Source organism: Tasmannia lanceolata, unplaced genomic scaffold (genome assembly GCF_043159265.1).
Source record: "Tasmannia lanceolata isolate RefF3 unplaced genomic scaffold, GAP_Taslan_0.1 ptg000013l, whole genome shotgun sequence".
Taxonomy (NCBI): domain Eukaryota; kingdom Viridiplantae; phylum Streptophyta; class Magnoliopsida; order Canellales; family Winteraceae; genus Tasmannia; species Tasmannia lanceolata.
The window spans coordinates 23879857-24024035 of NW_027518690.1; the positions used below are offsets into that span (position 1 = coordinate 23879857).

At 38.9% G+C, this 144179-nt stretch overlaps 2 protein-coding genes across 2 annotated transcripts; both read right to left on the reverse strand.

Annotated features, from left to right (window-relative positions):
- Positions 1-11480: 11480 nt before the first annotated feature.
- Positions 11481-14240, reverse strand: LOC143891091 (uncharacterized). Its single transcript, XM_077395739.1, has 6 exons — positions 14094-14240; positions 13471-13758; positions 13047-13318; positions 12682-12946; positions 12242-12330; positions 11481-12126 (listed from the first exon to the last, which is right to left on the reverse strand). Exons 1-6 carry the CDS (start codon positions 14238-14240, stop codon positions 11481-11483), a joined length of 1707 nt encoding a protein of 568 aa, XP_077251854.1.
- A 2983-nt stretch (positions 14241-17223) lies between these two features.
- LOC143889964 (diamine oxidase [copper-containing] 1, peroxisomal-like) lies at positions 17224-106609 on the reverse strand. The gene is made up of 12 exons (XM_077394400.1): positions 105917-106609; positions 92515-92624; positions 92034-92339; positions 76099-76211; positions 75656-75986; positions 75323-75538; positions 74985-75221; positions 60714-60899; positions 52255-52395; positions 37527-37795; positions 24095-24176; positions 17224-17542 (listed from the first exon to the last, which is right to left on the reverse strand). Exons 1-12 carry the CDS (start codon positions 106125-106127, stop codon positions 17423-17425), a joined length of 2322 nt encoding a protein of 773 aa, XP_077250515.1. The 5' UTR covers positions 106128-106609; the 3' UTR covers positions 17224-17422.
- Between the last annotated feature and the right edge of the window lie 37570 nt (positions 106610-144179).

A 144179-nucleotide genomic window follows, 5' to 3' on the forward strand; every position in this document is an offset into this window, starting at 1 on the left:
GATAGAATCATGATATTAGACTACCGTAAAACTTTTAAATGTGTTTATCAAGATTTGATGCCAATTAAAATTCACACAAAACTCATTTAAAATCAATGAATCAATTAAAAAGTAGATTAAATGATATCCTAAAATTATGTACTAATTTCAGTAGATATAAAATAGGTTATATAATTTACTGTCAAAATTTCAAGACCTAATAATTAATAGCCTTCCATAAAATTGATTTTGGAATAAAAATGGGATTTCGTTTCATAGGAATTAAAACCCGTTTTTTTTAAAGAAAATTGTGAAATCATATTAAACCTTTGTAAAATCTTTTGAAAATTTTTCACTAACCTTTTAATAGCGTAAACTACTGGTTTGTAGGAAAATGATTCGAAATTTTATTAATTTAATATAAAAAAGAATTATGACACATAAAACAAAGAAGCGATTAGAAAACGAATAAAAAAACCTTTTTTCGAAAAACAAATTTCATGAGAAATTCAATTTATTATTGAACATTAATTCAGGAGAGTTTCATGAATTTTTAAAACCTTTTAATATTTATTAAAAATGGCCGAAGTTTAAAATAATTTAAAACCGGATTAAAAAAACTCAAAAAATTTTGAAAGTTTTTTGGGTTATCTGGAAATCAAAAAGGTGGTTTGGAAATAAGATTTCACAAATTTTGGACATGGTTTGTTATACTTTTGGCTTCGTTTATCAAGAAATAACCCATTTCGGGGTTATTTTTTTTAAAATAGAGTGAAAATTAAAACGGCCAAACTGCCATTGGAAATTAAGTTTCTGGTAGTATTTTATTTTACAGAAATCCCTAAAAATATCAGTTTTTAAAGAAACCCACATTTTCAAAAACTTGCTTTGATAATCCGATTTAAATCAATATTGAATTAAAAACGAAAGAAAATCATTATTAAATGGAGGAAAATTAATTTTTTGGTGAAATTTTAGATTTTGAAAATTTATAGTCTATATTATAACATACTGGAATTTCAAGAAAAATTCATTGATTTGATCCATCAAAACTAAAACCCTAGGATGCTTTTCTACTTTTGATATTACAAAGATAAAGATCCTACCGTTGATCGCGCTCATTGTCTCTAGGGTGCGTAGATCCGAGGTATACGCTTTGCCGCACCCTTTTATATGATGAAGAAGACCCAAAGAACACCCCAAAGATCCTTGATGTGTGATTTGTTCAAGAAGAAAAGGGAATTGTCATCTCAAATATCATCCCCCATGTCCCATACCACTTCAACCCTACCCTTGCCAAAACTCACCACACAAACAGCCTAAACTCCATTAATTCAATTTCTTTCTAATTCTGGCATCCACGATAATCGGCATGCACGTAAAGGGGAAGGGCGCATCGGAAAGAGGACCGACATCAATCGTCACGGAAGAGGTAGGCCAGGTTCACTTCCATGAATTCATCATCCATCCGTGCCTGCAAGCAGACCGCATTCCATCGAAGCCCTGCGACCCAGACCCGCACCCAAAACCCATTGGGATCCAAACCGTGAATGGCACATGTTAGGGGTAAAATCAATATATCCAGTACCGACCCTCAAACCCCTTCTCCACCGCTCAACTAGATCAATACAACCCCCACAGCAACACTCAGTAACGAACATTGGTTGGACCTTCTTGATACTTCTCCCTTGACCGGCACCGAGCTACCAGGGAAATCAAACACAATCGTGGGGATCTCGCCCCCAAACGGCTAATCCGGACTGCCGTTAGACATAAGGCGCGGCTTTTAAGTTCAAAACATCCCGCCTAAATCACCATCCACGATCTCCGCTCGGAATCGCAGGAAATCATATCTCCACGATCTCATTCTCTGTACATCACGCTCCACCTAGGCTAAATCAAAGGCCTAACTGATATCTCCAAGATCACGAATCTCCTTCCCTATAAAAAGAGGCTACACAGTCAAGCAAAGGGCATTCCATTCTCCCTCTCCCTTTTTTGGGCTGGTAACTTGACTTAAACTATCTCCCATTCCACGTCCATCGTCTGTGATTGCCCATCTCTTGAGTGTCGAAGTGGCCGTCCGGAGCCACAACTCCGGGCCCACTGAAGCTTTCTCTATGAGCGCAGTATTACAGGTTCTGCGAAGCTAGTTCGTGCAGTCAGATTTTGGACGTCATCAGATTGGCGCCATCCATGGGACACGAAAGAAAAAATACTAAGCACGACACTTGCTTCGGAGAAATCGCAATAGGGGCAGGAGACGGACCCCTCTCTTGGATCCCCATCCGGAAAAGCACTGGGGACAAGAGATGAAACCCGCACGACAAATCTACGTCGTGATGGAGGAGGTTTTCGGCAACTCCTCTCTTACAACGAAACTATATGGCTACAAAGATTTCTCGTCGATCGCCCCGGCGAAAAAATCTCTTCCCCCAAGATGCCGGCCTTCTTCAAGATCGAGATGAAGGGAGAACATGAAAACCAAGTTCTATCTTTCCTTTTCTGGTTATATTTCTCATCGACGGTTTATAATAAACGATCAACAAAAAAGAAAAAGAAAAAGAGAGAGATCAACTCGCTGGGAATCCAGGATATGGTTTTGGTGGTGATTTTAGGCCATTCACGCCTTTCTGGGAAGAGGTCCGGCATTCTCGGATGAGATGTTGCGCCGCCGAAGCGACTCTGTATTCGAAAGCCACCCCATTATCCCCCATTGTCGCGAGGAAGAAGAGGAAGATGTGACTTGTTTTTTAAAACCCAATCCCTAATAATTGATATTGACAACCGTACAGAAGATAAAGAAAAAAAGAAGGGTGTTGGTGGCTCCTTTTTATTATAGAAAAGGAAAGTTGTTTGTCTGCTAATTAATGCATAGACTTTCACAGCTACCCAATTTACCAGCTGTCACTAACTTAGATTCTTTAAATAGAGAGAGAGAGAGATCTGTCCTGCAAAATAAGGATGATCTTTTACAGAGCACACGCCCCCACCATTTGGTTGTCTCCACTCTCTTTCTCATCTGCAAAAAGAGGACGGAACTCACCCTCCCCATCACTCACGATTTTTTTTATAACGGCGCCCTATGATTTTGTATACACCCGTCACCAAAGTAAGACTAGAGTCACAGAATCTCAAACCCGTGTCATATATATGAAGGGAAGTGAGATTTCTTATTTCAGTAAACAACCCACCTACTCCATCGTGATCGTGACAGCATTGTTTTAATAAATACACCCCGTCCTTTTCCTCTCTGCTTTTTAACGGTGGTAGCTCCCTGTACACTTAGCGCAAATGTTGATGATCACAACCGCTGATTTAATTCTCATGCTTATTGGGGAATTCACCCGATGATGATTGGCAAAAATGTCATGATAAAACTCAAAAAGAGCTCTATTAAGGCGATAAGTATAAATCAACGGACCAAACCACTCCTCGTGTTTATGCATGCTGAAGTGGGCCAAACCTCCCCAAATTAACACCCATGTTCCTCAGCTTTGCCCACACCTGCATACTTTTGCTTTTATAAGGGCACTCCATACCATTTCTGATTAGTTGTTGAGACCATATAGAAAATAATAACAGCCTTAAAAAGTTGATTGGAGAAATGCAAAATAAAGATTATCACAATTGATCACACCCTGATGGGGTGATCCAAGCCCTTGGATTAAGGGCATCTTAGTCAAAAAAGAAAAAGAAAAACTTGGAGTAATTGTTTATGGTTGTGTGGCTCCCTTGAGGCATCTAATACATTCAGGGGGCATGAGAAACAATGGTCGGTTCTATGCGAAGACCAATATGTTCAGAACTCAAAAGGATGAGGTCTAGTTGATGTTCGGGCATCCCATCTGGCCCTTGAATAAGCCGAGCATGTAGATGGCCCTCCAAAAGCACCTCCAAATATCATAGTTCCAAACGTTCGAAAAGAGCATCTCTACGAAGACACTCTCAGAGTCACTCTCCATGTCAGAGGCACAATTCTCCGGATTCCCCATGGATCAATATCCACAGGCATGCATATGATTGCACCAATCCCCACTGACATATTCTGCCAAGGACGGTCTAAAAAATAGCGCGGTCGAGCATACCGTTGACTTCAACCAGGGCATCGCCGGCATCTCTACAACTTCTTATTTCAACACTACCCTTGGGATTAGCGGTATTAGCGTTTGTGTTGAAGTCCTTCCTTCAAGACCGAGCTTCAAAGCTCTGCCAAGGAATAAGTTGAGAAGCTCTAGACCGACCCTCGCCAAGGATCTCCTTCGAGGCCGAGCTTCAAAGCTCCGCCAAGGAATAAGTTGAGAAGCTCTAGACCGACCCTCGCCAAGGATCTCGTTCAAGGACAGACTTCCCATACAAGATCCGACCGAGCCAATGTTCTCTCCGGAAATCGAGCTTCGCCGACAAGCTCTAGACCGACCCTCACCAAGGATCTCCTTCGAGGCCTACCTTCAAAGCTCCGCCAAGGAACAGGTTGAGAAGCTCTTTACCGACCATTGCCAAGGATCTCCTACAAGACCAAGCTTCAAAGCTCCGCCAAGGAACAAGTTGAGAAGCTCTAGACTGACCCTTGCTGAGGATCTCCTTCAAGACCGAGCTTCAAAGCCCAGCCAAGGACAAGTTGAAAAGCCCTAGACTGACCCTCACCAAGGTTATCCTTCAAGGACGAGCTTCCTTTACAAGACCCGACCGAGCCAATGTTCTCCCCTAAAACCGAGCTTCGCCGATATGATCCGACGGAGCTAAAGAAAATCCCTTCCGAGGATGAAGTTTCACCCGTCAAAAGCGGCAAAATTAGTCAGGACTGCGGTATCACTTTCCTTCTAATTTCATTAACTTTTCTTTCTGTAGGAAATTATTATTTACATAAACTCCCACTCTCATTCTAAAAGAAACAGTCTTCTTTTATTAAAAGCTCGGTGGATAGTTTGGATGTGAAGCTTAATCCATTTAAAGTGCGTTTCTGTATGAAAGATTTTTCAGCCCTCAGATCCATATTCTCCAAATGAGGGAAATGATATCTTTATCTATTAAGGAATGTTAAAAATCTACACTAATAAACTCCGCCGCCGAACAAAATAGCATTGGCCAATTATCTCCAACGGGTGGATCGACCACAAACCCAAGGGACGCCTTGAGGTAGACGGTCACCGACCCTCACCATCGCCGACCATCTCCAATATTTCTCCGGTTGGTGGATCGACCATACACCTAAGGGGTAAAAGGTCGCCGACCCCATCTCCAATGTTTCTCCGGGTATCTCCAAGGGCAGTTCAATCATAAACCCAAGCGGTAGAAGGTCACCGACCCCAGTTAACCTCTTAAGGTTGACGCCCATCGGATGAGCTCTTAGCATCTCCAGCAATTATTCCCCAACAACAATAAATCTCCAGGCCAACCAAGCTGTGAGCTGGCTTATCGTATAAGTCAAAGACTTAAAAGATGTGACCCATAAACTGATGCCCCAAGAGGCTCGGTAGAGCGTCCATCTACTTGAAAGATACGACCCATAAATCGATGCCCAAAGAGGCTCGATAGAGCGTCCATCTACTTGAAAGATACGACCCATAAACCGATGCCCAATATACGACCCAAAAACTGATGCCGCAAGAGGCTCGGTAGAAAGTTTATCTACTAGAAAGACATGACCAAAAAACTGATGCCCTAAGAGGCTCGGTAGAGAGTCTATCTACTTAAAAGATGTGACCCATAAACTGATGCCCAGAGAAGCTCGGTAGAGCGTCCATCTACTTGAAAGATACGACCCATAAACCGATGCCCCAAGAGGCTCGGTAGAGTGTCCTCGACCAACACGGGAGAGCGAAGCAAAATGGAAGACTCCGACAGAAAAAGGGAAATGATCCACCAAAAAAAGGAAACTTTATGCCGGAAAACCAATGAGGGTCTCGCCGGAATGAGAGAGGAAAAGAAAGATAGAAAATAGAAGAAAAAGAGAAATATGGGCACGCTTTTATAGGCCTTCGCGTGGGAAAACCCAAAAGTCGCGTCCCTCTGACGTTACACGCCACGTGACACTCCTTAACCCGCGCACGACTATTGGAGCATTAAATAAGCCGTTTCCTCATTATTATTTGAAGCGCCAACACTGCCGTTACCAAAGAGTCGCAACCGTTACACGTGTCTCTCCAAAGTACCCCTCATGATACGTCAACGAGCACTCAGAAAGCAAAGCTTCACCCGGTGCCGAGTATCGCTTGATGAAATTAATCATGCGATACACTCAAGCTGTGTGACATCCACGCCAAGGTCAAAATACACTCGGGAACGAATGTGTGCACTTGTGCCATGAATGTAACTCCAACTAAAACGATGCACCCCCGCATGGTGATGCATGAGTCGTAGCATTCAGCTCTGACTATTACTAAACAACATATTTATCATACATCTACAAGCGTCGGCCACACACCACCATCAGTATTGAATAATACTAGGAAACAATAGAAATGACAAATGTCCTTTCATTCACAAGTAAATGAACCTTTACAAAAGGAGGGCTTCTAGGCCAAATGCGAGAAAGAAAATACACTCAAGACCGTACTGAACTACAACTAACTACAAAAAGCAAAATGCGGCTGACAATTCACCATCTCAAACAAACGGCCTTCTACTGGGATGTTTAACCAGATGCTCGAGAAAGAGACTGTGGGGGTTCAACACCGGGGACTTCAATATCATACACCAGGTGAACCACCAAGTGCTACCAGACATTGGACCCCACCATCGCCACGACACCCACTTGGCACGATCTTCTTTGCCCCGGGAGGACGCTTCAAACTGACTGTGCCAAGGTCGTGGCCGATGGTGCAATCTTCGTCCGAATCTTCCTCCGGATCCTCTTCAGGGTCTTCCTCAGGACCCTCCTCCGGTTACTTCTTGTAACTTCACCTTTAGGGTCTCGTTCTCCATTTCCAACTTCTCGATTTTGGCCCTCAGCCGGAGAACCTCCGAGCCTTGCTGAAGAAGTTGATCCGCCACCCCGCATCCCCTCTCCATAGTATGCTTAAAAGACCACTTATAATTGGCAACGAAGCTGGGAACATCACGAGGAGCAAGGCAATCTCTGGGAGTGGGGGAACCCGAATGTTCTTGGGTTTCCACTTTCCGCTTCTTCTTACTCTGGGAGCCGCGATCCGCCCCCTCAGCTCCAGCCGATGGGGAAATCACCGCCACCGGAGTCACCACTTCCAGCGAACCAAGTCCTGCCGCCGGTGAGTTTCTTGCCCTTTGCGATCCCCTGGTTCTCCGAGACACCGGCTCCCCGACGAAAACCCAAGGCTCCTCTTCTCTATCCGATGGAGAATTCACTTCTGAGACATTTTCAACAAAGAAAAACTGAGAGAGAGAGAGAGAGAGAGAGAGAGAGAGAGAGAGAGAAAGGGAAAAGAAAGAAGATATGACGGATAGTTCTTTCCCTCACCCCCATTTTATAAGGATCGCTAGGAGAGAAAATCGAGCGGGATTTAATGTCAAGCCGATTTTTGAAATCTCTTCCGAAGCGGAAAAATAATAACTTGACCCGCTTTTCGAAAAAGCGCGCAAAAACATAGGCGGGATTCAAATGTTTCCGCCGTTTCTTGAAAACCCCTAAGAATAGAATAATGCGCCTATCAAACTACGTGTCACCTTGAATTCACCCACGGATTCCTGATAAAGACGGTTCAACTCCATCATTTTCAGAGAGTCGGCACCGGCTCACCGCTTGAGAATTTAACTACTTCCTTGACCCTTACAAAGGGACAAGAAAGTAGGTGGGCAGTATGTTAGGGGTAAAATCGGTATATCCAGTACCGACCCTCAAACCCCTTCTCCACCGCTCAACTGGATCAATACAACCCCCGCAACAACACTCAGTAATGAACATTGGTTCGACCTCCTTAATACTTCTCCCTTGACCGGCACCGAGCTACCAGGAAAATCACACACAACCGCGGGGATCTTGCCCCCAAACGGCTAATCCGGAAGGGCGTTAGACATAAGGCGCGGCTTTTAAATTCAAAACATCCCGCCTAAATCACCACCACGATCTCCGTTCGGAATCGTAGGAAATTATATCTCCACGATCTCATTCTCCATCCATCACGCTCCACGTAGGCTAAATCAAAGGCCTAATTGATATCTCCAAGATCACGAATCTCCTCCCCTATAAAAAGGGGCTACACACTTAAGCAAAGGGCATTCCATTCTCCCTCTCCTTTTTTTGGTCTGGTAACTTGACTTAAACTCTCTCCCATTCCCCATCCATCGTCTGTGATTGCCCATCTCTGACTTGAGTGTCAAAGTGGCCGTCCGGAGCCACAACTCCGATCCCACTGACGCTTTCTCTGTGAGCGCAAGATTACAGGTTCTGCAAAGCTAGTTTGTGCAGTCAGATTTTGGACGTCATCTGTGCACACATTCGTGCTACCCAACTCCTATGCACTGTGAGCATGTACCCAAAAATGAAACCCCTCGTGCATAGACACAAGTGCATTATCTGCAATGTGTATGAGTGATGTACGGCCAAGCGCATGCACCGTGTGCATTATATTCACCCACTTATATGCTGTTCATGAATGGTCTTAAATCTCATTTTGATATGCATATAGTGCATTATATTGACCTTCATGTCCTGTGCACATTAATAAGCTTGTGCATGTTCAACCCAACAGCACATGCACCCTCATCCCCATAGCATCCAGTTCAATCATACATCATACCATCCCATGGGCCATACCCCCCTCATGTATCCTTGACCATCAGATCACAATCCGATCGTATCTTCTCCCATCCAAGCACTCAACTCCCTCCCTCTCTGTCTCTCTCTCACACACACACACACATGACCTTATACCCTCTCTCATAATCCCACTCTCTCATAACCACTCTCGACCAACAGTAGTGCCCTCACCCCAATGCAATCACAAGCCTAACCGGAGTCAACCCAACTCAACCCCGATTAAACCCGCCCGGCTCAACCTGAGCCGTACCCAATCCAATCCGGTTCAGCCCGGGCCTTTCCCACCTAGCCACACCCCAAACCCGAGTTAACCTGACCCCAACTCTGTTCAGCCCAACCGAACTCGGACCTTCAACTCAGACCCACCCGGTCCAACTTGACTCAACCCGGTTCAACTTGAAACCGTATTGTAAGCCCAAGGGTTCCCATGGGTTCAATCATTTGCCTTACCTTCTTGTTTTGATGCTAGCAAACCCAAATTAATTAGCATTAATGGACTAATGTGTTGCTTTGAGGTGGTGTGCTCTATACAGGAATTTGACATGACATATCGCCATTACACAACTTATCACAACACATGGCTTGAGGATCAACATGCACAATGGACCAAAGAGCTTGCACCTACATTGGAGACATCATCATTGGAGGATGTTCAAGTCAAGAGCTCAAGTTAAAGATCCCACAAGTTGCCTAGCAAGTGCCAGTAGAAGGTTGGAGTTGAACAAGCATTGGTGACACCTCATGTACCAAAACATGATTTGAAGAATGGAGGAAGTCACATGACCTGAAGCAAGTTAAAGAGTTCACTCACAAGTCAAAGTTGTCCAAGAAAGTGCGGAGGAGCCAAGCAATCCAAGAGTTCACTCAAGGTTTATCTTTTTAAATTGTATCTGGAGTCCTCTTGTTTTATGTACTTGCACTTTCAAAGGTATTCAAAATGGTTTTCATAAACAAATTTAATATCTTTGAAAACTATCTACACTCCCCATAATATGTTAGAAAACCTTGGACAAAAAGCCCAAAGACCATGGCCCAAGACCTTGAATTTTTATAAGTTAAAAAGGATTCTCAAACAGGGCCGGTCGAACGGGGTTCCCTGGCTGACCGCGACAAGATGGCTGGAAATCCAGCACTTGTCGAAACATAGCGAGCCGGTCGACCGGGGCTTCCTGGGCGACCTCGGAAATGTTCGTGGAAATCCAGAAACACTCCATCATGGTCCGGTTGGTCGATCGCCATAGGGCCGGGCGACCACGGATAGGGAATTGGACAAAAATATATAAGTCCAGGTTGCTCTCGCAGGGTGACTGCCATGACCCGGTCGACCACGCCGGTTTGAAATTTGAAAATAAAAAGAGAGCGCCCAATAGGGCGGGCTACCGCGACACCTCGGTCGATCGCACCGGTATCAAAAAATAGCTGTTGGGGCTTGCTTAGTTTGACTTTTTCAACTCTGTTTTTTACGGTTTTGCCCCCAAATGGTCATATTTCCTCATGGGCTATTTAAACCCTATCCTAGACCAACTAATCAACCTTTTGGCAAATCATTTCAAATTTATTGAAGCCTAAACTTCAAATCTAAGGTTTTTAGTTTTCCTCTTCATGCTTTGATTTGTGAATCTACATTCAACAAGAGGATCTCCATAGGGCTTTTATTTGCATTATCTTTTGGAGAGATTGTGAGCTTCCATTATTGTAATCCGCCTATCAAGAGGCTTGAGAATTCTTCATTTTAGTTCTTTATTGTAAAGAGGGTTCTACGCTTCAACCCTATAGAAAAAGAAGCTTGATTGTAAAGAGGGTTCTACGCTTCAACCGTATAGAAGAAGAAGCTTAATTGTAGAGAGGGATTTTCACTTCGGCCTTAAGGAGAAGGTTGATTGTAGAGGGTCTCCAATTCGGCCCGTTAAGAAAGGAGAATCCAGGGCGAAGAGGGTTTGTCCCCTCAGAGGTGGAGAAGGCGTTTGTAACCGAGGGCTCATTGATCCGGCCCGTTAAGAGTGGAGGATCGCTTAGTGAAGCTTCAAGGAGGTCTTGAAGAGTGGACGTAGGGCTTAGTCCTGAACCACTATAAAATCATTGTGTACCTCCTATCGTCTCTTCCTCACTCTATCTCTCTCTCCCTTGGCGATTGGTAAATTCTAACCCTCTTGTGTGTTTATGTTTTAATTCAACAAGGGTTAGTAAATACATGATAGTAATATCCAAATCCTAACTCTATTATCTTAATACTTGAACAAGGGTTAGATCAAGAATCGCATAATTTGGTAATTGATTTGTAATACCTCATTTAATTAAGCCAACATTTTTAATTGACCAATTCACCCCCACCCCCCACCCCTCTCTTGAGTTCTCACACTTGCATTTCATTTGGTGTCAGAGCTAAGGCTCTTAAAGAGATTTTCAAATTTAAAATCTACAAGAGATAAGACCCGTGACAATCCAAATGAAATTTGAGAAAGGCCAATCCGCTCTAATTCCTCCAATCCATGACAACCACTTACCCAAAAGGGACTGATTCACCATTCTAACTCTTCTAATACCCAAACCACCTGCTTTAGACCTTCTTCCAACCCACTAACGAAATACCCTTTTTTTTCTCGGACCCCCCCCCCCCCCCCCCCGCACAAAGAAATCTCCGCTGAATCTGTTCAATTCTCTTCGAAATACTCACAGGGCATCTACATACCGACAATTGATAAATCAGAATGCTTGCTAATACGGCCTTAACCAAAGTAAGACGACCACCACGAGATACAAGGTTTCACTTCCAAGTATCCAATCTCCTCTCCACCCTCTTGACAATGGACACTGAGCTAGCAATATTTGGCCTCCCAAAGCCCAATGGTAACCCCAAATAAGATGAAGGAAGATGATCCAGCTTACAACCCATAATGCCCGCCAATCCAAGAGACAACTCATGATCCATATTTACACCATACAGTTTAGACTTATGGAAGTTCACACGTTGGCCAGAAATCAATTCGTACCAACGAATGATAGCTTTAAGATAGAGAACTGATTCGACCTCCGGCGAACAAAAGAGCGAAGTATCATCCGCAAACTGAAGATGAGTAACCTCCACTTCGCTTTGTCCAACAAAGAAACCTTGAATAAGCTTAGCGACACTCCCTTTTGCAATCAATCCATTAAGAGTTTCCGCAACCATAACAAAGAGAAATGGGGACAAGGGATCACCTTGCCTAAGCCCCCTCGATGATTTGAAATAACCAAAAGGAACGCCATTAATCAGGATTGAAAACCATGGAGAAGAAATACACTTCGCCATCCAGCCTCTCCACTTCCCCCCAAACCCCATTTGACCCATCACATCATCAAGATAATGCCACTCCACCCGATCATATGCTTTTTTCCATATCCAGTTTGCATACCACACCACTCCTTCCACACTTAGCATAATAGTCAATGGTCTCATTAGCTATAAGGGAACAATCAAGAATTTGCCTCTTACTAACAAAAGCCGATTTATAATCCGAGATAATGAAGGGCATCACCAATTCTAACCTCGAAGCCAGAATCTTTGCAAGAAGCTTGTAAAGGCACCCGACGAGGCTAATAGGGCGAAACTCTCCAATTGATGAGGCACCCTTAACCTTCAGAATAAGAATAAGTGCAATGAAAGTAGAACAAGTTCCACGATCAAGCTCCAAGCCATCGAAAAATTATTAGCATCCTCCATCAACAAACTATACAAAGCCATCGAAAAATTATTAGCATCCCCTTTCACATAATCCCAACAAGACTGAAGGAAAGCCATACAAAACCCATCCGAACCAGGAGCTTTATCACCCACCATAGAAGACAATCCCTGTTCTACCTCCTCCCTAAACGGCCTTTCAAGATTATTAGCATCCTCCATCAACAAACTATTGAAATTTACACCTTTCGGAATAATACAACCATCATATTCTCGAGGAATATAACTTTCTATAAAAATCAACAACCTCCTGCTTTATAGCCCCGTTCTCCTCACACCATACCCCATTGATATTCAAAGAATGAATCCAATTACCCCTCCTCCTTGCACTCGCAACGCTATGGAAAAAAGCTGTATTTTTATCACCCTCTTTAAGCCATCTGGATCTAGACTTTTGCCTCCAAGTGATTTCCTCATGCAAGATTAAACTATTAAGCTCCTCCTTACATTTGTTGACCTCTAACATCTCCTCATTTATTGCACTATTCACATTGATTTTGAGCTTCAACTCCCTGAGTTTTGCACGAAGCCACACCAATCTAGCTTCAGAAGCTTTAATATTCTCCACTTTCCATTCTTTTAATTTTTTCTTAACATATCTCAACTTAGTACCAATCCACATCCGACGAGCCTGATGCATAGCACTCACCCCACCAACCTCCCAGCTTTTCCATCATCATCGGGATCTTGAGCCAAGCAATCTCGAATCGGAAAGGAGAGGGTCCCCGTGATTCCATTTGAGGATCAAGAATTATAGGGCAATGATCCGAAATCGAATGCTCAATATCTATTTGTCTTGCACCTGGAAACAAATCCAACCACCTACGACAAAACAGAAACCTATCAATCCTGCTTTTACAACTACCACTTTCCCAAGTGAATTCCTGCCCCAGCAAGAAATAAGTCCACCAATTCCCAATCCGCAATGAATTTTGAAAATCTTTTCATATTGCTATTGGTCCTAGTGCAACCAACCCGTTCACAAACCCATTTAATCTCATTGAAATCTCCCCCTACACACGAAGGAAAATCCCACCTTCCCCTTACATAGTCCAGTTCTTCCCAAAACAACTTCTTCTCCCCCCTCAACACCGGCCCATAAACCCCAGAAAAAAGTCAATTTATCTTTCTTTTGTATATCACTCAATACGACAGAAACTGAAAAAACTCCCACCCAGAACTCCACCATTTCAAACTTGTTCCCATCCGGAGCTAGCAGAATGCCACCCGACGCACCCACCGCATCAAGAGAGCAAAAATCCCAACGCATAGGAACACCCGAACCTTTCAATATAGATCTGTCAATACAAGACACCTTGGTTTCCTGTATACATACCACATCCGACTTATATTTACTAAGTAATTTCTTAATATGAGTCTTCTTCTCCAAAGACCCCATCCCATTCACATTCCAGCTTGCAATCTTCATTATCTATGAGATCTTTTGGACTTCACCTTCGAGCTATTCTTCGCTCCACTCAATTTCAGAATCTTCCCCTCCACCCCTTTGGCCACCGGAGAATTAAATTTCATCTCAGATTTCAGCTTATGCAGCTCCCTAATCAGCTTCGTAGATGCCTCATAACAACGTATGTCGTTTGGATTCCTCAAGTTACACTCACGATCCTCCTTATGTCACAACATATTTTTCAAATCTACCTCTGTCCCAATGAAAGATAAACCGAAAATCTTACCCGTTGAAACAACCTGATTAATCAATATCTCCACAATCTCCGGGTCAACACTCCCTCCACCTGAACCACTATTTATGAAAGAAGCCATGTTCTTCGATACCCCATCCTCCATCGCAATCGCCACAACAGAGCAATATCCCCCCAAAGCTTCCACCAAATCCCTATCCTAACTCTCTATATCATCAGCCATGAATGGAACAATTTGAAGCGCTTCTGGCTCGCTATCAAGACCCTCATTAAGACCAGGTACCGAGCCCAAGCCTCCCTCTCCACCACCACTATCGCTAGGGCGGTCCAGCATTACAGGCTCCTCACAGCAATTCATATGACAACAATGAATGATGGAATCATTTCCAGAACCCACATGATTATACATGAGCTCAGCATTGATGGGACCCACAACACAGAATCGATCCACATCAGCATCATATACTTTTGCCATTGAGCATTGAGGGGGAAAACTTGCAACGATTTCCCTACACTCATTCTCTCCAGCCCTATCATGTAATCGAGGAGATTGAATAATCTCATCCGATACATCGTCTTCAAAATCAAGCCGCACAGGGGATACGCCAAGATCCGACGACTCATGATGAGACTCCTCTTCATCAACATAATCGCCTCCTTCAGTACCCAAAAATTCATCTATTCCGGAAACGAACTCCCTCTCCACAGAATCCCCATTTCCAAGGCTACAAGGGGGTAAAAAGAAATCATTATCGACAATATTTAATATTCCACTAGTGGGCTGAGAAACAGATGACCCACCAGGGCCCACAATAACCGGGTAGTCAATCCCATCACCAGAATGTTGCTCCAAAGAGTGCCTCACATTAGGCCCACTATCCAAGCGCAAATTATAACTCTTTAACCTCCTCGGTGTAAGAGCCGAAATGATGTCATAAAAATCATTAATAACCACAGGAGTCCCCACACTATGATCATTACATGCGTTATTCAAACCTCTGATACTTCTCCACCTTACGACAGGTGGCGAGACAGCATTTTGAATTTCAAAATCTCCACCAGACAGGAATTTTATCTTGCGCCGCGCCTAGCGCAAGATAACCCATCTCACTATCTTGCACCGATCTCACCGATTTACCGGAATCCGACGACCCATCGCCGGAATCAATGGAACCCTCACCATCTTCATCAGAAAAATAAGAATCATCCTTACTATTAACCTGAGAAGTATCCGTCGAATCCCCAGAGTCACAATCGCCGGCTACCTTCTCCGCACGGACCCATAGGATAAACCCATCAATAGCAGAGGGGATGACCATGGATGAACCAGCATCTCCGAAAGATGAAATCTGAACCAACGCCAACGTATATCCAGTTCCAGCCGAGCAAGATGGATCTAGGGCAATGACTCTTTCAATTTTACCACCTAACAATCTGAAATTTTCCTCACACCAAGCTTCGGGAGGAACTCCAGTGACTCGCCACCAATCCACAAGTCCATCCCTTGGAAACTTCACCACCCATGGAATCAGATCCACAAAAGGAGAATTAACAGCAGCTAACCAAGTTCTTTGAATATTGAGGAGATTTACTCCCATATGAGGAAAAACCATAACTTCCTCTGAATCCACTTTGTAAACTGAAAGAGGGCAAGCTGACTGAAAGAGGGCAAGCTGCACCACTTTTCCGACGAAGCCAACCTTCCTGGGCCCTTACATTTCCGGACCAACCGGCTCTGATTTTACCCCATAGACTAAGATCTGCGTTACCAATCTACTTTAGAGGAAGAGACACCAGATTAACAGATATTCCAGTGGATATCTTTAGCTCCTCAGATACCCCATTCAAAGGAATAGATACAGCACCACTCTCGCCTCTCCTCCCTACACCAGCCCTGCTTGATTCAACTGACGGGTTTGGAAAATTATAATCTAAATCCGACCAGATCTTCGCACAACAACCACACAACCCTCCATTTAAAGTTTTTAAACTTACATCGAATACATCTCCAATCCCCCAACCCATCCGCTAATCTCCGTTCCCTAAAGGTTCTTACTTTTGACCGTCTTTCAAGCATTAACATCTAACACGCCCTGCGAACGATTAGGATTGGTTTTCCATCTCTGTCCGCCATCTCCGTTCCTTCTCCCATCCGAGAGACCCCACCACCGCCAAGCAGAACCAGATTAGCATCAGTAACCACCCAAGGCGGAGCCATATGCTATCCTATCAGATTTTGCAACCGTACAAAATGGAACATCGTCACCAAGTCAGGTCCCAGAAAATTCCACCGAACAACAATACATTGACCTTGATCAAGAAGACCAGATTGAAGCCTTTAGTGATGAAGATGAGGAAATGGAGATAGATTTTGAAAGCTGGGAAAGAACGCCTGGGTATGACTCAGGCCCAGGATAAAATTTCTCATGTTCCACTGAATAGTATTTGGATAGGAAGAACAATGAGGATGTACTTGTAGCCTAACAAAGGTGTCTCATGGATTCGAACTGCTCCACAAACTTGATTATTAAAATGAATTTCATTACACAATCGGGATACACTGCCATATGAAAATTAGAGCGTGTCTGCAAACTAGGCAAAAAAATGCTTGCAGCCACGTTAATGCAGATGATATAGAGCAATGCCAAGTACAATTAAAATCAACCCAACTATATTTTCCAAGAAGATAGGTCTCAGCTGATTTTTATTACATTTAATCTGAAATTTAGCAGTAAAAGTAAACACAGAATGAGTTAACTCAGATTATTTTTTGAGTCAAAAAACAGTTTCTTGAACATTGATTACCAAAAAGTAATGCAACAAGAGCACATGCTGAGACTAATGGAGACAAAAAATAATTGGTAGAATTTGCACAGATATTGCATAATAAAAGCAATAGAAGGAACCCACTTTGGTGATTTATTAAAAGAATTGGACTTGGTTACCAAGTAGCCCCAAACCTTAGCAATTTCCATGCATTAGTGGCGTGGGGGCAGCTGCGAGAATGGGCAAAATGGGAGAGAATCGAGCGAGCAGGAGATTTCTCATGCTCTCTGCCCCTCCCCTCCTGCCATTTTCATTCAGTCATAAAATCCAACATGTAATCTGTCTATTTTCATTCAGAATCATAAAATCCAACTAGTAATCTGTCTATTTTCATTCAGAATTATAAAATCCAACATGTAATCTATCTATTTTCATCCAGAATTATAAAATCCAACTAGTAATCTGTCTATTTTCTTTCAGAATTATAAAATCCAACAAGTAATCTGCCTATTTCCATTCAGAATATAATCCAACAAGCGGGGAGAATCACATGGACTCACTTCAAAGCTTTGCAAGGAGACCACTCTGGATTGTCTTTGACAGCCCATTGTCCTTGAGCTCCGTCTCACAAACACTGGGTGGAACATCCACTGCCGGGGAGCAGTTGAAGAAACCATGTGGCTGCATAAAACCCCATCAGATAAATGAGAAAATTATTATGCATGCAAAATCACTGTCATTTCTATCTTGCTGAACGTGTACCAATATTTATTCAGGCAAATGTTGAACAGCCAGTATTTATTCAGGCAAAGATCAAACTTTTGTAGAATGACTACAGAGATAAATAGAAGTTCAGGGGAAAGTTTCTAAATTAAGAAAGAATTTCAGAACTGTGATTGATGACTTGTAGTAGAAGTAAGAGTTCCAACTTTGTTTTAGAAAATAAGGAGTACATTTTAATAATTTTATTGTTTTAGTAGTTGCAATTGTTGATCTTTAAGGTTAACTTAGTTGTTCTTGCCTGTTCCGATGTTCTGTTCTGAAAAATGATATAGAATATAAAAAAAATACAAAATGGAAATACTTAGACTGTTAATAGTGTCATAGAACGAAAACTTAGAGATCAAACATGAAAAGATGAACAAAAATGGTCATTCACAAAGCTCTGGGATTGCTCATAAGCATGAAATATGAAATGAAACACAATATTAATAATTCAAACCTTTTTGTTCTTTTTGAAATGGAAAAAGTAGGTGACATTTTATTCTTATTATTGTGTGTGGGCTGCTATAAGACTTCTGATAATTGAGATTGGATAATCAAAGCAATACACAATCTTCAGCTCGTGAAGTGTGTTCTGTTCTTGTTTAATTCAGTTCTCTCAGCAACTACATATCAGTGTTCTAAAAAGCGCTGGGCGGAGCTGGGCGGCTGACTGACCTCCCAGCGCCCAGGCGTTTTGAGGCGTTTTTCATTTTTTTTTAGATATTAATATATTTTCATAATATCTTGCATTTTTTTATATAAAATATAAATACTTGAAAACATAACAATCCAAACCATTTTATGCATAAGCACTAAACATTAAATAATAACAAAAAGTCAAAAACATAATAAGAAATTAAGCAAAAAGTACTTAATAATTTAAGTATTTAACAATACAACACAAATCCATGACCCAAAAAAGATTAAAATCCAAGCACTTCTTCAGTCTTCACCAATCATTGTCCTCCCCCTCCAAGACCAAGACTCTATCTTGATCTGAGTCTTCAAACCCGCCCGGACCAGGCCCACACTCAGCGCCCAGGCGCCGCATCATCACCTGGGCGGTCGCCTAATAACGCCCATGCGGTGAGACCGCTTTTTTAAATGCCCAGGGCTTGGGCGGTACGTTTTTTCTACGTCTAGCGCCTAGGCGGCCGCCCAGGCCGCCTTTTAGAACAGAGCTACGTATTCTACTTGATGGTGTCTTCATGTTTTGAACTTCCAGCAATCTGATTTTCTTTGGTGGATTTGAAGGGTTCCGATTCTATCAAGGTATAATTATAATCTAAAGAAAATTGAACGTGAACAAATCTTTCAGTGAAGAAACTGGATATGAAGTTCTGTAGATACGATGAATCTTTTTATTCTTTAGGAATCATTAGAACTTAGCTAGAACAGAAACCTTTTACACTTTATTATCATTTAAGCAGATCTCATGTGACAATGTGCAAATTGTTTCTTCATTCCATATGGAACCACATCGAACCCAGTTATCAAAAATGCAATGTACCATCAGATATGTAAATGCTACTTCTAAAACACTCATGGCATGTACCGGATCATGGATTAAGAGGCCATCCAAACTAGCACACAGATGCCCTAACCAGAACTAGATATATGTGGGGAAAATGTTTGTGAGCTAGAGCTCATATAAGCTTATATGAGCTAGAGCTCACAAACATAGGGGCCCACATTGTTTGGATGATGCAAGGCATTCATTTGATAGGCCCTCATATAGATAAGGTGTGCCCAAAAAACCAGCTTCATAGGATCATCCTAACCCTTCCACTAGTGGAGGTTTAAATGGACGGGTATAAACCTCCATAAATCTGCCCATTTTTTACCTCCACAAACGGAAGGGTTAGGCTGATCCTATGAAGCTGATTTTTTGGGCACACCCTATCTATATGAGGGCCTATCAAATGAATGTTTTCGATCATCCAAACAATGTGGGCTCCCTATGTTTGTGAGCTCTAGCTCATATACAAACATTTTCATATATGCATGTATGTTTTTAGCAAGTCCTAAAACACTCATGGCAGATTCTAGGCCATCCTATCCTATATATATATATATATATATATATAAAGCGGAATCCTCTAAGTTGTGGTGGTGCCACGTGTCAGCCCTCCTCGATCCCGCAATTTTAAAAAGTCTTAATCGCTTCTCTCTCTTTGTATTCCCTAATATAAGTATTATCAAACCGTTCCGTATTCCCTATTCCCCATTTTCTTTCTACTTAGGATTCTCAAAAACGATTTTAAAGTGGGTTTCCCGTCCCTATAAAATAGCTATTAATTTGGGTTTTGATTTATCAGTAGAGATAAAGATAGAATGGCCACCTCAGCCTTCCATTCCCTTTAAATCTATCTATAATATATAGATAATAGATGATTTTAATTTTTTAACAAATACGTTTTCTATTGCTGAGTTGCCAATGTGGACAAGGATTTTATTTTTCACGATATTCGTTTCTTATTTAAGGTCCCTCATTTATTGCTCCCGTTACAATGACTTCCTACATTTCTGAGATTTCCCAATATCAAAACGATTCTATTTATTGTCCTTTTAAATGGGTGGTAAGTAGAACATTTAGGCAAACAATCAACTAAAATGTCCTAATATCCAAGCTTTTTATGATATATCTAAGTATCCATCATTTATTCTCTCCTAAAATCTCTCAATATCCAGCATGGCACCATAAATCTCTCATACGATTAGTATAAATCTCCTATTGGTTTCGGATTTCCTGATTTCCTTTTCAAGCATGCATTTTCCTATTTATGCTTGACCGTTGGTTTGAATAGAAAAGTTACCCATATTCAGTCCTTCTCAAGATTGGCTAAATTCCCTTCTACATTTTTTTTTTGCTACAGAAAGCTACCAACGAAAAAATTGATAAGATCGGTTATCAAATGTATTGATGCATTGGCATTCGACAGATTGCCCCACCTTTCAATCCGAACGGTTGGTCCCACTACTACAATTTTATGCTTAAACGTTGATATTTTTTTGAATTGTAAAAGCGTTTCAAACGTTTCTATTTTGGATTTTATTACTCCTTTAATTTCGCAATTAAACATTTATTTTAGCTGCGGTGTTGCTACGTTGAACCCCCTCTCTCCCGTGTATTAGTCTCTCTCTCCGTATTAAAAACGTTTCAATTAAAATGGCTTTCCATATTCCACCCCTCAACTCACATTCCTATTTACCTTTCTACCACACAATAGATAAATACACTGTGCAAAAGACGTTTCAGCTTTAAAAAAAAAAAAAAAAACCGTCGCATAAGCCAATTAAATGTCTCCAATTACCGTATATTGCAGTTTTAGCAGGGCCTCATTCTCTCCAATGTCAAGCCAATCTATCTTTCCAACTTTGTTTCCTAATTTCTTGCTAATTCCCCAGTTCCTAAAAAACCTAGGACTCTGCCTTTTCACCAGGATTCGAGTTCCTAAATAAACAACGACTCTCTCTCTCTCAGCGCTTAACCTTGGACATATCAGATTGACTTTACCATCAAGGTAAGCGTTTTATTGTATTTTTTATTCTCCATTTAACGGTCTCATGTGTTGGCTTCTCTGTTGGGATTTTTGGGTTGTTGATTTATTGACGAATCATCACTAGGTGCTGTCAATTACCCTTTCTTTTCCACTTAATTGTTGTCCATATCAGATGCAATCAAGTTTAACGTCAAGGTAAGCACTTTCTTTTGCTTCTCCCCTACACTCCTTTGTAAAATTATTTGGTTATGTTATAACCCACATCCCAAATCAACCTCTTTCTGCATTGTCTCATATCCTTTTACATTAAGATTGCTTCTTTATGCTCTTTTATTGCATGCTCAGTTTTCCAACGAAAAATCTAACTCTTAAATATATATTACAGAATTGCTATAACACTGTTAAAATCAAACATGCAAATGGATTCTAGATTGAGAACTGTTTGTAGACATGCTTGATTAAGTGGAAGTTGAGAAACCACCAGACTATGGATTTAAAATGCCTCCTCACTATGGCTGCTATTGGGTGCACACTGGGTGTTCAGTTTTCTCTAAAGTTCTTTTAAGTTCTTTTGGTACTGAAATTTACGTGGTCTTTGGTTATTGGTTGAGTTGGAATTTTACGTTGCAAGAAGGGTGAAATGTTCAAGACTTTAACTCTTAATTAAAAGCAAACTTACTATTTTCTAGGATATTAAGATGGAGATAAAGAGGGACTCTTCGTAAAGAAAGATCACTCTCACGTTTTGATGCATTTGGACGGTTAGGATAAGGTCAAAAGATTAAGATGGAATGTTAGCAAATCTTAATTCTAATTTTGTTGTTAGGAAAGAAAATCTTGAGGTGGTAAGTCGATTGGATGACCATCCTAAAATTAGTAGATGCCCAGTTGGTTAGGATCTTTAGAATTTCTAACCCAATATCTCTTCTTAGGGGAAACAAGTTTAATTGGAACATGACTCATATTATTTATCCTATTATAGAGGACGACCATGTGGAATTTTAACGAAAGGTGCCACACGGCTTCAATTTGGCATTTTTTTAAAATCTGTGCCAAAGTGAGAATTCCAGTTTCAAAAGTCTTTCATAAAATTATCATACCGTATCTATGTGTAGCAAGATACCCTACTAATTCCATTCAAGTAACCTAATCGTCTACTATTAATTCTGTTCCAGTGAAACATGGGCCTATTAATTAGGTAATAAATTTTGACGATAAAGAGAAAATCTCTCTGAAATCTTTTTGAGAGGACAGCCCTATTAATTAGCTTTTGAAATTCCTATTAATTCAGTTAGTGTGAAAACTGATCCACTTAATTAGCTTTTTTCTAAAAATAAGCTATGTCGAATTTATCAAGATTTGGAAGAAAAAAGATGCATGTTGAACCTGCAATCAATTATCCCAACTGAACAAAGAATATGATGTATCTACTTTTGATCGAAAAGATATATAATGGTGACAACAAAGAGTGAAATCATTAAAATAAGGGATTATTTATATCATTTTCTCAGACATGTAGGTGGTATTTGTAGTTGTTTTGGCCATTTTCTATTATTTTTTTATTTCCTTAACCCAAAGTGTGCGTTTCAAATGAATCTTTTAGGTCATTCAAAGGTGAGGAGACTCACTATATGCCATAATGAGCGTAGTCATTGTATTACATATTTATCTCCATTTTACTTGATTTTTTTCCTGTATTATGGATATGCAATGATTGTGCTTTTCTTTAGTGAAAAAATGAGGTTAATATATCACTTCCTTACTAATAATAATCAAAGAAAGAGAAACATTATCATACATGGGAAATATTGTATGAACAAAATTATGAAGGCAAGTTTACCGAGAGAAAACAATGCAAATTCAATGGAAGCAGTTCAAATTGAAAAAAACAAACTAATCATACATACGTATTAATCAAAAGAATAAAAGAATGCAAAAACCAAACAATCATAAATCAGATTTTTACCCTATTAATATAAAAAAATAAGAAATACAAGACTTGGATATATTTTTATTGAATAAATATTGTTTTTCTTTGTTTTAAAAAATTAGACGAATTTGTCATATCTCCCACAAATTGAAAAAGAAAAAGAAATTATGCCGCCCCGTGCATCGCACAGGTCTGCAACTAGTTCCAAACTAGTACTGATGTCCAAACCACAACTACATATTTATTTGTTCCCTTCAGCAAGTTACAGCCCTGAAAATTTTCCTTGAATCAAGGAATATGTTATATTGGAAGTGCAACCAGGTATTCCAAAATGACAAAAACAGATTATAAATTAGGAAGAAAGCTCCAGTATACTGGGGTCAAAGAGATTAAATCATGATGTGTGAATTTGTAAGCCTCGAGTTCCGGTCCCTATAGATGTGAGAAATGCCTCTTAACTAGAAATTATTTCACAACAATCCACAGTAATAGAGAAGTGGAAAGACATATTGGAGCCTTTTATACTTTATCATTCACCAGGCCACGTATAATGCAAATGTTGAAATTGTCAGTTCATGAGATAGCAAGAATCATCCCATTTATAAGTTATGAAATGTATGAACGGTTGAGTTATAGCCAGCCCAGCAAAACTTAGGGTATATATCCTATTAGATATACAGGCATTGTATCATAAATCCTCACTCCAATAACACCTATGAAATTACTTTCAATATCTAGTCATTTACTAATTTCAAGCCAGGCAAGGCAAATAGACTGCATATGTTTGTGTTAATCTACTTTTATTATCTAATAACCTAGCAAAAAAATTAGAAAATTGCTGTAGTTGAGAAGCTAGGGTTAGAATAATAGGTGCTTCCTTTATACACCAAGTTGTTTACAACGGTAATACCAAATACCAAATGCCATAACAATATCCTGTCTGGAGCTTTAACTAGCAAATAATGTTTACATCCAACCATAATGCATTTAACAATCTAGATAAAATTTCAGACAAAATTGCAAAGAGATGAATACCATTAGAAGAAACCCAATGTGATCCACAGGCATCACGGGCCAGTCCTCCAGACGAGGAATATGAGTGACTCCAAACACATACCTAAAATAAAGCACCAAGTTAGCAATAGCAGGAACAGGACTCAGCTGCAAGAGCATCACAATGTAAACAGCAACCATGTCGATAAACGTAAAACATCAGAACTGCAGGCCATTTGTGTCCTACACCTTTACAATTATTTATCTCCAAAACTTTCATGTGACCATGCTGAATCCCAAAGATGATAAAATGGACAAATGGTGAAAATTTACACATACGAAGTCAATATTTCCATTATATGCAGATAATACCAATTGAAGAATACTGATCTTACTTTCAAGCACAGAGTATAGTTGCAAGCAAAGGAAAAATCCTCAGAGGCCATCATGGGAACGATAAAATATACTAAAATATCAAGCTACTGAATTAAATTCGTGCAAATATTAGTTCCCAAGAAGAAAAATCCACAATGCAAATATATCAATATATTTTGTTCAAATCTTTGACTATTTTTCTCTAACAGAATTTCGACAGAAATTTCCGAAATTTCGGGAAAATATTACATAATTATAAAAAATCAATATTTTAGGGCGAAATCCCTGAAATTTAGGGGTAAACGAAATTTCGGCCGAAATAAACTACCATTTCGGGTAAAATCAATTTCGGTGTCGTTCTCGACCGAAACCCAAAATTTCAGATTTTGGTCGAAATTTTCCTTCAATCTGGAGATTGGTAACAAAATATTTGTCACACAACTGTTATCACATTGTTTCACCTTTTGCTTGAGCCACAATAAATAAAGACGTGTGATAATATAAGAATTTTAATCCTGAGAGCCTTAATGAGATCCAAGGACTCCTGGTCTATGTTTTAACTGATCATTTGCAGGCTGCCAATTGGACAGTTACGATCATCCAACCAGGGACCATCTTTTAACAGTAGTGTCATACCATGGAACCCATGCTCATATTGGGTGAGTGAGTCCAACCACAGGTTCTCATGGGGGCTCCCCACTTACGGTTCGCAGAGTATCATTCCTCAGAAATAGAGATAAACATGGGTTGCCGAAGACAAACTCAAAAGGATGGGTTGCCATAGGAATGCCTATATGTACATACATGCATAATATACTAATGTTAATTACTTATTAATATGAAATTCCTAAGATATTCAGTTTGTTCTTTTTAGATGATGTGTGTTACATAGGAACTTTTGCACTTCAACAAATATAATTGCCTTGGTTGTTGGGTCTCTTTCACTCATTTTGAAAAAATGTTTCATGCTTCAAAAACATGACTTTAAATTTGGATATATAGCAATTGGCTACCATATAGTTATAGTATCTTGATCAAGGTTTTAACATATTTGTAAATGTTTTTTCACTCGGAAGTTAAAATGCTTTCATCCTTTTGCAATTCTGATGTGATCCAAGGAGGGGGAAATAGAAGATAGAGCAGAAAAGAGAAGAAGGGGAAGCGAAGAAAAGAAGAAGGGAATGGGAAGAGACTCAGAAGAAAGAAGAGAGAAGACAAGAAATTAGAGGGGAGAAATAGAAGAATAGGAGGAGGAAGAGGAGGAGAAGAAGAATAAGAGAAGAAGAGAATGGGAAGAAGAGGGAAAGGGGAGAATCTCTATTCTCAATTCATTAATTCATCAAAACTCTGAAATCCCTACCACATGAGGGCCTTATACTGGCAATTGAAATAACCTCAAAATAAAATAACATGGAAAATAAAATCCCTAAACGAAAAAAATGCTTTTTTTTTCTTTTTTCTTTCTCTTTTTTTTCTCCATTTTTTTCCTTTTCTTTTCTTCTTTTTCTTTCCTTTTCCTTTTTGTTCTCCTTTTATTTTGTTTTCTTTTTCCCTTTGTTTTGGTCCACTCACTTGACTGTCTCAATCACGTTAATCACTAAAATGTAAAACCAAAGGGGGGAGCCCAAAGGAGGAAGGGTGTGTGTGTGTGTATTGATATTACTTTAAAAGAAAGCAAGATGTAGGGGGTGCCCAAGGGAAGAATGGGGTTACCTTTAATCTGTGGGAAGGGGACTGATGTTTAGTGGGTAGGTGGTGGTCTGGGCTAAGAATTCAGTGGGAAAAGGATTGATGTTTTTAGGGTTTTGGTTTAGGCTTTAGGGTATGGGAAGAGGTCGGGGGAAGGAGATACAAGGGAGATAAAGAAAAGCAAGGAGAGAGAGAAAGAGCGGGGATCTTTGGATTTTTTGCTCTGATGTGATCCAGGGAGGGGGAAATGGAAGATATAGTAGAAAAGAGAAGAAGCGGGGGAAGGGAAGAAGAATAGAATTGGAAGAGATTAGAAGAAAGAAGAGAGAAGACAAGAACCTAGAGGGGAAATATAAGAATAAGAGAAGAAGAATAAGAGAAGAAGAGAAAGGGAAGAAGAAGAGGGATAGGGGAGAAACTTTATTCTCAGTTCATTAATTCATCAAAACTCTAAAATCCCTATTACATGAAGGCCTTATATAGGCAATCGAAATAACCTAAACATAAAATAACATGGAAAATAAAATCCCTAAAAACTAAAATATGAAAATAAGTCCTATAAATGACATGGAAATAAAAATCCTAAAAGTTCTAATAGGCAAATATGACTCTTATTGAACCTATAGACTGCATCAAATTATGTATGCATATGCATATTTTCTGTCTATAAGGATGCATATACAAGCGTGGATATAAGTGTGTATGTGATTATGGGGTGCACGTCTATCATTCTATCTCTAGATATAGATTTAGATAAAGGGAGAAACATTTTTCTCTAAAAAAAATCACCCTTGTATGGGGATTTCAAAATGTAGCAAGACCTTACGAAAGGTGAAAATAATAAAATAAATAGGTTGTTTTCTAAGACAAGATTAGTGGCACAAATAACTCCATTAGGACTTTCTTTGTCACCCAGTTACAAGCTCAAATCCATAGTAATGTTCTATGAGAACTAATTGAAAATTTAAAATACATTATGAAATGGAAACTAATGCTTCCTAAATGTTTTCATTTTAATTACCATTCAAGAAATTAGGTCTCTCCTTATCCAAAGAACTAGGTCTAACAAGTACACGCCATCCTAAGACAAGACCAAAAGGGATGACAACAGAATATTGTAGCTTTATACCTATTTGATGGAAAAACATAAGCGAAGAAAACTAGAAGAAATCCAAGTAAAGGGTTTCAATAGGAAAGCAATTAAATTCTAGAAATTTGAAAACAAACTAAAATTAAAAATTGACATAGGGGATAAGAGAAGATCCGACCTAATTGGACCAATGGAAGATCAAATGAGTGCTTACATTCAAGGTTTTAAATTTCGGACTGAAACCGGCATTTCAGTCCTTGTTTATATCTTATCGGTTTTTATATGACTCAGGAACTGATCCAACCATTTATCTATATCCACCTGTCAGATTCTTGAAATAAGCCTGTTCAAATTAGCAGGTGTAGTGAAATCAAAGTCAATGAGAAAACATAAATTGTAGATACAGTTGTTAGAGTAGGTGCCCTAAAACCCAGTATATTTCGCAAGTTAATCAATAAAAGTTTCTTTTTCATGACATTTATGGGTACTAAAAGTTAAATATGTGTGATATGTTACTTGTTATTGACACGTATTTGTCCTTAGGTAGCAAAGTAGGAAACCCATGCTCATAGATTTACAGATCCTAGGGAGCAAGGAGATATGGGATTCCGGTTCTTTGCAGACCTTAGTAGTTCCTAGTTGGGGTTGAGGTTTGACACCTCCTCCTGTACACAACTAGTATCTATCTTGCCTACATGCACGAGATGTGGAGTGACTTATCTCAATCACTGGGGTAGTGAACCCTAAGCAAGATAGAATGGTTACGACAATGAGATTGTGATCACATTAGAATAGCTTGTGGACAGGAGATAGTTGAGCTATTCTACCAAACAGGACTCTTTACATGTCCTTTGACCTGAGGGGTCATATTGGTCGGTTGGCGAGTCTCTCATTTTTTGTCTATCTAACCGTGGTTCTTATTGGAGTCACAAGAGGGTAGTACTAGAGTGTTGGACAAACCTTCAAGGCTAATAGTGATACTCGACATGGAATTTTCCGCCTATTTAATAGGATAACATCTACGGTTTTGGTCAGAGCAATAGTCATAGAAAAAACTTGGCCAGGTGGATTTAATAAAATGTTTATCAAAAAGGATTTCAAAAAATGCATTTGCGGCCCGACACTGCTTGACTGAATGGAATACCATGAGTGGCCCAGGAGATAGTTAATGTCCACTCCACGTAGGACACAACTCGGTAGATGTGGACTTGGAGAAAGGACTTGCACATTTGATGTGATTAGAGGTATGATGATTTGACGGTTATCTTCAGGGTTACGTCTCGATGGAGGCCACTGACTCAATGCGATTGTAGCATTATCTACGGAGCAATAATCGCAGTGGGGACCACTTGTGGGTTCTGCAGGATCTACCGTTAAATCTCTGCTACGATCTCACTCACTACTCGATTGACCTATTATAATCTATTAGATAGAGGTCCTGTATTTATTTGGTTGCTCGCACGAGCTAGTTTCGTAGCATTGGATGCATTGAAAGGATATACACAATGTATATAGCGTATATGCACTATGGGATACATTGGGAATACCAAAATGGTTAAGTATTAACCATCAGGGTATTTTGGGAATATCATAAATTATGTTGGAGCTTTAATCCTATTGGATAGAATTGGATTGCATTAATTTAATTAGGAATTAAATAAAGAATGCAAAGGAATTTAAATTGGATAAGTGGAACCCACATGGGACGAATTTGGATGGGACCCATGTCCACACGCCCCATGTGGTGTGTCATTATCAATTTAAAATTCAAATAATATTTTAAATTTTATTGCTTGATTTGTTTTGACAAATTAAAGCAACACATGCGGTGAAAATGGAAAGAAAGAGAGAGAAACAATTGACCAAAACAAAATTGGAAATAAGGAAACCACATGAGGCAACCTAAGGTTGCCTGGGCAGCAAGGCACGCCCCCCCTTGGGCGCCCCATGTGGGTTTCCTAAGTGGGGTGGCTAGTTTCCCAATTGGAGATTCCAATTTTGACTAGTTTCCTTAGTTTTTGGGATTTCTCTAGAAACTTTGGATTGTGCAAAAAGCAATTGAAAACTCTATACAAGACAAAGTGCTGGAGTTTTTTAGAGCTTTCCCATAATTCTATGTGCTGGAAATTGGTAGAGACACCCCAAAGTCTTTCTCTTGTTCTTCTCTTTCAATTCCATCATCTAGTTTTGTCTTTAGAAGGTTAAAGACAATCATCCAAGCAAGCTCTATTGATCTAAACAATTATTCTCATATTATAATCTGATTTAGATCAGATTATTAAGTGAACAAAGAGTTGTAGACAAGTTCCTTTGTGCAACAAAAGGAATCCATCGATTCAACTTGCGGTTTCGCGTCGATTAGATCACCGGGGGATTTTCGAGGAGTAGATCAAGCGGACGTGTTCTTCTCTACATCAACTAAAGGTATTTGATTTATATTTGTGTTCATTAAATCACCATAAAATCAATTAGTCCCTAGGAATCCTAGGTTAGAGCAAAAATTTTGTTCTACACGGTTTATTCTTCCGCTACGTGTAGCGATTTTGTTCGGGGTTTTTCAACCTTCCTAACAATAGTGCCTTCCGAAAAAAAACTGTAGATACAGTAGCTCTTGACATGGAGAAAGGGAGATGAGAGTCAAGGGCGAAACTTGCTAGAGAAGAAGATAGTAAGGTTGGAGTCACATCAACCCAAAACCCCTCACATCAAGGGGTTCCTAAGGCATTACCGTCTAAAATGATCAGGGCATCACATCCATGGTTGCAAACCAAGCATAATATTTTATTCAATTCATCATAATAAGAAAAGGGGGGTAAAAGGCCTTACATGTATAGAAGAACATTGAAGTATGACCAACTACAACTTTTGGCACCCCAAACTTACAAACTTATATCCAATTTCATCTTTTAGACCTTGAGATAAGTATGTTCATAGAGGTTGGATGCCATAGAATAAGTCACCGCAGTCAGTTAAAATCAAAGAGAAAACTTAAATTTTAGATATAGTAGATCTTCAGGTGGAAAACTGGAAATGGATGTCAAGGATGATACTAGAGAATAAAATAGATAGTAAGGTTGGAGTCACACACCATCCCAAACCCAAGGCCAAATAGGATGATCAAGGCATCACACAAGATCTATAGAACAAGGTTACCTGGAATGCGGTTCGTTCCGGTACACGGTACGGGAACGGGTACGGGGTACGATGGTAGCCCGGTACGCGGTACGATGAGTGTAGGTTAAGTCAGTTGGCTATTTTAGCTAGCGGGTCAATTTGGAGTGCAAATCTGGGTCGCTCTGGTACTCTATATACATAATTTCATATATTTTTACAAGAATATCATTCTATAGTCCATACTGCATACATTTAATAAACAAAACCAAAAACCTCGTGTATGCCATTCATCTATATTTAAAATGAAAATTCCAGTTCCAATCCAATCCAAAATATATAAAATTTTAAGATTTCCAAATATAACTAAATTAAGTAACAACATATATTGCATTCTCAATCTTAAATGAAAGCAAACAGAAAATAGCTACTTGGGTTTGAAATAAGAACATAAAAATATGAACAAACTAATAAACTATTGTGCAACTTTCTTTTCCTAGTCCACCGAAGTGTTCCTTCTATCTATGCATCTCTCACTTTCGTGCGGGTCGCCATTTTTTGTGATCCAGGTCGCAAACGACCCACCTTTCGGGTCAGCGACCCCGGATAGCGGGTCGGAGGGTGGGAGGGCGATCCCGGTAACTTCGCTATGGAAAGCATAACATGAAAAAAAGGGACCAAAGGCCTTACAAATATAGAACCTTTGACTAAGACCAACTACGTCACATGGTAGTCTACACTTCGACGCTTATTCACCTAAGACTTGGACTCTTATTCACTTAAGACCTGGACTCTTAATTCACCAAACATGTAAAATAAAAACTCAACTAAACTCCATAAAACAAGAGGACTCTAATAAGAAAACTTAATTTTTTTTGTAATATTTGATGGCCCCCCACTTTTATGAGGTCTTCGCTTAAGTGACAAGTCTTATTAAGACAAGAAAACTAAAGTACCGCTAAAGGTGAATGGACCATTATCGGACAATAAAGAAGCTACTTTGAAAGAAATAGTCGACTTTTATAGTCACCTTTTTTCATCAGAAGATGTTGAGCGGCCTATTCCTCTCGGTGTAGATTTTAAGAGCCTTGAAGAAGAAGAGAAAAAAGGCCTTGAGCTACCATTTTCTGAAGAGGAAATTGAAAGGGGGGTTTTTTCCTTGGGTAGAGACAGAGCTCTTGGGCAGATGGATTTTTCCTTGCTTTCTTCAGGAGTGCTGAGAGAATGTGAAGGAAGATATCATTCAGTTTTTCAATGAATTTTATGATGGTTTGGAGTTGGACCGTGGTACGGGTGCTACCTTCATTGCCTTGATTCCTAAGGTAAAAGGTGCATCATCAATTTCAGAATTACGTCCTATCAGTCTGGTGGGAAGCTTGTACAAGATTCAAGCAAATGTTCTAGCGGAAAGATTGAAGAAGGCCCTCCCCAATATAATTTCTGGCAGTCATAGCACATTTGTTAGCGACAGACAGATTCTAGATTGCTCTATGAAAGCTAACGAAGTTGTAGATTTTTATCATAAGACTGGTCGTAGTGGTTTTATCTGTAAATTGGACACAGATAAGGCCTATGATAGGGTGGAGTGGAAGTGTCTGGCCTACCTAATGAATAGGATTGGTTTTGACCCGAGATGGAGATCTTGGATCTTCAAATGCATATCGTCAGCTTGTTTCTCAATCCTCATCAATGGGTCCCCCAAAGGATTCTTCAAGTCCTCCCGAGGTTTAAGGCAAGGGGATCCCCTTCCCCCTTTTCTTTTCATTGTTGTATCTAAGACCTTGAGTAGATTCATGGAAAAAGGGAAGCTATGCGGCCTAGTTGAAGGCTTCAAGATTGGCGAAAATGGGATCGAAGTCTCTCAGCTTCAATTTACTGATGGTGCTCTTTTGTTTAGAGATGCTGCTGAATTGAAAGTTCTAAATTTGAAAGCGATTATGTGGTGTTATGAAGCAATTATTGGGCAGAGATCAAACTTCCAAATATCCAGAGCCTACGGAATTCATTTGGGGAGGAGGATCTTTAGGTGTTAGATGGCATTATGGGGTGCAAGGTGGATTCTCTACCTACTACTTATCTTGAACTCCCGCTTGGGGAAACAAACACTAAAAAATTGACTTGGGGAGATTGGAAAAGAGATTGGAAACCTGGAAGAGAAACTTAGTATATAGGGGAGGCAAAATTACTCTTATTAAAGCTGTGTTGTCCAATATTTCGATATACCACAGTCTTCAAATGTCCCATGAGAATAGTGCATAGAATTATTGAACAGATTCAAAGGCGCTTTTTGTGGGATCAAATGAAAAACGTGGTATCCCGTTGGTGAAGTGTGAGGAAGTTTGTAATCCCATCAAAGGTGAAGGCCTTGGAATAAGAAAGATTAAAGAGACCAATATCGCCCTCCTTGGGAAATGGTTGTGGAGATTTAGTAATGAAGGGCGTCATATCCAGGCTCAAGTTATGGAATGCAAATATGGTGCTGCGCCGGGGCATTGGGTAACAGAGGATAGTCTTCGTTGCCTTGGGGTTACAATATGGAGAGATATTATGCGATTTGTTCACAGATTTGATGCAGGCGTCAGATTCAGAGTCTACTCAGGGGATAAGATTCGTTCTTGGCTAGACAAATGGTGCTCAGATCGGAGATTAAAAGATATGTTCCTTGGGTTGTACGCTAGTGCTGATAAAAGAAGGGTTCGTTATAGACAACATAGAAAGAAGGAATGGGACTGTTATATGGAAACCTGAATTCAGAAGAAATTTCTTTGATTGGGAGCTTGAAACTATTGCTAGGTTTCTGGAATTGCTCAAAGATGGTTACATAAAACAAGACGGTGAAGACAAACACAGGTTGGAATACCTCTGGCGATCTCACAGTCAAGTCATTTTATCATCAACTGGTGGCTAACCCCTTATCCTCAATGGTTGCTAGTGTGGACATTCCCTGCTCCTCCAAGAGTGTGCACTTTTGGGTGGGCGGCTTCTCTTGAACGGATTCAACCGGTGGATTTTCTGCGTAAAAGGAATAGCCCTATTAGCATTCATTTTTCATTATGTATAGAAGCTGGGGAATCAGTGGATCATATCTTCTTATGTTGCAAGGTGGCGAGAGAGTTATGGAGTAAACTTCTTTGCAGATTGATACTCAATTCCTGCAAAGCTAATAGACCTATTACAAGGTTGGTTGACAGCTCCTCGGAAGAAAAGAGGAAAAGTATTAAGGAATGTTTAATTCCTAGCCATATTATGGGTAATTTGGAAAGAAAGAAACCCAAGGGTTTTTGATTGATCCTCTAAAAGCTCGATTTTCCTCTCCATTAAAGTCATTGCCTTGACGATATCATGGGTGTAATAACCCTTATGGATCTCCTCATAAGATTATATAAATCCAGACATAAAACTCAAACTCACAATCTCATAGATAAAAACTCACAAAGGAACAACATTTACATTCATCACATGGACTGTCCTGCAATTCCCAATTACCAATTACAAAAGAGTATGATCAGGGAGGGAAATAGAGAAGAGAATGGTGGAGAAAATGTGGGAAGAAGATGATGTTTGTCGGATCCAAGGGCGCACTGCACTTGGAATGGACGGTGGATGGAGGTAGAGGATGCTCACTACATCTTCACTCAATTGGCGGATGGATAGAGGAGTGCTCACTGCACCTTCACCATTTAGGAGATGCACTATCTCACAAGCATGGTCGGCTACACTAGCCAAGCTTCACTTCAATACAATGAGATAATAAGCAAACATAAGCCTTTCCTTACCTATCCAACCTACTTATAACCAATACAAAACATGGTGTCCATATCAAATCAATGCCTAAGCAAAAATGTCCAAGAGAGTGGCTTTTGCCCAATGCACACAGAAGGGGTGCCCCTATCATTTCAGTACCACTCTGAAACACTCCAAAGTGTCATATCATATCCTCTTTGAATGCTATATGGCCCTTGGCGCCATGCCCTATAGAGTGACTCCCACTCCATTTGCCTCATAAGTAGGCCACCTCCGCATGATCCGGCCCCATGAATGATGTCCAATCACACAAAAAACTGTCCCATACGGCCCATCCATTCGATCCACAAACACTAGATCAATGTTCCTAAAAGGGAACATTACAGTGGGTCAAAATTCTTCCGAACTTCAAATTTGTTTGTGCCTATGCCTTGTGGGAAGATTGGAAAGGAGTGTACAATAGTAAGGAAAAGAAGGACAAGACAGTGCAACAATGGACCCCTCCTCCCAGCGGCTATCTCAAACTAAACTTTGATGGATCTAGCTTGGGCAATCCTGGTGCAGTCGGAATTGGAGGAGTATTGAGAAATGATATAGGGGCGGTAATTTGGGCTTTCGCCGGTCCCATTGGTGAGGCGGATGCCTCGGAAGCAGAGGTACATGTATTTCACCAAGGATTAAAACTATTGGCTAGAGATGGTATAGAGACTGTGGTGGTAGAAGGCATAGTTGTCAAACTCTTATGAGTCGTACGAGTCAACTGTCGAGTCGAGTCGAGTTGCTGAGCTTTCGAGGCGAGTCCCCTCTGTTGAAGACTCATATGAGTCGTCGGTGACTTACGAGTCATTGCGAGTCGAGTCAAAAAAATAAGACTCTTACGAGTCAAGTTGAGTCGTTGGGCACAGGCTTTCTTGTTTTGATGGTTGAAAACTTGGAAATTGGAAATTAGAATTTAATTATTTTTTTTAAATGGTAGGCAATTGCATTAAACGCGATAAAAGACCAAAGAGGTCTATACAAATAAAGAGACAGAAAAAGAAAACAAGAAGAAGCCCCACTGCAAGCGTCGAGGAAGGAACTCAAATTGCTCAACTCTCCCCCTAAAGACACCATGTCTAACTAAACTATCAGCCAGACTATTAGCTGACTGCCTAACATGATGGAAAGAAATCGATGCATCCCCCACCCTGTCTTGTATCTCATTGAAGAAAGAGGTAATCTCCAAGGAAGGAATGAGAGCCACTAAGCTACCTTATCACATTAAGCGAGTCTCCTACTACTACCCTATTCAAATCTTTATTCTCAAGATACCTTATTCCTTGGTAGATAACACGCACTTCAGCTTCATTAGTGCAAGCGACTCCAATGGGACTCGCAGAAGCCCATTTCATAGCTCCAAATTCATCCCACAAGACTCCCCCAATTCCGTCGGGACCAGGATTTCCCATGCTAGACACGTTAAAGTTTAGCTTCAAAAAACAATGTGCGAGAGGCTCCAGGTCTTACAATCTTGGGTTCTTGGCTTGAACCACGACAAATTTCCTTCCAAGCATATCATAAATCATGGGCGGATATAAATCTAAAGCAAGGAAGGGTTTTCACCCATGATTAACTTCCAACCATAACTTAATTATTTTTGTGCATGCAAGTTACAAGCATATAGTTATTTATATTTTTGGCTTTAGTGCTTTATCTATGTGCTATTATGTTATATTTTTTACATGCTTCATCTTTCGATATATAATAATATTTTTTCAACTAAATTTCTGTTCTTGTCAAAAACTCTTACGAGTAACGAGTCGAGTAACGAGTTATAAAATTAAGAAATCGAGTCACGGGTTGACAACTATGTTAGTAACTTTCCAGGATTAGTAGTTTTCATTATTTCTTTCTTTTTGTAGAGGGTTTTTAGTTGGCAAGAGATATCGTGGATTTGGTAGGATTTAGTTTCTTGTTTTTATTTTCTTATTTTTCGTATAAATATGAGAGCTTGTACCTGTAAAAAGCAAATAAATGGAATATTGAATAAAAGTTACTATCTTATCTCTTCCTTCTTTCTTAGTGGATTCTAGGGTTCTTCTTCTCTCTTCTTTCCTAACAATTTTAGGATTCTTTTCTTCTCCCTAGTGGATTCTAGGGCCTATTTCAGATCGTACGCTCCGGCTGCGATTCTACGTTGGATCGGTTGTGTTAACTTACCAACTTCTCCAAAAGCTTAAGCTGTAAAAAGATGAAGCATGTGATCACTTGATTTCTAATCGAATCAAGTCCAACCTTCTGTCCACACATGCCGATTACCAAGCAAATGGAAGTATCTAATTCGATGGAAAGGATTCCAATTCGAGGTCGAAGCGAGTAGTTCATCTGTACATATCTATTCTACGTCGGGCCTAAATTTAAGCTTGTTCTCTTCATTTTCTCTAAACTCGAGGGTGAGATTCTTTCAAGTGGGAGGGACTAATGTAGGACATTAATGATAGATTAGTATCTTTCTTTCTTTTATTTCTACTAGAATTAGTAACTTTCTAGGATTAGTATTCTTCTTTATATCTTTCTTTTGGTAGGAGGTTTTTAGTTGGCAAGAGTTATATTGTTGATTTGATAGGATTTAGTTTCTTGTTTTTTTTTTCTTTTTTTCCCTATAAATATGAGAGCTTGTACGTGTAAAAAGCCAATAAATGGGTTATTGAATAAAAGTTTCTATCTCATCTCTTCCTTCTTTTTTAGTGGATTCTAGGGTACTTCTTCTCTCTTGTTTCCTAGTGGATTCTAGGGTGGTTCTTCTCTCTTCTTTCCTAGTGGATTCTAGGGTTCTTCTTCTCTCTTCTTTCCTAGTGGATTCTAGGATTCTTTTTCTTTCTCACTAGTGGATTCTAGGGCCTATTTCGGATCGTACGCTTCGGCTGCAATTCCACGTTTGATCCGCCGCTGCGTTAATGTGTGTGTTAGTGTGCGCGTGCACGCCATACAATGACAAGAATGCCTTCTTTAAAGTGGTGCGTCTAATAGTAATATTTTATGAAATCTTTCTTCGGTGAGCGATGAGAAAATTTAGTAAAGCAGCTGAGGTGATCATGCCCCTCTTACTATGGGTACCAAAATTGATCCATCATATCTATTCATATTACAAGAGAAGAAATGCATCCAAGAAAAAGATAATTCAAAGAAAACGAGGGCACTAAAAAAGCGGGAGATATGTCAAATATTGTACGATCTGCATAATAGAACACCTTAACCATGTTCAGGATCGTCCCTGCAACATATCAAACTTCATCTTTCCTAGGGCATGACTAGGAAGAAAGGAAGAAAATGCTATTGCTACACTTTTCAATATTTCTTTAAGATATATGCTCGCAAATGGAATCAGCATTGATTTTATAACATTCGAACAATTGCGAATCTCATGGAGCAATTAAGAAAAATTAATAGGTCAAAGCAATCAGTATAAAATGAGTCAGAACTGACCAAAGAACAATATCAGTTTCCTCAAGGGGGCGATTCTGCTTAACCCATGTTGCCAACCCCTCGTCGATACGTGGATTTTGATTAGGAAACTCCCCTCCAGGAAATTTTTCATCACGGTTATATGCTGTAACCCACAGATTGTGCTTCAAGAAAGCAGATCTTCTCAAAAATTTTGCCTCTGGACCAGCTAAAGGCAAGCAATTCGAACCAGGCACTAGCTTATAGCCTGTTAGCTGCCCAGTTCGATTGACGGTTCTCGTGTTCCTGATCTGAACATAAAAAATTTGAGTATATTTAATCAGCCATGGACATACCCCTTCAATTCCATACCAACTAAAAATGAACCATGACATTAAATGATTTAATGAAAAGAAAAGTGGTCAACTATAGAAATGAGAAAAAGACAAAACCATATACTTTAAATGAAGAATGCCAATAAAATTGCAGTTGATAAACTGACTAGAAATACCAATTGATTTTCCATATAACAAAATAACTTTAAAATATCCAAAAAAGGAAATTTGTCTAGGATGTGACAAGTGTCTTATGAGTTAACTTGAGTTGCTTTTCCTTCAAAACTACTACTGAATAATGCAAACATATCTATACGCTGACTTCACAGTTTGGGAAGATCTTAGGGTCTACTATTTAATTTAGGGAAATGATATTTACGCCCCTTTTGATCACCAGGGATACCCACTGACAGTCGACGTTGCAATCAAAGCCCTTGAATTTTTCTGACATCAAGTACATCAGGCCTCCTTTTGTCATTGATACACTGACACCGGGTGTGCCTGGTGATCAAAAGGGGCGTAAATATCACTTCCCTTAATTTATCTAGACAGACGTCAATATTAGATTCACTCTGTTAGCAGTTTGTACGAATCTACTTGGGCATATGCTAGCTGTTAAGCACTCGAATTATTGAACTACGAATTTTAGCTTGTACTTCCAAAAAGGAATAACATTTGTAAATTGCAAACTATGTATGGTTGACCATGATATTGGGCATTATACTGTCACAATAACTTGAATGATAGCACACCATAAAATTTTCAAATGACATGTGCTTCAATGTACTCTCTCTCTCTCTCTCTCTCTCTCTCTCTCTCTCTCTCTCTATATATATATATATATATATATATATATATATACACACACACACACACACACACACACACACACACACACTCACAGTAGCATCTTGGCTCATGCTATGCATGTAGGTACAATAATGGGCGGCAATCCATCAAAACATGAGGTGTAAAATAGTGGCGGCCCTCTATGAATGGGCTTGGGTGGAGATCGTGGGACCTACCCTATCATAACATGCTGTAAATGGTGGGCCACACCACATGCAATGACTAGAGGAGAGATAGTGAGCCACTGGGTTTGGGTAGAGATGGGGGGCCCTACCGTATCAAAACATGAGGTGTAAAATGGCAGGCTCCACCCATGCTATGCATTAGGGGAGTCAATGGATCCAGACGGTCCGATGGATCGTCCGAATCCGAACGTTAATGAACGGGATCTAAACATATGAATAGGATCCATGGGCATATTTCGGATCATCAAATCTGGGATCCGAAAAATTTTGGATTGTGTATGGGCACGCCACAGATGCCCATTGGATAGTCACGATCCGAAATGGTTTACAAAAATACCCTCCAAATTTTTGTTAATGCTAATTGTTCTATGAAGGGTATTTTGGTCAAAATCTCTCTTATCACTTAGGGGTTTTGTTCTTTATGCGTCATATTCTTTGATAATAGTTATACATTATATTTGTGTATGTAATTTTGATTAGTTTTATTGTTTACAAGCATTATTATACACATAGATTAAACATAGATAAATTTTTAATTTAGTTGAAGAAAATGCATAGACACACTAATAGTGGACTGCCATTCCATCTCTTTTTTTAAAAATTAATTGTTTGCTTAGCTTAGTGGGACATAATAGGACACTCTGATGGACGGTCCGAATTAAAATGGATCGTGATCATGATGTGGAAAGTAGGATCCGAAGAACAATCCGACTCTGACCCGACCGATAAGGAATTTGAATGGATCGTGACTGTGACATAGGTGGATCCGACCCGAAGTGGATCCGTTAACACCCGTACTATGCATGGACTTGGGTAGAGATAGTGGGCCCACCCATGGGGGTAAAATGGTGGGCCCCACAACATCCATGGGTTTGGGTAGAGATGGTGCGCCCCACCACATCAAAACATGAAATGTAAAATGGCGTGACCCACCCATGCTATGCATGAGTGTGAAATGATGAGCTAACCATATCAAAACATTCTTACAAACTGATGGGCCCCACAATGCCATGCATGAGGCATTAAACGTGTTGCCATGCATCTGTATATTCTTTATCTCTCTCTCTATCTGTGTGTGTGTGTGATTTGTGGACACGGACACGAGTGTCGGACACGGCAAACCCCCAAACTTTAGAAACGGGGACATGGCTAAAATAGAAAGTATATGTAATCATGATTTGTGGATATGGATTCGTTTCCAAATTCGGCATGGATACAAATTGTCTAAATGAGGTAAACACAATATTCAATCAAAAAACAGAATGTCACACTAGACACGGTACAATAACATGTCCACACAGCCACATTAAGTCTAACACTTCCAGCAATACAAGTAAAAGTGTCCAAAGGAGTGTGGACACGTGTGGACAGGCGTGTCATGTCGGACACGGCAGGACACGTGAGTCGGCAATAAATTCGAAGTGTCAGACAAATCATATATATATATATATATATATATATATATATATATATATATATATATATAGAGAGAGAGAGAGAGAGAGAGAGAGCAAACCCCGATCCCCAGTTAGAATTTTTTCCTTTTCGGATTTAAGTGTCCCTAATGCAGTACACGTGTACATGAGCCTGACACGAAACGTTATGGTTAATCGTGAGTAGGTAATAGCCCAAATGACGCTATGGTTATATGATCCTAATATTGTGACGAAAGGACATAGGAGGTAATGAATATGGACGATTGGTACAGTTTTGCTTCAACTGTTCATTTGCAGCCCATAGTAGTCTTACTAATTGGACACTGATAAAAAAATGGGCCCAACCAAATGAGCAGTTTGGATCATTAAGAAGTGTCAAGATATACTAGATTAGAGATTGAGATGGACAAGAAAAAGACATTTCTATCACAAGATACTTTTTTCATATATAATGTACAGAAGTTGCAATATGATGCATGGCCATATTTTTCCTCCAAAAATATGAGTTCACAGAACTATAAGTTGTTACTGATGCTATTGATGGGGAACACAGCATTGTTCTCCCATTGGATGATTTCAAGCTCCAATTTGTGGCTTTTAAATGGATGGTTAGAAAACAACAAAACAACAATCAACAATCATCAAGAAAACCTCCAAAAATCAAAGGGTTAGGATAACAAATGGGTAAACATTTGGTGCATGCTCCATCCATAGCAAGGCCTATTAAATAATTTGTTTGGATTTTTTAACGAGTGGGCCACACTTGTAATTCTGTCGGCTCATGTTTCCGAGGGAAAATATAGCCATCCATCATACAAAAACTCAATATATGCTTACATATTCTACAAAATATATTGTATAATATAACTTGATGTTAAAAATAATTTGAGTTCAAGAAAAAGCAAACTGATAATCTTTAGAGATCCTTAAGAGGGTGAGGAGTGAGGACAGCATTGGAATCAACAATGAAGAGGAGGTGATTGGAAGAGGAGAGGATTGGACTGACAATGGTGAGAGGAATGCAAGAGCAAAGCGAGAAGATTGAGGAGACAAACATTTTGTGTTGGTAAGGTGTAGATGATGAAAGAGAAATTTCTTTTTTATTTATTGTTCTCTTTCCTTTCTCCCTTTTCAAACCTAGTTTCTGTTAGACGGGTTTTTTTGAGGTAAGAGGACTGAAGAGACAGCAATTGACGAGTCGATACCAGGAGGCTGGTGAAGTGGATCATTTCTTGTGTGTGTGTGTGTGTGTGTGTGTGTGTGTGTGTATTTAAACAAAAAATACATATTTTTACTAACTAGGCACTGTGTAACACCTTACCCAGTCTAAAAAAATGTAGAGAGGGTGGAAAAACTAGTTTTGGAGTTGGAAATACACACATGTATATATGTGTGTGTGTGTGTGTGTGTGTGTATAACTGTGTGTGTATGGACACCCTCGGTTATTTCTATTGTACAAATGGGTTCATATAGAACATTTTTCGAGTTATTCTCCACCCATTCATTGATATTTCACAATTGGAACAGCAAATCGACACAAGAATGCATCGTAATTTGACAACAAATTTGTATTTTATAAACAAAAAATACATATTTTTACTAACTAGGCACTGTGTAACACCCATACTTATAAATTTCGTTTCGTTTCGTCCGAAATGGACGAAACATTTCGTTTTCGGAAACGAAATCTTCAAAATTTCGTTTCGTTCAAAATTTCGGTCACTTTCGGTCATTTCGTTCGAAATTGACCGAAATTTCGGATTTCGTCCGAAATTGACAAAATTTTGAATTTCGTCCGAAATTGGCTATAACGGTTAGTTTGACTATTTTTTGCAGAAATTACATCAATGCCCCTGTAACGGCTCTTTTGGGTTTTTGACCATTTTAGCCTCCAAATGTGACCGTTTATAGCTGTTGGGAAGGGTATTCTAGTCATTTTTACTTGCACAAACAATAAAAAACTCTATAAATAGCATTTCCCCTACCTTCTTCTCCTCCACCTTCACATAAGTGATTCTCCTTCTCTTTTCTACTTTCACTTACACTATCTATTCTAATAAATTTCATACAAGTCTACACTCTTCTTCAACTCAATCCAAGTCCATTTTGCAGCAAAGGGAAAGCCTACCTTCAACTTACAACTACAAGAACTATTTCCTAAGGCTTGCAAATTACAAGTTACACTACAAATTTCAAATGAAGGCTTACAAGTTACACTACAAATTTCAAGTGAGGGAAGGCTAATATTATCTTATTCTCTTCAAATCAAGTTCAACCTCAAGGTTCTCTTTATTTCTTTCCATTTCCTTTCTTTTATTTTTTACTTCATTTGTCCCCTTCTACTTCATTTTTTTGTAATTTGTTTCAATTTTCTTTCTTCTAATTCATTTTTCCCCTTCTTCAACTTCATTTCAGAATGAGTGAGTCGGGCTCGGGACCTTCTGCAGGAGCATCCTCTATTGGTTCGGCACCCGCTAAATCGGATGACCCGGCATGGGCTTACGGTACATTGGTTCCGGGTCAAAAAAATAAAATAACTTGCATATTCTGTGGCAAAGTCATATCGGATGGAGGTATAACCCGCTTGAAAGAACATTTAGCGGCTGTTCCTGGTAGAGTAGCATCATGCAAAAAAGTGACTGAAGATGTAAAATATCGAATGAAGCAACCTTTAGATGCAAAGAGAAAAGAAAGGGCTAGGATGAGCCTATCCAGAGCAGAGGTTGGAGGTTTTTATGGCACACCAGATGAAGAAGAAGAGCAGGATGAAGAAGACATTGGCACACAATTGCCTCAACGAAGAGGTAAGGAAGTTCTTGTAGAACCAAGTGCTACAAAAAGGAAGAAGAACGGAATCACACGAGGGATCAGGAATTTCTTTGCACCACGAACAACCCCTGGAGCCCAGCCAAGCATTAAAAGTGCTTTGGCTACCAAAGAAACAATGGATAGAGCAGACATGGTGGTTGGCATGCTTTGTTACGATGCCAATCTCCCTTTCAACGGTGCCAATTCACCTTTCTGGCAACCTATGTTTGATGCTGTGAATGCAGTGGGTTCGGGTTATAAGGCACCTACTTATCATGCTTTAAGGGGTTCCATTCTGAAGAATACAGTGGATGAGGTAAACAACTACTTGGAGGAGATTAAGATGTCATGGAGATACACTGGCTGTAGCATTATGGCAGATGGATGGACAGACACCAAACAACGTTCCCTAATCAACTTTTTGGTGTACTGCCCTAGAGGAGTCATATTCCTCAAATCCGTTGATGCATCTGGCATAGTGAAGAATGCCGACGAATTATACATTATCTTTGAAAAGATTGTCGAGGAGGTGAATCTGGAATATGTGGTGCAATTTGTAACTGACAGTGAGCCAAGTTACAAAGCTGCTGGGAAAAGACTAAAAGCCGCATTTAGTACATTCTTCTGGACTTCGTGCGCAGCTCATTGCTTAGATCTCATCTTGGAGCATCTGTGCAAACCGACTGTATTTTCTCACATAGCAACCACAATTGAGAGGGCTCGGACGATTACAAAGTTCATCTACAACCATGGAAGCCTCTTGAATTTGATGAGGAAGAAGTTCACAGGTGGGAAAGAGTTGTGCCGCCCTGCTGCAACCAGATTTGCTACAAATTTCATAGCATACAAAGTCTGGTGTTGAATCGGAAAGCACTTCAGCAGATGTTTGTGTCTGATGAGTATAGTACTAGTAGGTCTGTCCAACACCCACTGAGTGAAGGGGTAGTTAGTACTGTGTTGGATAAATCTTTTTGGGACCAATGCAAGTACATTCTAAACATCAGTGAGCCTTTAGTGAGAGTGTTGCGTTTGGTAGATCGGCAGGACATACCGGTGATGGGTTACCTATATGAGGCCATGGATAAGGCCAAAGAGAACATCAAGGAGAGATTGAAGAGAAAATCAGATTACATGCCCATCTAGAGGATCATCGACCAAATATGGGATACGCAACTCCACAGTCCCCTCCATGCAGCAGGATATTTTCTTAACCTTACTCTCTTTTTTACTCCTACCTTCTCTAGGCATAGTGAAGTTACCAGAGCCTTGTTGGCATGCATCACTCGACTGGTACCTGATGAAGCTACACAAGACCTCATCACCAATCAGATTGAGGATTATCGAGAGGCTAAAGGTATGTTTGGAATGAAGCTTGCAATCCGCAACCGAACGAAGTTGGGACCAGGTATATTTGAGTTGTTTGTTTAATTAAGTATAATTCATTTTAACTTTCAATTTCTCAACAAATAATGCTTTACTAATTATTACTTTACAGTTGCATGGTGGAATCAATTCGGAGGTGACGTGGAAGAAGTACAGACCTTTGCGATCAGAATCCTCAGTCAGACCTGCAGTGCGACTGGGTGTGAAAGGAATTGGAGCACCTTCGAACACATTCACTCTGCAAAGAGAAATAAGTTGGAGCACCAGAGATTAGATGACTTGGTGTTTGTCCATTACAATCTTAAGTTTCGAGAAAGGTATACAACGTAATATAATGTTTTCAACTCTCACATCATCACTTTAAGTTTTTAAGTTTAACCTTTGACATTAAACTTAATATTTTCCTTTTCAGGGACTTGTTGAGGAAATCATCTACCACTAGTGACCCTTTGAGCATAGACCATCTGGATGTCATGGTGGATTGGGCTGCAGAAGAAGATGTCATATTCACGCCGGAAGACATTGGGTGGAAAAATCTTGAAGCACCTACTGCTATGGTTGGGGCCGGGGACGACAACGACGACATTCTCATGCCTCTTGAAGAAGATGTCCCTACTGGTGGTCCAGGTGGTGATGACGGCGGCGACGAAGAAGACATTGAGTATGATCATCCGGGTTATGATGACTGAGAGTTGTTGCTACTACCTATTGTCTATGTTTCAATTTCATGTATCTCTTTTTTCTTATGTTTTTCTATGTTTCAGAATATCAGTTGGACTTGTGCAAGACTTTATGTGTTTAAGTAATGAATATGCCTTTTGAGACACATATTTTGGACTATTTATTAGTTTATCATCTTTCTCTATTGATTTTTTATTTTTTTGGATTTTTCTCATATTTTTTAATATATTTTTTGTGTGAACGAAAAGTTTCGACTGAAATCCCACCGAAATTTCGTTTCGGTGGCCAAAACGAAATGGCGACCGAAACGGAATTTACAACTATGGTAACACCTTACCTGGTCTTAAGAAAATGTAAAGGGTAGAAAACTAGTTTTGAAGTTGGAAATACACACATGTATGTATGTGTGTGTGTGAGGATATATGTTTCATACATATGTATATGTGTATATATATACACATATATATAATACATATATAATTATTTATATGTATATATATGGGTGTGCGCGTGTGTATACATATACACACATACATACATACCTACCTACCTATATATATATATATATAGAGAGAGAGAGAGGAAAAGGATTGTGCGCTCGAGGACCCAAACACATGGGTCCCACATTTTTTGTGCTCATCAAAACCATTCATTTGCTAGGCCCCATCATAGATAGGATGTGTACAAAAAATCAGGTCCATTGGATCATCCTAACCCCTCCAAAAGTGGAGGGCAAAAATGCGCAGATTTATGGCAAACGGTGTCTGTCCATTTTGACCTCCACAAATGGATGGGTTAGGATGATCCAATGGAGCTGATTTTTTTTACATACCAAATCTATGTAAGGGCCTTTCAAATGAATGCTTTGGATCAACCTAACAAAGTGGGCCCACATGAGTTTGGGGCCCTTGAGCGCACCTAAGCCTGGTGCGCTCAAGCACACAATCCTTTTCCTCATATATATATATATAAACTGTGTGTATTGGCAACCTCGGTTATATCTATTGTACAGACGGGGTTCATATAGAGCAGTTCTCAAGTTATTCTCTACGCATTCATTGATATTTCACAATTGGAACATCAGAATCAACTCAAGAATGCGTCATAATTTGACTACAAATTGTTATAAAAATAAATATATATTATTGTAATAGGATGAATTTCAGAAACAAAAAAAGTTCCATATTTTAAAGGGATAACCGGTGTTTAAAAATGTGGATGAGGGCCAAAATGCGGCCTAGAAAGATCCGTATCGACTTAAACAAACTTGGGAGAGTAAAAGGATTTTTTATTGACTCTGTACGGCAAAACACGAAACACGGTGGCAAAATGCGAAATGGGGCCAAGGGAAAGGGGAGTCGACGATGACACAGAGGAGTTTTAAAACTATGGGAATAATAATGAGTCATGCAGAAATTTGCAACTCGCAAGTGTCTTATATATATTATATATATATATATAAGTGATTGAACTCGGTTGAGTAGATAAGCTTATCTACTACACCGGGCAAAAAACAGGGGGGCTCACATCGTTTTGGTGATCCAAACCATTCATTTGAAAGGCCCTTACCTAGATAGGGTGCCCACAAAAATTCAGATCCATAGGATCATCCCAATGTTACCTGGAACGCGGTTCATTCCTGTGCATGGTACGGGAACGGGTACGGGATACGATGGTAGCCCGGTACGTGATACGATGAGGGTATGCTATGTTCGTTCGCAATTCGGGGTGGCGGGCCAGTTTGGAGCGCTAATTCGGACTCACACACACACATATATATATAATTTCATATATTTTTACAAAAATATTATTCCATAGTACACACTGCATACATTTAATACACAAAATATAGAAACCTCATGTATGCCATAGATATTTTTTTGTAAAGAAAGTTCCCGTTGGAATATATAAAAATCCTTCCATATTCCATACTACATCCATCTAATAAACCAAAAAAAAAAAAAAAAAAAAACTCATTTATGCCCTACATATTTTTTTTTCAAAAAGAAAGCTCTAGTTCTAATCCAACCCAAAATATATAAAATTTGTAGTTCTATCTCCATTTCTCCCTTAGTCTATATGCATTTCTCTCTTTCTCTCCTGCGGGTCGCTGCGGGTGGTTATTTTTGGCGATCCGGATCGCCAGCGAACCACGTATGGGATCGTGCAACCCTGAATCGCAGGTCAGAGGGTGGATGACGAAACTGGTAACTATGAATCATCCTAACCCCTCCAAAAGTGGAGGAAAAAATGGGCATATTTCTAGACAGTGTCTGTTCATTTTTTCCCCACTTTCCTTCCACATTTGGATGGGTTAGGATGAATCTGATTTTTTGTGGGCACCCTATCTAGGTAAGGGCCTTTCAAATGAATGGTTTGGATCCCCCAAATAATGTGGTCCCAGACCGTTTTTTGATTGGTCAAGTAGATAAGCTTATCTACTCATCCGAGTACAATAATCACTTTTCCGTATATATATATATATATATATATATATATATATATATATATATATATATATATATAAATATATATATATATATATATAGAGAGAGAGAGAGAAGAGTAGGTACTCCCTAGAGTAGATAACTTATCTACTCCCTAGCTTAAAATAACAGTTGGGGCCACATTGTTTGGGTGATCCAAAGCATTCATTTGATGGCCCCCCACATAGATAGGGTGTGCCCAAAAAATTAGCTCGATAGGATCATCCTAACCCTATGACTTGTGGAGGCAAAAATGGACCTATATAAACCTGCACACGAGCTCGATAGGATCATCCTAACCCTATGACTTGTGGAGGCAAAACTGGACGTGTATAAACCCTATGACGTGTATAAACCTCTATATATATATATATATATAGAGAGAGAGAGAGGTTGTTGTTCCTGTACAAGTGTGTAGGTAAGCTTACCTACACACGAGTGCAGAAACAGGGTGGGGGCCCACATTTTTGGGGGTCCAAAGCATTAACATGGATGGCCCTTCCATGGATAGGGTGTGGCCCAAAACTCAGGCCCATTGGATCATCCTAAGGCTGTCATTTGTGGTGGGGAAAATGTGCACAAACATGGACACACAGTGTCTGCCCATTTTTTCCCCACCTTTGATTGGGTTAAGACAATCCAATGGGGCTGATTTTTGGGCCACACCCTATCCATGGAAGGCACTTCCAAATGAATGGTTTTGATCCCCCCAAAAATGAGGGGCCCCACACTGCAGGAACAATTTTCTCTCTCTCTCTATATATATATATATAGAGAGAGAGAGAGGTTGTTGTTCCTGTACAAGTGTGTAGGTAAGCTTACCTGCACACGAGTGCAGAAACAGGGTGGGGGCCCACATTTTTGGGGGGCCAAAGCATTAACATGGATGGCCCTTCCATGGATAGGGTGTGGCCCAAAACTCAGCCCCATTGGATCATCCTAACACTGCCATTTGTGGTGGGGAAAATGGGCAGAAACATGGACACACAGTGTCTGCCCATTTTTTCCCCACCTTTGATTGGGTTAAGACGATCCAATGGGGCTGATTTTTGGGCCACACCCTATCCATGGAAGGCTCTTCCAAATGAATGGTTTTGATCCCCCCAAAAATGAGGGGCCCCACGCTGCAGGAACAATTTTCTCGCACACACACACACACACACACACACACACACACATATATATATATATATATATACACAAGTGTCTCTAGTCTCTAGTTGACTGACTAGAAACACTGTTTGTCAACAAACCTGCCCATTTGGATGGGTTAGGATGATCCTATGGACCTGATTTTTGGTACACACCCTATCTATGTAAGGGCATTTCAAATGAATGCTTCGGATCAGTCAAAAACTGTGGGCCCACATGAGTTTTTGACGCTCGAGCTCAGATAAGATATCTAGGCTCTAGCTCAGAAACAGTTTTTCCTCTATATGTGTGTGTGTGTGTGTGGGCTTACTATTCCTGCATTAGAGCACAGATAAGCTTATCTACGCTCGACTACAAAAAGAAGGTGGGCCCACATTTTTGGGGTGATCCAAAGCATTCATTTGGAAGGCCCTTACCTATAACAGGTGTCCACAAAAAATCAGATCCATAGGATCATCCTAACCCAAATGGGCAGGTTTGTGGACAAACAGTGTCTGTCAATTTTCCCCTCCACTTTTGGATGGGTTAGGATGATCCTATGGTTTTGGATGGAAAAATAGGCAGGTTTGTGGACAGACAGTGTCTGTCCATTTTTCCCTCCACCTTTGGATGAGTTAGGATGATCCTATTGAGGGGTGCAAGTTTGGCCCTGTGAGCCTTGACCCGCCCTGAGCCCGAACAGGGTCAGGGTTGGAAAATCTGACCCTGAGGGCGGGTTTGGGTGCATTTTTTTGGCCCTGACTCAGGGTCAGGTCGGGTGGGGTTCAGGGTTGATACTCCGGGCAGACCCGACCAGACCCCCTTTACACTTTACCCCGGCCCGCCCTGACAGACCCGACCCTGTTTACACTTTACCCGCGGCTCACCCATGAGCCTTTCTGTTTTTCATTTCTCCATCTATTGGGTTTTGGTTATGTATTTATCACCAAAAATCATATATCCATTAGAATAATAGATTGTGTGGAAGTATTTTGATTTTTGACAATAAAACAAACTGAAAACATGTAAAATTGCCCGGCTCGGTGCGACCCGACCCCCTTTACACTTTACCCCGGCCCGGCCCAATCAGGGCCAATCAGGGCGGGCAAGGGTTGGGCTGAACCCTGTAGGGCGGGCATTGGGTTGAGGATTTTCGGCCCTGGCTCAGGGTCAGGGCTAAGATAATGGCAGCTTTGCAAAACCCGACCCTATTGCAGCCCTAATCCTATGGATCTGATTTTTGGTACAAAACCTATCTAAGGAAGGGCCTTCCAAATGAATGCTTTAGATCAGCCCAAAGATGTGGGCCACATGATATTTTTGCACTCGAGCGCAGGAACACTTTACTGTGAGTGTGTGTGTGTGTGTGTCTATATATATACACTAGTGGACAACCCGTGCAATGCACAGCGTAAAAAATAAATAATTCACTACAATTTTGCCAATATAGGTAGGATATTGAGAAATAGAAACAATTTTGCTAAAATCATGGGATATAATGGAGATTTTCTCTCCAATAAATAGAAACAATTTTGCTAATATAAGTGGGATATTGAGTAATAGAAACAATGTTGCTAAAACGGTGGGATATGGTGGGATTTTTTCTACAATCCAAATATATCACCTTATAGAGAAAGTTTTACGTTTTTTGAGGAGAAGTGCCATGTGGCGCACCCACGTCGTCCAGGATTCTGTTTTACATATATATTATATGATATATATATATATATATATATATATGGATTTGCTAGGGTCCATCGCAAAAGGCATTTCCCAACTGGTCTGTCGCATGTCAGACCAGCCACCTCGTGAATGGAGACAACAAACATGCGACAAACCAGCCACGAAATGCCTTTTGTGATGGATGCTAGCAATCCCAATATATATATATATATATTAGACTTTATACAGTGGACAGCTTTGCATGCACTCGCACAATATATAAGCCTCCACGGATCAGAGGGTTAGGATCATCTTACGTAGAAGATTTTCTAGGCACGCCCTATCTATGTCAGGGTCTGAGAAAGGAATGGTTTAGATCACCAAATCAATGAGTGCCCGAGTGTATTTTTGGGCTGCGCGTGCATCAACAGCCGTCCACCATATAAATTCTCATATATTAATATATAAGTATATAATATGCAAATATCACCATATATAGGAAGGATTAAAAAACTGTACCTAGATTCCGGTGGCAGGATTTTGTTTCCTAGTATCTATAAGCTAGTATGGGTATACGACATGCTATTCATCAATCATGGAGTTGGACAGTGTTGTAGACCAACATGCAAGACAAAACAGACAAAGCAGGGTAGCTGTTAGTGGTCATGTGATGCCGTCTCCCGCATATTTATGACATGTTTCTGACTTTGACAATGCTAGTCTTTTAACAGGAACGAATCTGTGATTGTAGTGCTATGGAAATGACTCATACATGGCTAACATCAATGACATGTCACAGAAACAGGTATGTATATGGCATGGTCATGCATGGACGCAAAATGTTTGAGATTCATTTGTGCTTTTATTTACATATAATGAATAAAGTACCCAAAAAAAAGATAAATTACTTGCATCAAGTTATGCTGGATTTTAATTTAACGGGATAAAAGTAAATTCAACAAATGAAATGACGAAGGAAGCTACACATTAATGTAAACGAAGGAATCCTCATTGATACACAGGCACATACACATATCAATGAAATCTTATAAGTACGTTTGCAAAATTTTCATTTTCTAAGTGACATTACCATGTTTTGATAATGACACAAACTCAGCGTGTCTATTATTTTTTACACAAACTCACCTTTTCTATTATTATTTAACCAGCTGTAAAGAGCTATTACAATTCCCAAAAAGCTCTCAGCATCCAATTAAAAAGGAAAAGACATGTTGAGTTTACGTCATTATCAAAACATGGTTCTGCGAATATTAGTCGCCTAATCTAATGAAGTTTAATAATATTTTAACTTTTATGCTTTGTACCATATTATGTTTTGGAAATGCCAAGTCGTAATGCCACTCCCAGTATCCGTGTCAGTATTTATATCTAGATTGAGCACCATAGGTTTCAGATAGGTAAACTACTTGACCAGAAACCAGAAAATGTTGAAGTCACAATATTTTGAGCCTTTTTAGACCAAAAAGGTACTCAAAACTGATCATTATCGCATAGGTTTTGACTCCTATTAAGATCACATAGATAAAAATGTATGAATAATGTATAATTAAGCTAGAAGAAAGTGAAAAGATAATGTAAAATGTAACAATTGCTTCCAAAAGATGCAAAAACATGGACAATCTCTAATATGGAACATTTGTCTTCAAAGGGTTAAGAAGAGATCTCAGAATTTACGCAGTTATTGGATATATGATCTACAATTGTTAAAACAAGAACAAGATATAAGTATCCAAGGTAAACATAATGCCCTCTCTGAGTAAGAATAACTTCATTGACCAGGTAAGTATGCTCACAATCCAGTGTCGAGCGGATGAAGGATTACAGTCGCGCATTGCTTGCAATTCGGACCTGAGTAGTTTCTCTTCAGCATAGAATGCATTGTTATGAATATTATTAGCTCCTGGTTCTTCAACTTTAACATTCACCTCAACCACCTACACAAAAGAGGACCACAGGCATATCTATGATTATAATATTGACAACAGTGATAAAACAAATACCCATGACCAACCTCTGAGGTAAAATATGAGTTGAGAGACAGCATGTGTACTTGCTACTAATTGCACATGGAACTATCAATCGACCATAATAAAAAAATCAGTAAAGCAATCTAGACATGATGCATATAAGGATATGATAGTCTGTGTCCATGGTAAATCAATAGATATTATGAACAAAACATATATCTTATATTTAAATTTAAGAACAAAACATATATCGTATATTTAAATTTAACTTGCTTCAAGAAGATACATTAAGTACTGAAAAGGCATATGCAAGGCACACGCCGAGAGAACATAAAGGGGAGAAGGCCTTATGTAAGGTTGAGGTGACAAAGAAATGAAGCTTGCAGCCCATAGTGTATTGTGATTCGTGAGCCTCACTACAGGATGGTTTATGTCTAACATTAGACATTTGGCGCTGGCCAGAAGACAACTGGTACCAGTGTTTAAAAATGCGGATGCGGTGTGAAACAAGGCCGAAGAAAATCCTAGTCAACTCGGCACGACACGGTAGAGTACTTGTTTAGCGTGGCTGAGTACTCGATTGACGTGGTGATAATTCGGGAGAGTCAAAGAAGTTTTTACTGACTCTGTAGGACAAAATGAGGAACGAGGATGCGGCGCAATGCGGAATGAGGCCAAGGTAAAAGGGTGTTGATGCGGACGTCGGGGAGTTTTTAAACTATGAATGGTACTATGATAGTGCACTATAGACCGTGTTACATGGATTCTTCTTAACGGGCAAAGTACCCATGTTGGACACGTGTCAGATTCCAATACTTCAGAATTCGCTGTGATACTTCTTGAACTCTTTTATCTGTTTTTTCTAAATACTACTGCCAAAGCTTTACAATTAGCACATGTTTTGAGTTTTATCCATCCTAATAGTAAGTTTGTTATATGAAAAGAAAACAATATATTTACATAATCTATTAAAATTTTCAATATATTACTTGTTATAACCATATTATTATGTAAGCAAACTAAAATTTGAGAATTGATTTAAATATTTAGACAAATCCACTTAATCTTTTCGAGGATTGTTGAACCCAACAATCAGACTCATACTAATGCAACATAGGTACTATGTGGACTTCTCTCCCTCTAGCGTTTCATAAAAAAATCGACTCGTGTCTCTCTAATACGAGAACACAAGGAGAAAACCCGGAAAGACACCTTTCTCTCTCGTTTTCGTTCTCCCTGTGTCTCCTGTGATAGATTCATGCACACTGTGATACTAGAGTGTGTATTTAGTGGTTTTTGCCCCTATTGTGACATAATCCTGCCAATGGGAGAAGAAGACGGTTGACAATCAAGGATCAAAGCTCTGTAAACACTTTCCGCTGCATTCGTCATAAACAGTGAAAGGTACACTTTCACTTAGTGTATGTTTCAATTCATCATATCATCATATTTGTATTTTTTTCTTTCAGTAAAAATCTTTTCTTTTGTGTAAAATATTTTTGTTTTAAAGAAGCAAGACTGTAAAACGACAAAAAACACCAGTAGTCGATCGCCTAAGAAGGTAGGCAGCAGCCCTTGGTGGAGCCGTAGGAGAAGGGAGGAGATGGAGTCACCTTTGTGTGACATGCTTTCTTGCTTTTTATTGTGTGTCTTCACTAGGCATAGGATGAAGCATGTAAGAAGACAAAGGAGAAAGATTTTGACTCAGTTTGACTCAGCCCAACTCGCTGTTACAGGTCGGCTAAGTCGACACAATCATTGTCACGTTGAATCACTAATTTGACACAGTTTTGTCGATTTGAGTATCGTTTGCGGTGTTTCTGTCATTATTTTCGCGCTGTGACTGTTATTGCATGAAAAAGTTAATGTTATTTATAAGTGCTTTGAATTAATTAGATACTCATTTCTTGATCTCTTTGTGCTGTGGTTTGAGAAATATAAATAGTGGTTAATTTTTTTATTATCGAATGTTATTACAATCTTAGCGAAATGTTCCCTCGATATAATTAAAAAGATTATTATTTGATAATTTTGGAAGAGGAACAAAGATGTTAATGTGTGTGCAAGAAAACGCCACTTATGTTCTTTTCTAAGTCACAAATATCGTTCTCGGGAATTCCTCTACAAGGGAAAATCGCAGATTATATTATTACTTTTTTTTCAGGTTTTCAGGAAAAAATAATAAAAATTATTTAAAAATATAGAATTTAGGATGATTCAAACGACACATGCTAATAGTGACCATTGTTGTGTTGTGCCAGTGAGCAGCCATGCCCGTGGCTCCTTTTTTTATGGTTAAGCTGGGAATGAACCTCCAACCTCAATGTTGAAAACCAAAGCCTTAACCAATTGGACTAGAGGCTCAACCCTTTTTTCCAGGCTCCTTTGTTGTTTTCTTACCTGCCATGGTGGGGCGTGGCTGGGTTGGTGCCCCGGCCTATTGGGAGGTACAGATGCCGGCTTGCAAAGACCATGGCTGCAAGGTTATGGCCGGGCTTGTCTCATACATGCCCACCCACGCCCATCAGAAACAAACACTTGCTGTGTCTTAAAAAGTATGTCGCCAAAACACTTTTGCAAGGCCCGGACCGTTGGTTGCCCCGGCCATATGGTCGCAGAGCTCGTAGGGCGAACACACCTTGCATGGCCCGACATTTTTCCCCGCCCTTATGTGCATAGGGTTGCATAAGCAACACACGTTTGGTGGGAACACACCCCCCCCCCCCCCCCCCCACAAACAAAACAAAGTTTCCAATTGATGATCGGACTGCTCAAGACACTCGGATAGACGACCTGACACCTCGGATCAAAGATCAGACCGAAAGCATTGCCCAAGAGTTGCATCGAAAAGACGATCATCCCAAAGTTCCTAGGCGTTCCAAGCACCTCCATAATCAACATCTTATGTTGATTCCTACGTCATGATATGTTGATGGGGATTGTAGACGTCCGTTGCGGACTTATTGAAGGTGGGGCAGCACTCAGGGGCCCCACAGGGATATTTCGGGTATTTTTATTGTTGGTAGGGATATTTTGGGATTATTAGGGTTATTTTGGGCGTTTAGGTATTTTAGGGGCATTTTAGTCTTTTATGATTGTTAGTTTCCTATATATAGGCTAATTTGTGATTTTTGGTTTAGTTTTGATGATTAATTGAATTGATTATAGATTTTGAGTTTCCTTCTACCAATTTCATCTCTTCTTCTATTTCTACTTCTCTTCATCTTCTTCTTGTATACCTTTAGCCTACACCAGATTGGTTTCAGAGCGAAGGGCATACAAGTTTCCTGCAACATTGAGCCGTAGAAGATTCGTGGAGACACCCCTGGCCAGCCCATTGACCTTGTATCATTGCCCATGATGTTCGTCCATCTGAGTCAGCCGATTCCTTCGCCCGGAACATTCGTGACCTACATGCTGATACATGTCGTATGATTGATATGAGTAATAATGTACACTATAAAGTAGCGGATGATGTACATTGTAGGAACCTTGAATTTAATGAAGGGGACTATGTTATGGTCAAGGTTTTAGATTTCGACCGAAATGTGAAATTTCGGGTTTCGGTTGAGACTGAAACTGAAATTGCGCGAAATCGAAACGTTACAAAATTTCGATCAAAATTTTGTTTCCCCTGAAATTTTGGGCCGAAATTTAACGAATATCTCCAAAAATCTGATTTTAAATGATTATTTAATATTATCCCGAAATTTCAGCCGAAATTTTGGAAATTTCTTCGAAATTATATACCCTATAAAATAGGCATTAAGAAGATTTCGTCAGATTTCGCCGAAATTTCGGTTTCGGTGAGGACCAAAACGCATTCCGAAACTGAAATTTAAAACCTTGGTTATGCTTTGTATACGTCCTGGGCATTATCCACATCACTCTTTCATAAAGTTACATGCTCGAGCCATTGGACCTTTTCGTATCCTTCGTAAGTACGACCCTAATGCATATTTAATAGACTAACCTACTAATATGAATATTAGTCATGTCTTCATTGTAGAAGATCTTATCCCATAGATATCCAACGCTATCTTGTCAAGTGGCAACGCCGATCAGATTTAGATGCTACTTGGTTACAAAGGAGGAGCTTCGCCGTTTAGATCCCGACATCTTAAAACAGTACCACACTATTCACTCTCAAGAGGAGTTCTTTTCAGCAAGGGGAGTTGATAGGGATCATAGATGTCCGTTGCAGACTTATTCCAATCGGGGCTGCACTCAAGGGGCCTCATAGGGATATTTTTGGGTACTTTTATTGTTGGTAGTGATATTTTGGGAATTCTTTTGGGATTATTTGGGTTATTTTGGTCTTTTATGGATTTTAGTGAGATTTTAGTCTTTATGATTGTTAGTTGCCTATAGATAAGATTATATGAGCTTGAGTGCCCAAACACATGGGTCCCACATTTTTCGTGGTGATCCAAACCATTCATTTGCAAGGCCCCATCATAGATAGGGTGTGTACCAAAAATCAAGTCCATTGGATCACCCTAACCCCTCCAAAAGTGGAGAGCAAAAATGGGCAGATTTGTCAACAAATAGTGTCTGTCCATTTTCCCCTCCACTTTTGGATGGGATAGGATGATCCTATGGATCTGATTTTGGGTACACACCCTAGCTATGTAAAGTCCTCCAAATGAATGCTTTGGATCACCCAAAAAAATATGTGGGACCCATGTTTTTGTGGCACTGTAGCTCATATAAGCTATTTGAGCTCAAGCTGACAAACAGTTTTCCCTATATATATATATATATATATATATATATATATATATATATATATATATATATATATATACAGAGAGGGAGAGAGAGAGAGGAAATGGTTTGTGAGGAGCTACTCAAATAAGCTTATCTGAGCAGAGCTCACAAACATGCGTGTGTCTGTGTGTTGGGGGGCGGGGGGCGGGGGCGCATATTATTTGGATGATCCAAAGCATTCATTTGATAGGCCCTCATATAGATAGGGTGTCCCCAAAAAATCAGCTCCATGAGATCATCACAACGCTATAAAAATGGACATGTATAAACCCTCACAAATTTGTCCATATTTTGCCTCCACAGTTTGAAGGGTTGGGATGATCCGATGGAGCTGATTTTTTGGGCACACCCTATCTATATGAGGGCCTATCAAATGAATGCTTTGGATCATCCAAATAATGTGGCCCTCCTATGTTTGTGAGCTCTGCTCAGATAAGCTTATCTGAGTAGTTGCTCACAAACTATTTCCCCATATATTATATATATATATATATATATATATATATATATATGCTAATTTGTGACTTTCTGTTTAGTTTTAATGATTAATTGAATTGATTATATATTTTGAGTTCTCCTTATCCAAATTTCTTCACTTCACTTCTACTTCTCTTCTTCTTCTACTTTAGAGTACATCCAAGGTTTTAAATTTCTCTATCGATGTCGGTTTTGACCATCACCAAAACCGAAATATTTCAGTTTTGGTGAAAATTTCAGCCGAAATCATGTAAAAATATGATAAAAATTTCAGGTTTTGTAAAATTTTCACGAAAATATCTAAAATTTTGGTGGAAATTTCGAAAATTTCGGTGGACATTTTTAAAATTTCGGAAATTTTGTAAAAAGGGTAAAAACTAAATTCCAATCGAAATTTCGACGACGTTTAGGTGAAAATTAAAAATTCACCGAAATTTTGCAGAGATCTTGTAAAAAATGATCTCATGGAAATTTTGTTTCGGCCAAAATCTCGACCCGAACATATTGTTTTTGCCGAAATTTAAAACCTTGCCAATATCGCATGTAGGATACGTGCACGTGAAGGACTGTTGAATCAACAACCTCGTTCCAAGGGGACCATTAAGAGTCAACTGACTGTTTGCGTCAATAACTGCTGAAATTTCGCCGAGATCTTGTAAAAAATGTTCTCATAGAAATTTTGTTTAGGCCAATATATCGACCGAAACATATCGTTTTTGCCGAAATTTAAAACCTTGTCAACATCGCATGTAGGATACGTGCACGTGAAGGACTGTTGAATCAACAACCTAGTTCCAAGGGGACTGTTAAGAGTCAACTGACTGTTTGCGACAATAACTGCCGAAATTTCACCCAGAGCTTGCAAAAAATGATCTCATGGAAATTTTGTTTCCGCCAATATCTCGACCGAAATGAATCGTTTTGCTGAAATTTAAAACCTTGCCAACATCGCATGTAGGATACGTCCACGTAAAGGACTGTTGAATCAACAACCTAGTTCCAAGGGGACTGTTAAGAGTCAACCGACTGTTTGCGTCAATAACCCAATTCCAAGGGGCTTGCTAAGGTCAAGTGTTTCATGTTTCATTTTTTTTTTTTTTTTTTTGCATCCACAATTCATTTCCAAAGGGGACTGTTAAAAGTCTACAGTTCAGTTCTGAAAGAGACTATTAGCTGCCGATTTTTTATCTTTTCTTAACGGTGTTAGACCAGGAATCTATTGTTAATTCGATGCAATAGGATACTAATCCTATTAGAATTTACTGATTCAAGTCAGTCTGCATCAAGAATCTTTGCATTTTTTTTGTTTCGTTGTTTTGAATGTAATAGGAAACCTCTCCCATAAAACGAGGTAAGATTGAATGAAGGAAGCAACCTTCAGCTATTTTCATGATTATATGACTTGAGATTGCAAGTTCTGTTTATCATGGAATATAGCAGAACCAAACGTGTTTTGTAGTCTTGCCATAATCCTTCATTTTTCTGGATCTTGTCGTGTGCAAGAATATCAAGCAGCAGATCATGATCAGCTGCCCTCCAAAACAGTAATAAACCTCGCTTATGCTGCTCGATGTTACAGCAGCAAGGAGTTTCAACTAAATTGGTTCCACCTCTCGGGTTACCATCCACCGCTAATCACCTTGGCTTCATCACCTTCACCTCTCGACATTCACCATCGTTCATCACCTTGACATTTTGGTCCCGCTCTCATTCCTCACCTTCAGCTCACTGTTTTCACCATCGTTCTCAACCTTCACATCTTGGTTATCTCTATTGAACCCCCCCACAAACCTCGCAGCTCTCGATTAACTGCTACATTGCAATCACCCGAGACCCAACCCATTCCCTCCTATCTATCATAACTGAACCACACAAACCGACTGCTTAGTCACCAGCCACTTAGACCCGTCAGACCATCATTGCCTTCACTAAATTCAACCCCCCTTCAATTCCTAAACCAACCTTGTTTCAACAGCCACGCCCTCTCCACCACAACCCTTCGCTTTCACGACACCCACCACCTTCGACCTGCAGGCTTCCACTCATCACTCCAGTTCAACTGAACAAGGGAATTTCATCTTTCAGGCACCATGCACACTACTAAGTAGGTATAACCATATTAGACCAAAGGTTAGCAAGCCACATATAATAAGTGAAATATGACCTAGAAAAGAAAGATGCCTGCCTCTCCATAACAAGGCATTGGGCCTCAAATCTTTCACACTAACAGACCATGCGAGCAGACCAAGCCATTTATATCGAATGTCACTCATGCCCAATGATGCTTTTGACTTCCTCTATGTAAGATGTAAGAATATTATGCTACATTGCCTCAATGGTTATGGGTTTATATAGAATGAGTGTATCATCTAAATATTGTAAATGGGAAGTAAAAAGCCATCAGACAGGCTTGAAGACCTACATTAGTCACAGAACAGAAAGTATTAGCCAATTGCTTCCTGACAAGAGTAAAAAAGAAGGGAGCGATACGAACCCCCTACCTTACATGTGGGAAAGAATCCAATTTGGCCTCCAACAAACAACACAGAAGCAGGCCGTCGAATGGACCATAGAAACCATTTTCTTCTTGATTTTTGTTTGTGTCTTGATGCGGGCTTTGTAATCTTATATTCTTGTTTCACTTTTTATATAATTTTTTGAGTTCAAATTTCAAAAAAAAAGAAAAAAAAGGGATCGCAGTGCACGAGGCTCCCGCCACTGCGGCGTCTGGGGAGAGCTAGATGTATGCAGCCTCACCCCTACTTTGCAGAGAGGCTGTTTCAGTTCAAATTTCAAGATGATAAAAAATGAGCTTCTTAAAAAGCAATCTATGTGTTGTGGAAGGCAAAAACTAGAACTTCTATGATCCAAGATCTCATGCAGGATTGGACAATAAATTAAAAGTGAAACCAATGCAAAAATATGACATGAAAAGATATATCAGAGCATTTTATACATAAAAATGTCAAAATCTATTAATGAAACACAAATTATTCTAGTAAGGTAAGAAAATATCCTACAAATTTGTAGTAACATACCTGATTGAATGCTTCACCAGGCCTACAATCAACAGCCATATCCATACGAGCAACAAAGAAATGTTGATGAACTGGTGCATATAGACCTGGAGCTATAGTTGTGCCATATTTTCGGGATTCCCCGGGCTGCAATGCTCCTAAGCTGAGAATTCCTGTAAGTTTGACTTCGGCTTCAATTTTTCCATCCTGAAACCAAATTACACACGAATCATCATATAGTTAATGTAACATGCAGTCAGGGGCGGAGCCAGGAATTTGCCCCAAGGGGGGCACAAACAACTCATCAAATTTGTGCAGCTCAATTACAGTTTCCATGTAGAAGATGTCAAATATCTCATGTTTCAAGCTCATTTTTTACTAATGCTCCGTTTCTCTTGACATAAAATTGGTGCAAAAACAAATTTTACACCCATTTTTACACTAAAAATGAGCATAAATTTGTTTTACGTCCATTTTACGTTAAAAGAAACAGAGCCGTAAGAATGTTCCACCACACAATCACAACTTGCAAAACTGCTAAAGGACTTAAAATTCTACAAGACTTACAATCAGAATGAACCAAGCTTGACTGACCATAAAAACATTAGTTCTGCAAAATTGGATAGAATAAGAAGGTGTCACTATAAAAAAAACTAGGTGTGTTGAATTTAGCAAAAGTGGAGTGTTGCTATCAAAATCAGCACACCAATAATAAACCTTTTTACATTGGTGTTGCTATAAAAAAAGCATAGCTGTTTTTAAAGACCTTAAAAACCCACCTTTTTAAAACCATTGAGTAGCATAGTTTCAATTTTGACCGAATAACAAGGGTTTCTTCTTGGACAAGATTTCTAAAAAGATTACATACAGTAGTCATGCATATGTTTGGTACCAAAAATGCCCTTCTTAAAAGACCTTTGCCCCCTTCTAAAGTAATTGAAAAGTTACAGGGACCTTAGTTCCAAAAATGCCCTTCTTAAAAGACCTTTACCCAACTCAAGGAGGGCAGCTGCCCCCCTTACGCTACATGTAGCTCCGCCCCTGCATGCAGTGTCAACCAAGAAGGAACAGACCATGGTAGTAAGTATTTAAAGAAACAGCAAAAAAAATATATGCACAATTAGCTCAAATACAAGGAATGCAATTAGAACAGAATCATTTCGTACCCAAATACAACCTCAGGTTGTGAAGGGGCCCATCCGCCAAAGAGAAAGCACAAAGGAAGGGACCCACACCCATTAGGGCCTATGGGGTCCATCCACCAAAGAGCAAGCACAAAGGAAGGGACCCACACGCATTAGGGCCTTAAAGCCTATTATGCCCACTTAGCCATACTCCAATAAGTGGGGCCCAATCATGTCATTTAAGGTAATTTAGTTAGGACATTTATGTCATATAGTTCATGTCTTTAATTGCTTTAAAGGGATTACGTAGCACCGAGTCTTTTATTCTGGTAAATGGACGCAATAGGATTAGTTTAGTTTACAGATGAAAGAGTTATTTAGTCTCAATAAGATTAAAATATATATTTTAGGAGTCAGTTTATGAATGGGGAGGATTGTACACATTTGAAGGAGAAAAAAAGTTATGAATGAATATTTTGAGATCTTGCCCAAATAGTGAAGTAAATTTTCTTTTTCTTGAATGGTAGTCAAGTGGAATCTTAACATGCTTCTTTTAGGTGGATTCCTAAACACTAAGATGGATTTTTTTTGGGTACTTTTCTCCCTTTTATCTTTCTAATTTATCTCTACTTTGAGAACTTGCCCAAATAGTCAAGTGGACTCTAAACGTGCTTTTTTTAGGTGGATTTGTAAAACCATAAGATAGTTTTTTGGGCACTTTTCTCCCTTATCCTATCTCTCTAATTGGTCTTACTTAGGGTTCTTCCATAAACTAAAAATATTATTAAAAATTTCAGGTTGAACTCGGGTCGGGTTGCCCAAGCCCTAAACCCGAACTCAACCCAGGTTGAGAAAACCCAACCCAACCGGAACCCGAACCCGACTTGAACTCAACCCAACCCGAGTTTTTTCCGGGTTGAGCCCGCCGGGTTCGGGATGAACCCGCCCGAGCTGCACCCCTAGTCCATGGGCACAGTGGCAAGTTTCACCCCAAGTGAACCTATCTCATCTAGTAAGTCCAATACATACTTTATTTGTGAGAGGGAAAGGCCTTTGCTGGAATAGGCTACCTCAATCCCAAGAAAGGACGTCAGGCGACCCAGATCTTTGGTGGAAAACTCTTTCTACAAGAAAGCCTTAAATCTCAGTATGCCCACTAAGTCGAACTAATAAGAGGATCAATGATGACAGAAATAGAGAGACACACTCAAACACAACGACAGAAGAGAATAAACAATAGAAAGGTGAAGAATTACACGATAAGCCCGGCCATGATACTGCAGCTCCGATGAAGAGACATAGCAGAACGAAACATATGATCACTAGCAAGGAGGAAACATGCTTTCAAATTTCAGTTTCGGAATGCATTTCTTTCCTCACCGGAACTGAAATTTCAGCTGAAATTTCAATATTTCGGCCGAAATCCAACGAAACAATTAAAAGTATTATTTTATTTCATACCAAATTTCGGTCGAATTTTTGGGATAAAATTAAACATTTAAAAAATCGAGATTTTTGGGTACAAATCCTTAAATTTCGGAAATTTCAAAATTTCCACTGAAATTTTGAAATTTTGGCCGAAAAAAGTAACATTTCGGATATCCCCGATTTCGGTTTGGGGGTTGACCGAAATCCAAAATTTCGGTATGAAATTTTGGATTTCGGTTGAAAAAAAACCATGGGAGGATAATAGAGGCTAGGAGATGAAATCGAAGGCACAACACTTCACTCAGACATTTCAGCAAACATGTGACATGCACCTTTGATACCAAGATAAAGGGCTTGAAAAACAATTAATAGAGAAGGAAACAAGGAGAGAAAAAAGGGGATCAGAAGGGCCCAGACGGCATACCGCGACCCCGAAGAATATACATAGTGGAGGTAGACATAAGACAACGAGCCAAAGTTGGACTAGAGGCTACTCTAAGAATACTGGAGCCGCAGAGATGGAAAAAGAAAGTAAAGGAGAGTATTTAGCACATGATAGTAGAGACTGAAGTGAAGGAAAGGAGCACTAAGGTTTCTTGAAAATGGGTTTAGAGATGGAGAAGTAGATTAGGATTTGGGAAATAGAAAGGAGGTGGGGTGAGGTTCCTGGCAAGGTTGGGATAGGGTGTAGGCATCGGGTGGATGAAGAGGAGGTAGGATGAGGGTTTCCAAAGAGGTTTGGAAGAGGGTAGAGGGTCAGTTAGGTTTTCCGGCATTGTTGGATTAAGCTTTAGGTCATCTGGTGAGGGGAGGTAGGGATTTACGACGAGTGGCATGGGAGGAGGAAGGAGATGGAGACGAGATTGGGGGGTTGTCTGGCGGCGTGGGTGGAGAAAGGAGATGGAGATGAGAGGGTTGTTCGGCAACGTGGGATGAAGAAGATGGTGAAGGAGGCATGAATAAGAGGTGTAGACGTGGAGGGAATGGTGAGGAGAGGAAGAGTTAGGGTTCCTTCCAAAGGTCCCTAGGTCACCACAACCCTAGGGCTCTGAGGCCTGTCCAGTAATGTGGGATGAAGAATATGGTGAAGGAGGCGTGAATAAGAGTTGTAGACGTGGAGGCGTAGAGAGAATGGTGAGTGGAGGAAGAGTTAGGGTTCCTTCCCATGGTTCCTAGGGCACCACAACCCTAGGGTCTGATACCAAGTTAGACAGGAAAAAAGTACAAAGACTAAAGTGCCCTTAGGCACATGTACACCTTCTATCAACCCTAACCCCCGTCGCCCCATTTCCTTCTTCCATTCTCGTTGTTCCCTAACCTTTGCCCCCCCCCCCCCCCCCCCCGCCAAAGCCCTCCTCGCCCCTCCCAAAACAAAAAAAAACCCAACCCGACAAATTCTCCACCTCTCTCGGTATTCCCCAACCCCTCGCCCCACCTCTCTCGTTGTTCCCCACCCCTCACCCCACCCAAAGCCCTCTCTGGCCTCCTCCAACCACTCGTCCCACCCCAAAACCCAACCTGACAGACCCCACCTCCTCGCCCCACCCTAAAATCGAACCCAATCCAACACCACTTAGGCCCCTCGCAGCACCCTCACCCCACCTCCCAACCCTCCTCGCCTACGTCATAGCCCCTCCACCCCACCCGACAGCCACCACCCTTCCTCGTCTCCATCTCCTTCGTCGCCTCTTTCCTCCTCCACTAGATAACACCCCTTTCACCTCCATCTCCTACCTAATACCTAAATCCCTTTTCCAATCCTAATCCCTTTCATCTCTAATCCCTAACCCTCACATCTTCATTTCTTTTACCCTAATCCTACACCTTCATATAGTTTACAAAACCTTAATCCACCTCCTTGGTCTAAATCCTCTCCATCCTACCTTCATTCTTTGGTCCTGCGGCTCCGATTTCCTTTGCCTCGTATTACTATGTCCACTTGTCCTATGTTGATGATTCCTAGTCACAGCATGGTATCTGAACCCGTCTCTTGATTCTCTCTTGGCCATCTGCCGTTGTTGTGGTTATGAGTTTCAAATTATTTCTGTCCTCATGGATCCTCTTGTCAGCAAGACTCCTACTGTCAGCACGACTACTCCACCTTCGGCCCCCTTTTCTAGTTATTCCCCTTCTGTGGAGGCTTCTTTCCCATCGATGACTACAGTCAAACTCGACGGGAGCAATAATCTGAATTGGAGTATGGCAGCTAAGACCTACATCCTAGCTAAAGGTAAGACCCGCTTCTTTCCCATAGAGGCTTCTTTCCCCTCGTGTCGCTGGCACGATGTTATGCCTCAAGACATCCAAGGAAATCTAGGAGCGTGCAGTTGTTCTCTATTCTGGCGTTGATAACTTCACACGTCTTTGTGATACATATTCTGAGTGGATGCGCCTCCAGCGCGACGATACGCCTCTAACTACCTTCTACAATCAGTACGTTTCCCTTTGTCAGCAACTGACCGTATTTATGCCTTTCAGAGTTGATCTAACAATTCTTGCAAGGCGTCATCAGGAGCTCCGTGTTATTCGCTTTCTTGATGCCTTGGGCCCTGCTTTTCTTCCCCTTCGACAGCAGATTATTGGCTCTGGTTCCATTCCATCCCTCACGGAGGTCTACTCTCGTGGCCAACAGTGTATCGGAAGTGGTTTCTCTCATGACCCGTCTGTCGAGAGTTCTACGCTTGCCGCATATGTTGGTGGCGGCCGTTCTAGCCGAGGTGATGGTAACTTTGGCCGTGGTGGTGGCCATGATGCTAGAAGTGGTGGTAGCACCTGTGGGCGTGGGCGCCTTTATTGCACTCAATGTCATGTGGCGGGGCATACTGTGGATACTTGCTACGTCTTACATCCGGAGCTCCATCCACTCCGCTCTACTCACATCACATCTGCCAACCTTCATGTTGTCTCTCCATCCTCCTCCACTAGCCCAGTGGCCAATGATGACTCTCTTCTAGTCTCCAAGGCCGGCTATGATGAGGTTTTGCGCCAGTGTCAGAAAAGCCAGCCATAGAGCCAACCACTTGTTGCAACTCTTGCCCAGCAAGATCGTTCCCCTGCCTCTCTTCTTACTATGTCCAGCTCCTCTGGATTATTGATTTCGGGGCCTCGAACCACATGACAAGTAATTCTCGTTTAAGCCCTTTCATTCTGCCTGTCATACTGTTCCTCTCGTCGATGGGACCACTGCTCCCATTTTTGGTATTGGTGTTATTTCTCCACATTCAGGACTTACCTTGTTATTAGTTCTTTGTGTTCCCAAGTCTCCTAATTTACATTCTGTTAGCCAGAACACCAAAAGTCTTAACTGCCCTGCCTTTTTTTTCCTTATTGTGTCTTTTAGGATCTCTCGATTGGGCTGACGATTGGTTCCGACAGTGAGGTGGATGGTCACTATCTCCCTTCCATGAAGATTGATTATGCTGGTTGCCAGAAGTTCTAAGGTCGAAATCGCTTTAATCAATCTCGAGACATCTTCCTATCTCTCTCGCCTATATGGCGGAGTCATCGTGCTATTTTGCATAGTTCTGTGGATGCCTATTAGTGGTATGTCGCCTTGGCCGTCCCTCCATTCAGAGACTTCAATAGACGTCTATCGTTTCTGGCCCAGTTCAGTCATTTTAGTGCGAGTCCTGTGAACTTAGAAAGCAGCATCGTGCGTCATTTCCTTCACGGACCAGGTCAATTTTTTATTATAGATATTTTATCATTTTTGTGGATGATATCTCACGTATGACATGGTTATTTCCACTTAAAGACCGCTCTGAGGTATTTCATCCTTTTCGCACTTTCATGCTGAGATTACTTACCAATATAATTGCACTTTTGAATGTTTGCGTACAGATAATGCTAGTAAGTCCTTTTCTGCATCTAAGGGTTTTCATGATTTCTTATCTGCTCATGGCATAGTGCATCCGTCCCCCTGTGCATACAGCTCTCAACAAAATGGGGTAGCCGAGAGCAAATTGAGGTATTAACTTGATATGGACCCGCACTCTTCTCCTCCAAATGCTGGTCCTGAAGCCAATTAGGGAGATACCATCGTTTCTTATCTAATCGAATTCTCTCCTCGATTTTTTATGGTAAATCCCTCTTCTGGGTCCTACATCCTCAATGTAATCCATTTCCTCTCACTCCACGGGTCTTTGATTGTATTTGTTTTGTTCACAACCTCACCCCTGGTAGATAAATTAGACCCTAGGGCGAAGCGATGTATCTTTCTAGGGTACTTTCGTACCCAGAAAGGTTATCGATGTTACAGTCCTTGGTTACACAAGCTATTTGTTTCTGCCGATGTCACCTTCTTTGAGTATGTTGACCTACCTCGGACGTCCCTCTTCCTCTTCTTGTTCTACCTGACCCTGTTGAGTCGACTTCCACACCATTGCAGATGACTTCAGCCCCACCTCCAACTCCTACGAAGGTCTATCAGCGGCACCCGAGGCTAGATGTCCATTACCCTCCGCCCGAGGCATCATCTTCTCAGCCGGAGATACCATTCGTCCCTTTCAGGTACCTATTCTTCCCTCTCCTGATGTATTCTCCTATTGCTTTACATACTTGTTCCCATACCACTACTCATGCCATTTCTATTGTTGTGTCACATACAAGTGGAGAGCTTCTCTGGTTGTGCTCATCTGAGATTGGTTTCTCTTCCTCATCCCCAGCTCACCTAGATTGCGACAATAGTGCTGCTATCCACATTAATACGAACCTTGTTTTTCATGAGAACCAAACACATAGAGGTGGACTGTCACTTCATACGTCAGAGTATCCGAAAGGGTGAGATATGCACTACTTTCACTCGATCACCTAACCGATGTGTTTACTAAGTCATTGAGTAAAGCAAAGCTAAATGATATTTGTAACAACCTAGGAATGTATGATATATACATTCCAGCTTGAGGGTGATTGTTAAAGATATATATGGTCCTAACGGTAGTTTTGTCATTGTACGCACTTTATATATACTAGTGAGGGGTAGAGATCTCCAACCCACTCTTTTCTCTCATTCTCCTCTCTCTTCTCTTCTCTCAACAATATCTAAAGCCTTCTATTTGTTAATTCACTTTTATCTTATCAAATCTGTTGTTACAGATTTCTAATCTCAGATATCCTTCCTGATGAATTTTTATGTGATCCGACCATTGGATCGTTACTTTTAGTACATGCCTACGTGATTTTAACTTGATCGCTGGTTCAAGGACCTCAAGATTAAGAGTTTTTTTATACACTATCTTGAAATCGATAATTCCTGATGTTATTTTCTTGTTTCTAACACAAGTCTAATCCATGTTTCTTGACCATAATTTTTCTTTGATCTGTGATCATTTCCCCATGTTCTTATTTCTGCTGCAACGGGGATTTCAAAGCAGAGAAGTATTTCTGGTTTTCTACGCACAGAACTGGCAGTAACAGTTTCTGTTATTTCTTTAAATAGTAGGATTGGAGGAACCCAAAATTTTCTGCAGCATGAGATTTCTTTTCCAGAAACCTTGATCAAGAAAGAACATATGTTCTTAATAATCCCAGGCTCTAGGACTTTAAGTTCAGGGTTAAACATGTCCTCTGAGTTCTAAACTTCTCAGATCCTTCCCCTGTTGTTTACCTTAGTTCTTATCCACATTGCGGTTATTGATCTTTCTTCATGTAAATGAATCTTTTTTAATCTCTTATCCAAATTTCCCACACACACACACAGATATATATATATATATATATATATATATATATATATATATATATATATATATATATATATATATATGAGAAAAGGGTTGCTGCTAACGTTAGCAGCTAAGATAGCTGCTAATGAGTGCATAAAACAAGGTCGGGCCCACATGTTTTGGGTGATCTTAAGCATTCATCTCAAAGGCCCCATCATGGATAGGGTGTGCACCAAAAATCAGCTCCATTGGGTCATCTTAGCGTGTCCATTTGTGGGTGGGGAAATGGACAGATACTGTTTGTCCACAAATTTGATAGTTTTTTCACCCCACAAATGGAAGGGTTAGGATGATCCAATGGGAGCAGATTTTTGGTACACACCCCATCCATGATGGGGCCTTTGAGTTGAATGCTTAGGATCACCCAAAACATGTGGGCCCGACCTTATTTTATGCACTCGTTAGCAGCTATCTTAGCTGCTAACGTTAGCAGTTACCACTCTCTCTCTCTCTCTCTCTCTCTCTCTATATATATATATATATAGCAAAAGAGAAAAGGAGAGAATTATTTGAATTTCTCCCAAAATTCTATGAGAATCACACATCACTTTTTTTGACCTTTTTTAACAAAGGCACCCATTCAACCCACATAATTTCAATCCTACCCCCCTCCTTTATGCTTTTTTAATCATGGAAACCTCTATAGATTGGAGGGCTAGGATCAGCCTATGGAAATGATTTTACGGGCACAACCTATTGATGTTGTGTTCCATCACATGGACGGTTTGGATCAACCTATGATGTGGTCCGTTCAATTCTTTGTCGGCCCTAGGTATTAGGCTTTTGGCGCCAAGCATAAAATTTGGTTTTTGAAATCCATTTTGCCGCTATAGACTGAGTTTTGCCGCCTTTGAAAATTTAGTATTTTGAAGCAAGCTTATTTAGGAAAACGTAAAACCTGTAAATCGAAATTGGTTTTTTGAAACCAGTTTTGCCACCGATAGGAAATTGGGTTTTGCGGCAAACTAATTTAGGAAAAAATGTGAGAACCGCAAAAGGGCAGGAGTTAAAAAGAAGGTTTTCGGAGCTTGCAAGGAAGGGAGAGAGATGGAATACGAAAATGGCAAGGGGGGTGAGGGATTGTGGTTTAGAATGATGAAAAAATAGGAAGTTTCTTTTGTGGATATTTTTGACAAGGAGATGAAATAACAGAGAGGGGGTTTTAGGGACAGTAGTTCATACTTTTTAGGAGGAGAGCTCAATTTTGTGATGAGGACAATAAAACGGATGAGCTTTTGGTATTTTGTAATGGTGGAATAACCAAAGTTAAAAAGACTCTTCTGGATTATGTTCCAGATGAGACAATAGTAAAAGGGAAAACTCTAGGTTTCTTTCTTTCTTTCTTCCTTTTTTTTTTTTTTTTTTTGATTTGTACCGACCAAATGTTCTTTCCATGGCCACTGGTTGGCTTATCCTATTCCTTTTTTTCTTTCAAGCTTATATACAAGTTCTTTCAATGCACAAGCATCTAGTCTATTTACTCAGACTAGCTTACTTTGTTTCTTTTTCTTTTTCTTTGCTGGAAGTACGACTAAGCAACTTTGTGGAAATACTTGCAGGAAGCATTTGCTGTCATAAAATATGGTGGCCTTTCTCCTCCAGGAACCTTGCCATCTTTCAAAGAAATCAAGGAAATCATATGATTTAATGCTGTGCCATTCCCAGTCAACAGTCTTTCCAAAGAGGTGGATAGCAGATCTCTCTTTTCTTTTTAGTGTCAATTGAAAACATCTCTCCTTATTCCATCCTAATTCATTACAGTTCATTTACACCATGTTTTGATAGAGTGGGTTCCACCAACTCAACTCAAACCCATCCATGGCTCAGATGGGGCCCACCAATTTGCCTCATGTTGTGAGGGGTAGGTCTTATAGTCTCCGTCCAACCCATATATAGTGTGAGTCCCACCAGGTTACAACTAATATTTTGTGGGCAGGGGTCCCCATTATTTTACACCCCATGCATAGCATGCCCCAATGTACTAGTATATATGTATACATATATATATAGAGGTAAATATATATATATATATATATATATATATATATATATATATATATATATATTCATACTGGTTATCTTTCTTTTATCTCAGAAATTCCGTCTTTAAATTCCCTTCATCAGGTTCCCATGAGCTGCAATGCTTAAATGTTTCGGATCATTATACACAAATAAATATGAATATATATATATATATATATATATATATATACACACACACTAGTACATTGGCCCATGATATGCATGGGGTGTAAAATAATGAGGACCCCAGCCCACAAAATATTAGTTGTAACCTGGTGGGACTCACACTATATATGGGTTGGACGGAGACTATAAGACCTACCCCTCACAACATGAGACAAAATGGTGGGCCCCATCTGAGCCATGGATAGGTTTGAGTCGAGTTGGTGGAACCCACTCTATCAAAACATGGTGTAAATGAAATGTAATGAATTAGGATGGAATAAGGAGAGATGTCTTCAATTGACACTAAAAAGAAAAGCGAGATCTACTATCCACCTCTTTGGAGAGACTGTTGACTGGAATGGCACAGCATAAAAGTCCTCTGATTTCCTTGATTTCTTTGAAAGATGGCAAGGTTCCTGGAGGAGAAAGGCCACCACCTTTTATGACACAAATGCTTCCTGCAAGTATTTCCACAAAGTTGCTTAGTCGTACTTCCAGCAAAGAAAAAGAAAAAAAAACCCAAAGTAAGCTAGTCTGAGTAAATAGACCAAATGTTTGTGCATTGAAAGAACTTGTTTATAAGAATGAAAGAAAAAAAGGAATAAGATAAGCCAATCAGTGGCCATGGAAAGAACATTTGCTCCGTACAAATCAAAAAATAAAAAAAAAAACAAAGGAAGAAAGAATGAAAGAAACCGAGAGTTTTCCCTTTTACTTTTGTCTCATCCGGAACATAATCCAGAAGAGACTTTTTAACTTTGGTTATTCCACCATTACAAAATACCAAAAGCTCATCCGTTTTATTGTCCTCATCACAAAACTGAGCTCTCCTCCTAAAAAGTATGAACTACTGTCCCTAAAACCCCCTCTCTGTTATTTCATCTCCTTGTCAAAAATATTCACAAAAGAAACTTTCTATTTTTTCATCATTCTAAACCACAATCCCTCACCCCCCTTGCCATTTCTGTATGCCATCTCTTTCCCTTGCAAGCTCCCAAAACCTTCTTTTTAACTCCGGCCCTTTTGCGGTTCTCACATTTTTTCCTAAATTAGTTTGCCGCAAAACCCAATTTCCTATGGGTGGCAAAACTAATTTCAAAAAACCAATTTTGATTTACAGGTTTTACATTTTCCTAAATAAGCTCGCCTCAAAATATTAAATTTTCAAAGGCGGTAAAACTCAGTTTATAGCGGCAAAATGGATTTCAAAAACCAAATTTTGTGCTTGGCGCCAAAACCCAAATACCAAGGGCAAAACCTATTTTTAAGGGGAAAAACTTGTCCAAAAAAATTTTCTTCGAAAAGACGAATGACATTTTGGAATCATACAGACTTAGTGTGTGTGTGTGTGTGTGTCTAAATATATATATATATATATATATATATTGATGCATTCATGCAATATAAATATCATCAGCAAATCTCCAAGACCCCATGGAATATTCTTAACTTAAAAGATTTGATTAACACATTTGCCTTGGTTATATTAAGTTGATTATTAAAATAAGACAACAATGGAGGGTTACCTATTTGGTTTTTGCCTTTATTATATTAAATTGATTATTAAAATAAGACAACAATGGAGGGTTACCTATTTGGTTTCTCTCATTTTATTCAACTTTTAAAATATAAGATTCTTCCCAATTTGAGTTTGTACCATTTTTTATAACTAAAATAAAAGAAAGGAAGTCAACTGTATGAGATTAGGAAAATACACAATCGTACTAATTCGTTTTCTAATTTAATAAATATAAAGAAACTTTTAAAACATGCCTAATAAAAGACAAATCCCGCAATAAGCCCCTACCTTAACGATAAATGGGCCAAATAATCGAAAAACCCATCTAATGAGACCAAAATCAAGTCAAACGGACGGGATTTGATGTCTCAAAATCAAGCTATAAATAGAATGACGAAAATACACTACGAGCCGTCGATCTTCCCACTATCTTGATCTTGAAGGATCAAGGGAAAAATCGACACTCCAAAGAGATGGTTCAAATCTACACAAGTCTGATAGATGACTAAAAGGACCTAAACATTGATCCAACGGTTCAGAAGGCCCCAAACCAAGATCAAGACCGTCGATCTCCGATTAAGGAGATCTTTGCGATCAAAATCGTTGATTGGTTGATCTATGGTCAAATTTAACTATCAGCAAATACAATCGACCCTTGGTGGGGTCGGGCTTTACATGAAGTCGACAAAGGTTCATTCCATATAGGCATGAGCTTTCTCCGTATCCACTTAGCAAACCACCAAGACCTTCCTTTCTCTAAGAATCCAAGCATTCATTAGCAATGACAATACAATCCAAAATTTGTCTTCCCTCCACATAAGCACCTAGAAAAGGTGAGATATCGACCCAATAACCTTCCTTATCTCTCCACTAAAGCCAATGCGACTATCTTGTACAAGATATTCACCAAGCTACTAGGCCTAAAATTCTTAATTTCCTTCGCTCTTCCTTGTTAAAAATAAGAGTAAGAAAGGTGGTCTTAAGAGACTTGTTCAGCTTACCCCTTAAAAAGGCCACCTCTACCACTTTCATAAGATCCATCTTGATGCAATTCAACATATCATTGCAAAAAAAATCGTAGTGAAACCATCAGACCTAGAGGCATGGTTTTAAATTTCGGTAGAAATCCGAAATGTCGGATTTCGGTAGGGACCAGAACCAAATTTTGCCGAAATTTGGAATTTCGGCAGAAATTTCAGCCGAAATTTGGAATTTCGGCAGAAATTTCAGCCGAAATTTTGAAAAAATGTATTTTTTTTTTTTTTTTAAATAAAGATTACAAAATTTTGGCCGAAATTTAGGTAAATTAATTCAGCCGAAATTTTGAAAAAATGTATTTTTTTTTTTTAAATAAAGATTACAAAATTTTGGCCGAAATTTAGGTAAATTAATTAAATAATATTTTTTAACTATTACCAAATTTCAGATTTCGCCGAAATTTCGGATTTCGGTGGTGTCGGAAATCAGTACCGAAACCGAAATTTAAAACCTTGCCTAGAGGCCTTGCCACGGTCCATGAAAAGACTATCTATCTAATTTCATCCTCGTCAAATCTTTCTACTAAATGATTTATCTTCTCACTACTAAAGATCTGATTAAATGAAATACCTAACAGTTTAAGCCTCCAACCTCCCGCATTATGATAGAGCTTCTTGTAGAAATTGATGAAACTTTCCTCAATCACTATATTACCATCCATCAATTCCCCAATAATGGTGAGACAATTAATAGTGTTTATGCATTTTCCATTACTGATAGTGAATAATGGCGTTCCACATGATTTCCTCCAAAAGAGGAGCTGCTCACTCTCTTGACACAAGGCAGCTCACCTAAAATGGAAATTTGAGTCAATCTGCCCCAATATACCCTCGTTGACTACGACCTTGATCTTTTCATCAACTTCCTCTCTTCCCTGAATGGATCCTAAGGAAGAATTCTTCCAACTTTTTAATTTCCCTTTAACAAATTAGAGTTATTTAAAGAATTTGAAACCTCCCCAACCATCCACGTCGCTTCCTTCCACCATTCTGAGATGAGAGGAAGACTCGGGACTTCCAGCCAATGTTGTGAAATCTGAAGTGAGGCGTCTAAATCTTTTTGGAATTCTGCATTAGCAAAAGAATACTATTTTTCTTATAAAGTTGAGTTCCAGCTTTAACCACGAGTGGTAACACAGAAAGAATACATGAAAAATGTCATGCGGCCATGCCAACAAAAGCAGGAATTGAACAGACATGATATTCAGAGGCCAACAGTACATATAAATTCACCAAAGTACAAAAGTGGAAAGAGGGGCAAAGACTAAACTTACCTGATAAAAGTGCCAGAAGAATCCATACTCATAATTAGCCACAGTACATATAAAAGAAACCGTTAGACGCCGGGACCGCCGAACTTCTGCTAATCCCGTCCTCCAGTCCTGATGCTTCCATAGGATTCCATGATCCTCTTCATGCAAACAAACACAATTCTCAATTGTCTCGACACCGCCAGTGAAATTTGTAAAATGGGCATCAAAATATTTAATATAGCCTAAACAGTCGCACCCCTACACCGATAAAGCCATTTCAGCGAGAAATAATATTCGAAATCAAACCAAACCGAAACATAAGGCACAAACAGAAAGAACAAAATATGATGTATTTTGACCTTCTTAAGGGAATGCGCATTTTTACCCAGGCCGTCCTCCCCTGCATCAAATGCATTCTTCCTATAATGTGGCTCATTTGGATCTCCATAGGGGACAACCATCTCAACAAAACTTAACCTGTGGGCTACCGATCTTCGACCCCGACTGCCATCAATATATGCAACAGAATAGATAACTAGGCCCTCTCTAGGAGTGAAACCAATCCGAAAACTCCACTGTTCATAGGCAAGAAGAGAGAGATATGCTCAAAACGACATCTAGAATTTCAAGACTTAGAAGGGAGGCAATCATTAGTTTGTTAAACTTCTAAGAAAATACTACTTCCACAATACCTTTTGCCATTCGACATAGTGCCCACTAACACGAAAGCTTGGACCTTCAGGTTGAATAATCTTTAAGGGTTTAACATCACTCCGGTCAACACCTCCTCGTGTTTCTCCAGAAGTATAGTTTCTTAATGGGTCAGCTGGAGGCAGAGGAACCAGTTTTAGATCTTCAAACTCAACTACCACCATGTTTTGCATATCAACAAGTACATAAATGCCCTCAACTGGGCGGGCATAACCATTTTCCATAGGGCAGTCACTCTCAGTTCTACAGAAAATAAGTGGTTTAGCAAGTCTGCGACTAGGAGCATCGGCATCACCATGATAACCAACACACCTGTGAAAAACATTCGAATATAAAACTTCAAAATGAGAGAATAGCACCTAAATAGAAACATTTCTCCATAGCATATCAGTAGAAATGAATTAGGTATGCAGTGTTAACCAACCAGGGATCCACCATCACGAGATCCATATCCTCAATACCCCTCTTTCTCATTGCCTCTCTAAATGGAGGATAGTCCTTCACAACAGCTTCACATTCAGCATATTCCACAGCATCCTACAGTTGAATACAAAGAAAAAAAATAGCGCATTCTAATTATGTATATATACTCACAAAGAGGCTAAAATAATAACATGACAACATTGTAATATATGCAAGTATTTATACACTATACATGTGTGGGCGCGCGCATAACTGCTGGTTATAACTTTAGAACCCATGTGTATGCTTATGTAACAGAAAAAAATGTTTTGGATGAAGAAACGTCTCGGATTCCAATACTTCGAGATTCTCCGAGACACTTCTAGCTCTCTTTTAAACGTTTTTTTACGAATACTACTACCACAACTTTAGAATTATCATATGCTTTGAGTTATACCCATCCTAATATTAAGTTTCTTAAATGGAACTAAAATATTATATCGACGTAATCTATTAAAATATTCAATATATTACTTGGTATAACCATATTATTATGTCAAAAAATAAAATTTTAAAATCGATTAAAATATTTTGGTAAATCCACAAATCTTTCTATTTGTGGTTTGCCAAATCCGACGCTTGATTCACGTGTCAGATTCCGACACTCGTATGTACTGATGCAACATAGAGGCAAAGTAAACTTCCCATTAAATGATCATGAAATAATCGCAACCGTATGGACGTAAACCAAATCAATGCAAAAAAGATAACAGCTAATACCATCTCATATTATCGGACGCCTAGTGAGCAACCTTCGCAATTGGTTCCAAAAAATTACAAGGCTGGCCAGTAATAACTTCCAAAAAATTCTAAAGGCTGGCCAGTAAAACAAATAGGTAAGGAAGATGCTTCTTCATCCAATATTGCTGGAAAAGTATGCAGGCTGCAGTGTAGATTTATGCAGAAAAGTTTGATAGAAGAACATTTACAAGTTCAGGAAGAGACTCTCCTTAATTATCGACCGGTCAGCATATTCTACAACAAGACGCAAAGTTGTTGAAAATGGGAGTGGTTAGGAAAAGATTGTCGCAAAACCTTATTAAATTAATTAAGCTCCTTAAGCAAAATAAACCAGAAACAGCTAATATTCAAACAATACCCAAAAAAAAAAAGAACAAATATATATGATTTGTGGACACGGAAACAAGTGTCACGTGTCGACACGAACACAAAGTGTCAGACACGGCAAACCCCAAAAATTTAGAAACAGACACTGCAAACCCCCAACATTTAGAAACAAGGACACAGCTAAAATAGAAAGTATATATTAATCATGTTTTTTGGACATAGATTAGTGTGTCGAGTTTTGACACGGATATGAGGTGTCTGCATGAGAAGCCCAAAAAATCTAGAAATGATGACAGGCCCATACAAGTACATACATATAAAATTAGATATTACTATCACAATTTGCAACAATATAAATGCAGTATTCATCTAACAAACTAATAAATCTTTGGATTAATAAACTATTATCTAAACCAAATATGAGATAATAAAATATCAACACATTCCTCAATTTCATCTAGTTCTCTCATGTCTCCAGTATGCAACGAGAAAGGAAGACCAATAGGACACATTGAATATAATATTGGAATAAGAGTTTGTTCAGGGTTTTAGATTTAGGGAGGCGATAAAACAGCAAATATTAGTTAAAAAGGAGATAAAAGAAACGTTTATAACAAAAGCAGAGTTAATAATTGTTAAAAGAACCAAGGGAAAACTTGTAATTTTTGTCTTTTCCCTTATGTATGAATATTATAGTCGTGTGAGGGGAGATAGACGGATATCTCACACACTCTCTTCTCTTCTCTATCTTCTATTCTCTTCCCCATCTCTCTCTAATCTTCGATGTAGAAAATAACATGGTATCAGAGCACAAGGTTGAAGATCTAACTTTTCCTCCTTGAAGAAATCGCATCACAAAACCCTAACCCTAGAACACCTAAAACCTAACCCTATATCCTCTTTCCATATTATTGTCGCCCGCTTCCCCTTCCTTACCCTATCCCTAATTTTTCCTCTACCCTATACCTAGTTGCAGCCCTCCCTTTCATCTTCTAACAATGCTGCATCCCCCTTAACACTTATTTTTTTCTTTTTTTATTATCCACCCTTAATTGACCCTCGTGCATAGTACAATGAACTTGTGCGTCTATGGGACAAAGGGAAGGAGCCCGATGTCACATTCTCCCAATAAGGTAGCCCCTCATGTTTTCTTTCTGGTACACCTTCTGGATCTTTGTTCATTGATTCAGGAGCTTCTTATAATATGACTAGTAATCCTAACCTTCTCTCTTCATTCCAGTCATTTCCTTCTATGGGCCACGTACTATTACCTTAACTGATAGGACTACATCCCTTGTCACTGGGGTTGGTGTAGTCTCTACAACGATGGGCCTTCATTTATCTTTAGTTCTTTCTGTCCCATCATTTCCTGTTAATTAATTATCAGTTAGTCATCTCTAAATTGTTATCTTTCCTTTGTTCCCTCTTACTGTGTTTTCAGGATCTGAAGACTGGGACGAGGATTGGCTTCGGCCGTGAGATTGATGGCCTCTACTACTTAGATCAGACCAGCACTGTTGTTGCACTTAGTACCTCTGTTGATGCCTATCAATGGCATTGTTGTTAGGGCCACCCACATGCTGACAAGCTTCAGAAGTCCTCTTTTGTGTCGAGTCATGTCCCGTCCTGGGAAAGCATCATCGTTTGTCTTTCCCGCCTCGTGTTAGTAGTCGTGTGTCGCATCCTTTTGAACTTATTCATTCTGTTGTATGGGGTCCGCACTACTTCATTACATGGTTTTAGATACTTTGTCATTTTTTTTAATGATTATTCACGCACAACATTCTCACAAAGAGGCTAAAATAATAACATGACAACATTCTAATATATGCAAGTATTTATACACTATACATGTGTGGGCGCGCGCATAACTGCTGGTTATAACTTTAGAACCCAGGTGTATGCACATGTAACATAAAAAATGTTTTGGATGAAGAAAGCAATTGTATACAATTTAAATGTTCTATTAATTGTTTGGGTACTGACAATGCAAAGGAATATTTTTCTGTGGATAATGGGTTTCATCAGTTTCTCGTGACATCATTCATCAATCCTCATGTGCATACACATTGCAGCAGAATGGAGTTGCTAAGAGGAAGATTCGCAACTTGCTTGATATGACTCAAACTCTCATGTTTCAAATGAGAGTTCCCAAGATACATTGGGGTGATGCGGCTATGACAACTTGCTTCTTAGGTAATTGTCTCCCTTCCTTAGTTTTGCCTGGACAAACATCTTTTTCTATCCTCGATCCTTTGGGTGAGCCTTTTCCATTAGTACCACATGTCTTTGGATGTACTTGTTTTGTTCAGAGGTTGACTCCTAGTCTTGACAAGTTGGACCCTAGAGCAGAGAAGTGTGTCTTTTTGGGTTACTCTCGTACCCAGAAAGGTTATAAGTGTTATAGTCCTAGGCTGCATAAAATGTTTATATTTGCGGATGTCACTTTCTTTGAGAGCACGCCTTATTCTTCTTATCCTCCTACTCTTGTTGAGATGCCCAGTATGCCCCTCCTGCTTTTGTTGAGTCTGGCACCTCCTCCTATGACTATTCCAGAGACTACTACAGGACCTACAGGGGACACTACTACTTCTGAACTGAAAACGTATACTTCTACATCCTACTGCTGAGGCATCATCTACACCAGTCGATCACCTTTCGCAGACGGACGACCCCTGTCAGGTACTTCCTCTCTTTTTTTTATTCCCCCATTGCTTCCTGCACTCGTTCTCGTACAGTTGCACAACCTATCTCACAATTTGTTTCTTATGAGCATCTCTCATCTTCATTTCGCTCATTTTTTCCAATATGTCCTCGATTACTTTGCCTAAGTCGCAGATGCTCTGTCTCATCCTGGGTGGTGGGCTTCCATGGATGCTGAGATAGCTGCACTTCACTCCAATAAAACATGGCAGTTGGTCCCCCTTCCATCTGGAGCTCGACCTATTGAGTGTCGTTGGGTTTTCACTATTAAGTATCATACAGATGGGTCTGTAGAACGCTTGAAGGCTCGCCTTGTTGCAAAAGGGTACACTCAGATGTTTGGGGTGGACTTTCTCTCCTGTGGCCAAGATACCATCGGTTCGTGCTTTGATCTCTAGATCTCTTAATCGTGGCTGGCCGCTATACCAACTAGATGTTAAGAATGTTTTCCTTCATGGTGATCTTGCTGAGGAGGTATATTGAGCAACCTCCTAGGTATGTCATTCTGGAGGAGATGTAGTCCTCAGTATGTCGCCTATGTAAAGCTATCTATGGTCTGAAGCAATCCCCTAGGGCGTGGTTTGGATGGTTCGGCGATGTCGTTCTGCGCTTCGGTCACAAGCAATGTGCCATCGATCATTCAGTCTTCAGTCACAAGTCCACTACTAGATATATCCTTTTGATAGTGTATATGGATGACATTGTAATCACAGGAGATGACAAAGCTGGAATACAGAGGCTGAAGACCTTCCTCTAGGGAGAATTTTCTACTAAAGATTTGGGCCTCCTCAGGTGATTTGGGCCTCCTCAGGTATTTCCTTGGAATTGAAGTAGCACCCTCTCGTTATGGGATCTCATTATTGCAAAGGAAATAAGGGTTGGACATTTTAGAGGAGACAGGTTCAATGGGGGTGAAGCCTGCAACTACACCTATGGACCCGAATTTTAAACTTCTGCCATATCAGGGAGAGTTGTTGGATGATCCTGGTTAATACAGGAGGTAAGTTGGGAAGTTGATGCATTTGAATGTCACTCGGCCAGACATCATTTGCGGTAGGCATGGTCAATCACTTCATTAGTTCTCCACGCACCTCCCACTGCGAGGCTATGATTCAAATCATTAAGTATTTGAACAATACTCCAAGTACAGGCTTTTGTTTTAGGATATATGGCCATGAGCAAATAGAGGGATTTATTGATGCAGATTGCGCAGGATCAAGGAAGCAGGATTCTTCCTTGGAAGTGGGGAACCGCGATTCACCAGCTAACGAATCCGAAACGGGAATCTTCTCGAATCCTCAAAAACTAGGAATCCCGGTTCGGATACACCGGAAATCTGATTCCCACATTGGGGAATCGCGGTTTAATTTTATGTGAAACACGATTTTCCGGCAATTCCCCCTTGGCGATTCTCAACTCCCCAACGATTCTCGTTGAATCTCTGGTAACTCTCCGATGACTCTCCGACGACTTCACGATTCCCGCTTCCGACCATTCCGGAGCCTTCGATTCCCGCTTTCAATTCCGGTTTCGATTCCCGCTCTGGCAACCTTGGGCAAGATCTCGAGCAGCTAGAAGAACGGCCACCGGATATTGCACATTTGTTGGAGGTAACTTGGTGACGTGGAGAAGCAAAAAGCAAGTTATTGTTTATAAGTCGAGTTCAGAGGCAGAATATTGAGTCATGTCCTACACCAGTGAAGAGCTGATTTGGCTTCGCTCCTTATCAGAGATTGGGATTTCATTGACATCTCTAGCACAGATGTATTGTGACAATAGGGCTGCAATTCATATCGCCACAAATCATGTGTTCCGTGAGCGAACCAAACACATTGAGGTGGATTGTCACTTCATTCGTTAGTTGATTCAGAATGGTGAAATTTGCACAGTGTTTACTCGATCTGCAGACATGTTCACCAAACCATGGGGGCCTGCGAAATTGAAAGATGGTTGTAACAAGCTTGGAACGTACAATGTATACATTCCCGCTTGGGGGGGGGGGGGACTGTTAGACGCAACAAGGGCAAACTTGTAATTTTTGTATTTTCACTTATATATAAATATTATAGTCGTGTGGGGGTAGATGGAGAGATCTCTCTCATGCACTCTCTTCTCTTCTCTATTTTCCATTCTCTTCTTTTATATTCTCTACTCCATCTCTCACTAATCTTCAATGTAGAAGACAACATAAAAGAGGTAAATACAAAATTCAATAACAAAACAAAATGTCACACTTGGCATGGTAAAAGACCATGTCAACACGCCCATATTAAGTTAGACACATCTAGTAATACATTTCAAAGTGTCAAAAGGTGTGGTGACACATATGGCTGTAAGCCCAAGGGTTCTCATGGGTTCAATCATTCACCTTTACCTTCTTGTTTTGATGCTAGCAAACCAAAATTGATTAGTCTTTATGGACTAATGTGTTGTTTTGGAGTACTATGCCTTAAACAGGAATGTCATATGTCATATCGCCATTACACAACTCAACACAACACATGGCTTGAGAATCAACATGCACAATGAACCAATGAGCTTGCACGTACATTGGAGACATCATCCCTGAAAGATGTTCAAGTCAAGAGCTCAAGTCAAAGATCCCACAAGCATGCCTAGCAAGTGCCAGTAGAAGCTTGGAGTTGAACAAGCATTTGTGACACCTCATGTACCTCTCAACATGATTTGAAGAATGGAAGATGTCACAAGAGCTAAAGCAAGTCGAAGAGTTCACTCGCAAGTCAAGGATGTCTAAGAAAGTGCCAAGGAGCGAAAACATTCGAAGAAGACTTAAGGGTATACATTTTTAGATTGTATTGGAGTCCTCTTGATTTAATGTATTTGCACTTTCAAAGGTTTTCAAAATGGTTTTATTAAAACAAATTTGATATCTTTAGAAACCATCCACACTACCCAAAATGTGTTTGAAAACCTTGGACAAAAGCCCAAAGACCATGGCCCAAGTCCCTGAAATTTTTTTATTTAAAATTGAATTTTCAAACAGGGCCGGTTGACTGGGCGACCTCTTGGGTGGAAATCCAGCACTTGCCAAAATATAGCAGGCCGGCCTCTTGGGCGACCGCGGATGTGTTTCTGGAAATCCAGAAACAATCCAGCATGGTCGGGCAGGTCGACCGCGGATAGGGTTCTGGACAAAAATAAAAAAGCCTAGATCGCTCTTGCCGGGTGACCGCAATAGGCTCGGTCCACCGCGGCGGTAAGAAATTTGAAAATAAAAAAAACGCTCGATAGGGGCAGGCGACCGCGACACCTCGGTCGACCGCGATGGTCTCGAAAAGTAGTCGTTGGGACTTGAGGGGCTTGACTTTTTCAACCCAATTTTTACCATACTACCCCCAAACGGTGATATTTTCAAATGGGCTATTTATACCATATCCTGGACCAATTAAGCAACTTTTTGGAAGATCATTTTCATATCTCTTTGAGCTTACACCTTCAAATCTAATGTTTTAGTTTTATCCTCTTTCATGCTTTAATTTGTGCATTTGCATTTATCAAGAGAATCTCCATAGGACTTTTACTTTGCTGTTCTTTTGGAGAGATTGTGAGCTTCCATCTTTGTAATCCGCCTATCCAGAGGCTTCAAGAGTTTTTCTTTTTATTTCTTCTTCATTGTATTGAGGGTCTCCGATTCGGCCCGGCAAGAAGGGTGAATCAACATTGTGAATAGGGGTTTTCGCTTCGGCCTTTGAAAGGGGAAGCTTGATTGTAAGAGGGTCAACGATTCGACCCGGTAACAAAGGTGAATCCGAAGCAAAGAGGGTTTGTCCCCTCGGAGGCGAAGAAGGAGGTTGTAAAGCTTGGAGATTGCGAAATCTCATCTTTAGTGTACCGAAGGAGCCAAACTTGGAAGAGTGGGGTAGGTCTTGTTGATAGACCGAACCACTATAAATCTTGGTGTCCTCATTGTAGTGTGCTTTCTTCTTCTTCCCTTTCCTTTGGCGATTGGTAACTTCTTTCCCTTTATATTTATTTTTAATTTATATTAACAAGGGTTAGATATAAATTGTTTTAATTGTTAATATCTCATTCTCAATTTTCAACTTAGCATATTTGAACAAGGGTTAGAATAATCTAAGATTAATCTCACACACCCTTCTATTTAAGGCAAAAATTTTAATTGACCAATTCACCCCCCCTCCCCCTCTTGGGTTGCCCACTTGTATTTCATTTGGTATCAGAGCGAAGGCTTTTAAAGAGGTTTTTGATTCAAAAATCTATAAGAGACGATTATTGGCAACCTAATGGCATCTAAGCTTCTAAGCTTTGATGGAACCAACTTTGGATTTTGGTCGATCCAAAATGAGGTCTTATCTAAAGGGTCTAGGCAATGACTTGATAAAAATAATTGAAAATGGTTTCACCTTATGCAAATCTAAAAGAATTAATTAATATGACAAAATTGTTTGCTCTAAACTCTAAAGCCATGAATGCATTATGGTGTGCTTTACCTTCCTATCTATTTGATAAAATCACATCTTGCAAGAATGCAAAAGAAATTTGGGACTTACTTGAAAACAATTTTAAAGCTACTTGTCTTGTGGCTTTTGAAGATAATGGTAATGGTGAAAATGTTTTTGAATCTCAAAATGTAAATGAACTTCTAGAGTTATGTGAAAAATTTAAAAATAAAGTTAACCTTGAAGTTTCTAAAAATGAAGAACTCAAACACTCCCTTGCCTCTATCTCCAATGAATTCTTAGAATCCGAAAAAGATTATCAAGATCTATTAGATGAAGAAAAAGGGCTATTTGAAAATAATAAGAAATTAGAAAAGGAAATAAAGGATTTGAAATTAAAAGAAAAACTTAAGATAAACTCATCTCATTTATATTCTTGTAAATCTATATGCTCATCATCTACTAGTTCTTATACTTGTACATATTGTGGTAGATATGGACACTATAAATTTAATTGTAAATTTAAATCTTTAAAAAATAGCAAGTTTGTTTGGATTAAAAAGGATTCATTGTATAAATCAAACTTGAATGGACCTAAGATGGTTTGGGTTCCTAAACCCCCTACTTGAGGCATTTTATATGCTTAGTAGATTTAGGGTTTGTGCTTATATTGTAATTTTTTTGAAAAACATCAAGAAGATACATGTATTTGAAGTTTATTACTTTGTATCTCATGTGAACTCAATTGTTATATCTATTGAAAACATTCTCTAGATACTTCATTTCTTGTATCTAGTATATACATGTGCTTAAAAGTTATATCATTTGAATTGAGTTATTTGATACATGTGCTCAACACTTGCTATCTTCATGTATCAATTAGTGCCTAAAGATCACATCATTTTGAAAATGTATTATAGATACACATTTGCTTATTTTGGCTTATCTATATGTATCAATAAAGTAGTGTTCATACCCTTTATGACATGATATATTTGATTGACTCCTAGAAACGCATGTCATAGTGCATAATAGATTGTATACTCTTATATTGGTATGATAATGTACCTTGGTCTAAGTGTTTAGTATATCACTTGAAATATATTTATGCACTTAGTACCCTCTTTAACCCATTGGTATACCTTAGTTTGATTCAAGCTAGATTCCTAAGTCCAAAACCTTGAAACTTGAACTAAGATGAAATAAGCCTTGCTTTTGCTAGATTTTGTTACCTTAGAGTTATTTATCTTGTCATTCTAGCAAACATAAAAGAAGTAAAAATAAAGATTGAAAATAGAAATACTGAAAAATAAGAAAAATGCATAAATATTGTGTCTAAGTAAAATCATTGTAAATCTAATCTTAGACTTCACTAAATAAACAAGGTTGGGTCAAAACACAAAACTTAGTGAATTTCCAAAACTATTGTTAAAATCATGAGAAATTCATAAGTCAATTCTTTAGCCCAAGGTGTTTAACATCTATAAGACACTCTAGAGTATCCTTCACTTTTGATATAATTCTCTTAAACTTGAAATCTAAGAATATTTAAGGAAAATTGAATCTTGGTTCAATGTGAGAAATTCGCATGGGTTATCTTATTCTCTTATTGAACTAATCATGTCAATGATACTCAATTTGATTATTCTTATATGACATGTACATCACTTGTTTTGATAAAAACTAAGATGACTTTGAAATATACAAACAAGTGAAAATAAACTCATTTATGTATGTGAAGTAATAAAAAACTTTAATCATCTTAAAGCCCTTCACACCAAACATATGTGCACTAGAAAAATAAAAATTTAGTTAAAATCTTAAGGCATGCACATTGGAATACATTGTCACTATGGAGTGTGTTTCATGTTTGAACATCTACATTATCCATATGACATTGATTTGTTCAAAAGAATTATTGAACTTGAAAAGTAAAAATACATGTGAACCTCAAACTAAAGTGGAATCACTAAATGATATGGTTATTAAAATCCACTTAGTTAAAGGCATGTGATCTAAAGTAAAGATACACTCTCTTCATGCCTATTATATGTCATCTATGTATATCATAGTAAAGACTCCCAAGCTAGATCACCATAAGTAGAGTTATTTGAAAATATTTTCATCATATACTCAAACTTTTATCTATGAATTTCATTGATTGTGAACATCATTAAAATTATGAGATTATGCCTATAAAGCCAAAAGTATGCTCAAAATTGAGATATGTATAAAATTGGCTTTAAAAGAGACAAATTGAGATAAAATGTGTTTTGACAATCATGCTTAATCATTCACTTAAAACTTAATCCATCAAAACACATCTAACAAGTTAATAGGGAACATGAAAGTTAAAATGAAAATGAAAATTCCGTAAAATTGAAAACTAGCCTGTCCCTATAGGAAAACTTAAAAGAATTAGTTGTCTTCACAATAGGATAGAGTTGCTTATCCTAGGATAGATTCTTAAATACTTGTCATCATTAGCTATCTTTGGTATGTGTGTAATTGTCTATTTGTATAGCACTCTATATATATGTGATATTCCCCTTGTGTGGTATTAGCTGCATGGTAAAGATGTAAAATCTTAAAGTTAAAAGCTATTCAATAGGTGCTCATGCCTTCTTTTGAAGGAACGGTACCATCACATTAATTAAAACATCTAATTCATTTGGCTTCTTGCCAACATCTTAACCATGATAAGTCATATGTGCCTAGAATTGTTATATATATATATATATATATATATATATAGAGAGAGAGAGAGAGAGAGGAAACTGTTGGTGAGCTAGCTTGCCCAATCACATGGGTCCCACATTTTGGGGAGTGATCCAAACCATTCATTTGCAAGGCCTTATCATAGATAGGGGGTGTACCAAAAATCAGCTCCATAGGATCATCCTCACCCCTCCATTTGTGGAGGACAAAAATAGGGCAGATTTGTGTCTGTCCATTTTTGTCCTCCACAAATGGAGGGGTTAGGATGATCCTATGGAGCTGATTTTTGGTACACCCCCCATCTATGTAAGGGACTTTCAAATGAATGGTTTGGATCATCCTAACAAAGTGGGCCCCCATGTAATTGGGCAAGCTAGCTCACCATAAGTTTGGTGAGCTTAAGCTCACCAACAGTTTCCTCATATATACATACATATATATATATATATATATATATATATATATATATATGCACATAGTTAGGAGGAGCGTGTGTTGTTAGGATGTCTCATCATCTCACTTGACATCATTTGAGTATCTCTAGCAAACATGTAAATACAGCCCAGGAATTGTTTTTCAATTATTCACCTCTCAAACCCTTGGTGACTTTATGTTGGACAGCCCTTTGGATTCATACCTTGTATGAGTCTCTAACAAAGGAGGAGCTATATATGTAATATCTGTCCTTTTATGTCTTATCATATGTTGTTTGATATGTACACTACACTACATATGATAAGTGCACTCATTTGGAGCCTCATTGCTCCTTATGTTGTAGTTGGGTCTTGTCTTATGCTTTCATTCTGAAACCGTATCTCATTTATGACAAGTACCCTTAGCCTGAGCCTCAGTGTCACATCTTCTTAGGCTTTTGACTTATCTTGGATACACTCATATGTTAATATCTCTGCCAATGATAAGCATTTTGTTCTAGAGTTAAATTTTGAAAACTCTCTAGAACTCTCATTCATAGGATAGTGCTTGAATTATTATCCCATTGCCTATGAATTCACCTCTTATCATGTGCTTTTGAAATTAAGTACATCACTCACCATGATAAGATTCATTGGCTATGCAATCATTGTCACATCTATAGCCATTTTGTATTGTCATGCCTTGCCTTATAGGTTTTATCTAAAAGGCCAATGACAAACACTTAAGGGGAGAGCGTAATTGTTTTATTCTCATGTTTATATGGATCATAGTGATATGCTCACAATGTCCATTGCCCCATTAGTTGCATTAAAATGTAAATCTTTTATATTCAAAAAAAAAACTGCTTATCATGCACTGTGCATGATTTTTCTTCTTCGATCTTTATGATAAGCATTAGATGAGCTTAAATGTCATATCATTATTAGTATCATGGGCTATAGAAGTCATTTGAAGTATATACCTTTAACTTATGCCCATCCACAAACATAGAAGTGCTTGACACTGTCATGTCATATTTCTGTGTTTGATTGGCCTTATCATGTATGTTTCACTTTTATCATCTCATATTCATGATAAGTAGATAGGAGGAGTAATTATGGCACTCTGTTCTGAACTTTAATTATTAAAACCTTCATTTTTGTTGTTGCCAAAAGGGGGAGAATTTTGGAATTGATTAGGTAGTTCATAGTCTATATGCATCTTCACTTTATATTGTTATATTAAGCTTGTGCATATAGTGAGGGGGAGAAATGCTCTATTGTTTATGTCATATCATGCTTATTTGCATTTTCAAGGGTTTTCAAAATGGTTTTATCAAAACAAATTTGATATCTTTGGAAACCATCCACACTACCCAAAAAGTGTTTGAAAACCTTAGACCAAAGCCAAAAGACCATGGCCCAAGTCCATGAAATTTTTTTATTCAAAATTGAATTTTCAAACAGGGCCGGTCGACCAAGGTATCCCGGGCGACCGCGGCAAAGTGGCTGAAAATCCAGCACTTACCAAAATATAGCGGGCCGGTCGACTGGGGCCTCCCGGACGACCGCGATTTGTTTCTAGAAATCCAGAAACAATTCAGCATGGTCGTGCCGGTCGACCATCATAGGGCCTGGCGACCGCGGATAGGGTTCTGGACAAAAATAAAAAATCTAGATCGCTCTTGCCGGGCGACCGCAATAGGCTCGGTCGACCGCGGCGGAAAGAAATTTGAAAATAAAAAGGAGCGCCCGATAAGGGCGGGCGACCGCGATGGTCTCGAAAAGTAGCCATTGGGGCTTGCGGGGCTTGACTTTTTCAACCCAGTTTTTAACACACTACCCCCAAACGGTAATATTTTCAAATGGGCTATTTATACCCTATCCTAGACCAACTAAACAACCTTTTGGAAGATCATTTTTATATCTCTTTGAGCTTACACCTTCAAATCTAAGGGTTTTAGTTTTATCCTCTTTCATGCTTTAATTTGTGCATTTGCATTTATCAAGAGGATCTCCATAGGGCTTTTTACTTTTCTATTCTTTTCGAGAGATTGTGAGCTTCCATCTTTGTAATCCGCTTATCAAGATGCTTCAAGAGATTTTCTTTTTATTTCTTCTTCATTGTATTGAGGGTCTCCGATTCGGGCCGGTAAGAAAGGTGAATCAACATTATGAAGAGGAGTTTTTGCTTCGGCCTTTGAAAGGAGAAGCTTGATTGTAAGAGGGTCTACTAGAAAATGAGGGTGGTCCACTAGAAAGGAGAAGCTTCGGCCTTTGAAAGGAGAAGCTTGATTGCTTCGGCCTAGAAATTAACTTTAAAAGTAACTAAGATGGGGGTGGTCCACTAGAAAATGGGGGCGAGGGGGTTAAAATAAGTTTTGTTTTGGCTTAGCATGTGCCTCACGTGAGAACTAGTTGAAGGAAGTAGGTTGACTCGAGAAAACAAGGGGGTGGAAATATCAAAACAAGGGAGTCAGATTTCATCAACAGTGAGATAGAATATAAGAAAGTTATTACCGTACTTAGTTTGTGACTGACCTGCTACCTGTGATTACAGGTCATAAGTTAAGCAACATACCTTTCATAGCAGGTCACAAGTTAGGTCAAATTTGATAGTTACCAAATTTAATGTAACTTTCTTTGCAAGTCACGACACTTGCTTACCCTTCAAGCTATTGTAAAAAAAGGAAAGCTGCTGTAAAAAAAGGAAATAGAGGGTTTCCTCCTCTTATATGATTCTGTGAGATAGAGATGCCGGTGGAGCAAGGATTGCTGCGCGGGAAGAAAAGAAGAGAGAAATAGACCAAAGGGGATAGAATTAGAAGAATAGGGGAAGAAGAGACGAAAATAACCTGAAGAAAAGATGAATTTGGGGAGAAGTAGAAGAAGAAGAGAAGAATAGATGAATTTAGGGAGAGAAGAAGAAATCGGAGAAGAATCTTTATTCAATATCAATCAAAGTTCACAATAAAGCTGTAAAAAGGCCTATAAATAGGCAAATAACAACCTAAAAGATAGAAACCTACTAAAATAAGAATTTAAACTTCCTAATTCTAAATAACATAGAAAATAAAATCCTGGAAAGTCCTATTGGGCAACTATGCCTCTTATTGGGCCTCCAATCTGCATCAGATTTGCTTGTTGGGTGGACGAGATCAGAGACCGTATTGAAAGATTGGAGGTATCCTTTCAGCATGTTAAAAGGTCCGCGAATGCAGAAGAGGATAGGCTTGCGCCAGTGATGTAGTAGCTAGGCAGGAGCTTGAGCTTTTTTATTTTTTACCCCCCAAGGGTTGGCTTTTGGTCTTGTTTGTTCTCTTTTTTCTCTTTGTTCTTCTTTGGTGTTCTTCTGCCCGAGCCAACAGCCCGATCCTTTCATGGAGGAAGGGATTCGTACCGTACTCAAGCTTTGGATCAATGTCCCACCCTCTGCCTTTAGGCTGGTAACGGCAGCAAAACAATCTTTTGTGCTTCTTGCTCGGCCAGCCCTACCATTTAATATAAATTCTTTCATTTTCCTTGACTAACTCGCTATGTAGACTCTACCTCCTGACTAGCGTGTTTCGCTATCGCTCCACTTGTTCTCTTAGTAGCGATGTGGGAATTCTTGTTTACAATTTGATCACAATAAGTGACAACAAAGAAAGAAATTGAACCAGGACTCTCTCTGGGAATCTCTTCGCTCGCTCTGTTCACTTATCTGACTCGCGTGCTCTAGTGCTCACTCCGCAAGTCCAACTACTTATTCCACATGCTCCGCTCACTCTAATCATTATCATTCTCGTTTCGCTATCGCCCCACTTCCCTCTAAGAAGAACAAGCATACAAGCTTCTATCTCCAAGAATTACTTAAATTACCCAAAATGAAGACTTAGATATCAGGTAGAAGCATTAGGTCAAGCTAAAACATTACTTCTTTAGAAGGCCGATGTGATGAACTTGGCTCAACCTAGAAAGACATTCACAACTACTTTAGATTGTGCCGGAACAACTATTTATCTTTCTTTTTTAGTTTTGCAGTCGGGCTGTAGTAAAAATTTTCCTAATCAAAACTGAAAATTAATGAGTTTGTTTGGGATTTTACTATCGATTTGAACTTCTGAAAGGTTATTGGTTTTCCACACAAGGAAAACGTAGTGAAAAAAAATTTTCATTAGATATGAGAGGATACTTACTTTGACTGATCGTTAGAAATGGTTTTGAGATTTTTATCGCTAGCATTCCGCATCAATATTATTCGGATGGCCCATCATTATAGATGCAGCCTTCAGTTATGTAAGTTTGAAAATTTTCTTCTCTGAACTAATATTGAATCTCCTGCTACCATTCAAAAAAATAAATCAACCGCCTGCTTCTCTTTCATCATTGTCGATATTTCACATCACTGACATAATGTGCCAAATATATTACACAGATTGTCTACTGTGTGGTCCTCACTCTTTAAATGTCCAGTAGTTCAACAAGAAGAATATTTGCTTCAAGGAGTTTATGAATAACAAACACAGGCACCAGACCAAAATATTGTGACCACAGTAGACAATTTTCATAATGACTGAAGAAATAGAAAATACCATAGGAGGCTGAACATCTGGAACAACTTCTGATGAAATGACCTTTCCCCTGTGATGTCCACCTCGAGTTGCTGCATGTACTTCCGATAGTTCAACAATCCAGATGCTTGTCTCATTTGATCTCTTGTTGTAGACAACAAGCCGGGCCCGCCTTGGAGGAAGCTTACTGGGAATGACAGGTCCCCCTTTCATTCTGGGAAGTAATGATGGTTGGAAAGGAGGGAAAAAATATGCATCCGCCAGAGCAACGACTTGTTTATCCGGTTCCCACAATACCACTTCGACAAATCGCATGCTATCTCTCACCTGAAAAGGAAAAAGTTAGCAACAAAAGTTAGCAGCACTTACCAACCCTTTCTGCAGCAACTAAAAGCATAAGAAAAAAATGTCAAGAGACTCCTGATCAACTCCTGGCATAAATTCCCCATGTCACATAATCTAGACCTCTTTGCAAATAGATCATCGTAAATGTAATTCAAACCTCAGGGGTAGCCCCAGCTGCTCTGACTGTTGCCACAGCTACTGAAATTTCAGCAGCAGATAGGGGGTCCAAGGGGTGACTGCTTTGAACCCTTGTCATGATCTGGATCCCTGTGCATGCATAATAACGAACAAATCAATCAACCCAGAAGAAATAAATTTAGAAGACTGCGAATTCAATGAAATAAGAAAACATAAGAATGGGTTAGGCTTGCAACAAAAAGTCAACAACAACAAACTCTAATGATCGCCTCAAACTTTGCCCCATAAAAAAAGCACTACTTATTCGGGCCTGTATAAAACAAGCTACCAACCAAAATCACAGGGCAATATTTCCACGACACTGGTCCCATAGGAAGCAAGAGAGCCAACTATGCTTATGAAATGAAGTTTCTTAAAGCATAATCCTTCAGAACATGTAGGTAAATTCATCTTCAGTAACCAGCTTTGAATACATAAGGGAATAGTAAATAATGATGGGATGTTGGATCGTTCATGTTCAGCTCATGCATATATAAAGGACTGGAAAGTTGTGAGCTTGTGATTATGCTTTTAGAAAAGAAATTCTAGGGAAAACTGGTATAAGAAATTAGGTTGCTTGCAGCCTTCATGATTTCTGTCTTTCTATGGGAGTGGTTGGGCTAAAAGATCAAACTTGGTCAAGCTATCCAAACTAGTCTTAGAAATAATTAATTTTGGTAGAGCTGCGAGGCAACTTTAAACATATCCCAAGATCGAAACCTCCCTTCTTGGGTCCTTTAAGCTGATCCTTTGTGGTTCCAGCTTAGGGAATCCCGGCTCAGCTGGGGTGGGCGTTCCCATTCAACATTGTCAGAAATGGGCTAGGGTTAGAGAAGAGAGTAAGGAGAGGAGTGAAGGATGGAGAGTCTCCACTAGGGAGCTCCTCATGGATATTTTTGTATATATAGGCCCATATAGGGCAAGTGATGTACAATGACAACAATACCCTCTAGCATACACCTAATGACTAAACTACCCGAATACACGTTATTCAACACTCCCCCTCAAGCTGGAATGAATATACCAGTGTTGTAAATTCCGTTTCGTTTCGTCCGGAATGGACGAAACGAACCGGTTTCGTTCCAATTCCGGAACGAATTTCATTGGAAATTTCGTTCCATTCCGGACGAAATTTTCCGAAATCCAGAATTTCGTCCGGAATGGACGAAATCCAGAATTTCGTCCGGAATGGACGAAATTCTCCATTCCGGCCGGAATCGTGCATAACGGCTAGTTTGACTGGATTTTGCAGATTTTACAACAATGCCCCTGGAACGGCTCTTTTTGGTTTTTGACCATTTTAACCTCAAAATGTGACCGTTTATAGCTGTTGGGAAGGGTATTTTTGTCATTTTTAAATGCACAATCAATTAAAAACTCTATAAATAGCCTTTTCCCTACCTTCTTATCCTCCACCTTCATATAAGTAATTCTCCTTCTTTCTCTACTTTCACTTACATTATCTATTCTACTAAATTTCGTACTAGTCTACCCTCTTCTTCAACTCAATCCAAGTCTATTTTGGAGCAAAGGGAAGGCATACATTCAACTTACCACTACAAGAAGTCAAGAACTATTTCCAAAGGCTTATTTCAAGTGAGTGAAGGCTAATTTTTTCTTCTTCTCTTCAACTCAAGTTCAACCTCAAGGTTCTCTTTATTTCTTTCCATTTCCTTTCTTTTATTTCTTACTTCATTTGTCCCCTTCTACTTCATTTTTTTGTAATTTGTTTCAATTTTCTTTCTTCTAATTCATTTTTCCCCTTCTTCTACTTCATTTCAGAATGAGTGGGTCGGGCTCGGGACCTTCTACAGGAGCATCCTCTATTGGTCGGCACCCGCTAGATCGGATGACCCGACATGGGCTTACGGTACATTGGTTCCGGGTCAAAAAAATAAAGTAACTTGCATATTCTGTGGCAAAGTCATATCGGGTGGAGGTATAACCCGCTTGAAAGAACATTTAGCGGCTGTTCCTGGTGAAGTAGCATCATGCAAAAAAGTGACTGAAGATGTAAAATATCGAATGAAGCAACTTTTAGATGCAACGAGAAAAGAAAGGGCTAGGATGAGCCTATCCAGAGCAGAGGTTGGAGGTTTTTATGGCACACCAGACGAAGAAGAAGAGCAGGATGAAGAAGACATTGGCACACAATTGCCTCAACGAAGAGGTAAGGAAGTTCTTGTAGAACCGAGTGGTACAAAAAGGAAGAAGAACGGAATCACAGGAGGGATCAGGAATTTCTTTGTACCACGAACAACCCCTGGAGCCCAGCCAAGCATTAAAAGTGCTTTGGCTACCAAATAAACAATGGATAGAGCAGACATGGCGGTTGGCATGCTTTGCTACGATGCCAATCTCCCTTTCAACGGTGCCAATTCACCTTTCTGGCAACCTATGTTTGATGCTGTGAATGCAGTGGGTTCGGGTTATAAGGCACCTACTTATCATGCTTTAAGGGGTTCCATTCTAAAGAATACAGTGGATGAGGTAAACAACTACTTGGAGGAGATTAAGATGTCATGGAGATACATTGGCTGTAGCATTATGGCAGATGGATGGACAGACACCAAACAACGTTCCCTAATCAACTTTTTGGTGTACTGCCCTAAAGGAGTCATATTCCTCAAATCCGTTGATGCATCTGGCATAGTGAAGAATGCCGATGAATTATACAATATCTTTGAAAAGATTGTCGGGGCGGTGAATCCGGAATATGTGGTGCAATTTGTAACTGACAGTGAGCCAAGTTACAAAGCTGCTGAGAAAAGACTAGAAGCCGCGTTTAGTACATTCTTCTGGACTCCGTGCGCAGCTCATTGCTTAGATCTCATCTTGGAGCATCTGTGCAAACCGACTGTATTTCCTCACATAGCAACCACAATTGAGAGGGCTCGGACGATTACAAAGTTCATCTACAACCATGGAAGCCTCTTGAATTTGATGAGGAAGAAGTTCACAGGTGGGAAGGAGTTGTGCCGCCCTACTGCAACCAGATTTGCTACAAATTTCATTAGCATACAAAGTCTGGTGTTGAATTGGAAAGCACTTCAACAGATGTTTGTGTCTGATGAGTATCGTACTAGTTAGGGCTGCAACTCGAGCCGGGTTTTACCCGACCCGCATCGACCCGACCCGAAAATAGCCTGGGTTGGGTTCAGGTTTCATGGGTTTCGGGTCGAGCCGGGTTGAGCATTCAAAAGCCTGCATGAATCTTGGGTCGAGCCGGGTTTGAAGGGGGCCCGACCCAACCCGACCCGAGTTACAAAAGTTATAGTATGTACATTTTTTTCTATTGTTAGTTAAAAGTTAAAAGTGAAAACCCACGCACCCACTGTTATTGCGTGTGAGTGTAATTTCTGCTTCTATGAGTTGAGTTGATTCAAGTGTTTGATTCAGCATTGTTTGATTGTAATTACAACATTATTTGATTACAGCATTGTTTGATTCAAGTGTAATGTGAGTGTAATTACATCATTGTTTGATTCAAGTGTAATGTGAGTGTAATTTCTGCTTCTATGAGTTGAGTTGCCTTGCCAAACAATAATTTTCCTTAAAAAATTGCGTCAACGTGAAAAAACCCGAACCGACCCAACCCGAGATTTATCATGGGTAGGGCCGGGTTTGGGAATCGTGGGTTTTCCGGAAAAAAACCCGACCCGCGCGACTCGAGTTGCAGCTCTAGTACTAGTAGGTTTGTCCAACACCCACTGAGTGAAGGGGTAGTTAGTACTGTGTTGAATAAATCTTTTTGGGACCAATGCAAGTACATTTTAAACATCAGCGAGCCTTTAGTGAGAGTGGTGCGTTTGGTAGATCGGCAAGACAGACCGGCAATGGGTTACCTATATGAGGCCATGGATAAGGCCAAAGAGAACATCAAGGAGAGGTTGAAGAGAAAATCAGATTACATGCCCATCTGGAGGATCAACGACCAAAGATGGGATACGCAACTCCACAGTCCCCTCCATGCAGCAGGATATTTTCTTAACCCTACTCTCTTTTTTACTCCTACCTTCTCTAGGCATAGTGAAGTTACCAGAGCCTTGTTGGCATGCATCACTCGACTGGTACCTGATGAAGCTACACAAGACCTCATCACCAATCAGATTGAGGATTATCGAGAGGCTAAAGGTATGTTTGGAATGAAGCTTGCAATCCGCAACCGAACGAAGTTAGGACCAGGTATATTTGAGTTGTTTGTTTAATTAAGTATAATTCATTTTAACTTTCAGTTTCTCAACAAATAATGCTTTACTAATTGTTACTTTACAGTTGCATTGTGGAATCAATTCGGAGGTGACGTGGAAGAATTACAGACCTTTGCGATCAGAATCCTCAGTCAAACCTGCAGTGCGACTGGGTGTGAAAGGAATTGGAGCACCTTCGAACACATTCACTCTGCAAAGAGAAATAAGTTGGAGCACCAGAGATTAGATGACTTGGTGTTTGTCCATTACAATCTTAAGTTTCGAGAAAGGTATACAACGTAATATAATGTTTTCAACTCTCGCATCATCACTTTAAGTTTTTAAGTTTAACCTTTGACATTAAACTTAATATTTTCCTTTTCAAGGACTTGTTGAGGAAATCATCTACCACTAGTGACCCTTTGAGCATAGACCATCTGGATGTCATGGTGGATTGGGCTGCAGAAGAAGATGTCATATTCACGCCAGAAGACATTGGGTGGGAAAATCTTGAAGCACCTACTGTTGTGGTTGGGGCCGGGGACGACAACGACGAATTTCTCATGCCTCTTGAAGAAGATGTCCCTACTGGTGGTCCAGGTGGTGATGACGGCGGCGACGAAGAAGACATTGAGTATGATCATCCGGGTTATGATGACTGAGAGTTGTTGCTACTAGCTATTGTCTATGTTTCACTTTCATGTATCTCTTTTTTTTTATGTTTTTCTATGTATCAGACTATCAGTTTGACTTGTGCAAGACTTTATGTGTTTAAGTAATGAATATGCCTTTTGGGACACATATTTTGGACTATTTATTAGTTTTTCATCTTTTTCTATTGATTTTTTATTTTTTTGGATTTTTCTCATATTTTTTAATATATTTTTTGTGTGAACGAAAAGTTTCGACCGAAATCCCACCGAAATTTCGTTTCGGTGGCCAAAACGAAATGGCGACCGAAACGGAATTTACAACTATGGTATATACTATGGAACTCCAACTTGATACAAAGGTATAACACTAAGCTTATACACACATCGAGCTTGGTATAACACTCCTCGAGCTGGTGTGGTGAATACATAATGAAAGGTATAATAAAAAGTAGTAACGGCCATAGTGAATAGCATAGAGATCAACGGCCATCAAAAGAAGCAGCTCCCCTGAAGTAGCACAACAGCGAGAGCGATCAAACAAGGCCTCCCCCTGAATGAGAGCACATCGAACAGATCGGCATATCACGAGCAATGGAGGCGCCAATAGTAATGCTCCAATGAGCAAAAAAATAGCACACCAAAGGTGCGCACAGCAAACATCGGCGAAGCAGCACAACACCAAGAGAAGATAACCACCGATTGAGAAAGCATCAGAGACAAGGTCGACGGGAAAACGATCGCCTAGAAAGAAGAAGAAAGGGAAAAGATGATAACTCAAGGTTGCCAAAGCGGGAATCGAAAGCTCCCAGGGAAGAATCCTGCTCAAGGTTGCCAGAGAGGGAATCGAAAGCGGGAATCGGAGGCTCCCAGGGAAGAATCCTGCTTCCTTGGGATAACTAACCAATGATGGGAAAACCATTGTGTGGTGACAAGGTTGACGGCATGAACATCGTCGCATGAAAATAGGAAGAAAAGAAAGGAGAAGATAACTAACCAACGAGAGGGGCACTATTATCTGGTGACAAGGTCGACAGTATGAACATCGTCGCCTGAAAATAGAGCCGACCAACGATAGGGGACACCATCGCCCGGAAAAGAGAGGTCGACGGGAAAAGACCATCGCCTGTAAGAGAGCCGACCAACGATGGGAATGGAAACTATCGCCCGAAAAAGAGAGGATAAGGCATAAAGCCAAAAAGAGAGGATAAGCCAAAAAGAGAGGATAAGGCATAAAGCCGGACAAGACTAAGAGAAGACATGAAAGAGAAGACACATGAGGGAGACGAAGAATATAGTCACCAGCAAGACAACATGAAGAGATAAAGCAACACTCCCACAAGAAGACGATACTAAGAAAACACCCCCTAAAGAAAAGACAACAAAAATGACAACACTCCCTCAAGAAAAGACAACTAAGAAGACAAATAACTAAAAAGACAAAATCAAGAAAAAAAAGAACTCTCCTCCTAAAGAAAAGACACAAAGAACTACATGAGAATACTCCCCCTCAAGTTGAGGGTATAATACCTTTAACTTGCAACGAAACGAAGACAACTAAGGCACCACACCTCTCTCAGACATTCCATCGAACACTTGGTGTGCGCCTTGAAGAAGAAGATAAAGGAACAAAGACAAACAAGGCACTACACCTCTCTTAGATATTTTATCAAACACTTGGTGTGCACCTTTGAAGAACAACATAAAAGGCATAGAAGACAACACTAAACAATGTAAAGGAATAGATGACATCAACACAAAAGACATGTAAAACAATGGAAAGAAAGAGATGGCAGCACTAGACAACACTAGCCCTCAAGTTGAAGCCAAAGGCCTTCAACTTGAAACGAAAAGAAGACGTCCAAGGCACCAAAACTCTTTCGGACATTTCACCGAACACTTGTTTGGCACCTTGAAGAAGGTTCTAAGAGTTCTGCAATTTGCCCGCCAGCTGCTCCATTGGCAATCTCTGCAGCTTTCGCTAAATCAGTCTCTAATCTCCTGTCCTCTTCAAGACCTAAAAATTTTGTAATACTCTACTACACTTGTCGTAGGAATAATAGCATTCATATAGAGAACAAAGATTATGGAAAGAAGCCGCAAATGTGTGATTGCCAAAGCAAATGTCAAGCTAGAGGCATGTAGTTGAGCCATTACCAACCTGGAAATTCAAAACTTTTTTACTTGCCAAAGCAAATGTCAAGCTAGAGGCATTTAGTTGAGCCATCACCAACCTTGAAATTCAAAACTTTTTGAAGTTACCAAATTATATCTTCCAAGATATCCAGAGAGTCAACCCTGAGAAACCCAACCACCACTACAAGTCCATATCGTTTATTTGGTATCAAGTACAAATAATGTTCACCCAAGATCTTCAGGACTAAATTGAAGTTTCCACTACCACTTACAGAATAAAGATGGATTTTGATCTCCATAAAATCCTCATGCTTTGTACTATACACGTGATACCAATTTACCAAATGAACTTTCCTAGCGCAAAAAGTCATTCTAGAGAAATTCCTTCAGAACTTTTCAATCTTATTTGTTATCGACGTGATGATCCTCAGCATAGATAAGAAAAGAGTAGGAATGTTAAGTGTAATCTTTCCGAGAAAGGAAAGATATTTTCCTATCCATGACTCCAACACAGACAGACATTCAATCCCTAGGTCCCAATCATACTCAATTGAAGCTCCCATCTTATGAGGAAGTCAAGGTATCTTATAAGAAAGTTAGAGGCCCATAATTAGATGGCCATCATTGCCCGTGACTCCTGCCCACTAGGAGATGATTTACCTTTGTTTATTCTTTGGCCAGTATTTACCAAATAAAGGTAATTTATTAATTAATATTTCTTTCTCAGCCATCAACATTGCAAGTGAGCAAGGTTTTAAATTTCAGGTTTCGGTGGAGAATGAAACCGAAATCGTGCGAACCCGAAACGTAAGAAAATTTCGACCGAAATTTGATCGAAATTTTGTTTTTCCCGAAATTTCGGTCCAAAATTTAAGGAAAATCCCAAAAAATCTGGGATTTTAACGTCATTTAATATTCGGCCGAAATTTCGTAAACTTGATAGAATATTACGTTATTTCTTTCGATTGATTTTGTCCAAAATTTCAAAATTTCAGTTTCAGTGAGGACCGAAACGAATTCCGAAACCGAAATTTAAAACCTTGCAAGTGAGACACAAATTGCCCAGCATTAATTAAAGTAGAGAAACACCAATAAATCTACTTCATTGCATGTTGAAACCCATTTTTTGCACGGACAATGCTTACAAGAATTTCACTTTTACGCTCTTTACTACAAGACATTTATTGGGCCTCACTCCTCCCTAGTTTACTTGATCAGATTAGTTGATTTGAACGGCAACCATAAGTTGTCCAGATGGCTTTAAGGTCACTTCGATCGAATGATCCTACGCTCTAGATCCATCCAAACTCAAGCAAGGCTCCTTTAGGGTCTCTCCAAGAAAAGAAAAACAATTTGTGAAAAGGAGGTTCAGGAATCTCTGGAGGGACTTGATACCCAGATATGACATGTCTGGCGATTGGCTAACTCTTGTTTTGAAAGATGACATATCTATTAATAATAGTAAAGCGTATAGAAAAGTTGGGGACCAGTAGTCCCACCCCTATACAAAAACACCCAGTAACAACATGAGAAAAAACAAAAAATAACTCCCCAGACCATACAAATTCAAATAGTACAACTGGGATAAAAGATAACTCAAATTGAGAGCATAACCAGTTAAGAGACTAAACACTGCCTTTCCACCTCCTTTTTAGAAAACGGCTTCTAAAACTTCTCTACCCTCATTCGATGGACATGGCATATCGCACAAATTTGTGGACACACTTTCCTTCAAAAGTTAAATAAGGAAGATAAAAAATTACTAATAACTTTGTACATGTCTTTCTTGCTTCAAAGTTTGAAACATCAGCGTAGATTTTCTAAACTAACTATTTCTTACACATAGAAGTTGCAATCCTATTAAAAGATTCTGAATTTCAATTCCCCACTACTATGAATGTCACCAAAAGATCTCTTCTTGAACATTATGGTCATTTCTCGCTTTAACCAAATTTTTTCCTGCATCTTTCAAAATTAAATCAGGAAAAAAATTTTCCTACCTATCTAAAGAGTTCAACTCCAATTTGATGGAATCCTAATTGAAAGATTGTTGAAGCTTTCCTTATTCCACTTCTGAAGAGGCTCTTTAAGGCTTCTAACTTTTTAACAACCTTACCCTTGGACTAAGCTTATAAAACTTTGATTTCCACCAATTATTCAAAAATTCTTTAAACTTCGGGTGAGACAGCCACATCCATCCAAATATGAAAGCGATCATCTGTTAAAAGGGGTTATGAAAGGTTGGGAGCATCTGCTAAAAGGAGTTATGAAAGGCTATTCCCAATCTGAGGATAGGAGAAAATAAGTGTCTATGAAGGCTAGGATAGGTCTACCATTAAGCTATGTTAATATCACCCTTTGAGGGGAAGATTATCTAGTCAAATCCCAAATAAATCCAAAGGGCTTAAGATACTTGGAGTAAGCATTGAAGTACTCGACTTCTCCTCAACCAAGCTAACAACATTGAAATCACTTTTAACACACCACAGCCTAGAACTAGAACATAGAAAGGAAGAAAGTTCATCCATAGGCCTTCTCTCTCAGCCCCATCTCAAGGAGCACAAACTGAAATCACCATCCATAAAAAAATAATATAACATAATTGAACTAAAATAGCAGATTGATGAATGAATATTTCCCATCTTGCTCAGATCCCCAAAAAAAACAACTACCAAGACAAAGCTCTTGTGGTAAGGATAGCACTAGCAGCTTCTGTTTCCTTCAATACTGTCGTAATTAAATCCAATGTTACCATTTCAGTTCGATCTGCAGGATAAAAAATACCATCATGTGTAATGAATCTAATCATATCACTAGTTGCTTTCTTTCAACCAGGATTGCTTTTTTAATGGCATTCAATCAGGATTGCTCAGCCCACCAGTTAGAAAGAATGGGATCTAGACTCTACTTTGGAAGCTATATCATAATGAAAAGAATACATTAATTTAGCATGTTCCCTACTTCCTTTTGTCCTTTATTAGATTTTTAGGGCTTGAATGAGCTTCCATTAGCACCAGATCCTTGCTTCCTCTACGCTTGGGAACCACTATCCAGAGATTAGTAGCCCATGAGTAGATCCATTCTCTGTTAGCTTTAAACCATAGAAGCAGGAAACGCCTAGGGTAGGTGGGATACGCGTTTCCGAAACGGGTACGAAACGCTTTTTGGAAAATGGTGAAACGCCTCTGAATCGCCTTAAAATCGTATGTGAAACGTTTGTGAAACGTATGTGAAACGTTTGTGAAACGCGTTTCCAAGAATGGTAAACGTGCATTTCCCTGGGAAGCGTCTTTCACTTCCATGGAAACGTGTTTCTTGGAATTTTAATACTTTTAAGGGGTATATTTAAACCCCCTTTAGCTTTCTGTGAACATCCCTATCTAGTTTAAAGATAAATACACTAAAGAGGGATGTCCTTATCAATATATGTGTTACCATCACATTTATGTGTTTCACTAGTGTTTCCTTTAGGTTTCACGTACGTTTCACAAGCGTTTCCTTTAGGTTTCCCAAATGTTTCCCTTGTGTTTCCCAAACGTTTCCCTTGTGTTTCCCAAGACGTTTCCCAATGCGTTTCACATGCGTTTCTCTATCATTTCATGTTTCTCGTTTCCCCTTTGATTTTTTTCACGCGTTTCCATTTCCCGTTTCCGTTTCTCGAACTGGTAACTATGCTCTAAACCACATAATTATCATTAACCTGATTCTTTTGTGAATCCTAAAACTGAGCTGATAAAGGATTATTGATTGACACCTAATAAATCCTCGGGCTCAGTATAAAACTGATTTTAAAACAAGAAAAGGGGCAATTAGAATCCCTACCCATATTGCAATTATTTTCTAAAGATCCAAATAAAGAAGAGCTTGGATCCAAACTTGGACCAAGAGAAAATCTCAATTAGGAGAAGAAGTTTATCCATCACTGGATGAGAAAAAATGAAGCAAGAAGAAATTGTTGTAGCAGAATAACACGCAAGGAATTTCAAAAACATTGGTACTTAAAAGTCCTCTTTAATCTCATTGGCCCTCCGCCCATTGCACAAGCCCCCACTTGCTACATGTGAAAAGGACAGGATTGTCACAGTTTATTTTGCATTACCAAGTGTGGAGTCACCTCTAGGAAACCCAAGGGCAAAAATTCCCCATTTCTGGGCCAATTGTGGAAATGAATGGGGGTCAACAAGACAATACTGTGAAGGTCCCAACTTAGAGGAACTAGACCATGATATTTAAGTAATTTAGCCTAATCACCTTGGCTGCCTTGGTCTGAAACACAAAGGCCACCTAGAGGGTCTACTAAGAAAGATTCATTATTATACATCATGGATCCTACTCCACCCATAGGTTGACATGCTAGCCCTTTGACATACCTCACTGACACCTCCATTAATAAAGTTATTAAGGACCCATATTAGCTTTGATACACCCTTAATTAAGCCCTCTGATTATTGGGATCGACAGTTGCTCGAATCTATACAAATATGATCAAGGACATGGAGGCAAGAAAGCAAATACAACTAATGTGAGTTTTTCTATTTTTACTTGCTCCCCCGCCGTGATCGAATGAGAATGGATAAGAGGCTAGTGGGATTGACGTGAGAGGGTAGGAATGGCTATATTGCTGGGAGCGAACTCCAGGCCAATATGAAGCGCATGGATACAAGTTATGCCTTGGAATGAAAGACAATTCTGAATCAGCTTTGTCTACAAACAAGAAAGCTATTCAGAATTTTCCAAGATGATGCAGACACGAGCAAAGAGTGAGGTAAGACCATAGTTTTAAAACTTCCCCGCATCCGCATCGACCCCCTCAAGGGACTTCCTTTTACCTTGGAACGCATATGTGTTCCGCGTTTTGCCCTACAGAGTCAACAAAAACTCCTTTGACTCTCCCGAATTATGACCACATCAACAGAGTGCTTAGCCGCGTCAACCGAGTACTCGAACGCGTTGTGCCGAGCCAACTAGGATTTTATTCGGCTGCATTCCACATCGCATCCGCATTTTTAAACACTGGTAAAACACCATATATTAATAAATAGAAATCATAAATTTTAACCAGATTTACAAAGAAATTGGAACTAATAATAAATTTAATATAGTAGACTCATATATTCAGCAAAAAAATCATGCTGGGTCACAAATAATCATATCACTAAGTCAGGTCAATGAGCCAACCCCGCAGTCAAAGTGGCGGCCTATGTCTGATAATTTAAGCATTGTGTCTTCTTCCAAACCTTATAGGAAAGTGCAAAAGAACTTTCTGCACAAGTACCATCAGGGAAGGCCATCCTAAAAAAAGACAGATCTGACTGAGAGAATTTGAATCATAACAAAAAGTCACTAGGCACATATTGCATACATGAAAGAACTTTCTGCACAAGTACCCATCAGGGAAGGCCATCCTTAAAAAAAGACAGATCTGACTGAGAGAATTTGAATCATAACAAAAAGTCACTAGGCACATATTGCATACATGAAAGAATAAAATCAATCAATTCAGTGGCACACCACTCAAAATTATGGTATTCCATGAAAAACCTGTGAAGCAAAAGTTCATTAAACATATTTAGAAATATACCTAATGCCAAGCTACAATTTCACTAGAATTGCCTCCTTATCTGCAGAGCACATAGCTATTACAGCACATCAACTAAAACAAGAATAATTTGCAGATGATCAAGGGAATCAGGCCCCATACTTTTAATGATGAAAAATAAAAGAAATGGTCTTCAGGTCACAAAAAAAGACGAGGAAATTGGACATTATTTAGAAATAATTTACTCTAATTTGTAAATGAGACATTTAGTGCCTCTCTAGATACATATAATCGTTTTACAAATGATATAGTTAATGGCTTCCAAAGAGGCCTTAATATCCGATTTGCAAATAAGATTAAATTTAAAATAATCTTATTCGCAAGCAAATACCAATTTGATTGGCATCCAAAGAGGCCCTATGGCTTCACTGTAATCCATTAACTATATCACTTGCAAAACTAATATAATCACAATTTGCAAATAATTATAATTAAATCCAAAACCATTAGCATATTTCAGATTTAAAATAATCTTATATTCAAATACGCCTTAGGGCCTCTCTGGATGCCAATCAAACTGGTACTTATTTGAATATAAGATTATCTTTAATTTAATCTTATTTGCGGATGGGATATTAAGGCCTCTTCGCAAGCCATTAACTATATCATTTGCAAAACTAATATAATCATCATTTACAGACAATCATAATTGAATTAAAACCATTTGCATATTTTAGATCATATGCTAATAGATTTTAGACGCACCCAAACAGGACCTAGCACAAAATCAACCAGCAGCATCCACAACAAGTATAAAACATACAACCTAAAAGGCAAAAGGAAAAATGAGAAAAAAGATGATTATACCTTTAGCAGAAGCATTAGAAGGAGGTTCAGGGAGGGGATCTACAGGGCGAATCAAGGACGCGAGGGCCGCTCGCTTATCGTCACGCCGATCCGAGGTGGCGACGCTCCATTCTTGAACAGAGACAACGTCCGATGCGGCCTCACGGCGGAGGGTAGCAGGAGTGGGCTTATCAATGCAACAGGGCGTCGTTTTTTCCGCAGTTGTGGCCATTGTAGAGGGTTTGCAAGCTCGCCGAATCCGCCGTAGTAGCTCTCACTACAATCTGACATACAGCAAGTCTCTGTAAGACCGCTCCCTTCTACACCTCACACCACTTTCCCTCTTTCTCTCTCACTCTTTCTCTTTGTATCCTCTATTTCAAGATAAACAAAACAAAAGGAACAAGAAAACACAAATTTGCACAGTCTCTCTCTCTCCTGTTCTTCAATGAAAAAAGAGAAACCCTAGATAAAGGAGGAGGAGCTTGTAGGAAAGGAAAAGATCGGTTGATATATGGGAAGAGGAAGAAAAAGTGGATTTATTATGGCTTTGAATTGGGAGGGTCAGCTTTTATAGGGAGAAGAGGTTTTCATGAAATTTGGGGGCACTTATACAAGGACGAGGAAGATTCCGGGATTAGGTGTAAAAGCTTCCTTATCAAGTGCGCCAATTAAAAATGGGGTTTTGGAAGGGTGTGATATGAGCATCTACTTGTCAGAGTACGAAAGATTTTGCGTTACTAATACGGATCTCATTGCGTGATCGTTTTTTATTTTTTTTATTTTATTCTTTTGTCTAGCATTTGTCATTTATATGCCTGTCAATTTCCGAAGAGAAATGATATTTCAACCCCCTTTAGATTACTTCAACCCAATTTTCCGAAAGAGAAATTACATTGAAAACTGGAGGGATTTGCTAGGCAATTTCTCGGAAAGTCATTTTGCAGCTGACTTTTGCATGAGAGAACAGCCAGACGGGCTCACTGTTTAACAGATTTTGTTTTATTCATTTATTTCATCTGAGGTGGCTCTTCTCTTTTGCAAAACTCAGCCGTGAAACGGCTATCCGCAAAATTTCTTAGCAATCATGAAATTATTAAAAAAAAAAATTTGTAAAAAAAAATTGTAAAATCTGTCCCTTTTCACATTGCTAGCCACAAAGCAGAGGCAACCAAGCCTAAAGAAAAAAAAGGAGTAGAAATGTTTGCAGATGGAAATGATGAAATTAGGCTTGTCACATGTTTGAAATAGTTTTAATTTTTCACATGAGAAACTACTTAGAAGAGGGTGGAAATGTAGTTTCTCCTCATGTGCAAAAATAAAACTATTTCAATCAGGGATTTGGTAGGCAACATTTCGCAGCCCGCTTTTGCATGGGAGAAAAGCCACCCCAGATAAATAAGACAAAATCCGCTGAAAAGTGAGCATGTGTGGTTGTTCTCTTGAGCAAAGGTAGCCACGAAATGGCTTTATGAGAAATTGCGTAGCAAATCCTTTTCAAAATCCCAGTTGGATTTTGGCCGAGTTGACTCGGATGAGTCCTCACGTAATCGGCCCCAATTTCAAAACAACTTCTAACTATAGATTTAAATTAAAATTTGCATTTTTCAATATTTTAATAGTAGTGGGACTAACTGTGCAACCCACAGGTTTTAAATAAAAAATTATATTAGTAATGTAATTAGAGAAGGAGATGTAGACTGAAAGAGACATGTTTTAAAGGAATTACAGCGAAATTATACAGTCAAAATTATTTGATAAGGGAAAGGGAAACAATTTTTTTTTAAGATGATGCCACACGAGATAAACATGGGAAGGAGATGAATAAAGAAATTTATGAAGGCAGAAATTCTTATAAATTAAAAAAAAATAAAACTACAATGATTTCATCAATCCTAACAATTTGAAAAAATTCCCATGGTCTCTCTTACCCTTGTGACATTCTCGAAAGAACTTGCTTGCGTTCAAGAATTGAAGGAAACAGTACCACAAATCGTTGTCATGATATCATCTTCCTTCTGATTTTTGTTCTACCCTGGTCCTTCGCCAAAAGTCCAATCAATGCTCTGCTGCTACCTTTCAGCTTATTACCCAAGATAAGAACATTGCCTATTAAATTTGTTTTAAGGTATTTAATTGTTAAAATAAGAAAGTTTAGATATTGGGGCATTTGGAGAGAGACGATTGAAATTGGGTTTGGAATTAGGAAACGTTCTAAAAATTGGAAAGAGAAAGAAAGAAGTAGACTTAAATGAAGAAAAAAAGAGATTTCCAATGCCTAATAAAATCGTTGGAATTGGAAGTAGAGAGATTTTAGGTAGGATTTTATAAAGGTTTCATAAAATTTAGAAAGAGAATTTTTGTAGAGAGAAAAAGAGATTTAACAGTTAAAAAAATCCATTTTTAATTGAAAAAAGGGGTGATGTCCAAGCCGCCCACTTGGCTTATTGCTATTATATATTTTAGTATTTCTGTGCAATAGAAAATCACTTTTTTTTTTTTTGCCTAAAGTCTCCATTTAGGTCTGGATTTTCTAAGAAAAAAGTGTTCTAAATTTATGGGTGACAATACCATGTCCTACATTATAATTTAGGCCAGGTTTGGATACCAGCAAGATTTAGATTTGGATTTAGTTGATATTTTGAACTAGATCAGATCCTTAGATTTCCAAATCAACTACAACAGTGCAAAAAATTCCGATTTTCAAATCTTTTCCGCGAGACATTATTTGGAAATCAATATTTGTGGCAACTTCTATCACCTTCGCTGCTCCTCGACGTTGCTCCGGCAGCAGCGAGACATCCCTCCCTTCCTCACTCTCTCTCTCTCTCTTTCTCTCTCTCTTAAAACATGATCATGATCATGAAGATGATTGATGTGTTTTGTATCCAAAACTCAAATCCAAATCAAAATACAAATGCATGAGGTATCCAAACGAACCCAAGGTATCTACCCTCCCTTATTTCGATATTGGCACTCTTCTCTATATCCTATTCATTTTTTGTGACGCTACAATTTCCAAGAAGTTATCATCGTCATAGTCCCTCTTTATTTTGAGAAAAGTACGGAATGTGTGTACAAGTTTCGAGAAATTACGTATTTCGAGTACGTTTTAAAACAAGCATAAAAAACGGGTGATTCTTCAAAATAGGGTGGGAAAAAGACCCCAGTGCGCTTCTGACATCAATAGAGTCCTCTATGGCAATCCAGAGCAGGCATAACATTCTCAACTACAATCGCCGTATTCACTCGTGCTTTGTTTGGGGTTCTTTCGCTCCTTCAATCAGAGGCCAAATTTCACCGGTTGTGTGGGTGAAGGAATGGTTGTTGAAGAGGTTACAAATTCGGCGTGGAGCAAGTACCTCTAGAAAGATCGATTCCTTAAATACTCAGGCTTATATATCCATTTTATCTTTTTTGTAAACCAACCGCTTTCACCGGGAAATGCAATTCAAGAATGACAATTCTGACGAATTCACAACCCAACGTCAATCATTATCTTTAAATTAAAATTTTATTATTTGTCACGATAATTTGCTAAAAACTTGGGGCTGAATCCAAATACCACCTCTTCTTGAGACAAAAAAAAATAGATTGCACCAATTGTTTTCCCATCTACTCCTCGCCCAATTTCAATTCTGCTCCCCTTATTCGTCCATTTTTTAACCAAACATTAGAAATAGAATGTCGATTCAAATGCCTGATTGGGCAATCCAAATGGAGCCTTAGGGGTTGAAATTCCACTTAGCAACTCAAGAGGAGGTGAATTGGGTTTCTTATCAAATTTTAAGAATTTAAAAACTTTGCTTGCGCTAGTTTTAGTTTGATTAGAAAATTAAAAATAAAGTTCAAAGATAAGAAAGAAGCACTTACCACAAGAGTTGAGACCAAGAGATAAGAGGCTTAACACAAGGGTTTTTATAGTGGTTCGGTCTTAACCCAAGACCTACTCCTCTCTTCTCAAGTTTCTCTCCTTGAGGATTCCACTAGTCTTCTTCTAAGGAACTTAAATACGGCGTTCCTTTCACCAAGTACTAATCGAGCTTCCAAGCTCCAAGGGTCTTCTACGGCGCCATTTGTTGCCAAATACAATGAAAAGTTGAAGATGTAGCTTGCGTGCCTCTTAGTAGGCTGATTACATGTAAATATCCCTCACTCTCACTCAAGAAAAAGATGAACAAATAAAAGCCCTAAGGTCTCTCAAGAACAATCTAAAGTCAAGGCACAAGAGAGAAGGGGAGAGTGAAAATCTTGGTAGAATGTAGTAAATATACTCTTTAATGCTTAAGCAATGTTAGGTTTAATCATGAAGTCTTTTCCTTAAGGCCCAAGAGTCCATATATATAGGGAAGACACAAATATGGCCTTTTTAGACTCCCTAACGGTCGTCTCGGAATTTGCGCACGAAATTCCGAGTTGACCGTTACGTTATAAGTTTTTCAAACAGGGACTTTCTTGAAGTTCTGAGAAAATTTCTCAGAATTCCGAGAGGAGTCTCAGAATTCTGAGAGGGCTATTTCAGCATAATTTCTAGTTTTTGTTGTTGATTTGATTTGGGCCTTTAATTCACATCTACCTTGTTAAATGGAATGTCATGTGGGTCTAAGTATGTGAGAACACCACCATGATCATTTACTAACCAATTAAGTTCAATTATGGGTTTGTTTTAATCTCTCTTTTGTGCCTTTAACCTAGACTATTCATGATTGACCATATACAATCTAAATACAACATAGTCTTCAATCTTATTGGTACTTTGGAGATGGTTTGACTCATCTTCTATCAACTCCATTGATGCTTGAGCATAACTTTGGCCTTTGAGTTGATGTCCGTCTTTTTTGCTTGAATTCAATCTTGCCTTTGAATGATCTTTGTCTTCACTTGATGATGCCTTGATATGCCTTTGTGTTGTTAATGCCTTCTTCATGTCTTTGATGTCACTTTGAGCTTGAGTGAATAGAACCTTTGATGTGCAAACTTAAAGGTTCTAAAGCTTGGAACACATTCACTTAGACAATGAAGATCATTAGTATATAAAATCATTTTATGTCAAATTGAGTTTGTTAATCATCAAAACATATCAATAGGAGTACTTGTTGAACCCTTGGGCTAACAATCTCCCCCTTTTTTATGATGACAAACTCAATTTGCCTTAGGGTAGGAGCTTCCCTTAAGGGATGAATAGAATAATTAATGCTCCCCCTAAGAGATGATTTAAATTACCATTTTAAGCATTCATTTCAATGATGGAAAATGATAGCAAGATATAGCAAGAATATAAACATGGAGCTTTGCTCCCCCTCAATATATTCATATGTTTATAACTTTGGAGCTCAAATATTCTCCCCTATTGTCATCACCAAAAAGGTGGAACAAAAGGAAATAAGGTATATGAGAACCAAGTATACAAATAAAGAGCAATGCAAGATAGATAAAGCATATGAGCAAAACACTTTGTACATCACAATGCCTTTGAGCTAAGAGAAAAGAACAGTAAACACAAGCTCAAAGCAAACCATAATCCATATATTATAAAAGGCCATACATAGCAGCTAGTCCTATGAGGTGCTTGGCCATTCACTCTCATATGAAAACACACAGATATCAGCCAAATAACACCAGAGAATCACACAGCCATACAAGAAAGCAAATAATACCAGAAAGATCCAAACCAACATATATACAATCTGAATACATCACATAGCATATGGCTAAATAACTAGATAGCCTAGCTAACATATAGATGCCCAATCAATAGAGAGATGTCCATAACCATCAGAGAACTGTCTCCAGCTACTGCTCTGGTGGAGGTGGTGGATGATAGGATGAATTGCCAGGGTGCTGACTCCACTGACCACCGGAGAGGTACTTGTAAAGGGCAGTGAACTGGTCATCAACGTGAGTAGAAAGCGTCTGGAATCGAGTAGACATCTCTGTGTCAACATGAGTAGTGAGCTTCACAAACTGTGAAACCATGGATCGCTCAAGTGCCTCCTGCATGGTGGCCAAGCCCTGAGAGAAATCCTGAGATACCTGTGGTGCCTCAGGTGTCTAAGTATTCTGATCCGCCTCTTCTTTTGCTTCTTCATCTTCTTCATCAGACGCAACTTCAACAACGTCTTTGTCTAATGCCATGCGCCAGAAGGTGCGATCATCAAATAGTGCGGTGGGAGTGTCAGTTGCCTCACCATCCAGAAGGACGCCAAAGTGGCAGAATATGCATGTAAAAAGCATGCCATATGGCAGTGAAGCTCGGTATCGACTAAGAGTCTGGAACATGAAGCAAAAGATGATGTAGGGTAGACAAATCCTGCGACCCTCAGGGATACAATATATGATATAGGCCTCTAAGGGCCATAGAGCATCGGTCATGCCACCGCGAGGGGTGAAGTTGTTGAACATGACATTGTGAAGCATTTTGGCAACGAGAATGAGGTCGGAAGTTTTCACAAGCATGTTGGGTCTATAGCGCTTGGTAATCCGGCCATACACAGTATCGTGATCAAGATCATTAAAGGAATGAATCCCATTTTCAGGCCAAAAGTAATGGTAAAAACCCTCGGAACTAATCTCAAGAATCTTGGCAAGTTGATGAATAGTGAGTTTGATGTGGGTTTTCTTGACACGAGACTCAATTTGGAAGTAAGAAGGGGTGATAGTGAGATTGGTATAGAAAAGGCGTACCAACCTAGGGTAGACAAGCTCGTTGATAGAAAGGAATTGCGTCCACCCAAGGGCATCGAATCGCGCTTGAAGAGGGAAATGTTGGAGAACATTGGGCTCGATGTAGCGACCGGTGAGGACGCCTCGATTTGCCATTTCAGGCCATATCTTCTTGGCTTGTGGGATAGAGAAGTATGAATTTGGAATAACCTCCAGTTCCGGAACCGGAGCCTTGCCTTTGGCTTTCTTCCTTGACGGCCCTTCATCTTCTCGACCTTGTCAAGAACCGCCAATGTTGAGATTTTTGGTTCTTGGCATGATTGGAGAACTAAGGTTTAGAGAGAGACAAGCGAAATGAAAAAAGAACAAGGATTTGGAGCCCTAGATGGAGGAAAATTGAGAGGGAGAGGGAGAAGAGGAAGGAAAAGAGTTTCTAGTAGAAGAAAATTGATAAAACAAGAAAAGAATGGAGGAATAGAAAGAGAAATTCATGAGAAATTTGGGGGTTTAACAAGATGACGAATTTCTAGGGTTTTGAGGAAGAAAACCTTGTTTTGATATGAAAGGAAGATGGATTAGGGTTGGATTTGAAGGGACTTGGAAGGAAAAAGAGAGAAATGGAATTAGGGGGTGGAGAAATGTAGGGTGAATGGAAGAAAAGCAAACAATTGGCAGGTTTTGGATGAAAATTAGGGTTTCTAAGGAAGAAGATGATAGATGAGGGTTGGATTTGGGTTGGATTAGGGTGAATTTGGTTGGAAGGGAAAAGAAAAAGGGTTTGGAGAGTTAGGGTTTTGAGATGGAGGAGAGAAAGAAGGAAGGGAAGGAAAGAAAAGGGAGAAGAATAAGAAAAATCGCACGGTCCAGGGGTTAAAAATGCTCCTGGATCGTGTCTTGGAATTCCGAGAAAAATTCTCGGAGTTCCGAGACATATAATTTTTTTAACCTGTCCCGATTCTCGGAGTTCCGAGACCCAATTTTTTTGTCCCTGATTCTACTGCGGAATTTCGAGAATTTTCTCGGAGTTCTGAGCTCGAAATTCCGAGAATATTCTTGGAGTTCCGACTAGTGTGTTTTTTTTTTACGTAAATGTTTGCAATGTGAAGTTCATTCAATACCCAAATAATACATTTTCACACAAATTCAAAGCATGATTTTCACATATGACTTAACCATGATTTAAATGATGGCACGTGGCCAAAGTATTAAGTGTCTTGATTAGAGTGACAATACCGACTCCCCCATTGAACAAAGTGGGCTATGAGCACTAATTAGGTGAGTTTTAGATTTAAGGTTTGATCATCTTAAATCATGTAGTCACTATCAAAACAAGGGTGATAAACATACATATATATACATACATAGAGAGAACATTATCACCCACTCATACATCATTTCGAACTCTTTAACTTGATCAAAACTCAAAATGTTGAGTCCACTCCTAATATCACAAAATCTATCATCATTTAGGGGTTTTGTGAAGATATCCGCCAATTGATCATTTGTGTGGATATACTTAATAGAAATATCCCCTTTTTTTAGAATGATCTCTTAAGAAATGATGCATTTCTTCTATGTGCTTGGTTCTAGAGTGTTGAATTTGATTCTTTGTCAAATTAATGGCACATGTGTTATCACAATGGATGGGAACATTACTAAATTCAATATTGTAATCCATGAGAGTGTTCTTCATCTATAGGATTTGTGCACAACATGCTCTGACCGCAATGTATTCGGCTTCGGTAGTAGATAGGGCTACGGAGTTTTGTTTCTTGCTAAACTAAGACACAATAGATCTTCCTAAGAATTGACATGTGCCACTTGTGCTTTTTCTATCTATCCAGCATCCGGCAAAGTCGGCATGCGAATACCCTACTAGGTTGAATTCATTAGAACTTTCATACCACAAACCTAGAGAATGAGTTCCTTTGAGATACTTGAATATCCTCTTAACCGCACTCAAATGGGACTCTTTTGGAGCCGATTGAAATCTAGCACAAATACACACACTAAACATTATATCCGGTCTACTAGCGGTCAAATATAATATGCTACCTATCATTCATCTAAACTTCTTTTCGTCAACCGGTTTTCCAACATCATCATTTTCTAATTTGGTGGACGTTGTCATTGGAGTTGGCTTGATTTGAGAGCTATCCATTCCAAATTTCTTTAGGAGTTCCCTAGTATATTTCTCTTGATTGATGAAAATTTCAATTTTACATTGTTTAATTTGAAGTCCTAGGAAATAAGTAAGCTCTCCCATCATACTCATCTCAAACTCTTTTTGCATGGATTGAGCAAATTCTTCACACATCCTATAATTAGTAGCACCAAATATGGTATCATCCACATAGTTTTGAACAGTAAGCATATCTTTTTCTTTTCTTTTAATGAACAAGGTCTTGTCAACCTTGCCCATTTGAAAGCCACTCTCTAATAGGAAGGAGCTAAGCCTCTCATACCAAGCTCTAAGAGCTTGCTTTAGACCATACTAGGCTTTATCCAACCTATAGACATGATTAGGGTATTTGAAATCTTCAAAACCGGGAGGTTGTTCAACATAAACTTCCCCCATGATATACCCGTTAAGGAATGCACTTTTCACACCCATTTGATACAACTTGAAGTTCTTGTGGAATGCAAATGCAAGAAGCATCCTTATGGCTTCCAATATAGCAACCGAAGCAAATGTCTCATCATAATCGATACCTTCCTCTTGGTTGTAATCCTGGGCTATTAATCTAGCTTTGTTTTTTTGAATATCTCCATGCTCATCGAGTTTGTTTCTAAACACCCATCTGGTTCCAATAACCGGGTGATCACTAGGTCTATGAACTAATCTCCACACTTTATTTCTTTCAAATTGGTTTAGTTCCTCTTGCATGGCAACCAACCAAAATTCATCATTTTTGACTTTTTTATGGACTTGGGTTCCTATAATGAGATATTGTCTTGACACCTTGAGAGTATTCACCTATGATTTGAGTAGAAGGATGACTAGTCTGATTCTACTATATTTAGGAGGACCTTCTACTACAACTTCTTCTATAGGTTGACCTTCTAAATCAAGATTTTCTAAGGGTTGAACTAGTGAATCTACTTGACTAGGAGGCTCTAGAAGATTGGCATCATCATCATCTCCATCAATGACTTTAGGAGGTTCAAATGATTCATCAAACTTAACATGCACGAACTCTTCGACAATTTGAGTTCTTTTGTTATACACCCTATAAGCCTTGCTATGAGTTGAATAATCCAGAAGATACCTTCGTCGGATTTTAAATAAAACTTGTGCAAAGTATCTTTCATGTTCAAGATAAAGTATTTACATCCAAAAACTTTGAAATAGCTAACTTTGGGGGGTGTTCCACTCCATAGTTCATATGGTGTTTTATTAAAGTGATGTCTAATGAGCACTCTATTTAGAATATAACAAGCCGTGTGAACATCTTCCGCCCAAAAATTTCTAGGTACATTTTGCTCATTCAACATTGTTCTAGCCATTTTAATAAGTGATCTATTTTTTCTTTCAACTACCCCATTTTGTTGAGGTTTTCTTGGAGCCGAGAAGTTGTGTTTGATTCCATTTTCATTACAAAAGGAATCAAACTCAATGTTCTCAAACTCGGTTCCATGATCACTTCTCTCATTTATGAAAATTCCTTGTTCATTTTGAATTCTTTTGCACAAGTTGAAAAACTTTTTGAAGGTTTCATCTATACTAGTTAAAAATAACACCCAAGTAAATCTAGAATAATCATCAACAATCACATACACATATCTACTTCCACCTCCACTACAAGTCTTCATGGGACCAAATAGGTCCATGTGAAGAAGTTGTAGTGGACAAGATGTAGATATCACACTTATGGGTTTGATAGAGTCTTTGGTGTGTTTTCCATGCAAGTAAGCACTACAAAATTTATCTTTAACATACTTGAGCTTAGGTAGCTCGCTCACTAGGTTCTTAGATGACAATCTTGAGATCAAATTCGTATGAGCATGACCAAGTCTTCTATGCCATAACCAAGGGTTATCTTCCATGGCGGAGAGACATTGGATGTTTTGATTCTCAAGGTCCTCTAAGGCACATGCGCACATGTTAGCATCTCTAAATGCAACAAATTCTACCTCATTATTCTTAGCATTCAAAATGTTACATCTATTTTTTCAAAAATGTAAGCCCAAGGGTGCACATGGGTTCAATCATTCACCTTACATTCTTGTTTTGATGCTAGCAAACACAAATTGATTAGCATTAATAGACTAATGTGTTGCTTTGAGATGTTGTGTTGTATACAGAACTTTCATGTCATAATCGCCATTACACAACTCTTCACAACACATGACTTGTGGATCAAGAATCAAAGGAACTAAGAGCTTGCACCTACAGTGAAGACATCCTCATTTGAAGATGTTCAAGTAAAGAAGCTCATCATGAAGATGATCCCACAAGTTCCCTAAGCAAGTGTCAAGAAGAAGCTTGATGTTGAACAAGTCATTGGTGACACCTCATGCACCTCACAACATGCAGTGAAGATTGGAGGATGTCACAAGAGCCAAGACAAAGTCAAGACGTTCACCCAAGCCAAAGAAGTCCAAGAAAGTCCAAAGGAGCAAAGACATTCCAAGAAGACTCAAGGTTCTTATTTTTAGAATGTATTTGGAGTCCTCTTGATTTTATATAAAATGCACATTCAAAAGGTTTTCAAAATGATTTTTATACTTAAAATTTTACATCTTTGAAAACCATCAACACACCCAAAATGTGTTTGAAAACCTTGGACTAAAGCCCAAAGACCATAGCCCAAAAGCCCCTGGATTTTAAAGTTAAAATGAAATTTTACACAGGGCCGGTCGACCGGGCTAGGCCGGGCAACCGCGGGATGGAACCTAGAAATCCAGGCCATCTCGAATTCTATTGGGCCGGTCGACCGGGGCAAGCCGGGCGACCGCGGACACGTTTCTATTTCAAACAGAAACAATCCAGTATGGTGTGGGCGGTCGACCTCCATGGGTCCGGTCGACCACGATAGTGTTTTGAGCGAAAATTTAATTCAAACAGTAAGCCCTCGCCGGGCGACCGCCATTGGGCAGGTCGACCTCGCCGGTATGAAATTTGAATTTCAAAAGAAGAGCCCGATAAGGGCGGGGGACCGCCGTGCCTCGATCGACTGCCGTGATTGGAAAATAGATCTGTTGGGGCTTTCGCAGGTTGACTTTTTCAACCCTGTAAATTACAGTTTTACCCCCAAACGGTCATATTTCCTTGTGGGCTATATAAACACTATCATAAACCTTTCTACATAACCTTTTGAAGATCAAATCCCATCTTCTTGAACCTAAACTTTTATATGAAAGGTTAAACCTCTTTGAACTTGTAATTTTACATTCTATCAAGAGGATCTCCATAGGCTTTACATTTGCATATATTCCTTGGAGAGTTTGTGAGCTTTAAATATTGTAATCAGCCTACCAAGAGGCATTGAGAGTTTATTTCTTTTTATTTCTTCATTCTATGTTGGAGAGTCTTCGATTTGGCCCGGAAAGAAAGGTAAATCAAATGTACGAGGAAGGTGTCCTTGGAAAGGCTTCGTGCAGAAAATGGTGTGATCCCTTTGAAGAAGGAGTTGGTGGAAGGCTTTGATATTCGCCCTTTGAAGAATCTTATTGGTTAGTGAAGAACCCCAAGGAGGAAAACTTGGAAGAGTGGAGTAGGTTAAGTTGTGACCGAACCACCATAAATCTTATGCCTTGTGGATGCTTTCTTCTTCTCCTTCTCATTTGCACATTGTGGTGATTGGTAATCTCTAACCCAACTTGTATCTATGTTTTAATCAAACAAGGGTTAGTGAATGCATGCTTAAAGCAAAATCTAAACCCTACCTCTTAATATGTTTATTGATTGATCAAGGAATAAACATGTTAAGGCTTAATTGGTAAATTAATTTTAGTAATCCAATTAATTAAGCCCCAAAATTTTAATTAGCTAATTCACCCCCCCCTCTTGGGTTGTCACCTTGTATTTCACTTGGTATCAGAGCAAAGGCTCTTAAAGAGATTTTTAAATTCAAAATCTACAAGAGATAAAGATCCGTGACAATCCAATGGATTTTGAGCTAGGCCAATTCGCTATAATTCCTCTTTTTTTGATGCAACAAATTTTAGAGGTTGAAAAATTAGAATGCTTGCCTATCTCAAATCCATAGACTTTGACATCTTAGATGTCGTTGAAAGGGGATTTTCTATTCCAAGGAAATGGAATAAAAATGATGCGAAATTATTTTCATTAAATTCAAAAGCTATTATCATAATACGTTGTGGACTATGTCCCAATACTTTTTAGAAGATTTTATCATGTTCCAATGCAAAAGATATTTGGACTAATCTTGAAATTTTTTATGAGAAAAATGATACTCTATTTCTAAATGATAAAAATACTGTTGTTGAAAAAAAAGAGAATCAACCAAAATCTTTTGCGAAGGAGAATTCTTTCAAACATTCAATTTTTTATTTAGAAAAATAAATTGAAAATTTGAAATCGGAAGTTAATGATTGTTTGAAAAGAAATAAAAAATTAAGTCATTGGAGCAAAATTTTGATAAAAAAAAAATGACTTCATTAAACAATGCAATATCCTTGGAAAAGAAAAGGAAAGCCTTGAAACCACAAATAAGAATTTAAATGAAGAATATAAACTTGTTTGTGAGAATGAAGAAAAACTAAAAGCTAATTTATCTCAACAAACAAATTGCTTTGAAAGTCAATTGAATGAGATAAAATTAGTTAATAATGAACTCTCTATGAAGAACTAAAGAATTAAAGAAGAAAAGGACAAACATAATTGTCATCATATGTATTCTTGTGGTTCTAGTTGCTCTTCATCTACCCACACTTATTCATGTTCATATTGTGGTAGATTAGGGCATCACAAATCTAGGTGTAGGCTTAGATTTGTGAAATCAAGCAAGTTTGTGTGGTAAGAAAAGATACACTCCCACATACAAACTTGATTGGAACCAAATGGATTTGGGTTCCAAAATCCCCCACTCAACTTATTATTTAAAATTATTAATATATGGGGTTGTGCTTCAATTGCTATATCACATGAATTCTATCTAGATACTATTTCAATAGTGCATTCAATGTATCTAGATCACTTGTGCTTTAATGATATATCATTTCATAGTTAAGCATAGATACATATCATCAGTCATGTTGTTAATAGAATGTATCCTTGCTTTTTGAGCTTCATGATCACATCATATATCCTATAGTCTATAAAGAAAACAAGAAATTACCTCTGTAGACTATATATTGCACTTTATTGAAAATCGTTTAGTGAAATTCATCTAAGTGCAAAAACACACACATATGCACTTAGCATCCGCATCTAGATGAACTAACATATCAAATATTACTAGACAATGATCAAACATAATATTTTGATATCTAGCAAAATTCACCTAAATCATCCACAAAGAACTTCATTAAAATATTTATCCATTCATTCATTCGAGCTTAAATGATAGAAAAATAGAAATGAATTTTTAGGAGTACTCACATTGTCTTGGGATCGAGTTTACACATTCATTAGAATCCCATAAATGCAAGAAAAATAGGAGAAAATTTATTTGTCCACAAAATCCCTTGAAAAATATCAAAAAATTGAAAACAGGGGTGTGGCGGACGACCGAGCCTCGGAGGGCGACTGCGGAATGTAATCTGGACAAAAATGAAAAATGGACAGTAGCGTTATGGCGGATGGTTTCGAGTGAAAAATAAAAAACGGACAGTAGCGTCACGGAGGGTGACCGCGATAGCCCGGTCGACCGCGACGATCGAAAACTGCTTTAAAAAGGCGTCCGTCGTTTCATTTTTTACTCCCGCCATTTCGTGTCTTCTCCTAGGGTTCTCTTCCCCCTTTGCTCCTTAGCCATTTTCGATTGAAGATCATCAAGGACCAGGCATTTTAGTGAGGTTTGATCCATTCCCCTTTCTACATTTCTCATTTTCGTCTTTGGTTCTTCATTTCTCTCCTTTACTCATAGTCGTCATTCCTCTAGCAATATCTCTCCCTAATCCACCGATTACTCTCTTTATTCATCTTCCTCATCTACTCTCCTTGTCTCTCATTTTTCTTGTCCCTCTCAAAACCCTAGCCTCTAAAATGTCGACACCAAGAAAAACCATCGCACAAAAGAGTAAAATGGTACGAACCGAACAGGAAGAAGAGGTGTTCCCCAACGGACATTTCTTCAACAAACGAGCCAAGGAGCGTTACCAAGCTTCATAGATCGAGTTGTCATCTCAGGACGAAAGGTTATTTTTCAAGATTTTAACAAATTTGATCTTCTATCACTTTTTGAATTCCAAGGTTGGTCATTCTTTCTAGTCTATAGTGCTCTAGTCTATCATGAGAACTTCTGTGCTTGGCTTGATATACCTAATGCAGGGAAGAAGATCTTCTTTTAGAGGAAAGACGAAATATAAAATTATTTTCCAAGAGAAGAAGTATACGGGACATTAGGTGTTGCTCCTCTAAAGGATAAGTTAAACATCAAGGCTAGCACAATGAATGATGCAGCTAGGGTGATTCATAAAGTTGTAGCATACAATATCACCCCTAGAGCAGGAAATTTTGATGCATTGAAGCCCTTTGAAGCTCTCATAATCCATTGCATTATGAAAAAGATCCAATTACATTTAGGCTTCATCATGTTGGGGTATATGGATGAGGCAGTCAAAAGAGGACAGGGTGGACTACCATATGAGATGCAAATTACTAAGCTCCTAAGGCTTCATAAGATGAATCTAGAAAAAGTCTTCTCAACAAACCCTGATCTTCCGCTCAACCATTCCACCATACCCTTATGAAAATTTCTATATCTGGAGCAAGTGGACCTAGTATGGTTGGACATGATGATATTGATTAGGCTGTGGATGAAGCTGAGCGAGTGGCCCTGACGCCGCGGCAGAGTAGAACACACGCGCAAGCATAGGCTCAGCAGCGCCAAGCTCCCACCACTAGGTCATATGAAGATCTAGCCAGAGACATTGCATCCTTGAGGACCAGCATGAGCACTCTCACAACTGGGTTTGACACACTCTCCACTGCTCTTACGACTGTAGAAAGCCAGAGAGCCTCTGACCATGAGAGTCTTATGCAGCTTATGGCGAGGCAGCATAAGGAGATGATGCAAGCTTATCAGAGGAGTCAGTCCACCAGATACTACACCTTCCGGTCTCCACCCCATGATCATCCTCCTCCTCCTCCTCCTCAGGATTGACAGATGGCCAGTACCTTCTCGACAGCAGTTGTAGTTGATTACATCTTTTAGCTGCTTGATCATCTTTTTTATTTTATCTTCTCGCCCAGTTTGGGCTTTTGGACATTATGTTTCATTTTCTTCATGGATGATGGTTATGCCCGATGTGGGCTTTTATTTTGGTTCGTACATCCCCAGCATGGGCTCTTATGACTATATGGATGTTGCCCTAGATGGGCTTCTGATAGTATGTTGGGATGCCCAGTATGGGCTTGATATTATGGATGTATAGGATATCTGCCCAGAAAGGGGCTTTTTATGGATTATTTTGTTTTTCATGTCTCAGAGATTGTATGACAGTATCTATTCATGTATCTTTGATCATGTTTTATTTATCTTGGTTCATGATGTGAAGGGGGTGTGTCTCTTCCATCATTCATTCATGTATATGGAAACTATTCCTGTCTCATCTTATATATACATGAGTTCTTTTGGTTGCCATGTATATGTTCTCCTGGGATTGTTTATTATTTTGGTATCCATGTGTTTATTAGACTATAGTTGTTTCAACTTTATAATTCTATGTTTAATAATCATCCATTCCAATTCAAAGTGTACTTCTCATTTGAATGGAGCAAAAATTAAAATGGGTAAGGTGACTAAAAATCATGGGCTTATGTGCTAGAGTCAAATACATTTAGATTAATTGCACATAATTAGGGGGAGCTTGTCACTTATAAATGTATAATCATATAGGGTCAAACAAACTTAAACTCAAAAGTTATGTTATAGTTCTGAGCATGTTCATGCTCAGGAAGAAACTTCTCTGCCCTATAACAAGAAATCCCCATCAAAATTCAACTTGTAAAGTTAATTGATTAAGTCATAGATCTGAGCATATATTTGTTCAGGTAGATACTTATCTGCCTTCAAAAGTTGTAAATAAAGCCCAAGTATTCAAATCATTCACCTTGCATCATTGTACCTTCTCATGCCCTCCAACACAGGTTTCACCTAGGGCCTATGACAAATTCATAGGGGGAGATCTCAATGATTATATATTCATGATTATATAGATCAATGTGATGTGCTCACATGATTTATTGCCCCTATTATTGTGCTTAACTTCCAAATCATTTGATAAAAAAAAACAATTTTGGCTTATCATGCATTTCACTTTTGTTTTTCTTTGTTAAGCATCATTTTAGAGCTTAAATGTATTATCATGTATAAGAGACATAGCTTAGCAAAGCTATTATTCATCTTGACACCCCACTTGCACTTTCACTTGCTGATTCCTACATTTTTGCTGTTGCAAAAAGGGGGAGAATTTCGGGAATTGATTAGGTAGTCCAATTGTATATGCACCATATGTTTTAGAGATATTAATTATACTTGTACATATAGTGAGGGGGAGTTATGCTCTATTGTATATATCATATCATGCTTATTCATCTATTGGTTGATATCTGCTTCCTCCCTAATCAATTTGTTTGCCATCATAAAAAAAAGGGAGAATGTAAGCCCAAGGGTGCACATGAGTTCAATCATTCACCTTACCTTCTTGTTTTGATGCTAGCAAACACAAATTGATTAGCATTGATAGACTAATGTGTTGCTTTGAGATGTTGTGTTGTATATATAACTTTCATGTCATAATCGCCATTACACAACTCTTCACAACACATGACTTGTGGATCAAGGATCAAAGGAACCAAGAGCTTGCACCTACAGTGAAGACATCCTTATTTGAAGATGTTCAAGTAAAGAAGCTCATCATGAAGAACATCCCACAAGTTCCCTAAGCAAGTGTCAAAAGAAGCTTGGTGTTGAACAAGTCATTGGTGACACGTCATGCACCTCACAACATGCAGTGAAGATTGGAGGATGTCACAAGAGCCAAGACAAAGTCAAGATGTTCACCCAAGCCAAAGAAGTCCAAGAAAGTGCAACGGAGCCAAGACATTCCAAGAAGACTCAAGGTTCTTATTTTTAGAATGTATTTGGAGTCTTCTTGATTTTATATAAAATGCACCTTCAAAAGGTTTTCAAAATAGTTTTTATACTTAACATTTTACATCTTTGAAAACCTTCAACACACCCAAAAATGTGTTTGAAAACCTTGGACTAAAGCCCAAAGCCTATAGCCCAAAAGCCCCTGGATTTTAAAGTTAAAATGAAATTTTACTCAGGGCCGGTCGACCGCGGGAGTGAACCTGAAAATCCATGCCATCTCGAATTCTATCGGGCCGGTCGACTGGGGCAAGTTGGGCGATCGCGGACACGTTTCTGTTTCAAACAGAAACAATCCAGTATGGTGTGGGCGGTCGACCTCCATTGGTCAGGTCGACCGCGATAGTGTTTTGAGAGAAAATTTAATTCAAACAGTAAGCCCTCGTCGGGCGACCGCCGTGCCTCGGTCGACCGCCGCGATTGGGAAATAGATTCGTTGGGGCTTTCGCATGTTGACTTTTTCAGCCCTGTAAATTACAGTTTTACCCCCAAACGGTCATATTTCTTTGTGGGCTATATATACACTATCATAAACCTCTCTACATAACCTTTTGAAGATCAAATCCCATCTTCTTGAACGTAAACTTTTATATGAAAGGTTAAACCTCTTTGAACTTGTAATTTTACATTCTATCAAGAGGATCTCTATAGGCTTTACATTTGCATATATTCCTTGGAGAGTTTGTGAGCTTTTAAATGTTGTAATCAGCCTATCAAGAGGCATTGAGAGTTTCTTTCTTTTTATTTTTTCATTCTATGTTGGAGGGTCTCCGATTTGGCCCGGAAATGCTTCGTGCAGAAAAAGGGTGTGATCCCTTTGAAGAAGGAATTGGTGTAAGGTTTTGAGATTCGCCATTTTAAGAATCTTATTTGTTAATCACTATAAATCTTGTGCCTTGTGGATGCTTTCTTCTTCTCCTTCTCATTTGCACATTGTGGTGATTGGTAATCTCTAACCCAACTTGTATCTATGTTTTAATCAAACAAGGGTTAGTGAATGCATGCTTAAAGCAAAATCTAAACCCTAGCTCTTAATATCTTTATTGATTGATCAAGGGATAGACATGTTAAGGCTTAGTTGGTAAATTGATTTTAGTAATCCAATTAATTAAGCCCCAAATTTTTAATTAGCCAATTCACCCCCCCTCTTGGGTTGTCACCTTGTATTTCAAAGAAGAACCTTGTGACCAAGATCACATAGCTGACTAATGCTAATCAAATTAAAGGAAAGACCATCAACAAGCAAAACGTGTTCAACTTTAATATCTTTAATTTTAATGGTACCTTAACCGATGATTTTTCTTCTTGTGTCGTCCCCAAAGGTGACATTTCCTTGGTGGCTCATGGTGATGAAAGCAAACTTGGTCACATCTCCTGTCATATGCCTCGAGCAACCGCTATCCAAAAATCATTTGTCCTTTGAGGGCTTTCTTTTCAAGCACATCTACAAGAATCAAAACTCATGTTGAAGCTTTAGGTACCCACTTTTTCTTGGGTCCTTCAAGGTTACCAACATCATCAGGTTCATCTTTTCTAATCCAAATAAACTTAGATACTTTTGATTTCTTAGCATTACATGCAAATCTTAAGTGTCATACTCTACCACAATAGTGACAAGTAGGAACATATGAGCTAGAACTAGCATGCATGTGAGAAGAATATTTTAAAATCTTATTCTTGAATGAGGCTTCTCTTTTGGAAAATAGTTGGTATCGAAGACCAATTTTTTCTAAAGAGACAAGCTTGTTTTCTAGAATTTCATCCAACTTGTTCTTTCCATATGAAAATTTTCTAAAAGATAGATATAATTCCTTGCATTTCAAATCAAGTTTTTCTTTTTCCTCTTTCAAACTCTTGTATAATCAATTTCTTCATTCAAAGCTTTGTTTTTCAAAATCAATTTTCCACTTGTGTTGGTTTGCAAATCAAGTTCTTTTTTCAAGAAACCAAAATCTCTAGTTATATATTGCAAAGATTTTTTCATGGTTTTATTTTTGGCAAGTTGCAAATTCAAGTTTTCATGAAGTTTTTCACAAGCAATTAACAATTCATCATTAGAAAATTCGTGCACAATATCATCAAGTTCATTTACCTCGGAAATGAAGATGTCATTTGTCACCTCGGTAAGTTCCATGAAGCAAAGGTCATCTTCATCTTTTCCATTTGATTCATTTCCGGATGAAGCACTCCCTTTATCCTAAGCCGCCGGCACATAAAGCCTTCTTGCCACTTCTTCTATTTTTCTTGTTTTTATCATTGTTGTTGTTGAGTGGGCAATTTGGCCTTATGTGAGTCTTGCAATTGTAGCATCTCATCTCTTCTTTGCTTGATGGTCCGTTTCTTGCTTGGCTAGAGTTGCCTCCTTTCTTGTTCTTGAGAAATTTCTTGAATCTCTTAGTGAAGAGAGCAAGATCATCATCTTGTATGTCTTCTTTACTCTTAACTTTTGCTTTGAAAGCTATCCATTTTTTTGTATCTTTTTTTTGTTTGTTTACAGTTTCTCTTCCTTTTAAAACCATTTCAATGGTTATCAAAGAACGTATTAAGTCCTCTAAGCCCATTTTTTATACATCTTTTGCCTCTTCAATGGCGGTGACTTTAGGGTCCCATTCTTTAGGATCTAAGAATTTTAGTGACTAATTCCTTGTTGGATATTTGTTTACCTAAAGATTTTAAGCCATTTGTTATGTTAGTGAACCTAGTGTGCATTTCGGCAATTGTTTTATTTGGGTCCATCATGAAGAGTTCATATTCTCTAAAGAGAAGGTTCATTTTGGACTCTTTGACTTGATTTGTTCCTTCATGTGCTACTTTAAGCATATCCCAAATCTCCTTAGCGGATTCAAGAGTCGAAACTTGATTGAACTCTTCGGGAGATTAGGCACAAATCAAGGCATTCATGGCTTTAACATTAATAGTGGATTCTTTCTTTTCATTATCATCCCAAAGACTCATGTCACTTGTAGGTTATTTATATCCATTATTAATGATTCCTCATACATCAAAATCCAAAGATTTTAAAAACACTTTCATCCTAGCTTTCCAATAGAAGTAATTTGAGCCATTGAAGAAGGGATGTCTAGTAGTGGATTGCCCCTCACTCTTTGAGAGAAGGTTGCCATTTGGATATTTCCCTTGTAGGTTTTCAACATAAATCCTATGTAAGAGCCTAAGCTCTGATACCAAGTGAAATTCCACTTAGCAATCTAAGAGGGGGGTGAATTACGTTTCTTATCAAATTTTAAGAATTTAAAAACTTTGCTTGCGCTAGATCTAGTTTGATTAGAAAATTAAAAATAAAGTTCAAAGACAAGAAAGAAGCACTTACCACGAGAGTTGAGAACAAGAGATAAGAGGCTTGACACAGGGGTTTTTATAGTGGTTCAGTCTTAACCCAAGACCTACTCATCTCTTCTCAAGTTTCTCTCCTTGAGGATTCCACTAGTCTTCTTCAAAGGAACTTAAATATGACGTTCTTTTCGCCAAGTATAAATCGAGCTTCCAAGCTCCAAGGGTCTTCTACGGTGCCATTTGTTGCCAAGTACAATGAAGAGTTGAAGATGTAGCTTGCTTGTCTCTTAGTAGGCTGATTACATGTAAATATCCCTCACTCTCACTCAAGAAAAAGATGAACAAATAAAAGTCCTAAGGTCTCTCAAGAACAATCTAAAGTCAAGGTACAAGAGAGAAGTGGAGAGTGAAAATCTTGGTAGAATGTAGTAAATATGCTCTTTAATGCTTAAGGAATGTTAGGTTTAATCATTAAGTCTTTTTCTTAAGGCTCAAGAGTCCATATATATAGGGGAGACACAAATATGGCCTTTTTAGACTCCCCAATGGTCATCTCGGAATCCGCACACGAAATTTCGAGTTGACCGTTACGTTATAATTTTTTCAAACAGGGACTTTCCGGGAGTTCGAGAAGGCTATTTCAGCACAATTTCCAGTTTTTGTTGCTGATTTGATTTGAGCCTTTGGAATTCACATCTACCTTGTTAAATAGAATGTCATGTGGGTCCAAGTATGTGAGGACACCACCATGATCATTCACTAACCAATTAAGTTCAATTATGGGTTTGTTTTAATCTCTCTTTTGTGCCTTTAACCTAGACTATTCATGATTGACCATATACAATCTAAATACAACATAGTCTTCATTCTTCTTGGTACTTTGGAGATGGTTTGACTCATCTTTTATCAACTCCATTGATGCTTGAGCATAGCCTTGGCCTTTGAGTTGATTTCCGTCTTTTGGGCTTGAATTCGATCTTGCCTTTGAATGATCTTTGTCTTGCCTTAATGATGCCTTGATATGCCTTTGTGTTGTTGATGCCTTATTCATGCCTTTGATGTCACTTTGAGCTTGAGTGAATTGAACCTTTGAAGTACAAATTTGAAGGTTCTAAAGCTTGGAACACATTCACTTAGACAATGAAGATCATTAGTATATAAAACCATTTTATATCAAATTGAGTTTGTTAATCATCAAAACATATCAATATGAGTACTTGCTGAACCCTTGGACTAATAGGGGTGAAGCTATGCTATTTGGTCTTGTCTATAGTTGTCTTCATTTATTATGAGAAGTACAAGGCAGGTACTCAACACTCTCAATCAATGCACACAAGTTTTGGGTATACGAAATCAAGACCGTTGATATGGTAGAACATCTTAAGGTGGCCCATAATTTCGGGTGAAAACTGTTACGTTGTTGAATACTAGTGGACAACTTGTGCGATGCACGGGGCAAAAAATAACTAATTCACCAAAAGTTTGCTAATATACATGCGATATTGAGAGATAGAAACAATTTTGCTAAAATCATAGGACATAGTGGAGATTTTTTCTCCAATAAATAGAAACAACTTTGCTATTATACGTCGGATATTGAGTAATAGAAACAATTTTGCTAAAAACGTGGGATATGGTGAGATTTTTTCTACAATCGAAATATATCACCTTATAGAGAGAGTTTTAGGTGCCACGTGGTGCACCCACATCCTCCAGGATTTTGTTTTACACATCTCTTTTGGTTGAGAACTGCGACGTTATTAAATATTTTATTATTTTTCACGTCTCTTTATGCTTAGAATGATGATGTTATTAATATTTTATTATTTCTCATGTCTCTTTTGGCTAAGAACGCTGTCGAATTCAAGAGTACGCCGCCGGAATATCAAGTACACCGCCGGATTCTAGAGTATGCCATCGGAATAGAGTACGCCGCCCGAATATCAAGTACGCTGCCAGATTTTCTGGGTTCAAACATGTGTTCCAACGTATTGAGTATGCCGCCGGAATATCTAGTACGCTGCCGGATTTTCTTGGTTCAAACATGTGTTCTAAACGTATTGAGTACGCCGCCGGATTTTAGAATACGCTGGCAGAATTCAGGGGTATGCCGACGGAAATAATGGGTACGTGAAATTAACAAGAGGGGGGGTGAATTGAATTTTAACACTAAATTATCCCTTTTGACAATTACTTGTGAACCTAGTTAGAATTTTTCTTCTTTAAATTAGGTTTTTGGTTAGTGCAAGTAAGATTGAAAACAAAAGATATACCAAACCAAAAACAAGAATGAAAGTACAAAAAATGAGAGATTACACACCGATATATAGTGGTTCGGGCAAAGCCCTACTCCACTCTTCTTAAGATCGTCCTTAAGGATTTCCACTATTGGAGACCTCCACGATGCCCGGCTCCGAGGCGGTTACACTTCCAAGGGATATTAAATAAGGATGCCCTTACACCTTTACAAAAGACTCTCCTTCTCCGCCGAGTTCTAAGCGATGCTCCCTAGGGTATTAAGGTAGGATGCCCTAGCCACCTTTGCAAGAAATGAAGATTGAATAGCTTGGCTTCTTCTTGAAAGCTTGATGCTCTTTGTAGACCCTTGATTGCTCTTCAATGATGGTAGTTGCAAGTGAAAGCTCTAAATATCCCAACTCAAAAAATTTGCAAGTGCAAGGCAAGTTTGGGAAGAAAACAAAATCTTTAGCACAAATGGATTGCAAGTTTTCTTTAATGCTCAAGGAGGTTTTCAAATCATCAAGAGAGAGGAAATGAATCCTCTAGATGTTGTATATATAGCCTCTCTATAGCATATGACCGTTTGGGGGTGGCAATAACAAAAATCACAAATTTATTCAAATCCCAACGGCTATATTCTCACCTGTCGCGAGGTTCTCGGAGCTCCGAGAACCATTCTCGGAGTTCCGAGAGAAAGGCTAGAAGAAATAAAATTTCTACTGGACCATTTCTCGGAGTTCCGAGAAAATGTCCAGAAGCTACTGGACCTTTTCTCGGAGTTCCGAGCTCGGAGCTCCGAGAAAAATCTCGAAGTTCCGAGAAGCCTAAAAAATCAACAAATTTGAGTTTTGATTGCTTGTTTGATTTTTGGCTTTTGGAACTCAACTCATATGATAATTATGGAATGTTTATGAGGGTCCCAACATGTTAGTCCACCACATAATCATTCACTAAACCTTTAAAGTTCTTTAAGTGTTCTTTGAAAGACATTTTGAAAATACTTTGCCTTGACTTGAAAATCTAAAGAGAGGAGATGTACAATGATACCTATGCAACCTTCAATTTCTCTTTACCTTTGGTCTTCAAGTTGATCTTCCATCTTTGTATGCTTGCTTGAGAGATGATGTGAGCTCCACTTAGCTCCTTTGACTCTTGTTGGGTACATCTTCAAGCATGACCATGTTGTGTGTTGGTTTCTTTAATGATCAATCCTATCTTAAACACAACACTTCAAAGCAAATTGATTAGTATTCAAAAACACAATCAAATATGTTTAGAATCATCAAAACAAGATAGGAGAGTAGACCCTTGGGCTTACAATCTCCCCCTTTTTGATGATGACAAACAAAATTGATTATGAGGTGTGTGTTGAGTGACATAGTAGGCAAGTGAATAATGGAACTCCCCCTCAATATATGCACACAGATAAATGATAACAATTAAAAGCATATGGTGTATAAAGTCAATTGAATAGATAATCAATTTCAAACTTCTCCCCCTTTTGTCATCGACAGAAAATGGTGTAAAAAATAAAGCAATTTAGGAGTAGATAAAGATTGAGTTAGGTACTCTCCCTAAATCAAAGCTTATGGTATAAAAATATATAAAAATATATATAACCAAGTGATGCACATATACCTGTTCATGATCGAGATGTTGACATATGTCAAAATGTTAGGTATTTTAATTAAAGTGAAAGTACCTCTCCAACTTAGAAAACTAAGAAAGCTAAGAGTACCAATTGAGTGATTTTTAAGATTAATATTTGACATCTCATTCATGCAGATACTACCAAACAAAGATGATATATATAAATACTATATAGATAAGCTGGTGAAAGGCACAAAGTATTTATTTGGCAATTTCTTTGACTTGATCCGCACTCCAAATGTTTAAGGCACTTCGGATATAACAAATTCTATCATCACTAAGGGGTTTTGTAAAGATATCCGCTAATTGATCTTCAGTATTGATATACTTTAAGCAAATATCCTCTTTTTGTGAGTGATCTCTAATGAAGTGGTGCCTAATCTCAATGTGTTTTGTTCTTGGGTGCTGTATGGGGTTCTTTGTTAAGCTTATAGCACTAGTGTTGTCACATTGGATGAGAATATTTTCCATTTTAATGCAATAGTCCTTCAATGTGCTTTTCATCCATAGGACTTGAGCACAACAAGCTCCAGCTGCCACATATTCTGCTTCTGTTGTGGACAGAGCTACTGAATTTTGCTTCTTGTTAAACCATGAAACAAGTGATTTACCCAAGAATTGGCAAGTCCCACTAGTGCTTTTCCTATCTACTCTACATCCGGCGAAGTCTGCATCTGAATATCCGATGAGAGTAAAGGAAGATGATCTTTCATACCATAGTCCTAGACTTTGTGTTCCTCTTAAATACTTGAAGATCTTCTTGACTGCTGATAGGTGAGACTCTTTTGGATCCGATTGAAATAGAGCACAGAGACAGACAGTAAACATAATGTCTGGTCTGCTGGCTGTCAAATAGAGTAAACTACCTATCATACCCCTATACATCTTCTGGTCCACAGATTTGCCAAATTCATCCTTTTCTAGCTTAGCAGTAGTACTCATGGGAATTCTTGATGTCTTACTGCTATCCATGCCATACTTCTTTAATAACTCCTTTGTATATTTTTCTTGATTTAAAAATATTCCATTTTTGTATTGTTTAATTTGGAGTCCTAAGAAATAGGTTAACTCACCCATCATGCTCATTTCAAATTCATTTTTCATTAAAGTTGCAAATTCATCACACAATTTTTGATTAGTTGAGCCACATATGGTATCATCTACATATATCTGGACAAGGAGGATATCTTGATTTTTTCTTTTGATAAATAATGTTTTATCCACCTTTCCCATCTCAGATCATTTTTCAACCAAGAAAGTGCAAAGCCTCTCATACCAAGCTCTAGGAGCTTGCTTTAACCCATACAAAGCTTTATCAAGCCTGAAGACATGATTTGGATGTTTGAAGTCTTCAAAACCTGGAGGTTGCTCAACATACACTTCCTCTTGGATATAGCCATTTAGGAAGGCACTTTTGACATCCATTTGATATAATTTAAATCCTTTATGAGATGCATATGCCAAGAGTATCCTAATAGCCTCCATACGGGCAACAGGAGCAAATGTCTCATCATAGTCTATTCCCTCCTCCTGATTGTACCCTTGGGCTACCAGCCTAGCTTTATTTCTAGTGATAATTCCATTTTCATCCAATTTATTTCTATACACCCATCTCGTGCCAATGACTGGATGATCACTAGGTCTAGGCACTATCCTCCACACCTTGTTCCTTTCGAATTGACTTAACTCTTCTTGCATAGTCACCAACCAATATTCATCCTTTTCAGCTTCTTTGATGGATTTAGGTTCTAATTCGGATAGGAATGCCAAATTGTTACTCACACTACGATAGTATGATCTAGTTCTCACTGGCGATGTGGCGTCACTTAAAATTTGGGATTCAGGATGATCTACCAATGTTCTCCTATCCCTAGGTGGTGAGTCATCATCTACATTTTCTGCTTCCTCATTAGGTAATGTATGACTTGTAGATGCATGAGGAGGAGCACTTAACTTAGGTAAGAGATGTTCATTAGGTTCATCCTCATCATGTGGCATTTCTTGAGGTGTTGGCTCTCTCATCAAATGTCACATGCATGGATTCTTCGACAACTAGGGTTCTTCTATTAAATACTCTATATGCCTTGCTATGTGAAGAGTACCCTAAGAATATTCCATCATCCGACTTCTTATCAAATTTGTGTAAGTTATCTTTAATGTTTAAAATGAAGCATTTACCTCAAAACACTTTAAAATAGCTTATATTTGGTTTCAAGTTTTTCCAAAGCTCATAAGATGTTTTCTTAGAAATTGGCCTTAAATATACCCTGTTTATGATATAGCAAGCGGTGCTAACCGCTTCCACCCAAAAATATCTAGGGAGATCATTTTCATGCAACATAGTTCTAGCCATTTCTTGGAGAGTTCGATTCTTTCTTTCTACAACTCCATTTTGTTGAGGTGTTCTAGGTGCGGAAAAATTATGTTTTATGCCATGTTCATTACAGTAGGTGTCAAAATATACATTTTCAAATTCCGTTCCATGATCACTTCTAATGTAGGAGATAGCAATACCTTTTTCATTTTGTATTTGATTGCACAGTATAAGGAAGTTTTCATAAGTTTCATCTTTGTATGCTAGAAATATGACCCATGTAAATCGTGAGTAGTCATCCACAACTACAAACGCGTACCTCTTTCCACCTAGGCTACTTGTCTTCATTGGTCCAAAAAGATCCATGTGAAGTAGTTCCAAGGGGTAGGAAGTTGAAATCATATTTTTAGGTGCAAATGAGCTCTTCAATTGTTTTCCTAATTGACAAGTTCTACAAATGTGATCTTTGGTGTATTTGAACTTAGGCAATCCTCTAACAATTTCTTTTGAGGAGAGGGTCAAATGAGTTCCATTCCGGCATGACCCAACCTTCTATGCCATAGCCAAGAATCCTCACTAATGGCATTAAGACAAGTCACATTTTGGAGTCTAAGATCATCTAGTCCAATTGTGTAAATGTTATTGTCTCTAGAACCTATGAATTTTACTTTTCCATCTATCTTATTTTTAACAATGCATTTGTCGGGATTGAAGACTACTTCAAACCCATTATCATATAATTGACTAATGCTAATAAGATTATGGGACAAGCCATCAACAAATAGTACATCATGTATGGGAGAGGTAGAGTTACCTATGGTGCCTTCACCTTTGACTTTTCCTTTCTTATCATCTCCAAAGGTAACGTCTCCACCATCCTTGAGTGATAGGGATGCGAATTGAGTAAGGTCTCCTGTCATGTGTCTAGAGCATCCACTATCAAGGTACCATGTGTTCTTCTTGTTATGGCTTTTAAGGCATACCTACATATGAATAGGCAAGTGAGATCCCTTAGGTACCCAAATCTTCCTAATCTTGCTATGTTCATTTATTTTCACTTTAGAGTTCAATTTGATTTTATCTTGTTTAGCATGCAAGCAAGAAACCTTGTAATGACCTTCTAGATCACAATAAAAACAAATCTTGGTACTACTAGAAGAAGCCTTTTCAAGTTTGTTTTTATAGTTAGATATTGTAGTATTCCATTTAAGTCCAAGTCCACTTTTGTCACTTGACATTCTTTGTATATTAACAAGCTTATCCAATTTCAATGAACTATTTTCAAATTTTTCAAAAAGTTTCTTTAGTTCATCATATTCAAAAGATAGTTTACCATTTTCATGATTTAGCTTGTTGTTTTCATTAGAAAGTTCTTGTCGGTTTTCATTTAAGATTTTGATAGAAGCATTTAACTCATGAATTTCTACTTTGTATTTTTCATTTTTATCATCTAAAAATTCATGATCTTTCTTTAACCAACCAAATTCTTTTTTCATGTTAGCAAGAGAATTTTCAAGTGATGCAATTTTATCAAATTGAATTTCAAGTTCATCATTTGCATTTTGTAAGGAATCTAGAACTTCTTTTAAGACAATGACATCATTTAAAGTGTTTACCTCGTTATTGTCGTTTGTTGAGGCCATGAAGCACACGTTCCTTGCTATCAAGCAATCTTCGCCATCATTTTGTTCGCCTTCGCTTTCAATTTCCTCATCCCAAGTGGCGGTCATTCCTTTCTTGCCTTATCTTCTCTTGAAGCGGTTGGTTGAAGAAGGCTCATTGTTGAGTGGACAATCCGGGCGAATGTGTCCAAGCTTCTTGCAACCATAGCATCGGGGTTGAGAAGATCCATCACCAAGTTCTTCTTTCTTCTTGAATGGAGGATTGGTCATTCTATTTCTCATGCCTCCCATATTCCTTTGCAAGAATTTGATCCTTCTTGTTAGGAGGGCAACTTCATCTTCCATGTCTTCCTTTGCATCTTCATTTTCACCTACATTACAAGCAAAAGCAATTCCTTTTCCTTTTTCAATTTTAGTTTCAATTTCGGGTGCTTTTGTTTTGAGAATCATCTCATGGGTGATCAAGGACCCTATTAGTTCATCTAGGTTTATTGTATTCATGTCCTTGGCTTCCGTGATTGCGGAGGTTTTGGATTCCCATGACAAAGGTAGGGACCTAAGGATTTTGGTCACTAAATCTCTATTAGAAAATTGTTTTCCAAGACCCCTTAGTCCATTTACAAGATTGGTGAATCTAGTGTAAATGTCGGCAATTGTTTCATCGGGTGTCATTTGAAAGAGTTCATATTGCCAAAAAAGATGATTCATTTTAGATTCTTTGACTTGATTGGTTCCTTCATGGGTGACCTCTAAGGTATCCCAAATTTCCTTAGCCGAATTCAAATTTGATACTCTATTGAATTCTCCGGGAGATAGAGCACAAATAAGGGAATTCATAGCTTTGGCATTATAATTTGAAGCTTGTTGTTCGGCTTCGGTCCAATCATTTAGATTTCTTGTGGGTAATGTGTATTCATTATTAATTGCTCTCCACATTTGATAATCTTGGGTTAAAAAGATTTTCATTTTAGTTTTCCAAAAACCATAGTATGTTCCATCAAAATAGGGTGGCCTAGTGTTTGAGTAACCTTCATGGTGTTGAGGATGGTTTGCCATTTTAGAATCTTTACTCTAGACCGGTTAGGGTTTTAAAAAATTAGAGACGAGGCTCTGATACCAATTGAAATTAACAAGAGGGGGGGTGAATTGAATTTTAACACTAAATTATCCCTTTTGACAATTACTTGTGAACCTAGTTAGAATTTTTCTTCTTTAAATTAGGTTTTTGGTTAGTGCAAGTAAGATTGAAAACAAAAGATATACCAAACCAAAAACAAGAATGAAAGTACAAAAAATGAGATATGACACACCGATATATAGTGGTTCGGGCAAAGCCCTACTCCACTCTTCTTAAGATCGTCCTTAAGGATTTCCACTATTGGAGACCTCCACGATGCCCGGCTCCGAGGCGGTTACACTTCCAAGGGATATTAAATAAGGATGCCCTTACACCTTTACAAAAGACTCTCCTTCTCCGCCGAGTTCTAAGCGGTGCTCCCTAGGGTATTAAGGTAGGATGCCCTAGCCACCTTTGCAAGAAATGAAGATTGAATAGCTTAGCTTCTTCTTGAAAGCTTGATGCTCTTTGTAGACCCTTGATTGCTCTTCAATGATGGTAGTTGCAAGTGAAAGCTCTAAATATCCCAACTCAAGAAATTTGCAAGTGCAAGGCAAGTTTGGGAAGAAAACAAAATCTTTAGCACAAATGGATTGCAAGTTTTCTTTAATGCTCAAGGAGGTTTTCAAATCATCAAGAGAGAGGAAATGAATCCTCTAGATGTTGTATATATAGCCTCTCTATAGAATATGACGTTTGGGGGTGGCAATAACAAAAATCACAAATTTATTCAAATCCCAACGGCTATATTCTCACCTGTCGCGAGGTTCTCGGAGTTCCGAGAACCATTCTCGGAGCTCCGAGAAATATTCTCGGGTTCGGAGAGAACGGCCAGAAGAAATAAAATTTCTACTGGACCATTTCTCGGAGTTCCGAGAAAATGTCCAGAAGCTACTGGACCTTTTCTCGGAGTTCCGAGAAGCCTAAAAAATCAGCAAATTTGAGATTTTATTGCTTGTTTGATTTTTGGCTTTTGGAACTCAACTCCTATGATAATTATGGAATGTTTATGAGGGTCCCAACATGTTAGTCCACCACATAATCATTCACTAAACCTTTAAAGTTCTTTAAGTGTTCTTTGAAAAATATTTTGAAAATACTTTGCCTTGACTTGAAAATCTAAAGAGAGGAGATGTACAATAATACCTATGAAACCTTCAATTTCTCTTTAGCTTTGGTCTTCAAGTTGATCTTCCATCTTTGTATGCTTGCTTGAGAGATGATGTGAGCTCCACTTAGCTCCTTTGACTCCTGTTGGGTACATCTTCAAGCATGACCATGTTGTGTGTTTGTTTCTTCAATGATCAATCCTATCTTAAACACAACACTTCAAAGCAAATTGATTAGTATTCAAAAACACAATCAATTATGTTTAGAATCATCAAAACAAGATAGGAGAGTAGACCCTTGGGCTTCAAGTACGCCAGGGAATCTCATACAGAGAGATGTGGTATTATTAGAAGATGCCACCGTTCCATATCGATGTCCACGTGTCGTGGATCCGACCGTCTATGCATATTGGCGACGACCAAGATTTAAACCAACCCAAGGGACTCTGGGTTCAAAGTAAAATTTCAAATCCAAACCAAACCAGCTGTGTACAGAGGTGCCAGCGTTCCAATTTTTTTTTTAATACGTGCAAAGCATCTATCCGTCTCTGGTTATTTCGGACGGCCAAGATAGAAACGAACCCACGGTTATGTCGGTTCAAATACACATTCAGATGAACCAAACAAAGTCTTGTGAAACGCGCCAATTTAATGGGCAGTAATGAAAAAGGAAGCTGAAGGATGTTTCTGTTGATGTCAGAAGGGTATTGGGGTCTTTTTACCACCTATTTTTGAATAATCACCCATTTTTTATGCTTGTTTTAAAAAGTATCCGAAATTCGTAATTTCTCGAAACTTGTGCTGTTAGAGCAAGAGAGTTTTTCAAAATCCTTAAAATTTTAAAAGACACCCAATTCACCCCCCTGTTGGGTTGCTAAGTGGAATTTCATGTGCCCCGCATTCCGTACTTTATGTAAGACCTCTCTGAAATAATCAAGAGGGGGGGTGAATTGAATTTAACTCAATATTAGGCCTTTTGAAAATTATCTATAAACCCTAATTGGAATTTTTCTTCACTTGAATAAATATTTGGTTAGTGCAAATATAATTGAAAGAACAAAGTGAAATGCCAAACCAAAACAATAATGGAAATGCAAGAGTGAGAAATTGACACACCGATATATAGTGGTTCGGCCAACGGCCTACTCCACTCTACTCAAGGTCGCACTTGAGGGATTCCACTATAGGAGACCTCCACGATGCCCGGCTCCGAGGCGGTTACAAATCCAAGGGATATTAAACAAGGATGCCCTTACACCTTTACAAAGACTCTCCTTCTCCGCCGAGTTCTAAGCGGTTGCTCTCTAGGGAATTAAAAAGGGAATGCCCTAGCCACCTACACTAGATTTGAAAGAGAATAGCTTGGCTTCTTCTTGAAAGCTTGATGCTCTTTGTAGACCCTTGATTGCTCTTCAAAGATGGTGATTTGCAAGTGAAAGCACAACTATATCCAAACTCAAAAGATTCACAAGTGAAAGGCAAGTTTGGGATGAAAAACAAAAACTCAAGCTAAAATGGATTGCAAATGTTTTTGATGCTTAAGGATGTTTTTCAAAGATCAAGAGAGAGTCAAAAACTTCTCTACATGTTGTATATATAACCACACCAAAGAATATGACCGTTTGGGGGTGGAAATATCAAAAACCAATAATTAATTTGAATCCCAACGGCTATTTTTTAGTCTGTCGCGAGGTTCTCGGAGTTCCGAGAACCATTCTCGGAGTTCCGAGAATTCTCGGAGTTCCGAGAAATATTCTCGGAGTTCCGAGACAACGGCCAGAAGAAATAAAATTTCTACTGGACCATTTCTCGGAGTTCCGAGAAATTGTCTCGGAGTTCCGAGAAAGTGTCCAGATGCTACTGGACCTTTTCTCGGAGTTCCGAGGGAACTCTCGGAGTTCCGAGCTCGGAGCTCCGAGAAAAATTCTCGGAGTTCCGAGAAGCCTAAAAATCCGCAGATTTTGATTTTTATTGCAAATTTGATTTTTAGCTTTTGGAACTCAACTCCTATGGTTATTTTGGAATGTTTATGAGGGTCCCAACATGTTGGTCCACCACATAACCATTCACTAATGCATTTTAAGTTCTTAAGTGTTCTTTGAAAAACAAGTTGAAAACACTTTGCCTTGACTTGGAAATCTAAAGAGAAAGGATGTACAATGATACCTATGCAATCTTCAACTTCTCTTTAGTCTTGGTCTTCAATTGATCTTCCATCTTGTGTATGCTTTGCTTGAGAGATGAGGTGAGCTTCACTTAGCTCCTTTGACTCTTGTATGGGATATCTCCAAGCATGACCATGTTGTGTGTTGGTTTCTTCAATGATCAATCCTATCTTAAACACAACACTTCAAAGCAAATTGATTAGTATTCAAAAACACAATCAATTATGTTTAGAATCATCAAAACAAGATAGGAGAGTAGACCCTTGGGCTTACAATCTCCCCCTTTTTGATGATGACAAACAAAATTGATTATGAGGTGTGTGTGGAGTGACATAGTAGGCAAGTGAATACTAGAACTCCCCCTCAATATATGCACACATATAAATGATACAAGTTATAAGCAAGTGGTGCATATAGTCAATTGAATAGATAATCAATTTCAAACTTCTCCCCCTTTTGTCATCGACAGAAAGGGTGTAAAAAAAAATAGGAGTGAATAACTCCCCCTGAATCAATGCTTATGGTATAAAATTATATAACCAAGTAATGCACATATACCTGTTCATGATCGAGATGTTGACATATGTCAAGATGTTAGGTATTTTAATTAAAGTGAAGATACCTCTCCAACTTAGAAAAACTAAGAAGGCTAAGAATATCAATTGAGTGATTTTTAAGATTAAAAATTTGACATCTCATTCATGCAGATACTACCAAACAAAGATTATATATATAAATACTATATAGATAAGCTGGTTAAAGGCACAAAGTATTTATTTGGCAATTTCGTTGATTTGATCCGCACTCCATATGTTTAAGGCACTTCGGATATAGCAAATTCTATCATCACTAAGGGGTTTTGTAAAGATATCCGCTAATTGTTCTTCAGTATTGATATATTTTAAGCAAATATCCCCTTTTTGTGAGTGATCTCTGATGAAGTGGTGCCTAATCTCAATGTGTTTTGTTCTTAAGTGTTGTATGGGGTTCTTTGTTAAGCTTATAGCACTAGTATTGTCACATTGGATGAGAATATTTTCCATTTTGATTGCATAGTCCATCAATGTGCTTTTCATCCATAGGACTTGAGCACAGCAAGCTCCAGCTGCCACATATTCTGCTTCTGTTGTGGACAGAGCTACTGAATTTTGCTTCTTGCTAAACCATGAAACAAGTGATTTACCCAAGAATTGGCAAGTCCCACTAGTGCTTTTCCTATCTACTCTACATCCAGCAAAGTCTGCATCTGAATATCCGATGAGAGTGAAGGAAGATGATCTTTCATACCACAGTCCTAGACTTTGGGTTCCTTTTAAGTACTTGAAGATCTTCTTAACTGCCGATAGGTGAGATTCTTTAGGATCCGATTGAAATCGAGCACAGAGACAGACAGTAAACATAATGTCTGGTCTGCTGGCTGTCAAATAGAGCAAACTACCTATCATACCCCTATACAATTTCTGATCCACAGATTTGCCAAATTCATCTTTTTCTAGCTTAGCAGTAGTGCTCATGGGAATTCTTGATGTCTTACTGCTATCCATGCCATACTTCTTTAATAACTCCTTTGTATATTTTTCTTGATTTAAAAATATTCCATTTTTGTATTGTTTAATTTGAAGTCCTAAGAAGTAGGTTAACTCTCCCATCATGCTCATTTCAAATTCATTTTTCATTAAGGTTGCAAATTCATCACACAATTTTTGATTAGTTGAGCCACAGATGGTATCATCCACATAGATTTGGACAAGGAGGATATCATGATTTTCTCTTTTGATAAATAAGGTTTTATCCACCTTTCCCATCTCAAATCCCTTTTCAACTAAGAAAGTGCAAAGCCTCTCATACCAAGCTCTAGGAGCTTGCTTTAATCCATATAAAGCTTTATCAAGCCTGAAGACATGATTTGGATGTTTGAAGTCTTCAAAACCTGGAGGTTGCTCAACATACACTTCCTCTTGGATATAGCCATTTAGGAAGGCACTTTTGACATCCATTTGATATAGTTTAAATCCTTTATGAGATGCATATGCCAAAAGTATCCTAATAGCCTCCATACGGGCAACAGGAGCAAATGTCTCATCATAATCTATCCCTTCCTCCTGATTGTACCCTTGGGCTACAAGCCTAGCTTTATTCCTAGTGATAATTCCATTTTCATCCAATTTATTTCTATACACCCATCTCGTGCCAATGACTGGATGATCACTAGGTCTAGGTACTAGCCTCCATACCTTGTTCCTTTCGAATTGACTCAACTCTTCTTGCATGGCCATCAACCAATATTCATCCTTTTCTGCTTCCTTGATGGATTTTGGTTCCAATTCGGATAGGAATGCCAAATTATTGCTCACACTACGATAGTATGATCTAGTTCTTACTGGCAATGTGGCATCACCTAAGATTTGGGATTCAGGATGATCTACCAATGTTCTCCTATCCCTAGGCAATGAGTCATCATTTTCATTTTCTACTTCCTCACTAGGTAATGTATGACTTGTTGATGCATGAGGAGGAGCACTCAATTTTGGAAAAAGATGTTCAACGGGTTCATCCTCATCATGTGGCATTTCTTGAGGTGTTGGCTCTCTTTCATCAAATGTCACATGCATGGATTCTTCTACTACTAGGGTTCTCCTATTAAATACTCTATAAGCTTTGCTATGAGAAGAATACCCTAAGAATATTCCATCATCCGACTTCTTATCAAATTTATGTAAATTATCTCTAATGTTCAAAATAAAGCATTTACATCCAAACACTCTAAAATAGCTTATATTTGGTTTCAAGTTTTTCCAAAGCTCATAAGGTGTTTTCTTAGAGATTGGCCTTAAGTATACCCTGTTTATGATATAGCAAGCGGTGCTAACCGCTTCCGCCCAAAAGTATCTAGGGAGATCATTTTCATGCAACATTGTTCTAGCCATTTCTTGGAGAGTTCGATTCTTTCTTTCTACTACTCCATTTTGTTGAGGTGTTCTAGGTGCGGAAAAATTATGTTTAATGCCATGTTCATTACAGTAAGTGTCAAAGTGTACATTTTCAAATTCCGTTCCATGATCACTTCTAATGTGGGAGATGGCAACACCTTTTTCATTTTGAATTTGATTGCATAATGTTAGGAAGTTTTCATAAGTTTCATCTTTATGTCCTAGAAATATGACCCATGTGAATCGTGAGTAGTCATCAACAACTACAAACACGTACCTCTTTCCACCTAGGCTACTAGTCTTCATTGGTCCAAAAAGATCCATATGAAGTAGCTCCAAAGGGTAGGAAGTTGAAATCATATTTTTAGGTGCAAACGAGCTTTTCAATTGTTTTCCTAATTGACAAGTTCTACAAATGTGATCCTTGATGAATTTGAACTTAGGCAATCCTCTAACACTTTCTTTTGAGGAGAGGGTCGAAATGAGATCCATTCCGGCTTGACCCAACCTCCTATGCCATAGCCAAGAATCCTCACTAATGGCATTTAGACAAGTCACTTTTTGGAGTCTAAGATCATCTAGTCCAATTGTATAAATGTTATTGTCTCTAGACCCTATGAATTTTACTTCTCCATTTATCTTATTTTTAACAATGCATTTGTCGGGATTGAAGACAACTTCAAAACCATTATCACATAATTGACTAATGCTAATAAGATTATGGGACAAGCCATCAACAAAGAGTACATCATGTATGGGAGAGGTAGAGTTACCTATGGTGCCTTCACCTTTGACTTTTCCTTTCTTGTCATCTCCAAAGGTAACTTCTCCACCATCCTTGAGTGATAGGGATGCGAATTGAGTGAGATCTCCGGTCATGTGTCTAGAGCATCCACTATCAAGGTACCATGTGTTCCTCTTGTTGTGGCTTTTAAGGCATACCTACATAGGAATAGGCAAGTGAGATCCCTTAGGTACCCAAATCTTCCTAATCTTGCTATGTTCATTTGTTTTCACTTTAGAGTTCAATTTTATCTTATCTTGTTTAGCATGCAAGCAAGCAACTTTATAATGACCTAACAATCCACAATAAAAGCAAATTTTGGTACTACTAGAGGAAGTCTTTTCAAGTTTGTTTTTATAGTTAGATATTGTGGTATTCCATCTATGTCCAAGTCCACTTTTGTCACTTGACATTCTTTGAAGATTTACAAGTTTATCCAATTTTAATGAACTGTTTTCAAATTTTTCAAAGAGTTTCTTGAGTTCATCATATTCAAAAGATAGTTTACCGTTTTCATGCTTTAGTTTGTTATTTTCAATAGAAAGATTTTGTCGATTTTCATTCAAAGTCTTAATGGTAGCATTTAGCTCATGAATCTCTACTTTGCATTTTTCATTTTCATCATCTAAGAATTCATGATCCCTTTTTAACCAACCAAATTCTTTTGTCATGTTAGCAAGAGAATTTTCAAGTGATGCAATTTTATCAAATTGAATTTCAAGTTCATCATTTGCACTTTGTAAGGAATCTAAAACTTCTTGTAAGATAATGACATCGTTTAAAGTGTTTACCTCATTGTTGTCGTTTGTTGAGGCCATGAAGCACACATTTCTTGCTAAGAGGCAATCTTCCCCATCATTTTGTTCGCCTTCGCTTTCAATCTCCTCATCCCATGTGGCGGACATTCCTTTCTTGCCTTCTCTTCTCTTGAAGCGGTTGTTTGAAGTAGGTTCATTGTTGAGTGGACAATCCGGGCGAATGTGTCCAAGCTTCTTGCAACCGTAACATCGGGGTTGAGAAGATCCATCACCAACTTCTTCTTTCTTCTTGAATGGAGGATTGGTCCTTCTATTTCTCATGCCTCCCATGTTTCTTTGCAAGAACTTGATCCTT

Coding starts and splice junctions, on each gene's coding strand:
- LOC143891091 (XM_077395739.1), bottom strand. CDS start 14,240: ATGGAGGATGGGGTATCGAAGAACATGGCTTCTTTCATAAATAGTGGT. Junction 12,947..13,046: donor GGCTCGTCGGATGTGGATTG/GTACTAAGTTGA, acceptor TGCAAAACTCAG/GGAGTTGAAGCTCAAAATCA. Junction 12,127..12,241: donor GCAAAGATTCTGGCTTCGAG/GTTAGAATTGGT, acceptor TATTATGCTAAG/TGTGGAAGGAGTGGTGTGGT.
- LOC143889964 (XM_077394400.1), bottom strand. CDS start 106,127: ATGGCCACAACTGCGGAAAAAACGACGCCCTGTTGCATTGATAAGCCC. Junction 92,625..105,916: donor TTCTAATGCTTCTGCTAAAG/GTATAATCATCT, acceptor ATGCATGCACAG/GGATCCAGATCATGACAAGG. Junction 75,222..75,322: donor ATGCGCATTCCCTTAAGAAG/GTCAAAATACAT, acceptor TTATCGGTGTAG/GGGTGCGACTGTTTAGGCTA.